The following is a 137,429-nucleotide window of genomic DNA, read 5'->3' as shown; positions in this document are numbered from 1 at the left end:
TGAAGGTCAGAGAGGCTATGGCTGTGTGCATATAGGATTGTGTCATCTGCATACATGTGTATTGAGGCTTCCTTACAAGCTGTGGGAAGATCATTGATGAACACTGAGAAGAGTAGGGGCCCCAGAACAGAGCCTTGTGGGACACCACAGGTGATATCCAGGGGGTTGGAGTTAGAGCCTGAGATAGACACATGTTGGGATCTTCCTGATAGGTAGGACTGAAACCAGTTTAAAGCATGCTTCCCTATTCCAGAGCTCTGGAGTTTGTTAAGCAGGATAGCATGATCAACTGTATCAAAAGCCTTTGCAAAATCTAGGAATACTGCACCAATGAGTTGTCCCCGTTCCATCCCACACTGGATTTCATTGCAAACTTTTAGCAGGGTAGTTACGGTGGAGTGTTTGGGACGAAAGCCAGATTGGAATTGGCTAGGGAAATTTGTCTTGGTATAGTAATCGCTTAATTGGGAGTGGACACATTTTTCCATGACTTTGGATAGAATTGGGAAAAGTGAGATTGGTCTGTAGTTTGAGACAGTGTTTTTGTCCCCACTTTTGAAGATTGGGACAACTCTGGCAGTTTTCCAGGTCTTAAGGATATGGCCTGCAGACAGGATAGAGTTGACTATGGAAGCAATTGGTTTGGCAATGGCTGGGGCACCAAGTCGTAGGAACCTAGATTGTAGCGTCAGGTCCACATTGGCTGCTTAGTTTTAGTTTGAGGAGCGCTTGTGTAATCTCCTCTTCAGATACTGGGCCAAATTGAAAATTGTGGGCAGTGTTGGGAGGGGGTGGGGCTATGTGGGTAGTCCCAGGATGAGATTCAGGTTTGTGTTTTGGGCTGCGTTTCGCTAATAAGTTAGTGGCACACCCCAGAAAGTAATCATTGAATGCATTTGCAATGTCAGTGGGGTTTGTCAGAGTTCCACTTAGTGATATTACTTGGTTGTTGATGGTTAAGAGGCTGGAATATATTGTTGATAACCTTCCAGAAGTTAGCTGGGTTTGATGTTTTCTGGTGGAGATTGTCAGAGTAATATTGTGCTTTTGCGTGCCTTGTTTGCCTTGTGCACATGTTCCGCAGGCATCTGTAGTGATTGAGTTCCTTGGTAGTGCCAGTTACTTTGTAGCTTTTCCACAAGGTATCCCTGAGCTGGTACAGTGCAATAAGGTCAGATGTAACCCATGGAAGATGGGCCCCCCTTACCCTTATTTTGCGTAGTGGAGCATGGGTATCGCAGAGTTTTAAGAACTCAGATTGGAAATAGTCGAGTGCAGAATCAGGGTCGGGAATTAAATCGATTCTGTGCCATGGGCAGTTGGTAAGGTCAGCAGAGTGTAGAACTGGGACGAAGCTTACTGCGAAACGCGTACAGTAGTTCCCTGCCGGAGCTCATTGAAAGAGGGACCCAGACAACCGCCGAACATCCGGTTTAGATCCTCTCTCCCGGTCCCACTGTCGGACGCGTCAGCGGGAGCACAAGCGGAAGAAGAGGTCTTTCCGGATAGCCTCGCGGCTGATGCTGGGCAGTGTTATTTGTGTGAGTGTGTCTATTGTTTTTTATACCTTTTAATACTGTTACAAATAAAACTTTATCAGCGACTAATCCAGACTTTGCCCATCCTTTGGTTTATGGGCGTCTGGGAGAGGAGCCACTCATACACCATACCCATTGGGACTGAACACTAAGACGCATCTACACCATCTGAGTGTGCTGACAACACCCACTGAGGGAACGAACTCACATATGGCCGTGTGAGTTTTTACTATCATTTCTCCGCTTTGGGAGTTTTTATTTACCCACCACATCCATCGCTGAGGGTGAAGTCTCACACAAGCCCGTGTGAGTCGTTGAAACTTACATTTTATGTTTCATTTACTGTTTATCTAGTGTCATTTACCACTATCCCTCCCTTTCCCTCCCCTGCCCCCCCTTCCCCTTTCCCTCCCTATCCACATCGATTAATGCACTAATACTGCAAATTGTCTTATTTTCTACTTTTATCTTGATTTCCACGAGTTTGCGCTGACCACCATCATACTCCAGTTGGTAAGGTCATCCAGAAACTGTTGTGGGTTAAAGTTTTTAAATGTTCAAGTGAGGAGAACTTTAGGGCTTGAATGGGGCGTTTTAATTTTCCTTACACAGTACACTATTGCATGGTCACTGAAAATGTCAGGAAGGATGCCAGAGGATTGGATTCTGCTGGGGTTTGAGGAGAGAATCCAGTCTAGCAAGGAATGGTTATGCGATTTCAGGTTTGTCCGTGTGGTTTGGGAAATGAGTTGTGATAGGTTAAGTGACTTTAGTTGTATCTGGATTTTATGGTTTTTAGGGTCAAGCCAGTTGAAGTTGAAATCCCCAAGAACTAGCAGCTCACTCTTCTCGTTCAGAGAGGAAATGGAGCCAAGAAACTGGGTGATATCAGTCAGGAACTGTAGAGGGGCTTTAGGGGGGAGGTAGATGCCAGTGAGCAAGATGGGCTTAGAAAAGTGGAGGCAGATTTTTCCAACTAGAATTTCAAAAGAAGGTGGGCTTGGGGGGCAATTTAACAGTGTAAATTGTAATGTGTCTGCAATATAAAATAACACCCCTCCTCCTCTCTTGGACCTATCTCTCCTAAAAATGGAGTATCCCTGTGTGGGGTATTGAATGTCACGGGAGACCGGGTCTATCAACACATTTATATCGGGATCCTATGATTGAGCAAAGCAAGGAGGTAAAATAAATTGGAATTTATTTCACGAAACAACATACAAACAATTTTCCACAATTACAGTTAAAATACACTTACTGGGACAGATGCAAATGAAATTATTTGTTTCCAGAATGAAATCTTGTAAAATAAAGCCTGTAGGAGTAATTTCCCAGGAACGTTCTCAAATCTGCCACTGCTGTAATGGCACTTGGAATCTTGATGAGACTTATGAAGCTTGATGAATCTTAAGATGAAACTTAAGATGAATCTGATTCCCGAGGAGCTGCAGGAATTCTTATAGGGTTCAGAACCCTATACCTAACAAGTGCAGCCAATCTCTCTTTTTCCACCTATCCCGGAATTGCCAATACTTCAGAAACCTAGCAGGGGTGGCTTCCTATTCTGCTAATGGCATGCGCCAACCTAGCACCTATGCCTCTTAGCATATGGGACCCAACCCCTTTACCTGGCGACAGTAAGTCTGGCCTGGGCAACCATTTGCAAACGGCCCGGACTTCACATTAGAATGGGGGTACTTGGGCTACCACTCCCAACCTGACACCTCAGAGACTCTGAGCTTTTCAACTCCGGACGTTTGCAGACATTGGGGCATCAAGCCAGCGGGATACCTTAGAAATCCGGAGCTGCACATCCTCAGCTCATTTACAGTGAGTCACTACACACATACTGTACTAAGTGGAGTGCTAAAATAAATGAGTGTTTCCCTGTCTCCAGCGTTCTGAATGAAAGTCCAACTATTCCTATCATGTTTAATACACGAATTTAGGGAGACTTTCATTCATCAATTTTTATGAAACATTATAAAAATTGAGTTATGGTCATTTATATGTTTCTACCTGAACTATGCGCACAGCCAGTTTCAGAGCGCTAGGAGCTTCCTAACAGAAGTTAGCAAAAGCCACTTTTTATTCTCTAAGCGCTGGAGTTAGAAACATTTTCCCATTTTCTTTTACTGTGTAAAACAGGTCTACATTCTACAACATCAACTTAGTAAAAAGTTACACAAAATATTTCTAAGTCCTGTGTGTGTGTGTGTGTGTGTTTGACTCAAGCTGCCTGCACTTTTATTCTCAGAGCTCTACGAGCTTCCTAACAGAACTAGCAGAAAAGTTGTACTTTTGAAAAACGCTTAGACACACTCCCCAGCTCTTGATATTTTCACCAGAGCGGGACTTAAGAAAATATTTCATTCTCGCCACCTTATACATGGTGGGAGAGACTCCCAACCCTTATACTGGGTTCTGGGTGTGTGGGCATATACCGGGGGACCCTTGAATGTGTTTTATCCCCCTGCCCCCGTCTTACTGTTCTGGTCTATGCTGAAGCAGGGAGACCTGGCGGTGAGCCGCCTAACTGCTTCCTAGGGAGGATTTTGTCCGGTGGTCTGTGTCTTCATGTCCCCAGGAATCTGGTACAATCCCTGGGTACATTTTCGGGGTAGCCAGCAACTCTGGTACCCTTCTACCCAAACACACCCTGACAACATTTTTACCGTAAAATCTTCCCTGAAACTCACGCCCCGCGAATCTCCGCTGGTTGGCACTCCTGGAACAGTAAAACACACAGAAATATTTTATGACAATACAGTTCACATGGCTTAACTGGGTTGACGAGCTGACAATTCAAACTCCCCAGTATGGCTCAGGGGCACCCAGCCGGGCATAATACCTTTATTATTGGCCTGGGTACCCCATTACCGTCACATTGAACCTAAAAATGCACTTTTAATAGAGGCATAATAAACTGCTCACAAACTAAATCTAAAGTCAGTAAAACAAGATGCCTGTATCTACTGAGAGGACTGCGGGGCTAAGGGTTTGGGATAAGGTTTATTAGCTCAGACCAGCAGTCTTGTGTGAGACTAGCGGATACTGTGTAAGAGTGGCTGCTTCTACTATGGGTTAACGAGTAACCCCTGGTAGTTATTGTGACAGTAGGGGTAGCAAGCTTCGCATAATAAAGGTGAAGCCCGGCTGGTTGTCCCTATTCTTTGTGTAATGGCCACCTCTATGAGGCTCATTTTGGCCAGTTTATGATATGTTTTGTGTAACTTCTTCCAGAAAAAAGCTAATCGCTGTCTCATGGTTGGAAGGGGGAAAACTGTATGAAATGGGAACCGGGGATTGTACAATAACTAAAAGCACTTTTATTCCCCATGTTAGAATGTAGCATGTTCCCCATGCAGTTAGTTAGGCAGCCACTACTGTAAATTATGTTATAAGAATTTCTCTGCAGGCAGACGCAGTAATTCATTTAGCTGAGCTGCCTGCATAGAAATGCCAGGCGTGACAAAGGGCTGGGTGAGGCTAAGTACTGGAACAAATGGTGAATGGGGAAGGGCTGAGTATCAGGTCCGGGAACGGGTTCCCAGCGGGGTAGAGCCTTTTTCCCCGCAAACAAAGAGGCACCTACCCAGCGGGAGGTATAACACTTGCCACAGTGTCACGGGAAACCAGGCAGCTTACACCTTTTTCCCGGGATCATTCACTGAGCAAAACAAGTTAGTAAAACAAATTGTCATTTATTCACTTAAACTAGGCATACACACAATAGAACAAGACAGACTTACTGAGGGTCTGGGCTACCAGACTAGACTTTCCTAGCTTAAATAGAACGTAAAACAAAGTTTTTGGTTGACTGGGACTCAGCCCGAAATGTCCTGGAACTCAAATCGGCATGACATTCTTGATGTCACCGATGTATCAGCTCTAGAGGACTTGAAATAACTTGACCGCGACTTAGTTCCAAACGTCCTGGAACTAAATTCGGCTTGCAATCCCATCCACGGCTGCTACGTTCAATTCTCAGAACTTGGCCGCAAAATGTGGGACTTAGAAAATATTTAGACTTTAAATTTCTGAAGCTGGCTCGCTGCTATTTCTCCAAGAGCATCTTTTGGTACATTCAAATTTGCGGCTGCTGTTCTGGTGCTTAGAATCTGCTCATCGGATTGGCTGAGGGATTCTTATAGTATTTCAGAGTTCGTCCATGAAATACTACAGCCAATCCGAGCGTGGGAAAATTCCTACCAGACAATCAGAGCGATGCCAGTCTTCTGAAGCTGGGCAAGCAGGGATTCGGATTGTGACAAGGGCATGTGCCAGTTTGGCACCTCTGCCACTTGTCATGCAGAAGCCACCTGCTGACTTAGGCCTTGCCTATAGTGCCGTCGATGGTGACGGTGACACGGCGGGTGACGTCACCCGTAGCCGTCGCCACTGGCAAAAGTTATGTTTCGCCGGGCGGTGGCATTGTGGGGATTCCTGCAATTTGATTTGTTCAAGGGCCGTCACGTGACGCGACAGCCCTCGAAAAATCACATTTTGCCAGCTTCCAGTTTCCGCGACGCCTCCGTCGCTTTGTCGCCGTCGCGCACACTATAAGCGCACACGGTGGTGGCAATGTATTTGTTTTCGGGCGACGTCGCATCGCCGGCACAATAAGCATGGCCTTAGGCTCCACACAGTATGGTGGGGCAAATGGTAGCCCGAGGACTTTCCAGTCTGCCCAGGACATGGATACGCAAGCCTACATTTCCTGCCAAAATGTTCTTCAAACCTCTGACATCCTCTGAGGCTTTCATGTCGGGACCCATGTAGACTTGCTGGCATCAAGTCTGGTAGCCAAATGGTCTCTCGAAACCTCGGACCTGGAAGTGCCAGTTCCTTATACCGTGCACAAGCATACAGTATGTACTTTAAACACACTGTTTAATAAAATATACTTTATACTTTCCTGAGTCTTTTGTTTATGGGAGATAGAATAAGAATCTGCGCTTTTATTCTTACTAGACATATTCCCCACACACTGCAAACCAGATTTAGCGTCTAGAACTCCTCCCAACCTTAGTTGTGGTTGGGGTACCCCCAGAGCCCCTATACCAGGTTCTGGGTGACTTGGGCATTAACTGGGGATCCCCCCTTTACTTAGGGTCCCCGGGACCATTCTAGGGATACCTCACATCCCAATGCCCCATTAACCTTTCTAGTTTGTTCTGAAGCAGGGAGTCTTAGCAGTGAGTCGTGCAAGCCTATATGTATCCGGGATTCTGACCTGATTCCCGGGTACATTTTTGGGGTCTCCAGCAACTCTGGACCCCTACTATCTAGGCACAATCTGACAAGACTTTCTCTGCAAAATCCCCCTTGAAACTCATAGCATAGCAATCTCTGCTTGCAGGCACACCTGGAAAGGTAACAATACATAAATTATTTATTGCCGCATAATTTCACACAATGCATGTACAATAGGTAGGTTCAAGAGCTGACCTTCTAGAACACCCAAACATCAGAGGTAACCTAAAAGGCTTAAACCTTTATTGTGAGCCTTGTTACCCCCTCAATGTCACACAAGGGAACTATTTGCGGGTCTGAGCCCTGTAGGCATGATTCCCATTGGCAAGTTTGAATTCCCCGCTTCCCAGAAGCTCCATCATTCAGGGGCGGTACTGAGCACCTAAGCCGGCCCCCTCTCCCCATTGGTGCAGCCGGGCGAGCCCTCGTCCTCTGATTGGCTGCACCATCACGATCCGCGCTGTGATTGGCCGGCGGCTCCTTCTCCATGAAAAGCATAGCCAGTGGGGCTATGTTAAGAGCGCGGCCGGAGCAGAGAACCAGAACATCTTTGGAGCTAATCGGAGACACGCTGGTGGGAGATTTGAAAGTTGTCTGTGTGAAATAGCACTGATCTCAGCGGAGAAGCGCCAGAGAAGCACGGGATGTGAAGCGGACAGGATAAGCCTTCTGACGCAGGCTCCTGCACCTAGTTGAGGATAGAGTCTTCCCTCCAGACCCGCAGTTGGTGAGTGTTTCACTGTGATCTTGTATTTTGCGTGGTTGCTGGCTTGCCAGAAAAACTTTCCTTTATTCAATTATTGTGTCCTGCCTGGTGATAGTGATCCCGGTGGTAAAAGGTGTTAAAAGTACTGGTCTAACGTGACAGATATGTGAGGCTGAGTGCAGTATAATACAGGAAGAATACCACTGCCTCCACTGTCCAAGGCTATATAAGCCCCTGAAGGTATCAGGGAGAGACAGAACACTATTACAGAAGGCAAATTCTCCTGTGTTTGACCCCTCCATCTCCGATATAAACCTCGTTTGCAGCCTGGAGCCAACGATGTGACAGCCTATGTGTATGGGAAGACCACACCTGTGTAGCGCGCCACTATGCCCTCCCCTAGCAGGCACATAAGCCTCTATTTGCCCGACGCAAGTTTCGCTCCGCAGATGGAGCTTTCTCACGGGCAATACTTGATTACAAATTAGTAATAGCTCAGTGCTAACTTGACTATTGTAAGGAGCCCGAGCAGTGCACCAAAGAGGAGATTCTTGAACATGTAATTCTGGAGACATTTCTACAGGTGATTACCCCTCCCACCTGCTCCTGGGTAAAGCGCCATGGTGCCAATGCCCTAACTCCAGCTGTTCAGCTTGTGGGAAACGTCCTTGGTAGCAAGGACTGAGAGAGTGATATATCTCTCTAATAGTAGAGATTGCCTACCAATAGTAGAAATAGAAATCTCTGCTAATCTCCTAGTGCACTGTGTGTGTCGGGATCTGTAACTGGGTGGATGCCCCGTGTAAGAGATGTGTGCAGAGGTACACTAATGGAGGCCGATTTGGGTGAAATAAAAACATGGATTTATTGAGCCTGTTCCTTTAAACTCTGTACAGTATACAAAAACAAAATAAACCAACACCAACTCGTCTTTGGAGATTAAATAGACAGTATATGCCCTAACTATCTGTGACTGGCTGGATAGACCAGTTCCCAGTCCAAAAACATAGAACAGTTTATCAAGGAGCAATATATACGAATGTCTTATCTGACCGCCCTGGTCAGGCGTTTCCGGTTGCTCCAGATGCGGCGCTGTAGTCCAGCTGCTCCCAGGAATATCAGTCTGGTCTTAGTGTGCCTTGTTGTAATCACAGCCTTTGTGCTCAAGATAACATCTTCTCCTCAGGTCAGCACAGTTGTGTGCTAAGGAGTCTCTCTATGGGCCTGTTTCCAGCAAAGGTGCTTTTATAATCGTCTAATTACACAGGTGGAGATGGCTAATTGACTAGCTGCAATTAACTAGCTCTCTGCTGCATTTCTCAGAGCTCTCCGGCTGCTTTATTTAAAGAGGGATAAGTCCCTGTTACATACCTCCCCTGTTTGTGGGAAGCTCGAGCTTACCAAGGCTAAAGCCCATCCTTCCACTCTCACTCGAGATGTCCCTGCTGCTCGAATGAGAGTGGATGGAGGAACAGAACACTCAGTCCCACTGGGATTGGAGCCCTTTCTTCAGGCTAGTAATGTCTCCTCAAGATGGTACTTGAGATAAGCACTCTTCAGTCATTCTAGGAGGACAAGCACAGTCTTTCTTCTGACCTCTCAAATTTTCCCCTGCTCTGGCGATCTTTTCTTCCCTGAGTTTAGAGAGACCACTTGCATCAGGTTCAGTATCCATGTTCATATGTGGTTCAACCTGAGTTGATTTTTTACAGATTGTGACTGACCCCTGTGGCATCTCAGTTTGGTATTTGGCAGACTTCTTGTCCTGACGTTTTATCACTTTTACAGTGACCAATTCTTCAATGTATGGAGCGTCACAGTAGACCAGGTCTTTTAACACCATTTATATTTAAGGGATCAATCACAAGGCAAAACGGCAGTGAAATAAAATAATGTTTATTCGGCTAAGACCTTGGAAACACACAGAAACATAAAATACAGAGAATATACACACTACCTGGGGTCTGGGGGTTGAGAATTAGACTTTCCTAGTTGTAGGGTACCTGCTTCAGCAAAAGGCATTACCCTGTCCGCTCCACATCACTGGACTGTGCCTGGAACAGTAACCTTACTTCTCGGGACCAGTCCTCAGCTTTGGGACTTGGAAACCCTAGCACCACAATGCCCTTACCGGCGTTTCACTGGACCAGTCCCAAGATTATCTCTAAGTCTGAAAAGTCTGAGAGACACTGAGATACCCCCTGCTCTGAGTGTGGTAGCCCCTTTATAGACTACCGTGTCCTATGGTTTAACATGGACTCAAAGTGTGGAACCTTTCCTACCAGCCGATCAGAGCAGGGCCCATCTGGCTGATGATGTCAGGGAAACGGGCATGGCTATCTACGGGGAAGGCTCAGCAGAGTCTGAAAGAACCAAAATGGCTTTTGGGGCCTTTTTCCTCTGCCCCTCCTCGCTACCAAATGGCTCAACACCTCTGACATCATGGGTCTCCTTTGAGCCCAGATGGCTAGGCAGACATCCTGGCTCCTATGCAGATGCTTAGGCTGACTGCATGGATTTTTATACATACAGTATTACACCCTATAAACCATACTCTAATAAAGTATAAACTTTGGGGAACCATATATACGGTTGGTGAACCCACAAACCCAATACAGGTTCTTGGACAACTTGGCACTAACTGGGGTACCACCATTAACCTAGGCATTCCCTCAGATACAGGGATACCTGTTCATAACTGTGCCTCATTCACCTTTCTGAGCTATGCTGAAGCAAGGTACCCTAGAGATGAGTCACAATTACATTTTTAAGGGAAGATATTGCTGGGGCAATGTGCATACATGTATCCGAAAAGCATGCCTGCTTGTCGGATACATTTATCGGGGAACGGTATCCCTGGTTCCTGACCTGATACTGTATGCACATTCTGACACTACTTTCTCTGCTAAATCCCCCTAACACTCATGCACCAATACCTTTATTGATTCAGAATTGAGCAAGATACATATGTATCTGGTTAAATAGTGTCCCCCAAACAAATACTAATATTAGGATTGGAGTACACTACAAATCCTCTGTCGTTATGTTGTTCACAGAATATTTTATGTAGTAGGAATTTATCTAGATTATTATACTGGCTATAAACATTATACAATATCAATATATATGAAGCAACTATACCCAGCTGATAATTTCCTTCTATTATGAATTGGGTATATTAGTATGGTCAGGGAAAACAATAGTTTCCCCTCCTACCCTGACGAAGCGTAATCTCGTACGCGCAACGATCGAACGGCGGTTTTTGATGACATCATAGCTTGGATGTCGGTGGTGGTGACTGCTGTATTACGAGCGGCTTGACTGGATACACACCTGGAAAAATGGGTCGTATGGCGATTATTATTACCAGAGCGTTATGTGGTAATAGAGAAACTAGAAGGACTTCCAGTATCAAGTAAGGCCTGAAAAAGGGAGTGATAGAGCAGTTGGTGCAATGTCCTGAGAAAGAAAGTTTTCCAGGAATAGCAAATCAACCTGGGAGAAGGGATCGACTGAACAGAGGACAGTGTTCTGGGATTCGCTCACTATGCCACTGTAAATAGGATAATGATGAAGATTCAGATCAGGATTAGGGATACCAAGGTAGGATAATGTTAGGCATCTATCGAATATCATGGATGGGGAAGAGCGACCTTCCCTTCAACAGTTGTCCCCCATGTGACCAGCAGGGCCTCTGGACAGAAAGAGAGATGTTATGATTGAGTTGGACCCTAATGCAGAGGAATTCACCCCAGTGGGTCCCAATGAACAGGACAGCGAAGTTGAAGATGCAGCAGTGATAGAGAGTGGTGAGCCCCCCGCAAGTGTAGGGTCCGCAGAACACGATTCACCAGTACCATGTGGATCCCTAAAAAATAAGGGGAAATTACAGTAGTACCCCCATTTCTCGCCACGTCCCAACAGGGAGACTAGACCTCCCATGAGACTGACCTATAATTCTCAGAGAGAGCCAACAGAAATCCCCATAATTAGTATGACTAAACGGATGGCATCCAATGAGATTAGAAATAGGTGACCCTCAGAGTTGTAGAACCATTTGGTGTAGTATTGATACAATCTGTAACAACTATCGGTGTATTGGTTCCCTCGTACCTATGATGTTGTGTACCTAGAGATGAGGCATTTGTTAGCTTAAATAAATATATGAATATGGTCTTATCCTGGTTGATGGGAACATCAATGTTTTAGCAGGGGGAGGATATAACCCCCTGTGCATGGCCTGCCGGTTCCTCTCCATTGGACATGTGACTATGAGGAGCCAGTGGAGAGGCCGGTGAAGAAGGAGGGACCTAGAGGGAGAGAAGTTATTAAGAGGGGGGCCGCCATGACAATAGATTAGATCTGAGCAGACCTGAGCACAGCAGGTTCGTTCGAGGTCTGCAGAGATAGTGCACATGTGCGTGTGGTGACTGGAGCTGAGAGCTACAGTTCCAGAGAGGAAGGGAGATCGAGCGACATTGGAGGGGACCCTCACAGGCTATAAAGACACAATGGTACCGAAGAACCTTTTTAAGAAACAGGCCTGCAACTGGTTCAGTGCAACACGAGCTCCCACGGTGTGCCGTCACCATCAAATACCAACATTCCCAGGATTGGGTGACTACAACACAACTGACACTGACTCACACCCGCATATCGCTGTTTGGGGATTGTATTGCATACATGTAAAGTGTGTAGTGATCCTCTGCTGAGGATCAGAAGCTTCCTGAGTTTAATAAGTGTACAATACTGTAATTCATGTATCAATTGTATCCTAGGTTTTTTTTTAACCAGGTTGCATAGAGACACGAATACACAGAAATTCAATGATACGCAAATGCATTTAATCCAGGTCCCATATCGACACGCATGCGCAGCACACTACTGTACGGTATGTGCAATAATTAATATTGAATAGTCTCTCTTTAAAGGCCAAGAAATTCAAGTGCCCGCCAGGTTGAAAAAAAAGAAAAAAAGAACATTGCAAAATTGAAAGAAGAGCCTTTCTATTATTGCATTATTCTTTTTATTTTTGTTAGCATTAGGAAAGAAAAAATATATTTCACCAAAATAACTTTTTGGTGTTTGCAAGTTTTTACATTTTACATTTCAATTCAATACCATTACATACAAATCATAACATTTACAGTACATATAGCTTGATACTGTGTGATATCGGATCGTGCAGCCACAAATGGGAATTAGTGAGAAAATTCCATGTTCAGCCCTCAGTCACATGTCGTGGTTCAGGGGAGGACGCCGCAAGGAATACACAAGGAAACTGTGACCGACTATAGCGCTATGGTGCCTATGCAGTAAACGGCGATAAGCACCTTATCGCCAGTTTCTCGCCAAAAAAGCCTACTGTAAGCCCCGAGAAGCTGGCGAGAATAGAAAAACGCGCCGTTTTTTTTTGGCAAAAAAAATCCGCCGACCGCTTGCCGATAGGCTACTTCTCGCCGCTCATCACCAGCTTTCCAACTCGCTATTTTCTAGTTGCCCCGATCAGCATCTCGCAGCTGATCACCGCTCTAGAATGGAGAATTTCTCTCCAAATGGACTCGGCAAAAAAAGTTGTCAAGAAGCTGGGGATGAGCGGCGAGACGGGACTTAGAATAAATCAGGCCCTTTTCCTGCATCGGATTGATGCCTGGGGTCTCCGAAGCTGATATCCATTAATACCAGCACCGTAGAACCCCGGCATGAATCCGATGCAGTAAAGAAGCATTTACAGCCCACTTCATTATCTTTGCGGCTAACCGCTAAGGTAATGAAGGGGTTAACCACCAGTGCGTGTAGCGGGGATGGGTGAAGAGGGTATTTGGCCCTTGGTGGGTGTTTAGGTCTTGTGGGTGGGGGGGGGGGCGGTTGCGGATGGACTTAACCCCTTCATTACATTAGCGATTAACACTGCTATGGTAATGAAGGGGTTAACCCCTCCTGCTACAAACCTGCAAGGCCTAAACAACCATCCTTGGAGCTAATACCCCCTTCACCCACCCCCACTACCCACAATAAGCAATAATACACACAACAGCCCTACTAGACACCTCTTAAGTCCCCAATAAACATTACAATATTTAATAAACATTAAAAAAACAACCCACCCACCCCCTGTGCCCCCCCCCCATACTGTAAAACCATGATTTATTATTTTACATATAGGTTTAATACCCCAGGCCGGCGGGGATCCCTGGTGGTCCCGACTGGTGTCCGCAGGCCCTACAGTGCACCCCGGTGGGTGCCACAGGTGTCTGGGGGTCTCCAGGTGGTCCTTGCTAGGTGCCGTGGACCTCCAGGTGGTACCCACGGGTCACTGCGTGCCCCAATGGGGACCACGGGTGGTCCCCGCAGGTGTCTGGGGGTCCCCAGGTGTCACGATGACATCAACTTTTATCAACACATTTATATTTCTGGGTACTTGATTGAATAGAACAAGTTGCAAAATAAATTGTGATTTATTTCCTTAATAGACAAACACACGACATCTGCAGAATACACTTAAAACAACACTCACTGGGATAAAGAAATGAACGAAATTGTCCTTGGAACGAAATAAATTGTCCATTGCTTGCCAGTGCAAGAAATGCAGCCTTGGTTTTAAAAGTCCTGTGGTTATGTGGTTGTTAACCCCTTCACTCCTGGACTGGTTGCTGCTGTACTTGAACAAAGTCTTGCATCTTTACATTATGGATTAAAATTCAAGGATCACACTGGGAATAATTGGGACTGCCCGAAGCTATCTTTAACATGTGGATCCAATCCCCTCGTGGGAACAAAAAAACCCCACGAATAGCCAATTGACCCACAGTTCATAAGTCCGGTCAAAAGGGCTGTCCGGTGGGCAGGGCGCATGGGTCAGGTTGACGCCCATGCCACTTAGCATACCTGGGCTACACCCATTTCTTGGGGCCACTGGGTCTGGTCTCTGTCTCCAAGGTGTCACTAGCCTGACATCTGCTGTGCATCAGTATGCCAGTATTGTATACATTATGGGCCTCTGGGTCTTGTCATAATTGACACTCTTTTAGACAGGGGGACTCTAAATCTGTGGGAGCCTTTTGAGGCTCCATCATAAAAATAATTACAGCACTTTGAGGCTCGGTCATAAAAATACCGAAGCTCATTCACCCATATCACAGCTGGAGGTCCAAGTAATTCCTGCTTGGACTTACAAAACAATACATCCTGCCTTACATTTAAGATCTGCAATCATGTGTTGGTTAGAGGGTATGGCAAGCAATGCATCTTGTCTTTTACCCTTGCAGACAGGGAATGGCCTGAACATGGGGAATAAAAATGGCGGGGGCAGGGCAACAAAAGTAATGCATAGCAAATCAGGTATTAACCATTTCCTCCCCGTCACACCAGGTCATCCCCACAGGTGTCTGGGGGCCCTTGGGTGGTTCCCGTGGGGGTCTGGGAACCTCTGGTGGTCTCTGCGGGTCTGCGGGGCCCCCACAGCTGTGGGGCCCCCAGTTCTTCCCTGCAGGTGTCCCCTGTAGGTCTGCAGGTGGTACCCGTGGGTGTCCGGGGGTCCTCAGATAGTCTCCATAGGTCCCCGCTAACCCTGTAAGTAAAAAAATAAAACATGGCCTACACTTAAATAAATACACCCCCCCCACCACCACCAAATACATAAATACATACAGTAGAGTAATGGGCAAAATAACTGTTATCCAGATATGGTTAATAGATTATTTGCTTATTAAACACAACATTAGCCAGCATAAATAAAGTTAATAAATACAGTGTAACGGAATTGTGGGTAATCAGCGCATTAATAACGGCAGTGTGGTCGGCTGGTTACCCCTATTTTGCATTGGGGATGAAGGGGTTCATTTTCCATGAACTGTACATGTATTATTTTCCCTCTGTCCCTTGTTGTCCCCAGTTTGCAGGATTATATGTGCCTGCAGTAGTGTATGCAATGGTAAACTGACATTCTTGGCTTTGGACACAAGATGTCGCTGCGAGCGCTAAACCACAAGTTAATTGGTTAAGCGTGGCGCGGCCGCTTTGATCCATTGCAAGGTATAGGTATCCATTACTGAGAGTGGAAGCCGTAACCGCAGAGTCAACTGAATCAAAGGCTTGCGGTCTCCAATCTCAAGTGGTACTCGGATACAATGTATCGCCATCCTGGTTAGTAAGCGTACTGTAACTTGGATGGCGGCTTCTCAATTGGCGTGGGAACTAGGTCAATTGATGTGAGAAATCGGTCAAGTGATGTGGGAACCCCATAATCGCAAGTCAATTGACGGGAGAAACCCATAGACCAGCATTGCCAGTCAAGGAGAAGCTATAACTCGGGAACGGAAAGGGTTAAAAACCTGAAATGTGGTGTACAGTCCCAGAGTAACATCCCAAGCACGCACATATGAAAATGATAAATGTGGGATAAGGGGAACACATATTTTTAATAAAGTGGATTTTTGGTTGCAGAATTTAAAAGGACAGGCAGGATGCATTTTTTCTATTTGTCTTTGAAATGCAGCTAGTGACCAATTGTTTTTACATACGTGAGCTGGGGGCTACTTCCTACTCAAACTTCACAGACCCTCCGTTGAGGCGACGCCTCTGGGTCTGGGGAAGCTTTGCAGTTGAAAGACCCCAGAGCCGCCAAGTGTGAAATAGCCAGGATGGTTGCTCATTGAGAGATCCTGGGTTAGTTCACACCTTGGTGGACAAACCCTAGCCTGGAAGACGCCAGGTAAAGAGGGGAGTGCACCTGTGCTAAGTAGCCAAGGTGTCAATGTTGCATAGGCGCTGTCTGAACAGGAAATCCCAGATTGCCCACTTTGCAAACTATGGGCAATTCAGGGATTGGTGGAATTCCCACGAGAAGGATTGGGTGGGTATGTTGGAGATAGGCTCTCAAACCCTAAATACATCCCCCCCAAGCTATCCCCGTTGTCTTTCGTTTTTCATTCTAAAATGTGAGCGGACTTCCATCACGCTTCTAACAGCGGATAAGAGCAGCAACAACCCTGGGACGCAAAGAGACTTATCACATCGAAACCAAGGACATAACTCTGCGCCAGGACTCCGTTATTGCTGAGGGTATCAACGGACCAGAAAGAACTTGGCACTGTTCACAGAATAATTGGGCTGGCAATTTGCGTCTTTGCTAAAGGACTGCACTTTAACTGACAATATTCTGGTGCTTTGCACTTTTCTGGACATTCTATCCCGTTTTCCCATTCAGTAAGTGTTTTTGTTAAGTATATACTGAGGTTGTCGTGTATCTGTCTAGTAAGGAAATAAATGACAATTTATTTTGCTCAACTTGTATGCTCAATCTACTTCCCCAAAATATAAAATTGTTGATAAGTTTCGTCCATCGTGACATACAGTTCTATTTACCACAGCCAATATGAAGGGCGTCCTCATCAGGATAATGCAGGTCCCTGTCCTCCATTGCCAGAAAGCATACAGTACATAATAAATACATTCTAATGTCCCCTAGCTCCTTAATCATAATAGCAGTTAATAACCGCTACACTAATTAAAGGGTTAACCTACCCTGCCCCGCTACTCACCCGGGAGGCCTAAGCACACACTCCGGACCCACTATACACACCCTGTACCCATTGAGTAGTAGTATAGTGGTACACAATACCCATATAATAATATGGGCCTGATAAGCCACTATAGCACTCAATGGGCACCCTAACTAAAATACATTAATGCACAAAACACACAGTAATAAAAAAGTCAAAAACACCACAAAAAACAATTCACTAAATAAAAACAGTAGCCAACACATGTCATTAATACAAGCATTAACCAGCTCAACAAGGAATTAATTAAACCATTAACCAATCAAAGCAATTAATTAATAAAAAAAACTCAGAATTATCTCAAACAGTAATCAATCAAACCAATTAATCACTAAAACAACTTGGAATTAATTGTAACAGTAACCAATCAAAGTAATTAATTAATACAACAGCAATGAATTAATTGAAACATTAATAAATAATTATTAGCCAACACAAGACATCATTAATTAAAACGAAAATCAATCGCCACATTTTTTTTAAAATAAAGCAGCAAAATGTCAAACAATTACATCCACATAATAAACTGACATTGAAAAAATTACCATCAATATAAAGCAAGAAATGACAAAAAAATATTGGCCTAATTATGTATTGATTTGTACCCTAAAGTGGTACAGATGAATACATTATCAGTCAATGTGCAAAGAAAAATAAAGAAAAATACACATCCAATGAGAAAAACCTGTAAAAAAAAAGACATTTCCAAACATGCAATATTTTACTTACCATTAGAAGCGCTGTCCCTCCGACTCCCAGGGAAGCAGGAAGCTCATGTACCACGAAGGCCGGAAACAGTATCCGATGCCATCCGCCATGAAGATCCGGATCAGGAATCCAAATCTTCTTTCTTCTATCTCTAATCAGCTTCTTCTTTCTCCTTGAGTAATTATTTCTTAACCTTCTTACTCTTCTGTCTTCATCTGTCAATCCAAAAAAACACATTGTAGATCCCAACCGATGTTGTCTCGTCATCTTCTTGGGCTCAAATGAGGCTTCACGGCCTTAAATATGGCTTGGGACACCCCATTTTGGCGGGAACTGGTTCAACAGCCATCTGATTGGCTGTTAAAACCATGTGCCGATTGTAATTTTTTTTAATGACGTAATTTAAAGGGTTAATGTTTTAATTAATTCATTGCTGTTTTATTAATTAATTGCTTTGATTGGTTACTGTTACAATTAATTCCGAGTTGTTTTAGTAATTAATTACTAAGTACAGGCATACCCCGTTTTACGTACACCCGCTTTACGTACACTCACAAGTACGTACATTTATTTTTAGTTGCACCATACCCCTGTGTACGTACGCGTGCTTCGCGAGTACGGAGACCAGGGGGCGGCGTGCACACCTCAACACTCCTGCAACCTCCTTCATGCTTGTCTTTATTATGGTGCGCTTGATCTCCCTGTTCCCTCTGCCCTCCCATCTGTCTCCGTTCCCCCTCCCATCTGTCTCCATTCCCCCTGCACTCACTCTCCGTGTGTGTGTGTGTGTGTGTGTGTGTGTGTGTGTGTGTGTGTGTGTGTGTGTGTGTGTGTGTGTGTGTGTGTGTGTGTGTGTGTGTGTGTGTGTGTGTGTGTGTGTGTGACTGAGTGACTATGTGAATGACTGAGTGTGTGACTGAGTGACAGTGTGTGACTGAGTGACAGTGTGTGACTGAGTGTGTGACTTAGTGACTGAGTGTGTGACTGAGTGACTGAGTGTGTGACTGAGTGACTGAGTGTGTGACTGAGTGACTGAGTGTGTGACTGTGTGTGACTGAGTGACTGTGTGTGACTGAGTGACTGTGTGTGACTGAGTGACTGTGTGTGACTGAGTGACTGTGTGTGACTGAGTGACTGCGTGTGACTGAGTGACTGCGTGTGACTGAGTGACAGTGTGCGACTGAGTGACAGTGTGTGACTGTGTGTGTGACTGAGTGTGTGTGTGTGTGTGACTGAATGCGTGTGTGTGTGTGACTGAGTGCGTGTGTGTGTGTCTGAGTGCGTGACTGACTGAGTGAGAGAGAGAGACTGACTGAGTGAGAGAGAGAGACTGCGAGAAGGAGGGAGACTGCGAGAAGGAGGGAGAGACTGTGAGAAGGAGAGAGCTGCTGTACAGCACTGACCCGCGTGCACGCCTTTCACCTCCTTGCTTGATCCCATTCATTTTATTTGAATAAAGCCTACTGTATTTATTTTGGTTACAAATGCATTATTTACACCAGTTATGCACGTATATGACGATTGCAGTACAGTATATGCATTGTAAAGTGGAAAAAAGGCTGTGCTTCACTTTAAGTACATTTTCATTTTACATACATGCTCCGGTCCCATTGCGTTAAAGCGGGGTATGCCTGTAATTGGTTACTGTTTGAAATAATTCCTAGTTGTTTTATTAATTAATTGCTTTGATTGGTTAATGATTTAATTAATTCCTTGTTGAGCTGGTTAGGGCTTGTATTAATGACATTTGCTGGCTACTATTTTTATTTAGTGAATTGTTTTTTTTGTTGTTGTTTTTTAATGTTTAATTATTGTGTGTTTTGTGCATTAATGTATTTTGATTAGGGTGCCCATTGAGTGCTATAGTGGCTTATCAGGCCCACATTATTTTATTATATGGGTATGATAATAACAATAATAATAATAATAGCATGTTCTTGTGTAGCGCTGCTAGTTTTACGTAGCGCTTTACAGAGACATTTTGCAGGCGCAGGTCCCTGCCCCGTGGAGCTTACAATCTATGTTTTTGGTGCCTGAGGCACAGGGAGATAAAGTGACTTGCCCAAGGTCACAAGGAGCCGACACCGGGAATTGAACCAGGCTCCCCTGCTTCAAACTCCCAGTGCCAGTCAGTGTCTTTACTCACTGAGCCACTCCCACTCCCTGATATACCACTATACTACTCAATGGGTACAGGGTGGGTATAGTGGGTCCGGGGAGGGTGGTTAGGCCTCCCGGGTGGGTAGCGGGTCAGGGTAGCTTAACCCCTTAATTACTATAGCGGTTATTAACCGCTAAGGTGATTAAGGGGTTAGTTGACATTAGATTGTATTTATTATGTATGTATGCTTTCTGGCAAAGGAGGACAGGGACCTTGCAGTATCCTGACAAGAACGCCCTTCATATTGGCTGTGGTAAGTAGAACTGTATTTATTAACTTTATTTACGTTGGCTAATGTTGTGCTTAATAATGGGCAAATAATCTATTATCCATATCTGTATGTATTTGGTGGTGGTGGTGAGGGGATGTATTTATTTAAATGTAAGCCATGTTTTATTTTTTTACATACAGGATTGGTACCGCCAGGTTAGTGGGGACCTATGGAGACAACCTGAGACCCCGGATGCCCACGGGCATCAGGTACCACCTACGGACCCACAGGGGACACCTGCGGGGAAGTACCGGGGGCCCCCCACACCCGTGTGCATAACCCGGGGACCCCCAGACACTCGCAGGGACCACCCGTGGACCCAATTGGGGCCCGAGGTGACCCGTGGGTACCACCTGGAGACCTAGCAGGGACCACTCGGACAACTGTGGGCACACCCCTGGGTGCATTGTGGGGCCTGCGGAAACCCGTTGGGACAACCGGGGACCCCCGCCGGCCTGGGGTATAAATCCGGTATATAAAATTGGTTATATGGTGGGGGACGGGGGGGTTGGTGGTGTATTGGTGTTTACTCAATATGTTTACATTTAAAATGTATTCATTGTATAGATGTGCACGGGGTCTCCGGAGCAGAACCTCGTTGGTTTTAGGTCCGGGGACCCCTTACTTCCCGAGATACAGGCCCCCGATATGGGGTGCCGGTATCCCCCTGCTTTGTTTACATCCCACGGTCACGTGATTGGGACATTTCCATGCATAGAAGATACCGGCATCCCATAACAGGGGCTGTATCTCAGGAAACAGGTGGTCCCCGGACCTCAAACAACACGGGTTCTGCTCCAGAGACCCCCTGCTCATCTACACTATTAATAAAATGGAAATGTAAAAATATTTTTTATACGCCGAGATTTGTGCAGAGAGCGGCGGATCTCTCTGCTGCAGCAGGCAGATCTCGCCGGGTGAGCCCTTTTCAGAGGGCAGGTCACCTTGGCGCCGGCAACTCGCCATGTTTGCTAATGTTGCTCTCACTGCTATTCTGGGCCTTCCTGCATAACGTGAGAGCAACTCGGCAAAAACATGGCGAGTTCAAAACCCTGCCGATAATTTCTGTAGTCCCGGTCTCTTTTCAGCCTTAGAGACCCGCCGGCACGCCGAGAAGGTGGGGGCCGGAGCGGTGAGCGCTCCGAGGCTCTGCGGCGCACCCGGCCAGCGGGGGCCGCCATTGTGTCTGCTCGCGGTTGCGCAGTGTAGTCGCGCACGTGCTGTACAGTGCCAGGAGTGCCGGCAGCAATGTTAAGGTTGGCGTGAGGTCGCACATGCGTAGAACCACCGCGGTAGCCATTACAGGATCGCGCAGGCGCAGTAAGGGTTGCGCTGACGGTCCCAATGCTAAAGAGGTCCTGAGTGGACTACAATTCCCAGCAGCCTCTGGGGATTGCCCTTTCACCAACATCACGTGCAGCCAGCCAGCAAATAGGGTTTTGCAGCTTCTCCTGTGGAGGAAGGCTACAATGTTACGGGGACCACGTTTGGCAGTTGAAGCTGGGAGCAGGAAGGGGAAGGAAGGGTGTAGGGAGCAAGTGGCTCCTACACCAGGTAAGGTTCCCCAGATCCCAGGCAGGCCCCAATCCCCTCCAGGGTAGGGGGTAAGTACTGAGGGACGGCCCCTAGGTTAGGGACCCTGCCCTTAGGTGTGAGTGTGCAGTCTTGTCAGTGTCACGGCTGTCAGTGCTGTGTGCGCTGACAAGTAGGCACAGTGTGTGTGTGCAGTGTATCTGCAGGTACCAGGTTGAGTGCAGTGCGGTTGCTGCCGGTACGGAGTGAGTGCAGTGGGTTGCTGCAGGTTCCGTGTGAGTGCAGTGGGTTGCTGCAGGTACCGAGTGAGTGCAGTGGGTTGCTGCAGGTTCAGTGTGAGTGCAATGGGTTGCTGCAGGTTCAGTGTGAGTGAGTGCAGTGCGTTTGCTGCAGAGGTTAGGGAGAAGTTAGTCAGAGGGGACCCGGGTGGTGAAGGGAGAGGTAGAGTGGGTGCAGGGGGTCAGTGACCCACCTGCATAGGACAGGCTACCCCGTAGGCCCATAAGAGTGTTCCCTGAAGTCACCGAAGGTTGCTGTGCTGCAGGGACGGCCTATAGTAGTAGCGAGCATCACCCTTACTGAGTACCAGCTAGGGACAAAGGGACAAGCGTGCGGAGCAGGTTTGCTGGCGAGTCGTCTGGGACCAGACGGCTGGACATTGAGACCCAGGAGGCAGACTGCTGATTCACCTGACCCTTTGCGAAGAGGTACCGGTGACCGGAAGGTACTATAACATCAAGTGCACCAACAACGGTCAACAGCCGCTGATCCCGCCTTAGGCTAAACTCTTTAGGAACACTGAGCGAGTGGTTAAAGAACTGAGCCTATACCATCACTTTAATATATATGGACACGGTGTGTGGGGCACGCGGTGAGGGGACGGAGGCGTTGCTCCTGATGAGAGTGGCCGGGCCACTAAGGTTACACGTTAAGGTTATATTGCTATAATATAGCGTAATAAGGTTCCGTGCATTATCATATAGTAAAACTGGTTGCATATATATATGTGTGTTGTTGTATTTCTTGCCCAGGGGAATCTCACATCACGGGGATCCTGGGTAAGTGGAGGCGCTGCGCTAAGTACCCCAGGCTCCCAGCTAGCGGAGGCTCAGATCTCCTGGAGACGCAGGTGTTGTACAGTGACCAGTAGTTCCTTTGGGAAGGTTCAGAAAAAGGGCTACATTTCTATTAGAGTTTACTGCATAGGCCCCTATATCGGTAGTTGTAAGTCTGCTAGCCAAAAGTAGAGGGGTTACATCTGTACATATAATTGTTCTCTAAATTGCTCATTGCAAAAGGATGACGAAATATATTGATTCCTCATTGCTAGGGCCATCATACTGAGACTGCTGTCATTTGTCCCTTGTGGGAATGGTTGAGCATGAAAATAAAGAGATGTATATTTGGAATAAGCCCTGATTCCCAGGGGGCTGTCATTTCCGTGATAAGGTAATTATTAGAGAGATGGTGTAATTAATATCTGCATTCCCAGGACATCTACACAACTTATAAAAACTGAGTTAGGGAGTCCATCTCCTGTCTGTGTGACACTGACAGACTGAGGGGGACACTGTGTGTAGGACACTGACAGACTGAGGAGACACTGTGTGTGTGACACTGACAGACTGAGGGGACACTGTGTGTGTGTGTCACTAACAGACTGAGGGAGCCCCTCTCCCTGTGTGTGTGACACTGACAGGTTGAGGGCGCCTCTCTCCTGTGTGTGTGTGACACTGACAGGCTGAGGGAGCCTCTCTCCTGTGTGTGTGACACTGACAGGCTGAGGGAGCCCCTTTCCTTGTGTGTGATAGTGACAGACTGAGGGAGCCCCTCTCCTTGTGTGTGTGACACTTACAATACAGACTGAGGGAGCCCTTCTCCCTGTGTGTGTGACACTGACAGACTGAGGGAGCCCCTCTCCTGTGTGTGTGACACTGACAGACTGAGGGAGCCCCTCTCCTGTGTGTGTGACACTGACAGACTGCGGGAGACCCTCTCCCTGTGTGTTTGAGACTGGCAGACTGAGGGAGCCCCTCTCCCTGTATGTGTGTGTGACATTGACAGATTGAGGGAGCCCCTCTCCCTGTGTGTGTGTGTGTGTGTGTGACACTAACAGACTGAGGGAGCCCCTCTCCCTGTGTGTGTGACACTGACAAGCTGAGGGAGCCACTCTCCCTGTTTGTGTGACACTGACAGACTGAGGGAGCCTCTCTCCTGTGTGTGTGTGACACTGACAGACTGAGGGAGCCCTTCTCCTGTGTGTGTGTGTGTGTGTGTGTGTGTGTGTGTGTGTGTGTGTGTGTGTGTGTGTGTGTGTGTGTGTGACACTGACAGACTGAGGGAGCCCCTCTCCTGTGTGTGTGACACTGACAGACAGAGAGCCCCTCTCCTGTGTGTGTGACACTGACAGACTGAGGGAGCCCCTCTTCCTGTGAGTTAAAGATGAATCACAGACACAGACAGATCTGCTGTTTATACAGAATGGGAAGATTGCTCCTGGTTATAATGTGGGTTTTATACACATTAGCTGTGGAAGTTTGTATGTGCTGGGAGTCAGGACGAGGCTGCCATCTGTCAAATGTAAACATTAATCAATATTTGAGCGGTTCTGGAGACATTATTATAGGGGGAACGTATTCTATTCACCTGGGCATAAACAACAGCAAAAATCTCTTCACAAGCAAACCTGGAAATCTTAATTGTCAGACGTAAGTTTTAATTGAATGTTGCTATCTTTGTTGCTAACAGATGGGACACTGTGTGTGTGTGACAGTGACAGAAAACCCATTCTTTACTTTGTGTGTGTGACACTGACAGACTGAGGGAGGCCCTCCCCTGTGTGTGTGACACTGAGAGACTGAGAGTGCCCCTCTCCCTGTGTGTGACACTGACAGACTGAGGGAGCCTCTCTCCCTGTGTGTGTGACACTGACAGAATGAAGGAGTTCCTTTCCCTGTGTGTGTGACACTGACAGAATGAAGGAGTTCCTTTCCCTGTGTGTGTGACACTGACAGACTGAGGGAGCCTCTCTCCTGTGTGTGTGACACTGACAGACTGAGGGAGCCTCTCTCCCTGTGTGTGTGACACTGACAGACTGAGGGAGCCCCTTTCTCCTGTGTGTGTGACACTGACAGACTGAGGGAGCCCCTTTCTCCTGTGTGTGTGACTGACAGACTGAGTTGACATTGCATGTATGTGTGGGACTCTGAGGCTGAGGAGGCACTGTTTGTGCATGTGTGACACTAAACCACTGTCTGTGATATTTGTCCTCTCACTCTAGGTTTGATCCCCAGAATTATCAGAGCATGCGAGCAATGATATTTGCTATAGATGAAATTAACTCAAACCCTGACCTCCTCCCCAACATCACTCTCGGCTTCCAAATATTTGACACCTGTGTTAGCACGAGACGGGCAGCAGAGGGGATATTCTGGATTCTTTCGGGAGGACAAGGAAGCATTCCCAATTACATGTGTCACAGCGGACCTCCTCTAGCAGGTGTCATTGGAGACTCTGGGTCCACCCGCTCCATCATAATGGCCCAAATGTTGGGGCTGTACAGATACCCACAGGTAAGAGAGTGTATGTGTGTCACTTCTTCATGCTCTCCAAACTTCACCTACTCCAGGAGGCAGGGGTGCAGAAGGACAGAGAGAGGAGGTAGGGGGAGAGAGTAGGCAGAGCGTGCATGAGAGAGTGGGGAGATCAGGTGTCACGGCATGCAACTGCAGGACTGAAGCCCAGTTGCTGGAACAGGCTGAAAGGGTCGAAAAAACAGGCAAGGTCAAAGGCAGGCTGCAGATGGTAGGTGGTAGGCAACAGGTGGTAGGCAGGCAACAGGGAACAGGTAGGCAGCAGGGAGCAGGCAGGGAGCAGGCAGGCAGCAGGGAGAAGGCATGCAACATGCAGGCAGCAAGCAGCAGGCAGACAGCAGGAAGGACCCAGGATAGGCAGCAGGCAGGCAGCAACAGGCAGCAACAGTCATTAGGCAGGCAACAACAGGCATCAGGCAGCAGACAGGCAACAACAGGTGGCAGGCAAGCAACAACAGGCAGCAGGCAGGCAGCAGGCATGCAGGAAGGCAGCAAGAAGCAGGCAGGAAGCAGGCAGCAGACAGGCAGCAGATAGCGTGGTAAGGTCCGTAGTAGGGTCAGGCAATGGAGAGATAGCAGAACACAATGTGGCATCGAGATTGATCACAGAGAAACAACCACAAAAATCGGGCAACCCTGATCAGGATCGTAATGTCTCATAAAGGTTTGGCTAGTCATAGAGTGTGTGTTTGTGTGTGTGTGTCTCATAAAGGCCTGGCTAGTCCTAAAGATTGCATTGTGTGTGTATATGTGTGTGAATATATATATAAATATATATATATATATTTGAAGAAAAGAAGAGAGAGCGCACGCCCCATCGCGTAAAAAAGTTAATTTAATGATGGAAGGAAGGGGAGGGGGGGAAGAAATACACTCACAAGGATAAGTTTAAAATAAGCGATTGTGAATATAATCGTCCGGAATCCATGGCCTGAATCACACTCAGGGGTATAGGCAAACAGCGGAAAGTTGAGGAAACTGAGGGTACATGGTATCATCACAAAAGTCCAATAAAATCAGATATGCTGTTGCTGGCAGCCGCAGAATGTTCCGCACTCGATTCAATCTGGTAGTGCGCATGAGCGGCGACATCCTGACGTAGTGTCACTGCGTGCAGTGTAACAGCGCTCCCTTACGTGTTTCGTCACTCTATGGCGACTTTCTTGGACCACACCCTGTTAGCTAATCACTTATATTAATCATACAAAGAAAACAAATCCAAAAAAAGCACATATATATATATATATATATATATATATATATATATATATATATATATATATATATATATATATACAGTGTTCGACAAATCCATTCAACTACAGGCCCGTGGTGACTGTATTTGACCCCGTGGCGACCTCCTCATGGCCGCCCAAGCATGGCGTGACTGGGGCTGGGACTAGGTGGCGAGTAAATTTTTTGGTTCGGCGAGTAGATTTTTGGGTGATTTGTCAACCACTGTGTATATATATATATGAACAGCAATATTTACCAGATGTTGGTCCGGAAAACAGAGACAGCACACAGCCAGTGAGGTACAAAAAAACTGTATTCATAAGAAGTACATGGCACTGCATCCAACGTTTCGGTCATCAGAGTGTGACCTTCCTCCCCGTCTCTCTCTCTCTCCCCCGTCTCTCTCTCTCTCCCTGTCTCTCTCTCTCCCCTGTCTTTCCCCCGTCTCTCTCTTTCTCACCCCCGTCTCTTTCTCTCTCTTCCCCGTCTCTCTCCCTCGCTCTCTCCCCCCCGTCTCTCTCTCTCCCCCGTCTCTCTCTCCCCCGTCTTTCTCTCTCCCCCGTCTCTCTCTCCCCGTCTCTCTTTCTCCCCCGTCTCTCTCTCCCCGTCTCTCTCTCTCCCCCATCTCTCTCTCTCCCCCGTCTCTCTCTCTCCCCGTCTCTCTCGATCCCCCGTCTCTCTCTCCCCCGTCTCTCTTTCCCCCGTCTCTCTCTCCCCCGTCTCTCTCTCTCCCGTCTCTCTCCCCCCCGTCTCTCTCCCCGTCTCTCTCTCTCTCCCCATCTCTCTCTCTCCCCCGTCTCTCTCTCTCCCCCCGTCTCTCTCTCCCCCGTCTCTCTCTCTCTCCCCTCCTCTTCCCCCCCCCCACTCCATGAGAGAGAACCTGTTGCTAAAAATGTTGAATCCCACCACTGCCTAGAGGCTACATGACATTATATATACAGTCTGCATGTGTGTGTGCTACCTGCACATCTACTAGAGGTTATAGCACATTATATATACAGTCTGTCTGTATATCTACATACTTTACAAATCCTAGAGGTTACAGGACATATATACAGTCTGTGTGTGTGCGCATCCTGTACTCGTGTATTGTATTGTATGTCTTTATTTATATAGCGCCATAAATATATATAGAGCTTCACAGTAGTAATACATGTTGTAATCATATAAATAACAAATAATATAAATAACAGGTCATGGGAATAAGTGCTTCAGACATAAGAGTAACATTAAGGAAGAGGAGTCCCTGCCCCGAGGAGCTTACAATCTAATTGGTAGGTAGGGAGAACGTACAGAGACAGTAGGAGGGAGTTCTGGTAAGTGCGTCTGCAGGGGGCCAAGCTTTATGTATCATGTGTCCAGGATTATCCACAGTGCTATTAATATGCATCTTTAATCAAATGTGTCTTAAGGTGGGTCTTAAAGGTGGATAGAGAGGGTGCTAGTCGGGTACTGAGGGGAAGGGCATTCCAGAGGTGTGGGGCAGTCAGTGAGAAAGGTTTAAGGCGGGAGAGGGCTTTCGATACAAAGGGGGTAGAAAGAAGCCATCCTTGAGAAGACCGCAAGAGTCGGGATGGTGCATAGCGAGAAATTAGGGCTGAGATTTAAGGAGGGGCAGAGTGTTAGAGGTTATATGACTTTTTATGGAAGTACAACATTGTATATATCAGATTATATTATTGAATTGTGTTACATTGACTCTGTATTCCCTTTACCAGCCTTAGAGCTGCCAGATTCTGTATCCCCTGCATCAGTCCCAGAGGTAATAGAATGTATATTCCCTGTGCTAACCCTAGAAGTTCCAGGCTCTAAAGATAATGTGCTAGCCCCAGAAGTACAAGGTTCTGTATCCCCTGTACCCGCCCTAGAAGTGCCAGGCTCTGTATCCCTTGTACCAGACCTAGTCGTGCAAGACAATGTATTGCTGTACCAGCCCTAGATGTGCCAGGCTCTGTAAACCCTGTGCCAGCCTATAGATGCCTGGTTCCATATGCCACCTTCATCTCCTCTCCTTTCAGATCAGCTACTTTGCAACCAGCTCCCTCCTGAGCGACCGTACACAGTTCCCTTCCTTTTTCAGGACTGTCCCCAGCGACGTTTTCCAGTCCCAAGGGCTGGCACAGCTGGTGTCCTACTTCAACTGGACATGGGTTGGGCTGTTGGCTGTGGACAATGACTATGGGCAGCAGGGCATCTTGGCCACCAAGTTAGATATACTGAGAGCTGGGGCCTGCGTGGCCTTTATCGAGTTCATACTGATAAGCCGAACCGATCGCAATGCCCCACACCTCTCGAGGGTCATCGCAGAGTCAAATGCCAACGTTGTGGTTGTCTTCTCTGGTGAATTATTTTTTCTCCCGGTGCTAGAAGAGCTCTTTAGGCTCAACGTCACGGGGAAGAGCTGGGTCGCAAGTGAATCATGGTCAACCTCAGCCCTGTTATCGAAAGAGCGATTCTGGGGTATCCTGCGGGGCACCATTGGCTTTGCAATACATAGCGGGCCGATTCCCGGGTTCAGAGAGTTTCTCAATGCTGGCCAACCGCAAAAAACTCCAGATGATAGCTTCATGATTGAGTTTTGGGAGCAGAACTTTGGTTGTAAATGGGAGAGACCAGGGACAAAATTGTCCAACGGCACCAGACACTGCACGGCTCAGGAGACTCTTGGGAGTACCTACAGCGGTTTTAATGTTCTGGGAGGGACCTACAATGCCTACATTGCGGTTTACGCATTCGCCTGGGCTCTGCAAGATGTCCTAACTCGTAGGCTACAGGGCTGCCCCAAATCAAGCGGGAGATGCAGTGACACTTTGGCTTTCCAACCATGGGAGGTATCTTCATCCACCTCCTCTTTGATGTCTATAGCATTTAATCTTACTTTGAGATATTAATAGGGTCAGCAGCTCTTCTCTCTAGTTTAGCTGGGTGTCCCTCTGGTGGGATAAGAGGGTGTCTCTAGCAGTTAATTCCTAAAAGTTAACAAGGTCAGCAGTTCTCATTCACACTGACTCTACTAACTTATAAGAATCCTGTACAGACAATGCCATATATTACATAAGAGAATCCGACACTTCGGAAATACTATTAACTTACAGGAATCATATTTGTAAGACACTCTTTAATTGCCATCCCAGGGAGGCTCCTCTGATTAACTTCCTCTTAGGTTCTGCACTCTATGAAATCCGTCCGGTTCCGGACTAAAGAAGAGAAAGAAATGTATTTCGACTCTAACGGGGACGTTCCAGCTCTGTATGACATCGTCAACTGGCAAATGAGTTCACAGGGAACCATACAGCACGTAAAGGTCGGGAGTTACGATGCTAGTGCCAGGCCGGGACACACATTCATGGTGAACTCCACCGCCATCCACTGGGCAGCGGGGGGGACACAGGTATGTACTGAACTCTGCACTAAATAGTAATGAGCCTCATTCAATTACCCATCTGATGGGGGGGGGGCACATTTCTACGGTGTCAGAAAAAGGTCAGTGCCTGCACCTGTCCTCTCCTCTCTCTGTATATTTATGTTATCGCTAACTCAGTCTCTCTCTCTGTATATACTGTACAGGTGAGAGATAGCTCAGTCTCTGTATATTCAATCCTATCTATGAATATAGGTGAATATAAGGTCAGTCTCTGTGTCTCTGTGTCTCCGTCCCCCCTCTCTCTTCAGGTCCCTCACTCCGTCTGCACTCAGAGCTGTTCCCCGGGTTTCAGGAAGGCAGCTATAAGAGGGAAGCCTGCCTGCTGCTTCCAGTGTGTCCCCTGTCCTCAAGGAGAGATCTCCAACCACACAGGTGAGGGATGAGTTTGGTTTTCAATGTCACTTCAAACTGTGGTCCATGTTTTCAAAGTAACATCAAGTAGATCAATCTTGTATTGATCATTTAGTTTCAACAGAAACATCTCAATATCTCATTAACCACAAGAATATTTTCTGGGCACATTTATTTCCCCAACCAAACACCCACTCTCACTCCCTAATTCCTTTCTCACTCATTGCTTCAAATGGAAATCCCTTTCATTTATTTATAAAATATTTTCCGAGGAAGTAATACATTGAGAGTTACCTCTCGTTTTCAAGTATGTCCTGGCATACAGTTAAGACAAATAATACATGGTTACAAATACAGTTACATAATTGAACAGGGTATATATTATATACAAGACATAGCATGCACAGTTATAGATAATACATATTATAGGCATATGGAACAGTTACAGACAAGATTAAAATGTGAGACAGCTTTAGTTTTGAAAGAACTTAAACTGTTGGAGGCTGTGAGAGTCTCTGGTAGATTGTTCCAGTTTTGGGGTGCACGGTAAGAGAAGGAGGAGCGGCCGGATACTTTGCTGAACTTAGGGACCATGAACAGTCTTTTGGAGTCAGATCTCAGATGATAAGTGCTGCATGTGGTAGGGGTGAGGAGCTTGTTTAGATAGATGGGTAGCTTGCCCAGGAAGTATTTGAAGGCCAGACAGGAAAGATGAACTTTGAGCCTAGACTCAAGTGATGAGCAATCTAGTTCTTTGAGCATTTTGCAGTGATGTGTGTTGTAGTTGCATTGGAGAACAAAACAGCATATTAAATTGTAGAGGGTGTCAAGTTTGCTAATGTGGGTTTGGGGTGCCTAGCAATATACTATGTCCCCATAGTCGATTATTGGCATTAGCATCTGCTGTGCAATACGCTTTCTGACCAGCAGGCTTAGGGAGGATTTGTTCCTGAAAAGTACACCTAGTTTGGCATAGGTTTTGGATGTCAGGGTATCAATGTGCACCCTGAATGTTAAATTGGAGTCAAACCATATACCCAAGTATTTAAAACTAGTAACAGGGTTAGGGTGGTGTTAACATTTGTGTTTGTTCACATCTGGAGCTCAGTCATTGGAAGCTTTAAAATTTAGCCTTGGTCCAAAATACCATTGTTACAGTCTTGTCAGTGTTTAAAAACAGTTTGTTTTGGGAAATCCAATTTTCAAGTCTCACAAAATCAGAATGAAGTATGTGTTCAAGGTCGGAGAGGCTAGGGCTGTGTGTATATAAGATTGTTTCACCTGCATACATGTGTATTGAAGCTCTCTTACAAGCTGTAGGAAGATCATTGATGAACACCGATAAGAGTAGGGGCCCTAGAACAGAGCCTTGCGGGACACCACAGGTGATATCCAAGGGGTTGGAGTTAGAGCTTGAGACGGACACATGTTGGGATCTACCTTATTGGTAGGAATGAAACCAGTTTAAAGCATGTTTCCCTATTCCAGAGCACTGGTGTTTGTTTAGCAAGATAACATGGTCAACAGTATCAAAGGCCTTTGCAAAATCTAGGAATATTTCACCAGTGAGTTGTCCCCATTCCATTCCACACTGGATTTCATTGCTAACTTTTAGCAGGGTAGTTACGGTGGAGTGTTTGGAGCGAAAGCCAGATTTAATTGGCCAGTGAAATTTGCCTTGGTATACTGTAGTAATCGCTTCATTGGGAGTGGACATATTTTTCCATGACTTTGGATAGGATTGGGAGAAGAGAGATTGGCCTGTAGTTTGAGACAGTGTTTTTGTCCCCACTTTTGAAGATTGAGACAACTCTGGCAGTTTTCCAGGTCTTAGGGATATGGCCTGCAGAAAGAATAGAGTTGACTATGAAAGCAATTGATTTGGCAATGGCTGGGGCACCAAGTCTTAGGAACTTAGATTTCAGTAAGTCAGGTCCACATTGGCTGCTTAGTTTTAATTTGAGGAGCGCACGTGTAATCTCTTCGGATATTGGGACAAATTGAAAATTTTGGGCAGTGTTGGGAGGGGGTGGGGCTATAGGGGTACTCATAGAATGAGATTCAAGTTTGTTGTTTGGGTTGCGTTTCGCTAATAAGTTAGTAGCACGCCTGACGAAGTAATCATTGAATGCATTTGCAATGTCAGTGGGGTTTGTCAGAATAGTATCCTCCTTAGTGATATTACTTGGTTGTTGATGGTTAGAAGGCTGGAATATGTTGTTGATATCCTTCCAGAAGTTAGCTGGGTTTGATGTATTCTGGACAAGATTGTCAGAGTAATATTGTGCTTTTGCATGTCTTATTTGCCTTGTGCACATGTTCCGCAGGCATCTTTAGTGATTGAGATCCTTGGTAGTGCCAGTTACTTTGCAGCTTTTCCACAAGGCATCCCTGTACTGGTAGAGTGCTATAAGGTCAGTGGTAACCCACGGTAGGTGGGCCCTCCATACTCTTATTCTGCATAGTGAAGCATGGGTATCACAGAGTTTTATGAACTCGGATTGGAAATAGTCGAGCGTAGAATCAGGGTCGGGAATTAAATCGATTCTGCAGGAAGGGCAGTTTTTAAAGTCAGCCAGAAACTATTGTTGGTTAAAGATTCTAAATGTTCTAGTGAGGAGAACTTTAGGGCTTGATTGGGGTGGTTTCATTTTCCTTACACAGTACACTATTTCCAGTGGTGGTTGTGGGGAGTGCATATGTCACCATATGTAAAAAATATAAAAATATATAGTGCAGTAGTTCTTTAGATAAAGGACATCTTGAAAACAACAGAAATGGGGACTCCCACTTTCCCAATGGATAGACAGCAGTGTAAACACAATTGGTTTACAGCTCAGGTTGTCAGCATAGCGTTCCTCGGTTAGAAACAGAAGATCACACTTAGTGCAACATTGTATGTTCATAAAACATGATATATTGACAGAAAAATATTGCACTTACATTTGTACAATATGGCATGGACACATAAAAATTATAGGTGGCTCGATCTCTCTGATCTCTCCGGCCGCTCGCATGCCGTCACGTCACTTCCGGTTTATTGGGGGTACTGTGGCATCCCCGCATTCACGGTTCCCGAAAGCAGGTCCACCCGCACCCGGAAGTGACGCGGACAACTGCCGGGAGTGACGTGACGGCGTGCGAGCGGCCGGAGAGATCAGAGAGATCGATCCACCTATAATTTTTATGTGTCCATGCCATATTGTACAAATGTAAGTGCAATATTTTTCTGTCAATATATCATGTTTTATGAACATACAATGTTGCACTAAGTGTGATCTTCTGTTTCTAACCGAGGAACGCTATGCTGACAACTTGATCTGAAAACCAATTGTGTTTACACTGCTGTCTATCCATTGGGAAAGTGTGAGTCTCCATTTCTGTTGTTTTCAAGATGTCCTTTATCTAAAGAACTACTGCACTACAGTATATATTTTTTACATATGGTGACATCTGGGCTCCCCACAACCACCACTGGAAATCTTCCAAAAGAGAATCGGACCGTCTCTTCAAAGGTTTGTAGCTGCAATTATAGCACTATTATATATATATTATATATATATATATATTTTTTTAAACACATTTGCACATGATTATATTATTTAATCACTATTTAGAATGTATCACTATTTAAGTACAATATATTTATATTTTTATTTTTCACTTCATAGAGGAGCGCCTTAATCACATATTTGTTGTACAGTACACTATTGCATGTTCACTGAAAATGTCCGGAAGAATGCCAGAGGAATGGATGTTGCTGGGATTTGAGGAGAGAATCCAGTCTAGCAAAGAATAGTTGTGAGATTTTAGGTTTGTCCGTGTGGGTTGGGAAATGAGTTGCGTTAGGTTAAGTGACTTGAGTTATATCTGGATTTTGTGGTTTTTAGGGTCAAGCCAATTGCAGTTGAAATCCCCAAGAACTAGCAGCTCACTCTTCTCATTCAGAGAGGAAATAGAGCCAAGAAACTGGGTGACTACAGTCAGGGACTGTAGAGGGGCTTTAGGGGGGCGGTAGATGCCAGCAATAAGAACGGGCTTAGAAAAGGGGAGACAGATTTTGCCAACTAGGATTTAAAAGGAAGGTGGGCTTGGGGGGCAATTTAACAGTGCACATTGTAAGGTGTCTGCAATATAAAATTGCACACCTCCTCCTCTCATTAAAACCAGCGCATATTCTACCCTCTTCTTTAGCGGGCACACTACATTTTTTTAGGTCCTGTTTGACCAGCTTTACCTATTAAACAGAGAGTTTGTTGTGTGTGGTATGCTGCATTCTGTACGTTAGAGGACTCTGGAGGAATGACATGCAAGTACCTCCATCCAGCACAATCTAGGAAGGACAAAAATCATAATCAAAAAGGCAACCTGGGGATTTCCTATTTCCCACCTTCTATAATTTAATATGATTTTAATAAAGTGGTACAGCTCAACCCCATTATAGCGCGATCCATTACAACGCGAATCCGCTTATAACGCGATGCAAGCTTGGCTCCCAATTTTCGTATTTATGAATACTTTACAACACGATTATTGGTATCTTAAATACTTTATTGTACAATGCATACAATTGTAAATTATTTCTAACGCGATTCGCTTGTAGCTCGATGTGATTCTTTGGATCCCAAGCACAGCGTTATAAGGGGGTTGAGCTGTACTTAGACATTCTAGTGTCTCCTTTTTGTCCATTTGTTCAATGTTTACTTTTCTTTGTTGTGTGATTTTTTTGGTGCATTATCTTTATATTGCCAATAATACTGTCCATATACTTTAGCTCTTCCCCTAACTGCTGATCTGACTGCTCCCTTTAACCCCTCCCCAACTTCTCCCATAGCCGCTCACTATATCTCCTCCTCTAACGGCTCCTATAACCTCTCTCTATAACAGTTCCATTCCCTTCTCATCTAACTGCTTCCTATAACTTCCTATGACTCCCTTCTTCCCTTATGAGATATTATTGGATGATATTTCTCTGGGGCTTTTTGTTTGACTTACTCTGGATCAATATACATTAATTACAGATATAGGAAAAAGTATCTGTCATCTAAATGTATGCATGGGTAGAGCTTGATGGACGTATGTCTTATTTCAACCTCATCTGGTATGTAACTATGTAACTATGTAACTCCTCTCCTAATTATTCTTACCATATTCATAACAATTCCCTACAACTCCTCTTCTAATTACTCCTATAATCTATAAATATAAGAGGCATAGGTACTGTATGTTTCTATACAAAGGTTCTGCTGTTACAGAGTTGCTAAGAAACAACTGGAATGCCTCTTCCAGTAGAGAAACACGGAGGGGAGGAGACAAAGAGAAAGGCAGCAAGGAGGGGATAGGTTACAGAGAGAGAGAGATGTATGTATGTATGTATGTATGTATGTATGTATGTATGTATGTATGTATGTATGTATATTTTTATTTATATGGCGCCATTAATGTACATTTCACTTCACAGCAGTAATAGATGTAAAAAATTATATAAATAACAAATATTACAAATAACACATAATGTGAAGAAGTGCTTCAGACATAAAAATGAAATTTTTTTGAAAAGGAGTCCCTGCTCCGAAGAGTTTACATTCTAATTGGTAAGTAGGCTGAATGTACAGAGACAGTAGGAAGGAGTTCTGGTTAGTGCGTCTGCAGGGGACCAAGGTTTATCTATGAGGTGTAAAGTATCAGCCATGGTGATAGCAAGGAGAGGAGGAGACAGAGAGAAAGACAGCAAGGAGGGGATAGGTTACAGAGAGAGAGATGTATGTATGTATATATTTATTTATTTATATAGCGCCAATAATGTACATACAGTAGCACATAACAGAAATAATAGATGTGAAAATCATATAAAAAACAAATAATACAAATAACACATAATGGGAAGAAGTGCTTCAGACATAAAAGTGAAATTTTTATGACAAGGAGTCCCTGCCCCGAAGAGTTTACAATCTAATTGGTAAGTAGGCGGAATGTACAGAGACAGTAGGAAGGAGTTCTGGTTAGTGCGTCTGCAAGGGACCAAGGTTTATCTATGAGGTGTAAAGTATCAGCCACGGCGATAGCAAGGAGAGGAGGAGACAGAGAGAGAGACAGCAAGGAGAGGTGCAGACAAAGAGAGAGTAAGGAAAGGTCGAGACAGAAGAGATGAGTAGGGTAGGAGAGGAGAGTGTAGTGTGCACAGAGAGGAGATGATAAAGTAAGACAGTGCAAAAAGAGGAAGGAGAGAGTGCAAAGAGAGGGAGGAGAGAGTGCAAAGAGAGGGAGGAGAGAGTGCAAAGAGAGAGAGGAGAGAGTGCAAAGAGGAACAGGGCATGATGGAGTCACAATATGGTGGGGAAGAAGGGGGCAAGAGACAGCAATGCATTAAAAGGAAGGGTGAAAACAAAGAGTAATGTTTAAAAACCTTTAAGATCTGCTTGATTGAAGTATGTTACGTAGGGTACAGCTAGTTCCATATAACTCTTCCCCTAACTGCTCCATAACCAAGATATATGTTTTGGTCCCTTTCAGACTCCATTGACTGCCTTCGATGCCCGTGGGACCAGTTGCCCAGTGCCCAACAGGATAGATGCCTCCAAAAGACTGTTGAGTTTCTTTCCTATGAAGAGCCCCTGGGTGCAGCTTTGGTAGCCACTAGTGTCACTTCATCCACGATCCCAGTTGCCCTATTGGGGATTTTCAGCCACTACAAGTCCACTCCCATTATCAGAGCCAACAACTACTCTCTAAGTTGTCTTCTTCTGTTGTCCCTGTCCCTCTGCTTCCTCTGCTCTTTGACTTTCATAGGTTACCCTCAACCGAAGAAGTGTCTTCTTCGCCAGGTGGCATTCGGCATTGTCTTTGCCCTCTGTGTCTCCTGTGTCCTTGCCAAAACTGTCACTGTTGTCATTGCTTTCAAGGCCACAAAGCCAGGAAGCAACCTTAGGAAGTGGACAGGGACAAAGGTGTCCTATTGTGTCATTGGACTGAGTGTCCTTATTCAGCTATGTGTGTGCCTCATGTGGCTGTTAAGCTTCCCTCCCTTCCCAGAACACAACGTACAAACCCAACCAGGGATCATTATTGTTGAGTGTAATGAGGGCTCTCCCACTGCCTTCTGGTGCATGCTGGGATATCTCAGCCTCCTGGCCACCATCAGCTTCATCCTTGCCTTCCTGGCCAGGCAGCTCCCTGACAGCTTTAATGAGGCCAAGTTCATCACCTTCAGCATGCTGGCCTTCCTAAGCGTCTGGCTGTCCTATATCCCGGCCTCCCTCAGTGCCCGTGGTAAGTACACCGTGGCCATGGAGATCTTCGCCATTCTGTCTTCCACCTGGGCTCTGCTGGTCTGTATCTTTGTTCCCAAGATCTTCATCATCCTCTGTAGGCCAGAACTGAACACGAGAGACAATTTAATGGGGAGAGAGAGAAATATAAAAAAACTAAGAAGATTCAACCATTGATGGTCAACTCTTAATGATTTTATTGAATACTTGAGCTCTCTCTCTGTCTTTCTGTCTCCACCTTTCTCTTCCACCTTTCTATTCTCTTCATAGCTTCATTTTTTTCTCTCTCTTTTCCTTTATATCTTTGATCTGTCAAACTGTCTCTCACTCGCTCGCCTTCCCTCTCTCTCTTAAGCTCAGATACACAGATTTCTGTTACCTTCGGCCGTTATCAGAGTCAGTAATGGAGGTTAACGCATATGCACAATGCTAATTATCTATATTATAATTCTAAGTTGGATTCCTGTTTTCCGTTTGTTTGTATGTCAGAAGCATCGAAATCTCAGAAACGACACCACATACCACCACGAAACTTTCACTGTACTTTCTGCTGCGGATTTGTAGGTCAACACAACTATTTTGAGCTTCCAATGTCACTCACCCTCCAAATTATGGACATTCTAAGTTTCAAATGAAAACAAAAGAAAAGAAACAGCGCAAAACCTCATAGTGTAGTATTAAAAATATTTGTAATATTAATGAGCAGCAGGTGAGTATCTCACGTACATCAATTCAAAGATATATAAGCATGGCATGTTATGGACATGTTACCAAACTGCTACCGCAACAGCACACGACCATCCGATCGATCGATGGAGTGGTAGCAGTTTGGTAACATGTCCATAACATGCCATGCTTATATATCTTTGAATTGATGTACGTGAGATACTCACCTGCTGCTCATTAATATTACAAATATTTTTAATACTACACTATGAGGTTTTGCGCTGTTTCTTTTCTTTTGTTTTCATTTAGCACGTGTGGTTTGTGGAGCCAGTCCACGGTTCACAGCAGCATACCTCCATCATATACCTAGGATCAGGTTTTAATTTATTTTAATTGGTTCAAACACAGCACTTCAATATTGATTTAATTTATCACATTGTGATTTATTTCACTGGTATTTATATATTTATCACCATTGTCACGGTCCTGAGCGCACTTTTTTGTTTATATTCTAAGTTTCACTCTGCTGGACAGCAGATGTTAGAGCGAGAGCAGGGGGCGGGGGGCGTGCCTACTAAGGGAGGGGGCGTGCCTACTAAGGGAGGGGGCGTGTCCTTGCCTTGGGAGGTTTGTGTGTGTCTCTCACTGCTTCCCCTGGCTCTCCTCCTCGGAGCGCTCTAGCAGCCCTGCACTTGACCCCTTCATGACCTTAGCGGTTAATACCGCTACGGTCATGAAGGGGTTAAGCCCTCCCGCTACCCACCCGCAAGCCCTAAACAAGCACCGTTGGGGCTAATACCCACTTCACCCACCCCCGCTACCCACAATAAAATAAATACACACACAGAGCCCCACACTAAATAAATAAATATATATATTACAGCAACAACCCCTATACCCCCCTAACATACACATATACAGTATGCACATCAATGATACTATAGACCGGCGGGGACCCTCGGGTGTTCCCCGCAGGCCTGCAGTACCAATTCAGTGCACCCCTAAAAAAATTACAACACATAAATACACCACCATTAACACATACAGTATAGTAATGTGCAAAATTAATATTATCCACATATGGATAATAGTGAATTTACCCATTTAAAATACATAAAGAACAATAAATACATATAGCACTCACCCATGTCTGGCTGCCAAGATAAAGGCCATCCTCATCTTCATCACCGTCCATGCCCCCTTCGATGCTGCAAAACATAAACAAGAATAAAAATAGCCAATGTAATGTTCCCTAACCCCTTAATCACCATAGCGGTTATTAACCGCTACATTCATTAAGGGGTTAACCCACCCTCACCCACCACTCGGGAGGCCTACATACTCTCCCCCACTACCCCCCCACCCTGTGAGGCCTAACCACCATCTCTCACCCAATACCCAGCTGGGAGGCCTACCCACAAACCCTTGGGGCCAATACCACCTTACCCCACCCAAAGTACCCACAATAAAAACAATACACAGCCCCACAATAAACATTATATTTATTAAATACATAATTCACCCCCTGTGCCCCCCCCATAAATACATGATTTATTATTTTACATACAGGGTTAATACCCCAGGCCCACAGGAGTCCCCGGTGGGCCTGATGGGTCACCTCACAGACCTACAGTAGCCCAGCACCATGTTTCAAACAGGGTCTGGAGGCCTGTTGGTGGTCCCCATACAGTACAATAATGTGCAAAATAACTATTATCCAGATAGGGATAATAGATTATTTGCCCATTATTAAACACATTAACTAGCATAATAAAATAAAGTTCTACTGACCTCATCAATAAGAAACCCCCTCGCCAGCAAAATCCGTGTCCTTCGTTGCCAAAAAAATACAAAGCCAATACATTGCAATTACATTCTGAGATCAATTAACCCCTTAATCACCTTATTGGATAATAACCGCAAAGTTAATTAAGGGGTTAAGCCACCCTGGCCCGATAACCTCCCTTCACTCATTCATTTGTACAGTGGCTCCATCATGCAACTATACACATATAGTAATAATATTGTGCGGGAGCAGGGGGTCCCCTGAGATGAACCGCATTGATTTGTGGGTCAGGGACCCCTTGCTTCCTGAGTAACAGGCCCCGGTTTGGGGCATTGGTTCCAGTGTCGCCGCCATTTTTATAGCGGGCACGTCGCGTATGGGACGCTATAAAGATGGTGGCGACACTGCCACCCGATGACACATACCGGGGCCTGTAACTCGGGAAGCAGGGGGTCCCTGATCCACAAATCAATGCGATTCAGCTCAGGGGACCCCCTGCTCACAGTACACTATTATTAAAAATATATTCATGCTGCTTCGTTACCATAACACATAGCCGCAAAGGTAAGGAATTATTCTTTATTGATATGGGTGTTTTACTCATAGCGTAGATGTGCAGAGGGTCTCCGGAGCTGAACTGCTTTGGTTTTAGGTCCGGGGACCCCCTGCTTCCCGAGATACAGGCCCCTTTAGGGGGTGCCGGTATCCCTCTGCTTTGTTTACATTCTCGGCAGGCAGACTGTCTCGCCACCGGTTACTCGCCATCTGGTCAAATGGTGGTGGCGCATTGATTCGCCAGGGATTCGGCCCTTCCTGCATACAGCGAGGGCAACACGCCAAAAACATGGCGAATTTGAACCCCTGGCGAATGCAATTTTCCGCTGCTTAGTGCATAGACCCCTATGTGTATGTGTGACACTGTTTGTGTGTGTGTGTGTGTGACACTGTGTGTGCGTGTGACATTGTGTGTGTGTGACATTGTGTGTGTGTGTGTGTGTGTGTGTGTGTGTGTGTGTGTGTGTGTGTGTGTGTGTGTGTGTGTGTGTGTGTGACACTGTGTGTGTGTGTGACACTGTGTGTGTGTGTGTGACACTGTGTGTGTCACTGTGTGTGTCACTGAGGGTGTGTGTGTGACACTGTGAGAGAGAGGAAGAGAGGTGGGAGAAGGAGAGAGAGGAGAGAATGGAGAGGGAGAGGCAGAGGAGAGGGAGGGAGGGAGAGGCAGAGGAGAGAGTTAGGGGGAGAGGAAAGAGGAGGGAGAGGAGAGGGAGAGAGATCGATCGGTCCGTGGGGGGGTTATGTGAGATGCAGGGGGGGAGGTGAAGGGAGATGCAGGGGGGGGTGGTCTGGGAGCTGCAGGGGGGGGTGGTGTTTAAACCAAAATCATTACAAAATAATCAAAAGTATGAGTTAATTATTTATTATCCCTACTGCTTTACACGTCTATTTTGTGATTTACCTCTGTCGAACATGTGTCATCCAGATAGGGGTTCCCCGAAATTTTACGAAATACTTAAAGGGTTCCTCCAAATAAAAAAGGTTGGGAATCACTGGTCATGTCAGATGTGCAAGGGAGCAGTGCCAGCTGGGGAAGGGGGGGGAGGGAGATGTGCCGGTGGAGGGGGGGAGATGTGCCAGCGGGGAGCGGGTGGAGGAGGGAGATGTGCCAGCGGGGGGAGAGGAGAGATGTGCCAGCTAGCAGGGGGAGACTGGTGGGGAAGGGGGGGCGGGGACATGTATTCAATATTACATTCCCCGGGCGAAGCCGGGAGCAAATCTAGTATGTCAATAAGAGCACTTCTCACTAAGTTATGGAGTATTGAAGATGCATGTTACCAGTTAATGAGGTGTTAACTTAGGTTAGTGCCTCATTACTTCAATAATGGACATCTTTGTATTTGGGCCTTTAACTGTTTATGCTGACCACAAGCTAATATTTGATGTTGTTAAATCTTTGTGTGAAATAAAAGCCTACATTTATTATCCAGAAGCAGCCTCCTGTTTCACCTCGGCAAACATCTCATACAGCATCCAAATAAACAATTACTGAATGATTGTTTATAAGCGAATATGCATCTCTGACACCTATAACTCTTCCTATTACCCCATATGCGGATGCAGCGGCCGTTATCCAACCATTTATAGTGTTTAATGACACACTGTAGTGTGTCATGGTCCGAGATCGTCCTCTGCAGACTTAATGGCCCATAACCTGCTGTGTTAATCCTACCAGGGTCTGCCTGTCTGTAAGAGACGCGCAGTAAGAGATAGGCTGAATCTGTCACTCTACCTGCGCGCCTCCTAACAGCCGATCACAGGGTCTATGTCTATGCACATGGTGCTTATGTGAGTGCAATAGGAATTGCTTTCATCAATATATTTATAGTGAACATGCAATGTTGCACTAAATGTGTCATTTTTTCTATTGAGGGTTTGTTCTGCTGATAGCTGGGATCTTATGTCAAGCAAGACCTCTTTTCATACTGCTGAGTCTACATCATTGTATCCACTGCTATCCACTGCTGAACTTTTACTGGGAGAGTGTGAGTTCCCAATCGTGATTCCTATATAGATTGCTGAATCTGTTTAAAGCATACTACACTATTATATATTTTTTTCCCCACATACTGTATGGTGACACCTGCGCTCCCCACAAGCTTCTCCCTACCATCCAAGACAGGAGGAACTGGATCTTCTCCAAATAGGGTTGAGCAGTGAAGTTCACCATTCATATTTTCTCTTATTTATGAGCACTTTGAATAATTGGTTTTATTAATAGTAATCACTTTATAATTATTTATTGCACCTCTATTAGAAGCGCCTCACATTTTTTGTTTTACACTGGTCCCTGCTTGTGGCTGGTGGGCCTTGGGTGGTCCCCACGGTTGTCCTTGGGACTCTAGGTGGTCCCTATGGGTGTCTGGGGGCCCTCAGGGGGTTCCCACAGGTGTCTGAGAACCCTCGGGTAGTACCCATGGGAGTCCGAGTGCCCCATGGGGGGCGGGGGGTGCACGATGGTGTCCAGGGGCTCCACAAGGGGTCCCCCAGTGGTCCCTGCTTGTGTCTGGGGATCCACGAGGGTGTCCGTGGTCCTCCAGGTGGTCCCTGCAGGTGTCCAGGGGCCCCATATGGGTGTCTGGGGGTGTCCAGGGCTCCTCAGGTGGTCCTGGTGGGTGTCCGGGCTCCTTGAATGGTCGCTGTGGGTGTCTGTGGCCCTCGGGTGGTCCCTGCAGTTCTCCGCTGGCCTGCGGTACCAATCCTGTTGTAAAAAAAATAAAGATGGCATACATTTCAATAAATACACCCCCCCCCACCAAACACATGCAGTACAGTAATGGGCAAAATAACTATTATCCAGGTATGATAATAGTTCTTTTGACCATTATTAAAGAAACCATTAGTGAGCCAGCATAAATAAAGTAAATAAAACCTGTTCTACTTACCCCTGCCATCATGAAGTATCCTTGTCAGCATACTGTAGGTCCAAGTCCTCCGGTGCCAGAAAGAATACATGAAATAAAACAATCTAATTTTCCCTAACCCCTTAATCATGACGAAGTTGAGACATTAGGGGGTCTGACATAACAACATTAGAGTCAAAGCAGCCATTTTGTCTGACTATTTTTGTTAGCCATCTTGTTATTGTTCTAGTCCTTGTCTGTCAATTATGTTGTAATGTGCTGTGCTTTTGTCTTCCATTTTGTCTTCTGTCTGTATGAAAGCTGCATGAAAGTTATAGTGGGTTAAAAGATTTTTCGCTCTCAGTGTTTACCATCTCTGACCAGCCCAGCTGCAGAAGAAGGGAGGGGGCATACAGCCTTGAGGAGTGAGATTAGAATTAGAGAAGAGTTCTCACATTTAAGTGCCAGGTAAAGTCTTGAGAAGTGAGATCAGAATTAGAACCAACTTCTCAGCATTTGAATGTCTGGTGGACTCAGAGATAGAAATCATTTCTCACATTCAACCCCTTAAAGAATGTATGTATCATTTCATTTTTGTTATGTATTACAAGATTATGTCATTTTAGGTGACGCACACTTCCATCATTTGTTATGTATTTCAAACTTACATCAGTTTTAGCATTGTTATGTATTACAAAATGATGTCCTATTTAGTGACATGCAAGCCCCCCCATAAAGGGGTGGAGCTTTAGGTTTTAGGGTATAAATATATGGCATAACGTGTTATTTGTTAGTGAGTTTTTTTTTTTCAAATTCTGCCTCCGTTGTGCACTTGACTTGAATAAATTCACGTGTCATTCTGTTTCAAAATAACCTCAAACTGTGTTTTTTATTTACGCTTTTCTCAATCACCATAGCAGTTAATAACTGCTATAGTAATTAAGGGGTTAACCCCCATCCCCCGCTACCCACCCTGGAGGCCTAACCACCCACCCCGGACCCACTATATCCACCCTGTACCAATTTATTGACATAGTGGTACATCATACCCATATAATATGGGCATGATAAAATTTATTTTTTGTGGTCAACTGGTATACATCAGAGAATCCCAATAGCAACTCCCCCATCTAGAAACATTATAGAAATACATTTAAAACTGGAAAATGATAAAACTAACAAATTAATATTTGAGCAACCAATAGAGTTCACATAAGTTACCATGCATCACTGGCTACATGCCAGGCTCTACATGTGAAAACATCTCACTTCCTCAGACTAATCTTATAGGAAGAATAGGGGAAATCTTTGCATATAGATACATTAATACAGTCATAATAAAAATAGCAACATCATAAAAAAAATAAAACCGTGAACATAAGGATGTGACAGATAGAAATCATAAATAAAGTATAAACAGCAAATAGATGTCCACTATGCATCAAGTAATAGAAAATTTCGATGGATGCCAATGCAAAGTGTTTAGACACACTATGGGGGTCATGCACTAAGCTCCATTAAGTCACTTTTAGAGCGCAAAGTGTTCTTAGAACGTGATGTTGCGCTGAACACTCAACGCAACCAGGCATTTTGCGCTCTAAAACTGACTTTTTTCTGGAATTTTTTCTAAGTCCAACTTTGCTCGTTCGTTACCCTGTTTGCGTTAAATTCTGCCCTTAAGCGGGATGCACTGAACAACGCAAACTTTATTCATACCAATGTCTAAATAAAGCTGAAAAATACATTAGCCATACATGAAAAGAACATAAACATTAGCAAAACAATCAATTATTATCCCTGTATGTCTATCCATATAGATAGATATACATAACATACAGGGGCAATAATAGAGCATAAAAACAATGCATTTATATACAAAAATCACATAGAATACACCCTTTCAGTGTCCGTGAATGTATGTATAGCCATAGGTACATAATAGATACATTCATGGGCATTAAATGGGACTGAAAAAATAAAAGACATGAATCAAAAATAAAAAAAACCTGTAAAAGCAAAAATAATAAACTTTTCTTTTGTTTACTTACCATTAGATGCCCACTCACCGAAATCCAGGCGACCCGGAAGCACTGGAACCAACCCACAGGTACCCATAAAATAATAAACCCTTACAATCAATAACGGTGTCTTTTTTCTTCTATTTGTAATCCTTCCCGTCAGTCTTGGGGTCTTCTTTTCTTCTTTGGGGTCTTCTCCGTCTTCTTCCGTCTTCTTCCATCTTCTTCTGCCACTCCCTTCTTTTCTTCTTAGGAGGGGAGGTGTTCCCTCCTCGGCGTCTGGCTTCAAAATGAGGTGACATAGGCTTTTATAGGCCTATGACGTCACATTTTGGTCAAATGTTTCCCACGGTTCTGATTGGGCCGTGAAAAACATGTGATTTGTAAAAAAAAATTAAAAAATGATGACGTCATTTAAAGGCAATGACGCCAGCCAATCAGAATGGCTGAGTTTCAATTGCCTTTAAGATGACGTCATCAAAACAAAGATGGCCGGCGACACATGATACGGTAGCCAATCAGAGCGTGGGAACTCCATCCCAACTCTGATTGGCTCAAGTAGACCATGTGACAGAGGCTTTGCTTCAGCCAATCAGAATTGGGATGGAGTTCCCACGCTCTAATTGGCTACCGTACCATGTGTCGCCGGCCATCTTTGTTTTGATGACATCATCTTAAAGGCAATTGAAACTCAGCCATTCTGATTGGCTGGCGTCATTGCCTTTAAATGACGTCATAATTTTCTAATTTTTTTTTACAAATCACATGTTTTTCACGGCCCAATCAAGACAGTGGGAAACATTTGACTAAAATGTGATGTCATAGGCCTATAAAAGCCTATATCGCCTCATTTTGAAGCCAGACGCCGAGGAGGGAACACCTCCCATCCTAAGAAGAAAAGAAGGGCGTGGCAGAAGAAGATGGAAGAAGACGGAAGAAGACGGAGAAGACCCCAAAGAAGAAAAAAAGACCCCAAGACTGACGGGAAGGATTACAAATAGAAGAAAAAAGACACCGTTATGGATTGTAAGGGTTTATTATTTTATGGTTAGCTGTGGATTGGTTCCAGTGCTTCCGGGTCGCCTGGATTTCGGTGAGTTGCCATCTAATGGTGAGTAAACAAAAGAAAAGTTTATTCTTTTTACTTTTATAGGTTTTTTTGATTTTTGATTCATGTCTTTTATTTTATCAGTCCCATTTAATGCCCGTGAATGTATCTATGTACCTATGGATATACCTACATTCACGGACACTGACAGGGTGTATTATATGTGATTTTTGGATGTAAATGCATTGTTTTTATGCTCTATTATTGCCCCTGTATGTTATGTATATCTATCTATATGGATAGAAATACAGGGATAATAATTGATTGTTTTGCTAAAGTTTATGTTTTTTTTCATGTATGGCTAATGTATTTTTCAGCTATATGTAGACATTGGTGTGAATAATATAATTTGTATTTAGTTACAGGTTATTTTTAATGGCTTCTTTCTGGTAGTTAGATTAGAATGATGGTGTTTACTTTCAATTAAAATTCTTTTGGCAATGGTTTGGCTTTAGGAATTGAATAGGGAATTGAATAATTGATTTGTATTGTATTGTAATTGGTTTATGAAATGGATTAATTGATTGATGGTAAATGTATCGATGTTGCTTAGTTTCTATTTGATATTCATGATGGCATTGCTGGTTAGGGGACATTGTTCATAGTGTATTTTATTGTTACATATATTTTGCATAGTGTTACATGATGCACAGATTAATTGATCATGTACACACTCAATGCAATTGTGTGACATTTCATATACATTTGTGAAGCTGCTGGTTTGTTGTTTTATTTTTACAAGTGCTGCTGGATTTATTGTAACATGCAATGTGGTGATTTTAAGATTAAAAATTAATGTTTTGATTTATGCATGTTTTATGTGTTTCATAATGGGCAGATAATCTATTATCCATATGTGGATAATAGTTATTTTGCACATTATTGTACTGTATGTGTTGGGGGGGGGGGGGGATTGATGTATTTAATGTATAGGTCCGGTTTATTTTTTTTACATACAGGGTTGGTTCCTTTTTGTCTGCGAGATACCTCTGGAGACCACCTGAGGTATCTTCGGGCTTCTCACGGATGCCAGGCTGCCGGGTCCACGGGGGACACCTACGGGGAAGAACCGGTGGGACCACATCTGTGGGGGCACCGTGGACACATAGGGACCACCCGTGGGTCCCCAGACCCTCGTGGGAACCACCCGAGGCCCCTCAGACACCTGTGGGTCTAACCCGGGGCCCACCAGACATCCGCGGGCCTACCGTCGAGACCCCATTGTTGCCCACGGTGACCCGCAGAGACCACCTGGTGTACCATGGCGCCTGGAAGGAACCACCAACAGGCCTCCAGACCCTGTGTGAAACATGGTGCTGGGCTACTGTAGATCTGTGAGGTGACCCATCAGGCCCACCGGGGACTCCCGTGGGCCTGGGATATTAACCTTGTATTTAAAATAATAAATCATGTATTTATGGGGGGGCATAGGGGGTGGGTTATGTATTTAATAAATATAATGATGTTTATTGTGCGGCAGTGTATTGTTTTTATTGTGGTTACTGGGGGTGGGGGAAGGGGGTATTGGCCCCAAGGGTATGTGGATAGGCCTCCCGGCTGGGTAGTGGGTGAGGCTGGTTAGGCCTCACAGGGTGGGGGGTAGTGGGGGAGGGTATGTAGGCCACCCGAGTGGTGGGTGAGGGTGGGTTAACTCCTTAATGACTGTAGCGGTTAATAACCGCTAAGGTTATTAAGGGGTTAGGGGAAAAACATTGGCTGTTTTTATTCTTGTGTATGTATGTATGACCGGAGGGACATGGACAGGATGAAGATGAGGATGAAGATGGCCTTCATCGTGGGTGCCTGTAAAAGGTAAGTGTAATATGTATTGACTGTATTTATTGTAATTTATATGTATTTAAAATGGGCCAATGCATTATTATCCATATGTGGATAATAGTTTTTTTGCCCATTACAGTACTGTATGTGTTAGGGGGCGGGGGGGATGTGTGTTGTATATTGCTATATTTATTGGGGGCAATTGTCCACAATAAACTTGCTATTGGGCCTTAACCCCTTCATTGCCTTAGCGGATAGCCTCTAAGGTAATGAAGCTGCTTTAATGTATTTTTATTAATAGTGTGCGGGAGCAGGGGGTCCCCTGAGCTGAACCGCATTGATTTCTGCCTCAGGGACCCACTGCTTCCCGAGTTACTGGCCCCGGTTTGGGGCATCGGTGCCAGTGTCGCCGCCATCTTTATAGAGCCCACGTCGTGTTTTGGACGCTATAAAGATGGCGCCGACAATGGCACCGATGCCCCATACCAGAGGCCTGTAACTCAGGAAGAAGGGGGTCCCTGAGCCATTAATTAATGCGGTTCTGCTCAGGAGACCCCCTGATCCCGCACACTATTATTAAAATGTTCTTTAATGCAGCTTCATTACCATAGCGGCTATCCGCTACGGTAATTAATTATTATTTGTTGGTATTGGTGTTTTAATACTAGTATAGATGTGCAGGGGGTCTCCTGAGCTGAACCGCATTGGATTCAGCCTCGGGGAGCCCCTACTTCAGGAGATATAGGCCCTGTTACAGGGTGCCGGTATCCCCTGCACTTGTAAAGCTCGCTCGTCATGTGATCGGGACATTTACATTCTGCAGGGGATACCGGCACCCCATAACGGGGACCTTACCTCCTGAAGTAGGGGGTCCCCGAGGCTGAAACCAATGCGGTTCATCTCAGGAGACCCTCTGCTCATGTACACTACTGTAGTATTAAAAATCATATTTGTACAGCACGATTGCCTGTAAGAGCCGTGTATTGAGACGCAGCGTCTCCATGCAGTTCTTACAGGCTGCTTTGTTTATAATAGTTATCGTGCTATCTAACTTTAAGCACGATATTAGGGGGGGAAGAAGTCGCTCGCGCAATATGGCCCTTTTGGGCAAGGCAGGCCGAAAACGCGACAAACAGCCTTAGTGAATAGTGCTTTTGGCTTTACCCTTTTTCGCCCGAGCGATGTAACCCATTTCAGCGCTAATTAACGGAGCTTAGTGAATCGGCCCCATTGTGCGGTACAAAATTGTAACATCGTAACCAAGATTTGTATCCAGCTTCAAGAGTTTATAAGAACTAAAGACTTCCAAACCAATTCTACAAGGGAAAAACTAAGCAAGCAGTCCCGGAGGAGAAAAAGTGGAGCAGCGCCACTAGCCAAAGACTGTTTTTGTGGCTTTGCGTAGGCATTATCCCCGCTCCTGGGAGAGTGTGCTCAGAGACTCTATTTCTAAAGATTTCGTTCTGGAAGTAGAGGATTTCATTTTACCCCATCCCAGTAAGTGCTATTTCATAATATTTTTTAAATCAAGCTGTGTATGTTCGTTGTGTAAATAAATGACAATTTATTTTACCTTTTGCTTTGCTCTGTCAAAGGATCCGGGTAATTTTGGTGTTAAAAGTTCTGGTCTCCCGTGATACCGGTTGACCAGCCGTCTTGAAGTTATGACCCCATTGCAACACCTCACTTCGGAATTGGGGAGGAACAAATAATTTAGACGAGCGTGTGGACGTTGATCTAGGATCCTCTGCCTGAGCTTGCGAAATCTGTTGCAGAAGTGATTAAGATACGGCAGAGATGATCTGTGCAGGTGGAATGATGGGTCCCTGCTCTATCTCCTCTGAGCCGTCAGGAGAGAAATGTCGAGATAGAGCGTCTTCTTTGGTGTTTTTGGATCCTGGACGATAAGAGATCACAAAGTTGAACCGAGTGAAGAAGAGAACCCACCTCGTCTGACGCGAGGTTCTTGTGGTCTGTAATGATTGAAATTGGGGAAGTTGACCCCCCAAGCTAATGTCTCCATTCTTCAAGAGCCATTTTCATAGCCAGAAGTTCCCGATTTCCAATATCATAGTTCCTTTCCACAAGATATATATTTTTTTAGAAAAGAAGGCACAGGGGAGGGGTTTCTCATGAAAATCCATCCTTTGAAAAAGAATGGCTTCCGGCTGCCAGATCGGAGCATCCAATTCAAGCATGAAGGGTTTCGTAGAATCTGGGTGGATAAGCACAGGTGCAGAAGAAAAGGTGGACTTGAGCTTCTCGAAAGCCAGAAGAGCCTCAGCAGGCCATATCTTAGGATTTGTCCTTTTCTTAGTAGGAGCCTTAATGGGTGCAAACACCTTAGAAATATTCCTGATTAATCGTCAGGGTCTTGGCAAACCCAAGGCAAGAGATGAAGTACCCAAGGAAAGAAATCTACTTCTGTTCGAATTGACACTTCTCGAGCTTGGCGTAGAGGGAGGGGTCCCGAAGTGTTTGGAGAACCAATCTAACCTGTGCCCGATGTTTGGTCAAAGAACTGGAAAAGATAAAGAATTCGTCCACATATACCACGAGAAATTGGTCCAAAAGATCCCGGAAAATCTCGCTGATGAAGTTTTGAATTACGGCCGGTGCCTTGCATAAGCCAAATGGCATGACTAGTTATTTTTAGTGGCCATCACGGGTATTAAAGGCTGTTTTACACTCATCTCCCATTCTGACCCGGATCAATTTGTAGGCTCCTCGAAGATCAAGTTTGGTGAAGATGTAGCCTTGCCTAAGTGGTTGATGCAGGAATGAGGGGTAGCGGATATCGGTTCTTTACGGTGATTTTATTTAGGCCTCTCTAGTCGATACATGGGTAAGGAGATAGAACGAGCACTGCTGCTTGAATAGGCTGGAGGCAAGGTGCTGGATAAAAAAAACTTTATTCCGGCATACAAGCCAAGATTAAAAACCACATGAGGAGGATCCTCTAACGTGTTTCGTCCCTTGGGGGACTTTATCAAAGAGTGATCTTTGGCCACCGGATCTCGCTATATATAGCCCCTCTTCCCTGGTGCACAGGTACGTGGCTCCTCCCTTTCATCCCAGCTGTCTTAACAGCTGGTGAAAACAAGATAGTTAATGGGTATAAGTCGCCACGCATCCGTACGCCACGGGCAGGCAATCAAACAAGTTTAGAAACATCACGTATGCTCTCTTGCGTTTGCTAGTTGTTTTTACGTACCCAATCATAAGTAAACACATGTAATTTGCAGCACATGAAAGATTTGGTTTAAACACACAGTAGTAACATATTGATAAACTGTTCCAAGAAAAGCATTACAACTGCCAGCGAGTCCGGTTAGCCTTACAAACTGATACATACACACAAAGACACAAATATATTCCATTGATAACCAAGACATATAATACACATATAATAAGCCCATCAAAACACTGAATGAGCCTTCAAAAATACAATACAAGGGATAGAAGCCCATATAGTTAAATCCCAAAGTGAACTATCCTATACTAATAAATAAAAAAGGAAAAAGAAAAAAATAATTATAAGAGTTCATATAAATGCACAAAAAACAACAAATTTAGAAAACTTATGTTTCTTGAATAAAATAAACTCCCATGTGGAAGTAAAAAAGAAGAAAAGAAGAAAAAATATATCCTTGACAGAAATACTAAATGGAAGAGGGGAGATATCAGGGATAGCTATTAAATAGCTCTTTATATACTGTACTGTATGTAACCATATTATTTTGCATATTATTTTTCTTTATTATAATTAGAGGAATCATACTATTATGCATGTCAATTAGAACATTACAATCTTATCCTTATAGAGATAAAAAAGACAAAGATTTATAAACCTAGTGATCAAAAAGCTTGGAAAGCGAAACATGTAAACAATTATTGGCCCAAGTGTAAATTGTACATTATACATTTATAATATAAAATAGGAAACTTGATCTAGGAAAGATAAAAACAACCTAGCCTAGATTCCTGAGTAGACAAAATTCGGTACACAGATGACACATATTACAGGTAGATACATTTAGGAAATTTATAGTCTTTATAAAAAATGGGCCAATTCCCAGTCCACATTTATACCATGTGGATGGAGACTGTCCATGCAGAAGATCCATGACATTTCGCATTTGTTAAGGAGGTTCAATCTGTCTCCCCCCCTTACTGGTGTTGGTATATGTTCCAATCCCGAAAAAACTGCCGATGTTATTGCTCAAGAGGATGTTTACCCTGCTCTAAAAGACATTATCAATTGCCTATATTTGGTAGCACTGTGGGTATATGGAGCACCCAATTAAGGGAGTTTCCCTTATCCACTAGTCGATACATGGCCTGAGAGAACCGTCTTTTTTGGAAACGAAGAAGAAACCCGCTCCAGCGGAAGAACTTGATTTGCGAATAAACCCATGCTGAAGGTTCTCTGAAATATATGCCCGCATAGCCTTGGTTTCTGGTTCCGAAATGGGAGAGGTGCGGCCTTGAGGATGGATGACCCCTGGGAGTAGATCGATTGTACAATCATAAGGTCGATGTGACGGTAACTCCTCTGCTTGTTTTTTGTCGAATACGTCGGCAAATTCCTGGTAACCCCCTGGAAGGCATGATGCGGAAGTCTCGGTTGGTAGCCAAACCTCGGAGATGGTGCGAGACGCCAGAAGACACGATCAATGGCAATGTTGTCCCCAGAATGTCACTTGATTGGTCGACCAATCGATCTTGGGGTTGTGGTGCCGCAGCCAGGGAAGTCCTAGAACCACTGGAGTCGAGGTAGAGCAAATCACGTAGAATGATAGTGACTCTTTGTGAAGTGCCCCGACTGTGACCAGTAAAGGATTAGTCACGAGAGGGGTGGTCCCAGGTATCAGAGGTCTTCCATCAATAGCTACTACTGGTAACGGAATCTCCTTAGTATGGATAGGAAGGGAGTGGAGTTTTGTAAATGCGTGATCTGTGAAGTTCCCTGTGGCTCCTGAATCCACTAAAGCCTGAGTGAAAATGGATGCTGGTCCCCAGGAGAATGAAACCGGCAGGAGGAGCCGTGAAGGTTGTGGTGAAGGAAGAATAGTAGAAATGTCCAGAGAATATTCCTCTATTTTCACTGGGCATTGGGGTTTTCCTGATTTAGGACAGTCTCGACACGGTGCCCTTTGAGCCCACAGTACAGGCACAGCCCACTGACATGTCTCCTAGTTCTCTCCTGCTCAGGTAATTTAGTGTCACCTATTTGCATCGGTTCCTCCTCAGGGAGAGGTGTAGAAAGAGGGGTCTGAAAGTGGGGGGCAAACCGAATTGTTGGGGTTTTTGGAGACTGAGCTTGCACGGTCTGCCGTTCTCGTATCCGGAGGTCCATTCTGATACAGAGGGCAATAAGTTCCTCCAGATCTTTGGAAAGATCCCGGCAGGTCATTTGGTCCTTTAAACGCTCAGAAAGCCCCTGCCAAAATGCTGCCACCGGAGCTTCATTATTCCAGCCTGTCTCCCCAGCAAGGGTTCGGGAACTCAATGGCATACTGGCCTGCGGTACGGATTCCTTGTCAGATACGAAGGAGTGAAACTAAAGCGGAGGAGACGCGACCAGGGGCATCAAATACTCTTTTAAATGCCTGGAGAAAGGAAACAGAGTAGTTAATCAGTGGGGATTCTCTCTCCCACAGAGGGGAAGCCCAGGCCAAGGCCTCATCTGTTAGTAGGGAAATTGCATATGCTATCCTGGATCGGTGAGGGCTGAACATGGAGGGCTGGAGTTCGAACTGAATCGAGCATTGGATCAGAAACCTTCTACAAGCAATAGGGTCCCCTTCATAACACAGATATGTAGGGCGTAGGGGTTAATGGGACAGGCGCCGGAGAAGTTTCCGGTAAGGGCAGTGCAGGGGTAGAACCCACCTGGAGTGTCTCTAGCCGGGTAATAATGTCCTGAAGTCGGCTTGAAATAAGTGCCAGCTGTTGGTTTTGCAGGCCGAGGCATGTCTCATGCTTATTGAGTCGTTCCCCTTGGAGAGATACGGCTAGCTATACCTCAGCAGGGTCCATGTTTGGCAGAGCAAAATGTGACGGTGCTCGTCTCAAATCTGGAGGCTTTCCCGCAGGGCTGAGGTAGGGATACAAATAAACTGACCACAACCCAGGGACAAAGTCCTGTAAGAGTATCCGTAGTCAGCATGGAAGCAGGGATCACGGCTGGCGGCAGAGTTGCAAAGTCCAGGGGACAAGCTTGTCAGGGCTGGTGGCAGAGGAGCAAAGTCGAGGAGGCAAGCGGAGGTCAGGGGTGGCGGAAGGAGACAAGCGGGTCGTCGGGGTCACGGCCCGGGGTCAGCAACTTGAATTCAAAACAAGCAAGAGGATAAGGTGTAGCAGTAAAGACCGACAGGAGCTGCAAACACACAGAACTTTCCTCGGCGACTACCTATGATAACTGCAGCCTTATAAAGCAGGCTACCAGTACCCAAAATGGCCACAGAGATCAGAAAGGGCAGGAGAGGGAGAAAACCTGGACCGAAGTGAAAACCCGTCACGGATCAAGCAGAATCTTTACAGAGGAGTTTTAAAAGTGTAAAAAAAAAAATACCAGAAAGTCTTAGGCTATATTAAGTGTACATTTTATTTACAAAGTGTGTTCTGGGGATACCAGGTGAGCCCAAATAGTGAATCTTTGGAATCAAAAGCCTTATGTGGTAGTAGGGAAGCTATAAGGACTTCCAGTATATCGAGTAAGGCCAAGAAAAGGAAGTGGGGCAGGGAAGAACCTACATTGGAATCATCTTTTGCCCATAGGTCAGTTAGTACGATGCATGAGAAAGAAAATATTTGAGGAGTAGCAAATCAACCCAGGAGAAGGGATCGACTGAGCAGAGGACAGGGTCCCACGACTAGCCCACAAAGCCACTGTAGGCGGGATAGTGATGAACAGGACAGCAAAGTTGAAGATACAGCAGTGATAGAGAGTGGTAAGACCCCTGCAAGTGTAGGGTCCGCAGAACATGATTCACCAGTACCATGTGAATCCTCTTAAAAGCAAGGGGATATGACAGTTGTACCGCCTGTTTCTCGCCACATCCTATGAGGGAGACAAGACCTCCAATGAGACAGACCTATGATTCTCCAGGAGTGTCGACAGAAAGCCCCATGATTTATTAGTATGGCTAAATGGATGGTGACATTAGAAATAGGTGCATATTCTGGGAGTTGGGGAACCATTTGGTGTAGAAATTATGCAATCTCTAAGACGTGTCTGTGTGTTGGTCCCACCATACGTATGATGTTGTGTACCTAGAGATGAGGCATTTGTTAGCTTAAATAAATGTATGAATATGGTCTTATCCTGGTTGATGGGGACATCAACGTTTTAGCAGGGGGAGGATATAACCCCTGGCCCACAGGTTCCTAAGGTTCCTCTCCATTGGACATAAGAGTATGAGGAGCCAGTGGAGAGGCTAGTGAAGAAGGAGGGACTTAGAGGGAGAGAAGTTATTAAGAGGGGGGCCGCCATGACAGTAGATTAGATCTGAGCAGACCTGAGCATAGCAGTTTCGTTTGAAATCTGCAGAGATAGTGCACGTGTGCATGTGGCGACCAGAGCTGAGATCTACAGTTCCAGAGAGGAAAGGTGATCAGGCGCCATTGGAGGGAACTCTCACAGAATATAAAGACATGCAAGTACCGAAGCACCTTTTTGCGAAACAGGCCTGCAACAGGTTCAGTGCAACACGAGCTCCCACGGTGTGCCGGCACCATCATAATCCAACATACCTGGGATTGGATGACTACAACACAACCGCCACAGACACACACCCGCACTTCACTGTTTGGGGATTGTGTTTCATACATGTACAGTGTGCAATGATCCTCTGCTGAGGATCAGAAAGTGCCTGAGTTTAATAAGTGAACAGTACTGTAATTCATGAATCAACTGTATCCTAGTTTTTTTCAATCCAGGTTCCATAGAGACACGCATGCGCAGAAATTAAATGATACGCATATGCATTTCAACCAGGTCCCATAGCGACACGCATGCGCAGTACAGTACTGTACGGTATGTGCAATAATTAATATTGAATATTCACTCTTTAAAGGCCAAGATGTTCAAATGCCAGCCAGGTAAACAAAAAAAAAAGAACATTGTAAAATTGAAAGAAGAGCCTTTCTATTATTGCATTATTCTTGTTATTGTTAGCATTAGGAAATAAAACATGTATTTCTCTAAAACTACTTATTAGTGTTTGCAAGTTTTTACATTTTACATTTCAATTCAATACCATTACAGTACATACAATTCAATACAATTACAGTACATATTGCGTGATACTCATTGCAAAAGGATGACAAAATATATGGATTCCTCTCATTGCTAGGGCCATCATACTGAGACTGTTGTCATTTGTCCCTTGTGGGAATGGTTGAGCATGAAAATAAAGAGATGTATATTTGGAATTAGCACTGATTCCCAGGGGGCTGTCATTTCCTTGATAACATAATTAGGAGAGATGGCATAATTAATATCTGCATTCCCAGGACATCTACACAACTTATAAAAACTGACTAAGTCCATCTCCTGTCCTTGTGACACTGACAGACTGAAGGAGCTCCTCTCCTATGTGTGTGACACCTACAGAGTGAACGAGCCTGTGTGTTTGACACTGACAGACTGAGGGAGCGTCACTCCTTTATGTGTGTGTGATACTGACAGACTGAGGGAGCCCCTCTCCTATGTTTATTACACTGACAGACTGAGGGAGCCCCTCTCCTGTGTGTTTGACACTGACAGACTGAGGGAGCCTCTCTCCTGTGTGTGTGACACTGACAGACTGAGGAAGCCCCTCTCCTGTGTGTGTAACACTGACAGACTGAGGAAGCCCCTCTCCTGTGTGTGTAACACTGACAGACTGAGGGAGCCCCTCTCCTGTGTGTGTAACACTGACAGACTGAGGAAGCCCCTCTCCTGTGTGTGACACTGACAGACTGAGGGAGCCCTTCTCCTGTGTGTGACACTGACAGACTGAGGGAGCCTCTCTCCTGTGTGTGTGACACTGACAGACTGAGGGAGCCCCTCTCCTGTGTGTGTAACACTGACAGACTGAGGAAGCCCCTCTCCTGTGTGTGACACTGACAGACTGAGGGAGCCCTTCTCCTGTGTGTGACACTGACAGACTGAGGGAGCCTCTCTCCTGTGTGTGTGACACTGACAGACTGAGGGAGCCCCTCTCCTGTGTGTGTAACACTGACAGACTGAGGAAGCCCCTCTCCTGTGTGTGACACTGACAGACTGAGGAAGCCCCTCTCCTGTGTGTGACACTGACAGACTGAGGGAGCCCCTCTCCCTGTGTGTGTGACACTGACAGACTGAGGGAGCCCCTCTCCTGTGTGTGTAACACTGACAGACTGAGGGAGCCGTTCTCCAGTGTGTGACACTGACAGGCTGAGGGAGCCCCTCTCCCTGTGTGTGTGACACTGACAGACTGAGAGAGCCCCTCTCTGTGTGTGTGTGTGTGTGTGTGTGTGTGTGTGTGTGTGTGTGTGTGTGTGTGTGTGTGTGTGTGTGTGTGTGTGTGTGTGTGTGTGTGACACTGACAGACTGAGGGAGCCCCTCTCCTGTGTGTGTGACACTGACAGACTGAGAGAGCCCCTCTCTGTGTGTGTGTGTGTGTGTGTGTGTGTGTGTGTGTGTGTGTGTGTGTGTGTGTGTGTGTGTGTGTGTGTGTGTGTGTGTGTGTGTGTGTGTGTGTGTGTGTGACACTGACAGACTGAGGGAGCCCCTCTCCTGTGTGTGTGACACTGACAGACTGAGAGAGCCCCTCTCTGTGTGTGTGTGTGTGTGTGTGTGTGTGTGTGTGTGTGTGTGTGTGTGTGTGTGTGTGTGTGTGTGTGTGTGTGTGTGTGTGTGTGTGTGTGTGTGTGTGACACTGACAGACTGAGGGAGCCCCTCTCCTGTGTGTGTGACACTGACAGACTGAGGGAGCCCCTCTCCTGTGTGTGTGTGTGTGTGTGTGTGTGACACTGACAGACTGAGGGAGACCCTCTCCTGTGTGTGTGACACTGACAGACTGAGGGAGCCCCTCTCCCTGGGAGTTACAGATGAATCACAGACACAGACAGATCTGCTGTTTATACAGAATGGGAAGATTGCTCCTGGTTATAATGTGGGTTTTATACACATTAGCTGTGGAAGTTTGTATGTGCTGGGAGTCAGGACGAAGCTGTGATCTGTTGAGTGTAAACATTAATCAATATCTGAGCGTTTCTGGAGATATTATTATAGGGGGAACCTTTTATACTCACCTGGGCATAAGCTACAGCAAAAACCTCTTCACAAGCAAACCTGGAAATCTTAAATGTCAGACGTAAGTTTTAATTGAATATGACTATTTTTGGTCCTATTAGACGAGATATTGTGTGTGTGACACTGACAGGAAAGCCCCTCTCTACTTTGTGTGTGCAACACTGACAGACTAAGTGTGCCCCTCTCCCTATGTGTGTGACACTGACAGACTGAGGGGAATTTCTCCCTGTCTGTGTGACACTGACAGACTGAGGGAGCCTCTCTCCCTGTGTGTGTATAACACTAACAGACTGAGGGAGCTCTTCTCCTATGTGTGTGACACTGACAGACTGAGTTGACATGGCATGTACGTGTGGGACTCTGAGGCTGAGGAGACACTCTTTGTGCATGTGTGACACTAAAATACTGTTTGCTCTAGGTTTGATCCCCAGAATTATCAGAGCCTGCGAGCAATGATATTTGCTATAGACGAGATTAACTCAAACCCTGACCTCCTCCCCAACATCACTCTCGGCTTCCAGATATTTGACACCTGTGTTGGCACGAGACGGGCAGCAGAGGGGATATTCTGGATTCTGTCAGGAGGACAAGGAAGCATTCCCAATTACAGGTGTCACAACGGGCCACCTCTAGCAGGTGTCATTGGAGATTCCGGATCCACCCGCTCCATCATAATGGCCCAAATGTTGGGACTGTACAGATACCCGCAGGTAAGAGAGTGTATGTGTGTCACTTCTTCATGCTCTCCAAACCTCACAGGTCTCTTGTTTGAATGTAGAGTTTTCCAAATCTCTTTCTCTCCCCCCCCCTTTTTTTTACCCTCCCTGTATTTTTCTCTCTCCGTCCCTAACTATTTCTCCCATTCTCTCCCTCATTTTCTCTCCCTCTTCCGTCCCCCAAGATAACACTCCCTCCATATTTCTTTTTCTTGCTCTCCCTCTCTCTCAACAACACCCCCCGCCCCACCCCACCCCTGTGTAGCTGTGCTGTTACCTGCACCCTGCTAGCCAGTGACATAGCTGTGCAATCCCGCTCTAAACCAGGTTTGCCCTCTACCTACTCTTAGCCTGTCTCCTTGTACCCTGCATGGGAGGGGAGGGGAGCTGTTGGGGCGATGCAGCTACCACAGGAGGGAAGCGTGGTATCATTACAGGACAGTTGCATCATCATAGGGGGTATAATCCCCATTCAAGTACACAGGGCATATAGTTCTTTGACCTACAGAGATCCCACCTCCTATCACCTGTAACATGTAAGAGAAAGACCGAAACCTATACATAACCTATAACCAACACTATACCGACCCTATTTTTATACACCCCCCTCTCACCCTAAAACTATAGTATACCAACACTAAGCCTATATATCAACCTCTCAGCCTATACACACACTTCGCCCTATAAAATTTATTGTATACAAACCCAACCCTATGAACCAATTTCTCCTCTTAAAATCATCAATATATAAACACTAACCCTATATACAGTACCAACGTCTAAACCTATACAGCCACCTCTAACCCTATAATCTTCATGATATCAACCACAACTCTATATCCTGACCTCTTATAATTTAACCAACTCCAACCCCAATACTATACTGTATGGTCACCTGCCATTTATCACCCTACAACCATCATTATTCCAATCGTATATATATACGCTGCCATCACTCTATATCTCTATATTCTCATATCTCCCCTTTTAACCCGCATTATATCAACCCACAACTGTATATAATCACCATCATTATACAACCTGTAATCCTAAACATCCACCTCTCATCCTACTGTTTAAACATATATATACTAATGCTATCCCTATGCCCCCACATCTCACCTCATAACATTTTTATACACTGCTAGAAGTGACAGAGCTGTGTGTGTGTGTGTGTGGGGGTGGGGGGAGGGGAGGTCTGGGAGTTAGTACATGAATAGCAGAGAGTGCTGAACGGGGTGCAGCAGAACAGATAGAGGAGGCAGAGGGTGCAGGAGAAGAGAGATGGAGAAGGCAAGTGTGCAGGAAGACATAGAGAAGAGGCAGAGGGTACAGTGGGTGAGAGAGGGAGGAGGCAGTGTTGCAGGTTAGAGAGGGGATGGAGGCATGGGGTGCAGGAGGCGAAAGGAGAAAGAGGGGAGGCAGGGGTGCAGAAGGACAGAGAGAAGAGGAAGAGGAAGAAAGAGGGAGGAGGCAGGGGGTGCAGGAAGACAGAGAGAAGAGGCAGAGGGTGCAGGAGGCGAGAGAGGGAGGAGGCAGGGGCGCAGGAGGAGAGAGGGGGAGGAGGCAGGAGGTGCAGGAAAGAGAGGGTGCAGAAGGACAAAGAGAGGAGGCAGAGGGAGGAGGCAGGGGTGCATAAAAACAGGGAGGAGGCAGGGGTGCAGGAAGACAGAGTGAAGAGGCAGAGGGTGCAGGGGGAGTGAGGTGGAGGAGGCAGGAGGTGCAGGAGAAAGAGGGGGATGCAGGGGTGCAGAAGCACAAAGAGAGGAGGCAGAGGGAGGAGGCAGGGGTGCAGGAAGACAGAGAGAAGTGGAAGAGGGTGCCAGAGGCGAGAGAGGGAGGAGGCAGGATGTGCAGTAGGAGAGAGAGGAAGCAAGGGATGCAGGAGGAGAAAGAGGAGGCAGGAGGTGCAGGAGAGAGAAGTGGCAGGCTGGATGCAGAAGGAGAGGGAGAGGAGACATGGGGAGAGAGTAGGCAGGGCGTGCATGAGAGAGTGAGGAGATTGGGTGTCACGGACAACAACTGCAGGACTGAAGCCCAGTTGCTGGAACGGGCTGAAAGGAGTCGAAAAAAAAGGCAAGGTCAGAGTCAGATGGCAGGCGGCAGGCAGCAGGTGGTAGGCAGCAGGCGGCAGGCAGCAGGTGGTAGGCAGCAGGCGGCAGGCATCAGGGAGAAGGCAGGCAGCAGACAGCAGGCGGCAGGCAGGCAGGAGGCAGCAGGGAACAGGGAGCAGGCATGCAACAGGCAGACAGCAGGCGGACAGCAGGAAGGCAGCAGGCATGTAGAAACAGGTAGAAGACAGGCAGCAGGTAGCAGGGAGCAGGGAGCAGGCAGCAGCAGGCATGCAACAGACAGCAGGTAGCATGGTAAGGTCCGTAGTAGGGTCAGGCAATGGAGACACAGCAGAAAACAATGTGGCAGTGAGATTGATCACAGAAAAACAACCTTAATATTCAGGCAACCCTGATCTGGAAAGTAAGGTCTCATAAAGGCCTGGCTAGTCATAGAGATTGCATTGTGTGTGTATATATGTGTGTGTGAGTGTGTGTGTGTATGTGTGTGTGTGTATAGTACAATCTGTGTACTGTACTAGTCCTAGAGGTTACATGTAAATACATACATGTATATATATATATATATATATATATAATCAAAAAATAAATAGATGATACCGTTCTGTGGCTAACGAAATGCTTTTATTTGTGCGAGCTTTCGAGATACACTGATCTCTTCTTCCGGCGATGTATATATATATACAGTCTGCATGTGTGTGCTACCTGTACTAATACTAGAGGTTACAGCACATTATATATATACAGTCTGTCTGTATATCTACATACTTTACTAATCCTAGAGGTTACATGACATACTGTATATACAGTCTTTGTGCATGTGCATCCTGTACTAGTGTTAGACCTTATATGACTTTGTATATATGAGATTATATTATTATGTTGTGTTACATTGACTCTGTATTCCCTTTTCCAGCCTTAGAGGTGCCAGACTCTATATCCCCTGTATCAGCCCTAGTGGTGCCAGATTCTGTATCCCGTGCAACAGTCCTAGAGGTGCTAGAATGTATATTCCCTGTAATAACCATAGAGGTTCCAGGCTCTGAAGATAATGTGCTAGCCCTAGAGGTACAAGGTTCTGTATCCACTGTACCAGCTCTAGAAGTGCCAGGCTCTGAATCCCGTGTACCAGACCTAATAGGACAAGGCAGTGTATTGCTTTACCATCCCTAGATGTGCCAGGCTCTGTAAACCCTGTGCCAGCCTATAGATGCCTGGTTCCATACGCAACTTTCATCTCCTCTCCATCTCCTTTCAGATCAGCTACTTCGCAACCAGCTCCCTCCTGAGTGACCGTACTCAGTTCCCTTCCTTTTTCAGGACTGTTCCCAGCGACATTTTCCAGTCCCAAGGGCTGGCACAGCTGGTTTCCTACTTCAACTGGACATGGGTTGGGCTGTTGGCTGTGGACAATGACTATGGACAGGAGGGCATCTTGGCCACCAAGTTAGATATACTGAGAGCTGGGGCCTGCATAGCCTTCATCGAGTTCATACTGATAAGCCAAACCGATCGCAATGCCCCCCACCTCTCGAGGGTCATCGCAGAGTCAAATGCCAACGTGGTGGTTGTCTTCTCCAGTGATTTATATTTTCTCCCGGTGGTAGAAGAGCTCTTGAGGCTCAACGTCACAGGGAAGAGCTGGGTGACAAGTGAATCATGGTCAACCTCAGCCCTGTTATCCAAAGAGCGATTCTGGGGTGTCCTGCGTGGCACTATTGGCTTTGCAATACACAGCGGGCCTATTCCCGGGTTCAGAGAGTTTCTCAACGCCGGCCAACCTCAAAAGACTCCAGATGACAGCTTCATGATTGAGTTTTGGGAGCAGAACTTTGGCTGTAAATGGGAGAGACCAGGGACAAAGTTGCTCAATGGCACCAGACACTGCACAGGTCAGGAGTCTCTTGGGAGTACCTTCAGCGGTTTCAATGTTCTGGGAGGGACCTACAATGTCTACATTGCGGTTTACGCATTCGCCTGGGCTCTGCAAGATGTCCTAACTCGTAGGCTACGGGGCTGCCCCAAATCAAGCGGGAGATGCACTGACACTTTGGCTTTCCAACCATGGGAGGTATCTTCATCCTCCTCCTCTTTGATGTCTATAGCATTTTATCTTACTTTGAGATATTAATAGGTTCAGCAGCTCCTCTCCCTAGTTTAGCGGGGTGTCCCTCTGGTGGGATAAGAGGGTGTCTCTAGCAGTTGATTCCTATAAGTTAACCAGGTCAACAGTCGTCTCATTCACACTGACACTACTAACTTATAAGAATCCTTTACAGATGATACCCATATATTACATAAGAGAATCTGACACTATGGAAATACTGTTAACTTATAGGAATCATATTTGTAAGACATCCTTTAATTGGCATCCTAGATAGGCTCATTTGATCCTATTAACTTCCTCTTAGGTTCTGCACTCTATGAAGTCCGTCCATTTCCAGACTAAAGAAGAGAAAGAAATGTATTTCGACTCTAACGGGGATGTTCCAGCTCTGTATGACATCGTCAACTGGCAAATGAGTTCACAGGGAACCATACAGCATGTAAAGGTCGGGACTTACGATGCTAGTGTTAAGCCGGGACACAAATTCATGGTGAACACTACCGCCATCCACTGGGCAGCGGGGGACACACAGGTATGTGCTGAACTGCACTAAATAGTAATGAGACGCATTCAATGCCCCATCTAGGGGGGTGGGGAGCACATGTCTATGGTGCGAGAGAAAGGTCAGTGCCTGCACCTGTCCTCCCCTATGTATATTTATGTTATCGATAACTCAGTCTTGCCTCTCTCTCTGTATATACTGTACATATGAGAGACAACTCAGTTTCTGTATATTCAATCCTATCTATGTATATAGATGAATATAAGGTCTATCTCTGTGTCTCTGTGTCTCCATCCCCCCGCTCTCTCCAGGTCCCTCACTCCGTCTGCAGTCAGACCTGTTCCCCAGGTTTCAGGAAAGCGGCTATAAGAGGGAAGCCTGCCTGCTGCTTCCAGTGTGTCCCCTGTCCTCAAGGAGAGATCTCCAACCACACAGGTGAGGGATGAGCTTGGTTTTTAATGTCACTTCAAACTTTCTTCCCTTCTTTCAAAGCAGCATCTAGTAGATTAATCTTGTGTTGATCATTCCATTTCAACAGAATCATCTCAATATCTCATTAACCACAAAAATGTTTTCTGGACCCATTTATGACCCCAACCAAACCATCACACTCACTCCCTAATTCCTTTCTCACTCATTGCTACTAATGGAACTCCCTTTCATTAAAGCCAGCTCATATTCTACCCTCTTCTTTAGCGGGCACACTACATTTTTTTAGGTCCTGTTTGACCAGCTTTACCTGTTAAACAGAGAGTTTGTTGTGTTTGGTATGCTGCATACTGTAGGTTAGGGGACTCTGTAGGAATGACATGGAAGTACCTCCATCCAGCACAATCTAGGAAGGACAAAAATCATAATCAAAAAGGCAACCTGGGGATTTCCTATTTTCAATCATCCATAATTGAATATGCTTTTAATAAAGTGGTACAGCTCAACCACGCTATAATGCGATCCATTACAACGCGAATCCGCTTATAACGCGATGCAAGCATGGCTCCCAATTTTCGTATTTATGAATACTTTACAACACGATTATTGGTATCTTAAATACTTTATTGTACAATGCATACAATTGTACATTATTTCTAGCGCGATCCGCTTATAGCGCGATGTGATTCTTTGGATCCCAAGCACAGCGTTATAAGGGGGTTGAGCTGTACTTAGACATTCTAGTGTCTTCTTTTGGCCATTTGGCCAATGTTTACTTTTCTATGTTGTGTGATTTTTTTGGTGCATTATCTTTATATTGCCAATAATGCCATCCATATATTTTAACTCTTCCCCTAACTACTTATCTGACTGCTCCCTTTAACTCCTCCCCAACTTCTCCTATAGCCGCTCACTATATCTCCTTCTCAAACTGCTCCTATAACCTCTCTCTATAACCTGCTTCCTATAACTTCCTATGACTCCCTTTTCCCCTTATGAGATATCATTGGATGATATTTCTCTGGGGCTTTTTGTTTGCCTTACTCTGGATCAATATACTGTAAGTACAGATATAGGATCAAGTATCTGTTGTCTAAATGTATGCATGGGTAGAGCTTGATGGACGTATGTCTTATTTCAACCTCATCTGCTACAGTATGTAACTATGTTACTCCTCCCCTAACTATTCCTATAACCATTCCCTACAACTCCTTCTCTAAAAACTCCTATAACCTATAAATATAAAAGGCGTAGGTATGTTTCTGTACAAAGGTTCAGCTGTTACAGAATTGCTAAGCAACAACTGGAATGCCTCTTCCAGTAGAGAAACAAGGAGGGGAGGAGACAAAGAGAAAGACAGCAAGGAGGGGATAGGTGACAGAGAGAGATGTATGTATGTATGTATATCTTTATTTATATAGCGCCATTAATGTACATTTCACTTCACAGCAGTAATAGATGTAAAAAATTATATAAATAACAAATATTACAAATACAGTAACACATAATGGGAAGAAGTGCTGCAGACATAAAAATGAAATTTTTATGAAAAGGAGTCCCTGCTCCGAAGAGTTTACATTCTAATTGGTAAGTAGGCTGAATGTACAGAGACAGTAGGAAGGTGTTCTGGTTAGTGCGTCTGCAAGGGGCCAAGGTTTATCTATGAGGTGTAAAGTATCAGTCACTGCGATAACAAGGTGAGGAGGAGACAGAGAGAGACAGCAAGGAGAGGTGCAGACAAAGAGAGACAGTAAAGAAAGGTGGAGACAGAAGAAATTAGTAGGAGAGGAGAGAGTGTAGTGTGCACAGAGAGGAGATGATAAAGTAAGGCAGAGAGTGCAAAGAGAGGGGAGGAGAGAGTGCAAAGAGGAACAGGGCATGATATGGTGGGGAAGAGGGGGGCAAGAGACAGAAGTGCATTACCATGATGGGTGAAAACAAAGACTAATGTTTAAAAACTTTAAGATTTGCTAGATTGAAGTATGTTACACAGGATACAGCTAGATCCATATAACTCTTCCCTTAACTGCTCCACAATCAAGATATCTGTTTTGGTCTCTTTCAGACTCCATTGACTGCCTTCGGTGCCCGTGGGACCAGTTGTCCAGTGTCCAACAGGACATATGCCTCCCAAAGACCGTTGAGTTTCTTTCTTATGAAGAGCCCCTGGGTGCAGCTTTGGTAGCCACTAGTGTCACTTCTTCCGCAATCCCATTTGCCCTCTTGGGGATTTTCAGCCACTACAAATCAACTCCCATTATCCGAGCCAACAACTACTCTCTAAGTTGTCTTCTTCTGTTGTCCCTGTCCCTCTGCTTCCTCTGCTCTTTGACTTTCATAGGTTACCCCCAACCTAAAAAGTGTCTTCTTCGCCAGGTAGCATTCGGCATTGTCTTTACCCTCTGTGTCTCCTGTGTCCTTGCCAAAACCGTCACTGTTGTTATTGCTTTCAAGGCCACAAAGCCAGGAAGCAACCTTAGGAAGTGGACAGGGACAAATGTGTCCTACTTTGTCGTTGGACTCAGTGTCCTTATTCAACTGTGCTTGTGCCTTACGTGGCTCTCAAGCTCCCCTCCCTTCCCAGAATACAACGTACAAACACAACCAGGGATTATTATTGTTGAGTGTAATGAGGGCTCTCCCACTGCCTTCTGGTGCATGCTGGGATATCTTGGATTCCTGGCCACCATCAGCTTCATCTTTGCCTTCCTGGCCAGGCAGCTCCCTGACAGCTTTAACGAGGCCAAGTTCATCACTTTCAGCATGCTGGCCTTCCTCAGTGTCTGGGTGTCCTATATCCCGGCCTCCCTCAGTGCCCGTGGTAAGTACACCGTGGCCATGGAGGTCTTCGCCATTCTGTCTTCCACCTGGGCCCTGCTGGTCTGTATCTTTGTTCCCAAGATCTTCATCATCCTCTATAGGCCGGAACTGAACACAAGAGACAATTTAATGGGGAGAGGGAGAAAAAAAAAACTAAGAAGATTCAACCATTGATTGTCACCTCTGAATGATTTTATTGAATACTTGAGCTCTCTCTCTCTGTCTTTCTATCTCCTCCTTTCTCTTCCACCTTTCTATTCTCTCCATAGCTTCACTTTTTTCTCTCTCTTTTCCTTTATATCTTTGATCTGTCTGACTTTCTCTTGTTCGCCTTCCCTCTCTCTCTTAAGCTCAGATGCACAGATTTCTATCACCTTCGTGCTACTGTAATACCCGGCCGTTATCAGAATCAGTAATGGAGGTTAACATATATGCACAATGCTAATTATATGTCAATAAGAGCACTTCTCACTAAGTTATGGAGTATTGAAGATGCATGTTACCAGTTAATGAGGTGTTAACTTAGGTTAGTGCCTCGTTACTTCAATAAAGGACATCTTTGTATTTGGGCCTTTAAATGTTTATGCTGACCACAAGCTAATATTTGATGTTGTTAAATCTTTATGTGAAATAAAAGCCTACATTTATTATCCAAAAGCAGCCTCCTGTTTCACCTCTGCAAACATCTCATACAGCATCCAAAGAAACAATTACTGAATGATTGTTCATAAGCGCATATGCATCTGACACCTATAACTTTTCCTATTACCCCATATGCAGATGCAGCGGCCGTTATCCAACCATTTATCGTGTTTAATGGCACACTGTAGTGTGTCATGGTCCGAGATCGTCCTCTGCAGACTTAATGGCCCATCGGATTAACACAAGCAGGTGTTCCTGCTGTGTTAATCCTACAGGGGTCTGCCTGTCTGTGAGGCCTAGGGCATGGTCAGTGCTTAGACGCTGACCCGTGCTGAGGCGTGCTCACGCTTACCAGTAAGCCCCTGCAGCCGCAATGAGAGCGGCATTAGCATGGGCTCGCGCACGCTTCCGCAAGCGTGCGGAAGCATGGGTTTTAAGAAAATTTTAGATTCAAGCGCTCACGGGAGCGCAGGGCCGGTCACGTGAGCGGTTCACCCAATGAGGGCGAACCAGCTCTGGGACGTCACTGGCCCACCCCCCGACACGCCCCGGACGGCGCGCTAACCAAGGCCAGGGAAAGCACCCACTTTCCCTCAGCCTCAGCGCGCCTCTGCAGGGGCTGAGTCACCCTGGACTCAGCCTTAGAGACGCGCAGTAAGAGATAGGCTGAATCTGTCACTCTACCTGCGCACCTCTAACAGCCAATCGCAGGGTTTTATTTAAATTTTAACACTACAGAATTGGAGCAGCAGGTCCCGGAGATTTCAGGTCCGGGCCCAAGTTACAGGCCCCGTTATAGGGTGCCGGTATGTTAAAATTCTGTTGGTTACATGACAGTGGGACCTAAACATAGCAGAGGGATACCGGCACCCCATAACGGGGCCTGCAACTCAGGAAGTAGGGGATCCCCAAGGCTGAAATAAACTTTGTTCATCTCAGAAGACCCCATGCTCCCGCACACTTGTATCAACCTCCCCCACCCCAAGAAAATCATTACCTTAGCGAATAGCTGCTAAGGTAATGAAGCTGCTTACATTTTACTTTTATTCATAGTGTGCGTGACCAGGGGGTCTCCTGAGCTGAACAAAGTTGATTTAAGCCTTGGGGACCCCCTGCTTCCAGAGATACAGGCCTCGGTATGGGGTGCCAGTATTCCCGCAATGTTACGTGACGTGAAGGATTTTAACATGGCGGGGATACCGGCACCCCATAACGGGGCCTGTATCTCAGGAAGCAGGGGGTCCCCGAGATTTAAATCAATGTGGTTCAGCTCAGGAGACCCCTGGCTCACGCACACTATGAATAAAAATAAAAGGTAATGAAGGGGTTAAGGCATAAAAGCAGGTTTATTGGGGGCAGATGGTGTGAGTGACGGGGGTGCTTGTCCCTTCACAAACCCCCTCTGCCCGCCAAAAACATTACAATATGTACTACCCACCAATACACAAACAACCAACCCCCTGTGCCCCCACATACATTTTTTTTTTCTGCACAGAATTTATACCAGAGGCTGGCGGGGGTCCTCGGGTGGTCCTCATGGGTGTCTGGGGGTCCTTGGGTGGTTCCCACGGGTGTCCTGGGGCCTCCAGGTTATCCCTGCGTGTGTCCGGGGGCTCTACAGGTGTCCTCGGGTGCTCCCCGCGGGTGTCTGGGGTTCCCCGCTTGCCTGCGATATCAATCCTGTGCATAAAAAAATGCAATTAACCAATTTATTGGCACAGTACCACACCAATGCCCTATAGGAATGGTCTGTCATTATGCCAGTCATTGGGCAACCTGCAAAAAAAACCATGCATCAAAACAAAAAGACATTAATGTAGTGTACATTATCTTAAAAAAATTAATAAATAAATAAACCAATTGATTGGCACAGTACCACACCCATACCCACAGGGCATGAGCTACCACCATGCCAGGCAATATACAACCTGTCAATCACCAAAACAATCACTGTAGAAATCTGCCATGCGCTCCAGGTATAGATGAAACAGGATATGTGTTATCAGTATGAATCAGATGAGCGGAGAGTAATTGGCGAGCATAATCAAATAGGTGACATCCAAGGGGAGGAGATGGGGTAAAGAAAGGGGACAGTGAAAGTCCTCTATATCTTCAGTTGAAACCCTCTAGTATCCTCCTCCCTCACAAAGAAACAGTGCAATGATACAGACAGCATGAAAGTACTCGCAGATTAAGGCAGTGGGGAAAACACCTCTCACTGCTAGATGTATATCAAACACAGAGCTCCCACGGTGAGTCAGGCAAAGGGAAAAACATACCTCACAATGCTCTGCATATACTCCCTTCAGAGCTCCCACGGTGGGTCTGGCAATGGGGAAACACCTCTCAAAGCTCCCTGTGTGCTCCACTCTGTGCGCCTGCTTCAAACTCCTGCAATCAGTAGCACTGCACGTCCGCAGTGTAAGCTTCTCCCTCTCCCCACAGACGGGTGCCTTCAGAGGCCAAATGCAGACACAGAAAGAGACCGGCTCCAGAGCACACCCAAACTGATCCTGATCGCTTGCTTGATCAAACAAAAATAAAAAATCGTGGTCCCAATGTAGAAAAAAGTGAAAAATCTTTGTTGCAGCATACAAATTGAACAGTATAAAACCTCCCATGCGTTTCAACCAATGACTGGTCTTTCTCGAGGAGTGAAAGAGAAAGACCAGTCATTGGTTGAAACGCGTGGGAGGTTTTATACTGTTCACTTTTGTTTGCTGCAACAAAGATTTTTCACTGTTTTCTACATTGGGACCACGATTTTTAATTTTTGTTTATCAAGTGAGCGATCAGGATCAGTTTGTGTGTGCCCTGGAGCCTGTCTCTTTCTGAATCACCAAAACAAGCCTCAAATTAAAAACACATCCAATTATAATGTATCAAATAAAATCCACATTGCATTGAAATAACACAACAAAATCCCCTGTGGGCATGGTCTGTCACTATGCCAGTCAATGGGCAACTTGCAAAAAAATACATGCATCAAATAAAAAAGACATTACTGTACATTTTAATTAATAAAAATGCCAATACAGTACCATACTAAAACAAAGCCTGCAAATTAAAAAACAAGCACCAAACAAAAGACATTTACATTGGAATACAAAAGTTACAGTATGCCAACGCAAATACCAACCTAAAATAAAAAAATGCAACATTATTTAAAATACAAGCCATCTTTCCTTACTTTTTGATGTCTTCACCCACCGAATCAGACTCCAACACCAACACCAGTGAGAGAATTGAGAAAAATGGATATTAAAAGGGGGTCTGACGCAAACAGCACTAAGATCTAAGCAGCCATGTTGCTTGACTAGTATTGTCAGCCAGGCTGTCTTGTCTGCTATAAGTCTTGTCTGCTATACTGTAAGTCTTGTCTGTCATTCATTTTGTAAGCTGTTTTCTGTGGAATATGTGTGTTTGAACTGAATGTGTGAAGCAGAGACGCTCTCAGCAGATATCCTTGAATTCAGCCAGCTGCAAAGATGAGGAGCGATCAGAGATCAAAGAATGGTATGAGGGAGGTTGAGAAAGCGTAAAGGAGTAGGCCAGAAAATAATGAGGGACCTTGTTATAGTTAGCGGGAATCTGAGATAAGCACAGCCTCTCACAGTGTAAATAATGATGTTAGGTAAGAGAAACAGCTAAGACAGCAATTTCCATGATTAACCCCCTTGAAACAAATGTACCCCAGATATGTAGAGTTTGGTATAATGAGTTTTGCTGATTAACACATATTCATTTTGTTTCTTTATTATACTATTATGTAATTTTTAGTGGCGCACAAGTCACCCCATAAAGGGGCGTGAGCTTTAGTTTTTAGGGTATAAATATATTGTATACCATATTACCTATGAGAGAGCTTTTGTTTTGAAGCTGTCTCCACTGTGTGCACCTGAAAAAACTAATTTGCTAACTGAATGTTTGTTGTAACATTTTTTACAGCTTTCACACCAGCAATAGCAGCAGCAACTCCTGGTCAACGACGCAATGGTCCTCAACAGCCACGGTCCAAAGGTAAAATCTTTCATTATTTTTCTTCTTTCTTTTCTTCTTTCTTTTCTTCTTTCTTTTCTTCATCTGTAATTTGTAATCCATTTTTGGGTCTTCTTTATCTTCATCTGTACTTGTAATCCACTCTTGGTTCTTCTTAATCTTCATCTGTTCTTCATCTGTCAATCCAATTGGGAATCCATGTTGCTTCTTCAGCTCCATTGTGATGGTAGGGGTAGCTGGCGGACCTAATAAAGAGAAATCTCAGTTAGTGACCCCTAAAATAAAGTGTAACTTGGCTGTCCTAGTAATATTTCATCCAGTCAAATCTCTTTAATATCGGGGGAAGAACAGGGAATGTGTAAATGTAACACATGTCTGTAAGAATGTATTTCAAAGCATTATTTATAAAATATTTTACCAGGAAGTAATACATTGAGAGTTACCTCTCGTTTTCAAGTATGTCCTGGGCACAGAGTTAAGACAAATAATACATGGTTACAAATACAGTTACATAAATGAACAGGGTATACATTATATACAAGATATTGCATGCACAGTTAAAGAAAATATATATTATGGGCGTATGAAACTGTTACAGACCAGATTAAAATGTGAGACAGCCTTAGATTTGAAAGAACTTAAACTGGTGGTGGATGTGAGAGTCTCTGGTAGGTTGTTCCAGTTTTGGGGTGCACGGTAAGAGAAGGAGGAACGGCCGGATACTTTGTTGAGCCTTGGGACCATGAACAGTCTTTTGGAGTCTGATCTCAGATGATAAGTGCTGCATGTGGTAGGGGTGAGGAGCTTGTTCAGATAGCTGGGTAGCTTGCCCATAAAGATTTTAAAGGCAAGACAGGAAAGGTGAACTTTGCGCCTAGACTCTAGTGATGACCAATCTAATTCTTTGAGCATTTTGCAGTGATGTGTGTTGTAGTTGCATTGAAGAACAAAACGACAAATTGAATTGTAGAGGGTGTCAAGTTTGCTAAGGTGGGTTTGAGGTGCCGAGCCATATACTATGTCTCCATTGTCAATAATTGGCATTAGCATCTGCTGTGCGATACGCTTTCTGACCAGGAGACTTAGGGAGGATTTGTTCCTGTAAAGTACCCCTAGTTTGGCATAGGTCTTGGTTGTCAGGGTATCAATGTGCATTCCGAATGTTAAGTGGGAGCCAAACCATAAGCCCAGGTATTTAAAACTAGTGATAAGGGTTAGGGTGGTGTTAGCGTTGGTTCTAATCTGGAGCTCAGTCGCTGGCAGCTTTAAATTTTAGTCTTGGTCCCAAATACCATTGTTACAGTCTTGTCAGTGTTTAAAAACAGTTTGTTTTGGGAAATCCAGTTTTCGAGTCTCAAAAAGTCAGACTGAAGTATGTGTTGAAGGTCAGAGAGGCTATGGCTGTGTGCATATAGGATTGTGTCATCTGCATACATGTGTATTGAGGCTTCCTTACAAGCTGTGGGAAGATCATTGATGAACACTGAGAAGAGTAGGGGCCCCAGAACAGAGCCTTGCGGGACACCACAGGTGATATCCAGGGGGTTGGAGTTAGAGCCTGAGATGGACACATGTTGGGATCTACCTGCTAGGTAGGACTGAAACCAGTTTAAAGCATGCTTCCCTATTCCAGTGCTCTGGAGTTTGTTAAGCAGGATAGCATAATCAACAGTATCAAAAGCCTTTGCAAAATCTAGGAATATTGCACCAGTGTGTTGTCCCCGTTCCATTCCACACTGAATTTCATTGCAAACTTTTAGCAGGGTAGTTACGGTGGAGTATTTGGGGCGAAAGCCAGATTGGAATTGGCTAGGGACATTTGTCTTGGTATAGTAATCGCTTATTTGGGAGTGGACACATTTTTCCATGACTTTGGGTAGAATTTGGAGAAGTGAGATTGGCCTGTAGTTTGAGACAGTGTTTTTGTCCCCACTTTTGAAGATTGGGACAACTCTGACAGTTTTCCAGGTCTTAGGGATATGGCCGGCAGACAGGATAGAGTTGACTATGGAAGAAATTGGTTTGGCAATGGCTGGGGCACCAAGTCGTAGGAACCTAGATTGTAGTAAGTCAGGTCCACATTGGCTGCTTAGTTTTAATTTGAGGAACGCTTGTGTAATCTCCTCTTCAGATACTGGGCCAAATTGAAAATTGTGGGCAGTGTTGGGAGGGGGTGGGGCTATGTGGGTACTCCCAGGATGAGATTCAGGTTTGTGGTTTGGGGTGCGTTTCGCTAATAAGTTAATGGCACACCCCACAAAGTAATCACTGAATGCATTTGCAATGTCAGTGGGGTTTGTCAGAGTAATATCCCCCTTAGTGATATTACTTGGTTGTTGATGGTTAGGAGGCTGGAATATATTGTTGATAACCTTCCAGAAGTTAGCTGGGTTTTATGTATTCTGGTGGAGATTGTCAGAGTAATATTGTGTTTTGCGTGCCTTTTTTGCCTTGTGCACATGTTCCGCAGGCATCTGTAGTGATTGAGATCCTTGGTAGTGCCAGTTACTTTGTTGCTTTTCCACAAGGTATCCCGGAACTGGTAGAGTGCTATAAGGTCAGTTGTAACCCATGGAAGGTGGGCCCCCCTGTACCCTTATTTTGCGTAGTGGAGCATTGGTATCGCAGAGTTTTAAGAACTCGGCTTGGAAATAGTCGAGCGCAGAATCAGGGTCAGGAATTAAATCGATTCTGTGCCATGGGCAGTTGGTAAGGTCATCCAGAAACTGTGGGTTAAAGTTTTAAATGTTCTAGTGAGGAGAACTTTAGGGCTTGAATGGGGCGGTTTAATTTTCCTTACACAGTACACTATTGCATGGTCACTGAAAATATCAGGAAGGATGCCAGAGGATTGGATTCTGCTGGGGTTTGATGAAAGAATCCAGTCTAGATAGGAATGATTGTGCGATTTCAGGTTTGTCCGTGTGGGTTTGGAAATGTGTTGTGATAGGTTAAGTGACTTGAGTTGTATCTTGATTTTGTTGTTTTTAGGGTCAAGCCAATTGAAGTTGAAATCCCCAAGAACTAACAGCTCACTCTTCTCATTCAGAGAGGAAATGGAGCCAAGAAACTGGGTGATATCAGTCAGGGATTGTAGATGGGGCTTTAGGGGGGCGGTAGATGCCAGCAACCAAGATGGGCTAAGAAAAGGGGAGGCAGATTTTGCCAAATAGAATTTCAAATGAGGGTGCAATTTAACAGTGTAAATTGTAAGGTATCTGCAATATAAAATAACACCCCCCCTCCTCTCTTTGACCTATTTCTCCTAGAAATGGAGTATCCCTGAATGGCGATATTTGCATCAGGGGTTTTAGGGGTTAGCCATGTTTCTGTAAGAACGATGACTTTGGGTTTATTGATAAGGCACAATGCCCTTAGTTCGTCCAGTTTGGGCAGCAGGCTCCGGATATTTATATGGGTGATAGATAGCCCTTTTTGGAATTTAAAGGTGGAATTCTCAGGGACTTGGGACAGAGCTGAAATGGGAGGACCTGGGTTAGGTTCAATATCACCTGCTAAAGAGAGTAAAATTATGAGTAGAAATTTGGGTAGTTGTTTGCAAGTCGTAAATTTGTGGTTTTTGCAATTTGAGTGAGCAGTGGTTGGTGTGCTGGTTTTTAGAGGTTTCCACCAACATTCAGTAGATAGTGCAAGGCTTTTGAGTAGTCCAGGGTGTATGGTGATGTTGGGTGTGGGCCAGGAGGGAGGAGTTTGTAGTGTATAGAGAGAGTAACATCTCCATGAGGCCAGGAGAAAGAAAAAAGTTAAGATACATAGCAGGTTCATTATGCCAGAGGTAGGCAGTGCTTCATGTAGCTGTTGGGAGCAAAGTGAGTGTGTGCAGACTAAACAGCAGGCGTGTGCCTGTTCCTTGTCAAATGTTTTGCTGCATTGCAATGCTGGAGTCAATTCAGGGTTTCAGTGGACTGAGTGGGTGTGGGAGGTATTTTTGTGCAGTCAGTTTTGGGAGAGGCTGCAGGGAAATAAGTTGTAAAGGGGTGGGGGGTTAAAATATGCAGGTTAACAAGCATGGGATCATAGTGTGGTCATATAATCTCATCGTTTGTTGCCTTGAGTAAAAGAGTTTGCAGAAAGATGAAGTCCCTAGTCACCTCTAGTCAAACTATAGTCTATTTATTGTCACTTCAAATGATCACTTTAAATGCATCACTCTCAAGATGCCAATGCAATCCCTGCCAATGCAGGCGGGATGTACAGCTCAACCCCGTTATAACGTGATCCGTTACAACGCGGATCCGCTTATAATGTGATGCAAGCATGGATCCCAATTTTTGTAATTATTTATACTTTACAACACGATTATTGGTGTCTTAAATACTTAATTCTACAATGCATACAATTGTACATTATTTCTAACGCGATCCGCTTATAGCGCGATGTGATTCTTTGGACCCCAAGCACAGCAATATAAGGGGGTTGAGCTGTATTCCCTGTGACAATACTTCCCCCTGGTTTAGAAAGCTGGCATTGTCTTATGGTGTGATTTGTGGCCTGTGTGCAAATCACTATAATGTGCCTTGCAAGAAAGTAAATTAGATATTCCACTTTTACTGTCATTTATATGCAGAAAGTCTAAGCAATCCACTTAGTTGAAGCTCTCCATAGAAATAATAGGATTAAAACAAGGAATGGGACAGCTAGGTGTCAGGACTCATGGGGAGAGGTGAAAGGCTGATGATCAGATCTGGGAGTAAGAGCATTGTACTGTCCGGATTCTGAGGCTCCTACCCAGTGGGAGGTCTTCAGTGCTCTAGCACCCTCTCCTCTGGCTTTTGTGGCACCAACCTAATCCGTGCTCTTATTGGACAGCAGCCCCCTCTCATGTAAAGGATAGACACAGATGGCTATATAAGGGGTACTGCTGATCAGAGCATTAGATTCCCTCAGAGGACCATCTGAGAGACACTCTGGGAAGGAGTGTGAAGACCATCTGAGAGACACTCTTGGAAGGAGTGTGGAGTTGGACTGTGACCAGCTGGAGATACATGTCCAAGGGGCTGTTGTGTGTTCAGAACTTTGATATCCTTAAGCAGAGAAGCGGACACATTTGAAGCGGGTCCCTGCACATAGAAAAGTAGATCTCTTTCCCCAAACCCCCGTAAGTGTGTGTATTTTTTCATTTTGTATTCTTGTGTGTTTCCTAGGTCTTATCCAAAATCAACCTCATTTTATTTCACTGCCTTGTTTTGCCTTGTGACCGATCCCTTAAATATAAATGGTGTTTAAAGACCTGGTCTACCGTGACATCCGTGTCTTCAAATGAGGCTGCACAGGCTTTTATAAAGCCAGTGACTTCACATTTGATTGACAAATGGTTCCCACACCATCTGATTGACTGGGATAACCATGTGACTTTTTAGGGGGGGTGATGTAACGCCATCAAAAGGGAGTGAAGCCAGCCAATCAGAAAGGCTCAGCTTTCTTTCCCTTTAAGATGACGTCACAAAAACCAGAATGCCTGCTTCACATGGTTTACAAGAACCAATAGGATTGGGGGTCATCCTATTGGTTCTAGTAAACCATGTGATGCCAGCCATTTTTTTTAAAGAGGATGTGACATACTGAAGGGATGATGTCACATCCTTTAAAAAACTGGAAGTTGTTTACATGGTGTACATGGTTTACGTTGCCATAGCCACACCATATTGAGTGAATTCATCCATTAAGTAGAGGACGGAATAGGATTCCCTCACACTACTTGATGCCACAGTCCTCGGGTGGTCCCCACAGGTGTCCTTGGGCCTCCAAGTTGTCCCCACCGGTATCTGGGACCCTGGGGTGGTTCCCATGGGTGTGCTGGTGCCCCATAGGGGGGTCTGTGGGCCTCCAGGTGGTCCGCATAAGTGTCTGGGGGCCAACAAGTGGTCCCCCAGTGGTCCCCACGGGTGTCTGGGGGTCCTCGCGGGTGTCAGTGGGTCTCCAGGTGGTCCCCGCTTGTGTCCTCGGGTACAACTGAACATCTGAGTAATATTAGACGAGGTATAATGACACATAGCATCTCCAAATATTTTGATAACTTTCATAACTTTCATTACCATTTAGATTGTAAGTTCCTCGGGGCAGGGACTCCTCTTCCTTAATGTTATGTTTATGTCTAAAGCACTTATTCCCATGATCTGTTATTTATATTATCTGTTATTTATTCGATTACCACATGTATTACTACTGTGAAGCGCTATGTACATTAATGGCGCTATATAAATAAAGACATACAATACAATACAATAACTCTAATCCTAAAGGCTTGGTATTCACTACCATTGAAAATGTAACCCAACATTGGAGAGGCCGTAGTAGAGATATACATTTAAGTAAACGAGAGATGTATTGGATCCATAGACTCTCATACCTAATGGTCTTAACACGGATTTTGAATTAGCACCATTCCTTAATTAGCCTTGAGGTCCATCCGCTATTTATCTAACAGCACCCTTTATAGATATCTCTACTATACTCTCTCCTCTGTATACATTCAATGGGATCATCTACTATGGTCAATATATGTGTGTCTCTCTTGTTGAGTTTTGCTTCATAATTTATATTATGACTAATTGATATCTTCTCTCTCTCTCTCTCCCCCTTTTCTCCTTGTGCTGAGTTATTTTTCTGATATCTCTCCCTTAAGTATATTGTCTAGTTTAGTAATTCTAGATAATGTCTGTTTTTTAACATTGTTTTTTAATATAGTTTTTAGCGCGCCGTTATTTTGACCACCGTGTTATGTACTCTTTATTGAGCGAACCTGTGAGAAATTTGCTATCTGATTAAACCAATTAAATAATTAATTAAACACACTATTTATATAGTGTACCCACTAGGGGTGTCATTATGCTCCTGAGGAAGCTGACGTCAGTTCAGCGAAACGCGTTGAGCTTTCAACATCCTATGCAGCTGCTCCAGACTTGAAGGTGAAGAGTTTGCCGTGCTGTCTCGCTGTTCACTTCTCCCTCCGCTCAACCGGAAACTGTCAGTCCTTGCCGGATGTGACGTCAGACGCCATCAACCGCGACCCGACTGAGGGAACTCTGAAGTGAACGACAAGCCTACCATCCGTTCTGGCGTTTCTCTACTGCCTCAAGTAAATTCTTACGTGCCTGTTATCCATGTACACATTGTGAGTACATTTCTTATGCCTTTTACTTTATAAATTTGTCTATTGGTCCACACCATGGTCTCTCCTTGTTGTCTTCCATGAACATCATCCTGAGTGAGAGTCCTCCTGAGTTACCATCCACTTTGTTCCCTGTTTATGCTGTGTTTCCACTTACCTGTTGTAAGTAGGCAATTCAATCGAGCCAAGATTTTACTTTATTCATGAGTGTGTGAACTTGCTGCACCATCATTTTCTATTTTCTTTTTTGGGGTGTTCCTGAACCATCGCTCCCTTCAAAACCCTGGATACCAGAACAAATTAATAATGCATAAGTACAGTCAGGTCTTTTATATGTCTGTTGTGTACTCATTGTGTCCAGTCAGCAATTGTGCAGGAGAAAGAATATAAAAAGAAGACACAGAGCATTGAGTTTTACAGTTTTTATTATGAAACGCCTAAAATTGATAACTTCTTCAGGGTCTTCAAGTACCAAGGTCAATTCACAATGGACCACTGTGGTAGACATGGTTTATATCTGTTTTTTTAAACACCTGCAAGTCGACACAGTAGTACAAGCACTCTACACATTACAATTCATTACAATTCATGACTTTCTGCCACCTGGCGGATACGCGAAGAATTGCATCCAATTAAATCCGAAGCCATTAACGTAAACAGACCAACCGCGGATCAACCGTGGGTGCTAGACAGCATGAATGCGGCATGAACGCGGGAATGAAAAATGAATACTGCGTGGATTACAGCAGATCCAACGACAATGGCTCGGTGATTTTTAGAATAATTGCCACTGCAGCTGTATAGAGGTCAAGGAACATTAGCAAGAAGCATACCGGCTGGCCACTACTGCTGCTGATATGAATAATTGGGGCAATAAAAGCCATTATGACAAGAGAGTACATGGGCAAAAGCTACAAGCGCAGGACAGAGTCCTTATCTGTATTCTGGGGATACCAGGTGAGCCCAAATAGTGAATATTTGGAAACCAGAGCCTATGGTAGTAGAGAAGCTATAAGGACTTCCAGTATATTGAGTGAGGCACAGAAAAGGGAGTGGGGCAGCGAAGAACCTACATAGGAATCATCTTTTGCCCATAGGTCAGTTAGTATGATGACATGAGAAAGAAAATATTTGAAGAGTAGCAAATCAACCTAGGAGAAGTGATCGACTGAACAGAGGACAGGGTCCCGCGACTAGCCCACTAAGTCACTGTAGGCGGGATTGTGATGAACAGGACAGCGAAATTGAAAATACAGCAGTGATAGAGAGTAGTGAGCCCCCCGCAAGTGTAAGGTCCGCAGAACATGATTCACCAGTACAAAGTGAATCCTCTGAAAACTAGGGGATATGACAGTTGTACCTCCTGTTTCTCTACACATCCCAAGAGGGAGACTAGACCTCCAATGAGACTCACCTATGATTCTGCAGAAGTGTCGACAGAAATCCCCATGATTAATCAGAATGGCTAAATGGATGGTGCCAATGACATTAGAAATAGGTGACCCTGGGAGTTGGGGAACCATTTGGTGTAGAAATGACGCGATCTGTAAGAAGTGTCTGTGTGTTGGTCCCAACATACGTATGATATTGTGTACCTAGAGATGAGGCATTTATTAGCTTAAATAAATGTTTGAATATAGTTTTATCCTGGTTGATGGGGACATCAGCGTTTTAGCAGGGGGAGGATATAACCCCAGGCCCACAGGTTCCTATCAGGTTCCTCTCCATTGGAAATTAGACTACGAGGAGCCAGTGGAGAGGTTTGTGAAGAAGGAGGGACTAAGAGGGATAGAAGTTATCAAGAGGGGGTCCGCAATGACAGTAGATTAGATCTGAGCAGACTTGAACACAGAAGGTTCATTTGAAGTCTGCAGAGATAGTGCACGTGTGCATGTGAGGACCTGAGCTGAAAGCTACAGTTCCAGAGAGGAAAGGAGATCAGGCGCCTTTGGAGGGGACCCGCAGAGGCCATAAAGACATGCTAGTACCGAAGCACCTATTTGTGAAACAGGCCTGCAACAGGTTCAGTGCAACACGAGCTCCCACGGTGTGCCGGCACCACAATAAGCAAACATACCCGGCATTGGATGACTACAGCACAACTGACACTGACACACACCTGCATATCACTGTTTTGGGATTGTGTTGCGTACATGTACAGTGTGTAATGATACTCTGCTGAGGATCAGAAGGTGACTGAGTTTAATAAGTGTACAGTACTGTAATTCATGAATCAACTGTATTCTAGTTTTTTTCCAACCAGGTTTCATAGAAACACGCATGCTCAGAAATTCAATGATACGCATATGCATTTCAATCAGGTCCGATATCGACACGCATGCACAGCACAGTACTGTATGGTATGTGCAATAATTAATATTGAATATTCTTTCTTTAAAGGCCAAGACGTTCAAGTGCCCGCCAGGTAAAAAAAAAAAAGAACATTGTAAAATTGAAAGAAGAGCCTTTCTATTATTGCATTATTATTTTTATTTTTGTTAGCATTAGGAAATAAAACATGTATTTCTCTAAAACTACTTATTAGTGCTTGAAAGTTTTTACATTTTACTTTTCAATTCAATACCATTACAAACAATTCAATACACTTACAGTACATATAGCATGATACTGTGTGATATCGGATCGTGCGGATATAAACAGGAATTAGTGACTGGTTACATTGCATTTTGTTTTTTAAGACATGACATCTCAAGATCCCCACTTTCATTCCAGCCGGTATGGCAAACAACGTTAAAATTCCATGTTCAGCCCTCAGTCACATTTCGTGGTTCGGGGGAGGACGCTGCAAGGAATACGCAAAGCAACAGTAACCGACTATAGCACTACATCAGTAGTTGTAAGTCTGCTAGCCAAAAGTAGAAGGGTTACATCTGTAAATATTATTGTTCCCCAAATTGCTCACTGCAAAAGGATGACAAATGTATTGATTCATCTCATTGCTAGGGTCATCATACTGAGACTGCTGTCATTTGTCCCTTGTGAGAATGGTTGAGCATGAAAATAAAGAGATGTATATTTGGAATTAGCACTTATTCCCAGGGTGCTGTAATTTCCTTGATAAGATAATTAGGAGAGATGGCATAATTAATATCTGCATTCCCAGGACATCTACACAACTTATAAAACCTGACTTAGGGAGCCCCTCTCCTGTCCTTGTGACACTGACAGACCGAACGAGCCCATCTCCTGTGTGTGTGTTTGACACTGACAGACTGAGGGAGCCCCTCTCCCTGTGTGTGTGACACTGACAGACTGAGGGAGCCCCTCTCCCTGTGTGTGTGACACTGACAGACTGAGGGAGCCCCTCTCCCTGTGTGTGTGACACTGACAGACTGAGGGAGCCCCTCTCCTGTGTGTGTGACACTGACAGACTGAGGGAGCCCCTCTCCCTGTGTGTGTGACACTGACAGACTGAGGGAGACCCTCTCCCTGTGTGTGTGTGACACTGACAGACTGAGGGAGCCCTCCCCCTGTGTGTGTGTGACACTGACAGACTGAGGGAGCCCCTCTACTGTGTGTGACACTGACAGACTGAGGGAGCCCCTCTCCTGTGTGTGTGTGTGTGTGTGTGACACTGACAGACTGAAGGAGCCCCTCTCCTGTGTGTGTGACACTGACAGACTGAGGGAGCCCCTCTCCCTGGGAGATAGAGATGAATCACAGACACAGACAGATCTGCTGTTTATACAGAATGGGAAGATTGCTCCTGGTTATAATGTGGGTTTTATACACATTAGCTGTGGAAGTTTGTATGTGCTGGGAGTCAGGACGAGGCTGCCATCTGTCGAGTGTAAACATTAATCAATATCTGAGCGGTTCTGGAGATGTTATTATAGGAGGAACGTTTTATATTCACCTGGGCATAAACTACAGCAAAAACCTCTTCACAAGTAAACCTAGAAATCTTAATTGTCAGACGTAAGTTTTAATTAAATATAACTATTTTTGGTCCAATAAGAAGAGATAATTTGTGTGAGTGACACTGACAGACTTAGGGAGCCCCTCTCCCTGCGTGTGTGACTATGACAGACTGAGGGAGCTTCTCTCCCTGTGTGTATAACACTGACAGACTTAGGGAGCCCCTCTCCCTGCGTGTGTGACTATGACAGACTGAGGGAGCTTCTCTCCCTGTGTGTATAACACTGACAGACTGAGCTGACATTGCATGTATGTGTGGGACTCCGAGGCTGAGGAGACACTGTTTGTGCATGTGTGACACTAAACCACTGTCTGTGATATTTGTCCTCTCACTCTAGGTTTGATCCCCAGAATTATCAGAGCATGCGAGCGATGATATTTGCTGTGGAAGAGATTAACTCAAACCCTGACCTCCTCCCCAACATCACTCTGGGTTTCCAGATTTTTGACACCTGTGTTGGCACAAGACGGGCAGCAGAGGGGATATTCTGGATAATGTCAGGAGGACATGGAAGCATTCCCAATTACAGGTGTCACAACGGACCACCTCTAGCAGGTGTCATTGGAGACTCTGGGTCCACCCGCTCCATCATAATGGCCCAAATGTTGGGACTGTACAGATACCCACAGGTAAGAGAGTGTATGTGTGTCACTTCTTCATGCTCTCCAAACCTTAGGTCTCTAGTTTAAATGGAGAGTTTCCCAAATCTCTCTCTCTCTCTCCCCTTTTTTTATCCTCCCTATCTTTCTCTCTCTCCCTCCCTCCCTAACTATTTCTCCCATTCTCTCCCTCCCATTCTGTCCCTCTCCCACCCCCCATGATAACTCCCTCTCCCTCCATATTTTTTTCTCTTGCTCTTCCGCCTCTCATCTTAAAATCATCAATATACAAACACTAACCCTATATTCAGTACCAACGTCTAAACCTATACACGCATCTCTCACCCTATAATCCTCATTATACCAACCACAACTCTATATCCCGACCTCTTACAATGTAACCAACTCCAACCCCAATACTATACTGTATGGTCACCTGCCATTTATCACCCTACAACCATCATTATTCCAATCGTATATACGCTGCCAGAGCTGTGTGTGTGGGGGGGTAGGGGAGGTTGGGGAGTTAGTACATGAATAGCAGAGAGTGCTGAACGGGGTGCAGCAGAACAGAGAGAGGAGGCAGAGGGTGAAGGAGAAGAGAGATGGAGAAGGCAGGGTGGCAGGAAGACATAGAGAAGAGGCAGAGGGTACAATGGGCCAGAGAAGAAGGAGGCAGGGGGTGGAGGAGAGATAGGGGGGCAGGGGTGCATTTTCTGGACCCAGACTCATATGTAGCATGTGAGTAAGTCCATATAGCTTAACTCTTCCCCTTTTTAAAGCACACAAATTCCTTCTATTTTCTTCAACTTTATTGAGGGGAGATAAGAGAAATATAAAAGTTCTTGTATGTGGATTGTAATAGCAGATGTCCCTTGTCAGGAGAATAACCTATGAGAGGGAGGTGTCCTGCTGTGGGGAAGTGCTTCTCTGAGGAGAAGGTAAAAGGGATTTCCCTTTCTGAGGGAGCAGTGGAAGAAGTGCCTACTCACTTTGGCTGGTTGTTGGAAAAGAGAGAGCACACTAAGGAGCATAACAATATGCAGATAAAACAGGGGGAGAGGATGAAACCAAACTCAACTGTATTGGTAGGTTGCCAGGGCAACTGAGTAGAAGCTGTGAAAAAGGGGATTACTTGTAACAACTATGTTGCAATATACACAGCTCTGGCTTCTTCAGAGCAGGGGAAAATATGTAACTTTGGCTGGGGAGGTCTGGCAGCCCGAGAGCAGGAAAAATTACAGAAATAAACAATCCTGTTCCAGGACAGTGCAGAAGGACAGAGAGAGGAGGAAGAGGGAGGAGGCAGGGGGTGCAGGACGAGAGAGAGGGAGGAGGCAGGAGGTGCAGGAATACAGAGAGAAGAGGCAGTGGGTGCAGGAGGCGAGAGAGGGAGGAGGCAGGGGGTGCAGGAAGATGGAGAGAAGGGGCAGGGGTGCAGGAGGACAGAGAGAAGAGTAAGAGGGATGGAGGCGGCAGGGAGTGTAGGAATACATAGAAAGAGGCAGGGGGTGCAGGAGGAGAGAGAGGGAGGATGCAGGAGGTGCAGGAAGATGGAGAGAAGAGGCAGGGGATGCAGGAGGTGAGAGAGGGAGGAGGCAGAAGTTACAGGAGGTGAGAGAGGGGAGGCAGGGGTGCAGAAGAACAGAGAGAGGAAGCAGAGGGAGGGAGGAGGCAGAGGTGCAGGAAGACAGAGAGAGAGGGGAAGAGAGGGGAGGAGGCAGGGAGTGCAGGAGAAGAGAGAGGGAGGAGGCAGGGTTTTTTGAAGGCGAGAGAGGGTGGAGGCAGGGGTGCAGGAGAGAGAGGTGGAGGCAGGGGTGCAGGAAGACAGAGAAATGAGGCAGAGGGTGCAGGAGGAGAGAGGGGGATGAGGCAGGAGGTGCAGGAGAGAGAAGGGGAGGCAGGGGACAGCAGGGCAAAGGGAGGAGGCAGGGGCTTCAGGAAGACAGAGAGAGGAGGCAGAGGTGCAGGAGGTGAGAGAGGGAGGAGGCAGAAGGTACAGGAGGAGAGAGAGGAAGCAAGTTATGCATGAGGAGAGAGAGGAGGCAGGAGGTGCAGGAGAGAGGCGTGGGAGGCTGTGGTGCAGAAGGACAGAGAGAAGAGGCAGGGGGAGCAGCAGGCAGCAGGTAGGAGGCAGCAGGGAGATGGCAGGAAGCAGGCAGGCAGTGGTCAGCAGGCAGGCAGCAAGCAGGCAACAGGCAGCAGGTAGCGTGGTATGGTCTATAGTAGGGCCAGGCAATGGAGGGACAGCAGAAAACAATGTGGCAGTGAGATTGATCACAGAGATACAACCTCAAGAATCAGGCAACCCTGATCAGGAAAGAAAGGTCTCATAAAGGCCTGGATAGTCTTAGAGATTGCATTGTGTGTGTGTGTGTGTGTGTGTGTGTGTGTGTGTGTGTGTGTGTGTGTGTGTGTGTGACAGTAGGGGTAGCTGGGGGACCTAATAAAGAGAAATCCCAGCTATTTACCCTTAAAAAAATGTGTAACTCGGCTGTCCTAGTAATATGTCATCCAGCCAAATGTCTTTAATATCTGGGGAAGAACATGGAATGTGTAACTGTAACCCATGTCTGTAAGAAAGTATTTCAAAGCATGCATTCTTTGTGATAAGCCTTCCCCCAGTTTAGAAAGCCGGCATGGTCTTAGGCCTCGTTCAGGGTGCAGGCTTCGGAGGGAGGGCGTGCTGCCGTGCGTGCGGCCGTGGGATACAATGTATTTAAAGTGAACTGTGGTTGTCAGGGTAGTAGCTGCCCTTTCTCCGAAGTAGGGAGTTGACGCTGGCTACAGTTTCAATAGACAAAAAAAATTGTTTTTTTGAAGCTGCAGCAGCGTCACTGGGACCTCGGCAGCCAATGAAATCATTCTTGAGAATGATTTCAAGACTGCAACTTGGATCCCGAACCTCAGGTCTGTAGCCCCGCCCCCTCTCCGTTCCTCAACTCTGAAAAAGTCTGCTGGGGAGGATGAACATACATCGCCCAGCAGACTGCTGCCCTCCCTCCCGAACGCCCGCCCTCCAACTCCTGCCTCTGGCACCCTGAACGAGGCCTTATGATGTGATTTGGGCTAGCTGTGTGTAATTCTAAGTCCTGTCTTCTACATAATTACCGTATGTCTATATTTATGCCTGTGTTAGCAATTCCTCCCAGCTTACATACTTGGTATTGTGTGGTGATGGAATTAACATGTCAGCCTTGCAAGAAAGTAAATGAGATATTCCACTGTTACTGCCATTTCTATGGACAAAGACTAAGCAATACACTTAGTTGAAGCTCTCCGTAGAAATAATAGGATTAAAACCAGAGTTGGAACAGCTAGGTGTCAATACTCCTGGAGCGAGGTGAAAGGCTACTGATCAGATCTGGGAGTAAGAGCATTGTACTGTTCAGACTCTGAGGTTCCTACCCAGTGGGAAGTCTTGAGTGCCTTAGCATGCCCTCCTCTGGCTTTTGTGGCACCCACCTAATGCTCTGATAGCCAAAGAGGGCTATATAAATGGTGCTGCTGATTAGAGCTTTAGATACTCTCAGATGGAGATACACTCAGGGAAGGATTGTGGAGAGACCCTCAGAGGGAGAGACACTCGGGAAAGGAGTGTGGAGATTCCCTCAGAGGGAGAGACACTCGGGAAAGGAGTGTGGAGATTCCCTCAGAGGGAGAGACACTCGGGGAAGGAGTGTGGAGATTCCCTCAGAGGGAGAGACACTCGGGAAAGGAGTGTGGAGATTCCCTTAGAGGGAGAGACACTCGGGGAAGGAGTGTGGAGATTCCCTCAGAGGGAGAGACACTCGGGGAAGGAGTGTGGAGTTGGACTGTGACCAGTTGGAGATACATGTCAGAGGGCTGCTGTGTGTTCAGCACGCTGATATCCTAAAGCATAGAATACCCATTTGAAGTGGGTCCCTGTACCTAGGAAAGGTAGATCTAATTCCCCAGACCCCTGTAAGTGTGTATATTTTTGTATTTTGCATTCTTGTGTGTTTCAGAGAACTTATCCAAAATAAGCCTAATTTTATTTTACTGTCTTGTTTTGCCCTGTGACTGATCCCTTAAATATAAATGGTGTTAAAAGACCAAGTCTACCGTGACAATATAATCTCAGTACAATTAATCTGTGTACTATACTATCCCTCAGTTACATGACATTATATATACAGTCTGCATGTGTGTGTCTGTGCTATCTGTACTACAACTAGAGGTTACAGCACATTATATATACAGTCTGTCTGTATATCTACATACTTTACTAATCCTAGAAGTTACATCACATATATACAGTTTGTGTGTGTGTGTGCATCCTGTACTAGTGTTAGAGGTTATATGACTTTTTATAGAAGTACAACATTGTAGATATGAGATTATATTATGTTGTGTTACATTGACTCTGTATTCCCTTTACCAGCCTTAGAGGTGCCAGGCTCTATATCCCCTGTATCAGCCCTAGAGGTGCCAGATTCTGTATCCCCTGTACCCACCCTAGAAGTGCCAGGCTCTGTATCCCCTGTACCGGGCCTAGTTGTGCAAGGCAATGTACTGCTGTACCAGCCCTAGATGTGCCAGGCTCTGTAAACCCTGTGCCAGCCTATAGATGCCTAGTTCCATATGCCACCTTAATCTCCTCTCCTTTCAGATCAGCTACTTAGCAACCAGCTCCCTCCTGAGCGTCCGTACTCAGTTCCCTTCCTTTTTCAGGACTGTCCCCAGCGACGTTTTCCAGTCCCAAGGGCTGGCACAGCTGGTTTCCTACTTCAACTGGACATGGGTTGGGCTGTTGGCTGTGGACAACGACTATGGGCAGGAGGGCATCTTGGCCACCAAGTTAGATATACTGAGAGCTGGGGCCTGTGTGGCCTTCATCGAGTTCATACTGATAAGCCAAACCGATCGCAATGCCCCGCACATCTCGAGGGTCATCGCAGAGTCAAATGCCAACGTTGTGGTTGTCTTCTCCAGTGATTTATTTTTTCTCCCGGTGGTAGAAGAGCTCTTAAGGCTCAACATCACGGGGAAGAGCTGGGTGGCAAGTGAAGCATGGTCAACCTCAGCCCTGTTATCCAAAGAGCGATACTGGGGTGTCCTGCGGGGCACCATTGGCTTTGCAATGCACAGCGGGCCAATTCCCGGGTTCAGAGAGTTTCTCAATGCAGGCCAACCCCAAAAGACTCCAGATGACAGCTTCATGATTGAGTTTTGGGAGCAGAACTTTGGCTGTAAATGGGAGAGACCAGGGACAAAGTTGCCCAATGGCACCAGACACTGCATGGGTCAGGAGTCTCTTGGGAGTACCTTCAGCACTTTCAATGTTCTGGGAGGGACCTACAGTGTCTACATTGCGGTTTACGCATTCGCCTGGGCTCTGCAGGATGTCCTAACTCGTAGGCTAAAGGGCTGCCCCAAATCAAGCGGGGGATGCACTGACACTTTGGCTTTTCAACCATGGGAGGTATCTTCATCAACCTCCTCTTTGATGTCTATAGCATTTTATCTTACTTTGAGATATGAATAGGTTCAGCAGCTCCTCTCTCTAGTTTAGCGGGGTATCCCTCTAGTGGGATAAGAGGGTGTCTCAAGCAGTGGATTCCTATAAGTTAACAAGGTCAACAGTTGTCTCTTTCACAATGACTCTACTGACTACTGACTGTACAGACGATACCCATATATTACATAAGAGAATTTGACACTACGAAAATACTATTAACTTATAGGAATCATATTTGTAAGACACCCTTTAATTGGCATCCCAGATAGGCTCCTCTGATCCTATTACCTTCCTCTTAGGTTCTGCACTCTATGAAGTCCGTCCATTTCCACACTAAAGAAGAGAAAGAAATGTATTTCGACTCTAACGGGGACATCCCAGCACTGTATGACATAGTCAACTGGCAAATTAGTTCACAGGGAACCATACAGTATGTAAAGGTCGGGAGTTACGATGCTAGTTCCAGGCCTGGGCACACATTAATAGTGAACACTACTGCCATCCAGTGGACAGCGGGGGACACACAGGTATGTGCTGAACTCTGCACTAAATAGTAATGAGACGAATTCAATGCCTCATCTAGGGTGGTGGGGGGCACATTTCTACGGTGTGAGAGAAAGGTCAGTGCCTGAACCTGTCCTCTCCTCTCTCTGTATATTTATGTTATCGATAACTCAGTCTCTCATCTCTCTGTTTATATACTGTACAGGTGAGAGATAGCTCAGTCTCTGTATATTCAATCCTATCTATGAATATAGGTGAATATAAGGTCAGTCTCTGTGTCTCTGTTTCTCAGTCCCCCCTCTCTCTCCAGGTCCCTCACTCCGTCTGCAGTCAGAGCTGTTCCCTGGGTTTGAGGAAGGCGGCTATAAGAGGGGAGCCTGCCTGCTGCTTCCAGTGTGTCCCCTGTCCTCAAGGAGAGATCTCCAACCACACAGGTGAGGGATGAACTTGGTTTTCAAGGTCACTTCAAACTGTGCTGCTTGCTTTCAAAGCAGCATCAAGTAGATCAATCTTGTGTTGATCATTCAGTTTCAACAGAATTATCTCAATATCTCATTAACCACAAGAAGGTTTTCTGGACCCATTTATGACCCCAACCTTAACCTCACTCCCACATTCCTTTCTCACTCATTGCTACTAATGGAACTCCCTTTCATTAAAGCCAGCGCATATTCTACCCTCTTCTTTAGCGGGCACACTACATGTTTTTAGGTCCTGTTTGACCAGCTTTACCTATTAAACAGAGAGCTTGTTGTGTGTGGTATGCTGCATTCTGTACGTTAGGGGACTCTGTAGGAATGACATGGAAGTACCTCCATCCAGCACAATCTAGGAAGGACAAAAATCATAATCAAAAAGGCAACCTGGGGATTTCCTATTTTCCACCATCCATAATTTAATATGCTTTTTTTTTGGTTTCAAATAGTTTTACTAGGCAATTATACAACATAAACACGTCATACACAGTGTACAGCCTAATACAGGAACATTTCTGTCTTTTTTTTGGGGGGGGGGGGAAAGATTGACAACCCTAATTGTCGTACAGGAGAGGCCTTCAAAGAGAGAAGATGAGGAAAGGAAGGACATGGGGGTGGGGGGGAGGGGAAGGGGGAGAGGGTACCCTCCCCGGTCGCCGGGCTTCTGGCTTTATCAGTTTAGGTTTAGAATTGGGATGTCATGATTCTCCTTGTCTGGGTATACAATTTCCCTGCATGGCATGTACGGATTACATTTATCTTATAAAAATTAACCAAGGCTCCCATATTCTGTAGAATGTAGTTACATTTTGCTTAAGGAGAGCCGTTAACTTCTCCATCACTATCACCTCATTGACCCTCTTTTTTATAATTCCTTTGGAGGGTGTGGTTAATCTCTTCCAGGAGGCCGCTATCTCGTATCTTGCCGCTGTGAGAATGAAGGAGATTAATTTCCTAACTGGACGGTCAATTTCGTTCACTGGCCTGGCCACTAGGTAGGTCAGTAGATCAATGGGTATCTCAAGGCCGATGACCTCGTTTATTAAATTTTGGACCTCAGACCAATATTTCACAATTTCTGGGCATGTCCACCAAATGTGGGCCATGTCCCCCCTTTGTCCACAGCCTCTCCAATAGAGATCAAATGCCAGAGGGTATATTTGTTTTAATCTCACTGGAGTAAGATACCAGTGAAATAAAATGTTATATATATTCTCCTTCGTTGTGGAATTGAATATGCTTTTAATAAAGTGGTACAGCTCAACCCCATTATAACGCTATCCATTACAACGCGAATCTGCATAATAACGCGATGCAAGCGTGGCTCCCAATTTACCTATTTATGAATACTTTACAACTCGATTATTGGTATCTTAAATACTTTATTGTACAATGCATATAATTGTACATTATTTCTAGCGCGATCCGCTTATAACACGATGTGATTCTTTGGATCCCAAGCACAGCGTTATAAGGGGGTTGAGCTGTACTTAGACATTCTAGTGTCTTCTTTTTGTCCATTTGGTCAATGTTTACTTTTCTATGTTGTGTGATTTTTTTGATGCATTATCTTTATATTGCCAATAATACCATCCATATATTTTAACTCTTCCCCTAACTGCTGATCTGACTGCTCCCTTTAACCCCTCCCCAACTTCTCCTATAGCCGCTCACTATATCTCCTCCTCTAACTGCTCCTATAACCTCTCTCTATAACAGTTCCATTCCCTTCTCATCTAACTGCTTCCTATAACTTCCTATGACTCCCTTCTTCCCTTATGAGATATTATTGGATGATATTTCTCTGGGGCTTTTTGTTTGCCTTACTCTGGATCAATATACAGTAAGTACAGATATAGGATAAAGTATCTGTCATCTAAATGTATGCATGGGTAGAGCTTGATTGACGTATGTCTTTTTTCAACCTCCTCTGCTATGTAACTATGTAACTATGTTACTCCTCCCCTAACTATTCTTACCTATTCTTACCTTATTCATAACCATTCCCTACAACTCCTCCACTAATGACTCCTATAGTCTATAAATATAAAAGGCATAGGTATGTTTCCGTACAAAGGTTCATCTGTTACAGAATTAATAAGGACCAACTGGAATGCCTCTTCCAGTAGAGAAGCAAGAAGGGGAAGATACAGAGAGAAAGACAGCAAGGAGGGGATAGGTGACAGAGAGAGATGTATGTATGTATGTATTTTTTTATTTATATAGCGCCATTAATGTACATAGCACTTCACAGCAGTAATAGATGTGAAAATCCTTTAAATAACAAATAATACAAATAACACATAATAGGAAGAAGTGCTTCAGACATATAAGTGACATTTTTATGAAAAGGAGTCCATGCTCCGAAGAGTTTACAATCTAATTGGTAAGTAGGCTGAATGTACAGAGACAGAAGGAAGGAGTTCTGGTTAGTGCATCTGCAAGGGACCAAGGTTTATCTATGAGGTGTAAAGTATCAGCCATGGTGATAGCAAGGAGAGGAGGAGACAGAGAGAGACAGCAAGGAGAGGTGCAGACAAAGTGAGACAGTAAGGAAAGGACGAGACAGAAGAAATGAGTAGGAGAGGAGAGTGTAGTGTGCACAGAGAGGAGACGATAAAGTAAGCAGAGAGTGCTAAGAGAGGGGAGGAGAGATTTCAAAGAGGAACAGAGCATGATGGAGTCACAATATGGTGGGGAAGAGGGGGCAAGAGACAGCAATGCATTACCAGGAGGGGTGAAAACAACGAGTGATGTTTAAAAACCTTTACAATCTGCTAGATTGAAGTATGTTACGTAGGGTACAGCTAATTCCATATAACTCTTCCCTTAACTGCTCCTCAATCATAATATGTGTTTGGTTTCTTTCAGACTCCATTGACTGCCTTCGATGCCCGTGGGACCAGTTGCCCAATGTCCAACAGGACAGATGCCTCCAAAAGACAGTTGAGTTTCTTTCCTATGAAGAGCCCCTGGGTGCAGCTTTGGTAGCCACTAGTGTCACTTCATCCATGATCCCAGTTGCCCTCTTGGGGATTTTCAGCCACTACAAATCCACTCCCATTATCCGAGCCAACAACTATTCTCTAAGTTGTCTTCTTCTGTTGTCCCTGTCCCTCTGCTTCCTCTGCTCTTTGAATTTCATAGGTTACCCTCAACCTAAGAAGTGTCTTCTTCGTCAGGTGGCATTCGGCATGGCCTTTACCCTCTGTGTCTCCTGTGTCCTTGCCAAAACCATCACTGTTGTCATTGCTTTCAGGGCCACAAAGCCAGGAAGCAACCTTAGGAACTGGACAGGGACAAAGGTGTCCTACTTTGTCATCGGACTGAGTGTCCTTATTCAGCTGTGCTTGTGCTTTACGTGGCTCTCAAGTTCCCCTCCCTTCCCAGAACACAATGTACAAACACAACCAGGGATCATTATTGTTGAGTGTAATGAGGGCTCTCCCACTGCCTTCTGGTGCATGCTGGGATATCTCAGCCTCCTGGCCACAATCAGCTTCATCTTTGCCTTCCTGGCCAGGCAGCTCCCTGACAACTTTAACGAGGCCAAGTTCATCACCTTCAGCATGCTGGCCTTCCTCAGTGTCTGGGTGTCCTATATCCCGGCCTCCCTCAGTGCCCGTGGTAAGTACACCGTGGCTATGGAGGTCTTTGCCATTCTGTCTTCCACCTGGGCCCTGCTGGTCTGTATCTTTGTTCCCAAGTGCTTCATCATCCTCTTCAGGCCAGAAGTGAACACGAGGGACAATATAATGGGGAGAGGGAGAAATATAAAAAAACTAAGAAGATTCAACCATTGATGGTCAACTCTTAGTAATTCTGTTTTTCTATCTCCCCCTTTCTCTTCCATTTTTCTATTCTCTCCATAGCTTCCCTTTTTCTTTCTCTTTTCCTTTATATCTTTGATCTGTCAGACTTTCTCTCTCTCGCTCTCCTGCCCTCTCTCTCTCTTAAACCTAGATACACAGATTGCGGTTACCTCCGCGCTAATGAAGAAAAAATCACCCGGCGCTCTTGTGAAAATGCTGATAATGATATAATCGTGAAAATACTAATAGATTAATAAAATATAGTGATGGTTAAAAAAATAAATATAAAAAAGTGCATGAAAGTGAAAAAATTGATAGTAATAACCGGTGCCTCTTCAGCTTCAACCCACGTTGAACACTCCTGTTGGATTCTTAGTAGTGCTGGTTTGTTGAAAAAATATGGGGAGCTCAGGAACCATAGAATATATAAAAGAACGAAATGAAATATATAGTGCAACACTGTTTTAAATAAATGATAAAGGACATCTGTCTGAAACGCGTAGGAGTGGTGTACCTTCCATTTTTTATGCTTTTTCCAATTAATAAATACTGTAGTTATTTTGCTAAGACCTGCTCTTCTGTTTGCTTTGCGCTGCACACAAATGTCTTTTGGATATGATTGAATATAACACCTGATAGATGTACACTCACACTCTCCAGTGAAAAACACAGCGTTTGTGCCCCTCTGTGGTAACCCCTTGGTGTTGGTAAGGTGAAATACTTGACAGTAGTGTCAGTCCTCTGGTCACCTCCGAGGTTCAGATGGACGTATAGAATAACAAAGTACACACAGAGGAAACAGACTTTAGTGTAGCGAGTAACAATGTATTGGTAACTTGAAATAGAAGTACAAATGACCACTCGCATGTAGCCCCCATACAAATGTACATGGTGCGAAGTCCGCCCTCGTGGATAGCGGCGACCGGGTGTGGGTTTCCGGATGGAGACTTCCCTCATCAGCTGCTGCTGCACTCACAGCAACCGGCGGGTGTTTTCTCTTCTGCGTTCCACAGCAGCGGTCACGGACGCTTCAGGGGACATCACAGGCAATGAAAATGTGTAAATGAGGATCTGATTGGTTGTTAAGCACTACTTATACCGCTGGACACTGGGAACAAATCAACTCCTGACGAAGCATATCAGTTTGCGAAACGCGTAGAGTTTGTTCTCCAAGTGAAGCCCAGAAGGAACCGGACAGTGACGTCATTGCCTGTGATGTCCCCTGAAGCGTCCGTGACTAAGTTATGGAGTATTGAAGATACATGTTAACAGTTAATGAGGTGTTAACTTAGGTTAGTGCCTCTTCACTTCAATAATGGACATCTGTGTTTTTGGGCCTTTAACTGTTTATGCTGATCACAAGCTAAAATGTTATGTTGTTAAAGCTTTGGGTGAAATAAAAGCCTACATTTATGATCCAAAAGCAGCCTCCTGTTTCATCTCTGCAAACATCTCATACAGCATCCAAAGAAATAATTACTGAATGATTGTTCATAAGCGAAACTTCTAAAAACGAAACCTAGTTGGCGCAGAAAGGCAAGAGCAGATAAGATAATAGTACAAAACTGAAATGCATGCTTGCTAATGCAAGAAGCCTGACAGATAAAATGGGGGAGCTTGAATTAATAGCTACAAGGGAGCAGTATGATATCATAAGCATTACTGAAACATGGTGGGATGACACTCATGACTGGGCAGTTAATTTAGAGGGTTATTCCCTTTTTCGGAAGGATCGAACAAATAGAAGGGGAGGTGGAGTATGTTTATATGTTAAACCGGATCTAAAACCTATTATAAGGGAATGATGAAAATGTAGAGACCTTGTGGATAGAAATTAGCAGTGGAGGTAAAAGTATAAAGAAAATGTTTGCAGGGATATGCTATAAACCACAAAATATCTGTGAGATTGAGGAAGCTAAAATACTTTTGCAAATGGAGAAGGCATCAAAATTAGGTCATGTTTACATAATGGGTGATTTTAATGATCCAGACTGTGACGGAGAAGGAAGGGGTTAAACTATGCATTATTGTGTTTGCCCTTTCCCAGCCATTTTTATCCCCCATTTGCAGGCCATTCCCTACCTGGAAGGGTAAAAGACAAGATGCATTACTTGCCATACCCTCTAACCGACACATGATGGCAGATCTTAAATGTAAGGCAGGAGGTATTTTTTGTAAGTCCAAGCAGGAATTATTTGGACATCCAGCTGTGATATGGGTGAATGAGCTGGGGCTATTTTTATGACCAAGCCTCAAAGGGCTCTCAATGGGCTGCAGTTATTTTTATGATGGCGCCTCAAAAGGCTCTCACAGATTTAGAGTCCCCCTGTCTAAAAGAGTGTCAGTTATGAAAAGACCCAGAGAACCATAATGTATACCAGGCCTGCACAACTCGTAAAGTGAGAAAGGCCGAACTGCTCCAAGGAAAAAGAATTGAGCCGCACGGGTAAAATCATCATCATCACCATCTCTCCTCCAGCACCTCATCATCATCATCATCATCATCATCATCATCATCATCATCATCATCATCATCATCATCATCCTCATATCTCCCCCAGCACCCCTCATCATCATCTTCATATCTCCCCCAGCACCCTTCATCATCATCCTCATATCTACACCCAGAACCCCACACTATCAACCTTTGCGATACTCCCCATCTATCTCTCATACCCCCATCTCTCCCACTATGTGGACACATAATACTCCCCCTCCACATCAAACACACAATACCCCCCTGCACAGCACACACATCACCCCCCCTGCACCTCACATCCCTCTCCCCCTTGCACCTCACATCGCTCTCCCCCCTTGCACCTCACATCAATCTCCCCCCTGCACCTCACATCACTCTCCCCCCTTGCACCTCACATCACTCTCCGCCTTGCAACTCACATCCCTCTCCCCCCTTGCACCTCACATCACTCTCCCCCTTTGCACCTCACATCACTCTCCCCCTTGCACCTCAAATCACCCCCCTTGCACCTCAAATCACCCCCATGCACCTCAAATCATCCCCATACACCTCAAATCACCCCCATACACCTCAAAGCACCCCCCTTGCACCTCCAATGACCCCCCTTGCACCTCAAATCACACTCCTTGCACCTCAAATCACCCCCTTTGCACCTCAAATCACCCCCCATGCCCCTCAAATCACCCCCATGCACCTCAAATCACCCCTTGCACCTCCAATGACCCCCCCTGCACCTCCAATCACCCCTCTGCACCTCCCATCACCCTCCCCCCTGCACCTCACATCACCCATCACCCTCTCGCCCCTGCACCTCACATCACCCATTACCCTCTCCCCCCGCACCTCACATCACCCACAGGGTCGCTAACAGAAATCATGGGGCCCGGGACAAATGAAAGGAGCCCCCCAAACCCATAGCGCACTTACCATGAAAAATATCTTTTAGCGCACAACGTTTACTTAACTGTTTTCTTATTGTGATACAGAAAAAAACATTACATCTCCCCCTCCTGATACCTCACCCTTCCCCTCCTCATACCTCCCCCACTCCGCCAACCTCTCCCTTCTCCCACCCTCTCCCTCCACCCACCCTCTCTCCCTTCTGCCCCCCCTCTATCTCCCTTCTCCCCCCTCTCTCTTCCTTCTGCCCCCTCTCTCTCCCCCTTCTCCCCCCCCTCTCTCTCCCTTCTGCCCCCTCTCTCTCCCTTCTGCCCCCTCTCTCTCCCTTCTGCCCCCCCTCTCTCTCCCCCTTCTCCCCCCTCTCTCTCCCTTCTGCCCCCCTCTCTCCCTTCTCCCCCCTCTCTCTCCCTTCTGCCCCTCTCTCTCCCTTCTGCCCCCTCTCCCTCCCTTCTCCCCCCTCTCCCTCCCTTCTCCCCCTTCTGCCTCCATTCTCCCTTCTGCCTCCTCTCTCCCCCTCTCCCTCCACCCATTCTGCCCCCCCCTCTCTCCCTTCTGCCCCCCCTCTCTACCTTCTCCCCCCTTCTCTCCCTTCTGCTCCCCCTCTCTCCCTTCTGCCCCCCTCTCTCCCTTCTGCCCCCTCTCTCTCCCTTCTGCCTCTTCTCTCCCTTCTGCCTCCTCTCTCTCCCGCCTATCCCCCCACCCCTTCTCCCCCCACCACACCACTCCATTTGCCCCCCCCCACCAGCAGCCCGTTTTACACACCCACCACCCCCACCCCTGCACCAGCCCGTTTTTCACACCCACCTCCCACCAGCCCGTTTTTCACAAGCACCAGCCCGTTTTTCACAAGCACCAGCCCGTTTTTCACAAGCACCAGCCTGTTTTTCACAAAAAAAACCCCACCCCTGCACCAGCCCGTTTTTCACAATGCACCAGCCATTTTTTTAAACTTCTTTTTTAAAACTTTAAAAAAAAATGTATTTAATTAACTGGCGCCCGGCCGGAGTCATCGCGGGCCGCACAGAGAGGCCAGGTGAGCCGCATGTTGTGCAGGCCTGATGTATACAATACTGGCATACTGATGTGCAGCAGATGTCAGGCTAGTGACAGTTATTGGTCAAAAATCAGACGAAGCGGCACCAAGTTATGGGTGTAGCCCAGGTTTGCTAAGTGGCATGGGCGTCAACCTGACCCATGCGCCCTGCCCACCGGACAGCCCTTTTGACCGGTCTTATGAACTTTCGGTAACTTGGCTATTCGTGTTTTTTTTTGTTCCCACGAGGGGATTGGATCCACATGTTAAAGATAGCTTTGGGCATTGGCTTCCCAATTATTCCCAGTGTGATTCTTGAATTTTAATCCATGATGTAAAGATGCAAGACTTTGTTCCAGTACAGCAGCAACCAGTCCAGGAGTGAAGGGGTTAACAACCACATAACCACAGGACTTTTAAAACAGAGGCTGCATTTCTTGCACTGCCAAGCAAAGGACAATTTCTTTCGTTCCAAGGACAATTTCTATCATTTCATTATCCCAGTGAGTGTTGTTTTAAGTGTATTCTGCAGATGTCGTGTGTTTGTTTATTAAGGAAATAAATCACAATTTATTTTGCAACTTGTTCTGTTCAATCAAGTACTGGAGACGTTGAGACCGCTGGGCTTCTGGTTAACGGAGCCCGACCCTCTGTGGATATGCGGATAATAGGATCATTCTGATCAACCTCTTTTAATGTGAGTGTTATATGTTCCATTTTTGACATATAAATTATATTGTGATATACTAATTGAGTTTTTGTTATCTCTCTTTTTGCACCTTTTTTGTTTTTATGCGACTTGTACTGCCCATGCGCGATCATAATCAATATGGCGGCGCCCTGCAATGGGTGCCGCTGCAGACCTCCGGCGACCCGGTCACCTCTCTGACTGGCGCAATGCCCCCGCACCAACCATACTTACCGGTTCACCTCCCAGGGCTCTCTCCCCAGCCTCCGCTGTCAGTTGCAGCTACAGCCGGAGGTAAGGGGACAAGGGGATCCAGGGGGGACCCTGCTCTATATATATAGTAGGGTATATTCCCTATGGGTATAAGTGACGGTGACACCCTGCGGTCACTGTGTATATACAGTAGGGTTAGAGAGCAGCTAGAGGGAGGAGTTATAGGGAGTGGTTATATGGCACAACAGGAGGAGTTATAGGGAGCGGCTGTATGGAGCAATTGGAGGAGTTGTAGGGATGAATAGGAGAAGTTAGATCATTTTGACTTCCCAATGTAATTAATACGAGTTTCTCTCATAGTAAGAGGAATCACATGACTCGGGATCTCCCTCACACGGAAAGAAAAAGTATGGAGCGCCATCTTTTCCACGGTACGCATGCCTCCGTGGTTGAGGCCATTTGTAGTCAGAACTTTGACCCTCGTGTGTGCAATGAACACCGGACAGTGTAATGCCAGAGATGCTAATGTGACGGGGAGGAAGGGGTTAATACCTGATTTGCTATGCATTACTGTGGTTGCCCCGTCCCAGCCATTTTTATTCCCCATTTGCAGGCCATTCCCTGCCTGCGAGGGTAAAAGACAAGATGCATTGCTTGCCATACCCTCTAACTGACACATGATGGCAGTCTAGAAGCCGGCATTTCAATGAAAAATACTAATTCTAGAACGAAAGCACCCAGAAACCTGATTTTTGAGATGCAAATACAGTGTAAAAATTATATTTATGTGCAGGTAGTGGTTCAGTTATAACACAAACGTAACATGTTGTTTAATAAAGTGGGTAAAAACTCCAGATCTTAAATGTAAGGCAGGAGCTATTTCTTCTAAGTCCAAGCAGGAATTCCGTGGACATCCAGCTGTGATATGGGTGAATGAGCTGGGGCTATTTTTATGATCAAGCCTCAAAGGGCTCTCAATGGGCTGTAGTTATTTTTATGATGGAGCCTCAAAAGGCTCTCACAGATTTAGAGTCCCCCTGTCTAAAAGAGTGTCAGTTATGAAAAGACCAAGAGACCCATAATGTATACAGTACTGGCATACTGATGCGCAGCAGATGTCAGGCTAGTGACATTTATTGGTCAAAAATCAGATGGAGCGGCACCAAGTTATGGGTGTAGCCCAGGTATGCTAAGTGGCTTGGGCGTCAATCTGACTCATGCGCCCTGCCCACCGGACAGCCCTTTTTACCGGTCTTTTGAACTGTGGGTAACTTGGCTATTCGTGGGTTTCTTGTTCCCACGAGGTGGATTCGATCCACATGTTAAAGATAGCTTTGGGCAGTCTATAACTGTGGCTCCCCAGGTATCCCCAGTGTGATTCCTGAATTTTGATCCATGATGTAAAGATGCAAGACTTTGTTCCAGCCCAGCAGCAACCAGTCCAGGAGTGAAAGGGTTAATAACAACATAACCACAGGACTTTTAAAACCATGGTTGCATTTCTGGCGCTTGCAAGCAAAGCACAATTTCTTCCGTTCCAAGGACAATTTATTTTGTACCCTTATCCCAGTGAGTGTTGTTTTAAGTGTATTCTGCAGATGTCTGTGTTTGTCTATTAAGGAAATAAATCACAATTTATTTTGCAACTTGTTCTGTTCAATCAAGTACCCAGAAATATAAATGTGTTGATAAAAGTTGGTGTCATCGTGACACAGACATAGACTGGGGCAATGACATTAGCATTACAACAAAAAGAAACAGGTTTTTGGGGGTGCTTAAAGACAATTATATGACCCAAAATATTGAGGAACCAACCAGGAGAGGGGCAATACTGGATTTGTTAATATCAAACAATGTAGAAGTAATAACAAATATTCAAGTCCTGGAACATTTGGGTGACAGTGATCACAACATGGTCTCATTTGAAATAAATTATCAAAAAAACAGATTACTTGGGCTCAACAAAGACCTTAAACTTTAGAAAGGCAGATTTTAATAAACGGAGGTCTAATCTACAATTAATACATTGGGATGATGTTTTTGCAGGGAAAAATGTAGAAGATAAATGGTCAGTCTTTAAAACATTGTTAGAAAACACATTTATCAGTGTATACCCTTGGGTAATAAGTATAAAAGAAATAAGTCAAAACCAATGTGGCTAAATAAACAGGTAGGAGAAGAAATGGACAAGAAGAGGAAGGCCCACTGTCTGTTTAAGGCAAAAACAAAACATAGCAAAATAAAACCTGCTTCACATTGGGAGAACTTACAAACACTGCAAGCCTATCTATCAGGCTGGCTGATACTTTATTCGAGCTCGGCTAGTCCCACGAATTCGGGTATACCCGGGTGTATTGAGGTTTGTGACTGTTTTCTGCCCGAGTGCATTGGGTTATTTTCCAGGCAGGGATTGAAGCATTTTATTCCCGCTGGCTGCAATACTGCACAGTATATATATATATACTGCATTACAATTCATGAATTTATGCCATCTGGTAGACACGCGAAGCATTGCAGCCTATTAAATCCTAATCATTATCATTTAACAGATCAGCCGCCCGTCAGCCAGGCATGAACCCAGGCTGGGAAGGCAAATGCAACGGGGCTTGTCAGAGGTGAGGAGTGGCGCATTCCAGGTATCTGCCAGGTACATACTGGGTATTTGCTCGAATAAAGTGTGTCGGTGCAGTACAGTATGTCTCATTTGAAAATTGTTGAAACGCATAGGCGTGTACAGTACTGTAACAGTGTCACATTTTGGCATATACAGCGCTCTCCCCTCGCTCAGGATAATTAACTGCACTGCAGGGTATTTCAACTACTTATCTTCTCTACAATGCAGTACATCTCTCCCACACCATTCCTTTGAACGTGTGTCTAGTTTTAATAACATTCCTGCTTCACAGCAGGTGATTACTACGCATGCGCCTGTTACTTCGCCCACCACTGCTTGCTTGCTTGAGTGAGTGACCAAAAAAAAATTTAAATGTTTTTTTTTGTAATTTTTTTTCTCCACAAGCCTGCAAAAACCATCTTACTGTATTACGATATTCAATCTGTGCTGCAGCTTTTGACTGCGACCCTGTGCATTTGACTGCACATGGTTGATTTGTGTGCTTTTTACGTACTGTATTTGGGGGTTTATTATTATTATTATGATGAACTGTCTTTTGAAATTAAAGTATGTCTTTATCTTTGAACTTCATGAAGCTGTACCCTGTAGCCCCCTCCCCCACGAACACACACAAGGCTAGCTCAAGGATTTGAAATTCCACGGAGTCGTTAATTTTCTGAATCTTGACATTGTGTTCTTAATCCGTCCATAGCCGAGCTACAAAGCCTCACTGCGCCTGCGTGTAATCCTTTTTGAGATGGGAGCTAACTGCTTACTGTGCATGACTCACCCACACCCCCTCTCCACAGAGTCGTTCATTTCTGAATCTTGACATTGTGTTGTTAATCCGTCCATAGCCGAGCTACAAAGCCTCACTGCGCCTGCGTGTAATTCTCTTTGAGATGGGAACTTTGGGGCTTTGTTTATGGCAACACTTTGGAAAATCCCTTCTCGAATTTGATTTGCACAGAGCATCACCTCTCTATGCGCCTGTGTGTAATCCTCTTCCGGATGGGAGCTTGTTGATTCCTGCTCATGCGCCTGTAACTTCACCCACCACTGCTTGCTTGAGTGCCCCCCAATTTTTTTTTTTTAATTATGATTTTGTAACTGTTATTTTATCCACAAGCCTGCAAAAACAATCTTGATATTATGATATTCAATCTGTGCGTTTGCCTGCCCATGGTTGATTTGTGTGCTTTTTATGTACTGTATTTGGGGGTGTAGGGATCAAATTACAGTATTATGATGAACTGCCTTTTGAAATTACTGTACTGTACTCTACAGTATGTAATTTCTTTGAACTGCTGCACAACTAATCCTTCATCCCTCCCCCCCACACACACAAACTCTTATCGACAGACACCTCCACAGAGTCATTAATTTTCTGAAGTTAGTCATTGTGTTTTTAATCCGTCCCTAGCCGAGTGTCAATCGCCTCACTGCGCCTGCGTGTACTCTAATCCTCTTTGAGATGGGAGATTGCTGCTTACTGTGCATGAGTCACCCAACCTCCCTCCACAGAGTCGTTAATTTTCTGAATATTGCCATTGTGTTCTTAATCCGTCCATAGCCGAGCTACAAAGCCTCACTGCGCCTGCTTGTAATCCTCTTTGAGATGGGAGCTAGCTGATTACTGCACATGACTCACCCCCCCTCCAACCCTTTGAGGCTTTGTTTACGGTAAAGCTTTGGAAAATCCCTTCTCGAATTTGAAATATAAATCTGATTTGCACAGCATTGTGAGAATTGAGAGTTAAAAAAACCATTAACTGATTCATGTTGTTTTGTCATTCATTCGTATTCATTGGTGTACTGTGGATGTGGGGGGGGGGGTGGTGGGGGTGGTTGTCAATGATTATGATTAGCAGGAATGTAAATAAATATTTATTTTATTTTATCAGGAACCAAAAAATACAAATAATACATAATGCAGTCTTTATTAAGTTCTTCTGGCAGATTGAAATAGGGTAAACATTTAGAAAACATTTGTAAAACATGGATAAACATGAATAATGCACATTTATAAGAATATTATTTAATAATATATACTTTACTGTATAATATATCTACTATATATTTGTGAAATCACTGTATGTCTGCGTCCCAAGGGTCAATCGCATTGGACCTTGGGCCTGTCACTCCTGCTCATGCCATGCCCGCCCCCCGCACACCTCTCATTGGCCTACGTCCAACACCAATGCCACACTGTCCCACCCCTCACTGACTCTCATTGGCCTGCGTCCAATGCCCGCCCCCGCACACCTCTCATTGGCCTGCGTCCCACCCCTCACTGACTCTCATTGGCCTGCGTCCAATGCCCGGCCCCCGCACACCTCTCATTGGCCTGCGTCCCACCCCTCACTGACTCTCATTGGCCTGCGTCCAATGCCCACCCCCGCACACCTCTCATTGGCCTGCGTCCCACCCCTCACTGACTCTCATTGGCCTGCGTCCAATGCCCGCCCCCGCACACCTCTCATTGGCCTGCGTCCCACCCCTCACTGACTCTCATTGGCCTGCGTCCAATGCCCACCCCCGCACACCTCTCATTGACCTGCGTCCCACCCCTCACTGATTCTCATTGGCCTGCGTCCAATGCCCGCCCCTGCACACCTCTCATAGGCCTGCGTCCCACCCCTCACTGACTCTCATTGGCCTGCGTCCAATGCCCGCCCCCGCACACCTCTCATTGGCCTGCGTCCCACCCCTCACTGACTCTCATTGGCCTGCGTCCAATGCCCGCCCCCCGCACACCTCTCATTGGCCTGCGTCCAACACCAATGCCCTAATACTTCCACACTGTCCCACCCCTCACTGAGTTTTGGGAACGCTCTGGGGCCACGTTTCACAGCTATCAAAACCTTCACGTCTGCTACCACAGACTGCCGAATCAGGTACAGCAGTGTTTCCCAAACTGTGCGCCGCGGCGCCCTGGTGCGCCGCGGCTTGGCTAGAGGGGCGCCGCGATCAGGGCCGCCAGCAGCGGGAAACAAGGGCTGCTCGCTCATTTAAAAAAAAAAAAAACCTCTGAGGGGAAGCAGAGGAGCGGTCACGTGACCGCTCCCATCCAATGGGGCTGCAGCCTGCCCGGCATTGCAACTGCAGAGCCACCAGACAGCACCAAGGTGTGTGTGTGTGTGTGTGTGTGTGTGTGTTTTGTGTGTGTGTGAGAAAAACGGGCTGCAGGGTGTGTGTGAAAAACGGCCTGCAGGGTGTGTGTGTGTGTGTGTGTGTGTAAAACGGGCTGCAGGGTGTGTGTGTGTTGTGTGTGTGTGTGTGTGTGTGTGTGTGAAAAACGGGCTGCAGGGTGTGTGTGAAAAACGGGCTGCAGGGTGTGTGTGTGTGTGTGTGTGTGTGTGTGTGTGTGTGTGTGTGTGTGTGTGTGTGTGTGTGTGTGTGTGTGTGTGTGTGTGTGTGAGAAAAACGGGCTGCAGGGTGTGTGTGAAAAACGGGCTGCAGGGTGTGTGTGTGTGTGTGTGTGTGTGTGTGAGAAAAACGGGCTGCAGGGTGTGTGTGTGTGTGTATATATTGTGGTGTGTGTGTATATATGTGTGGTGTGTGTGTGTGTGTGTGTATATATGTATATATGTGTGTGTGTATGTGTGGTGTGTATATCTACTATATATTTCTGAGTTCACTGTATGTCTGCGTCCCTAGCGGCAATCTCATTGGTCCCTTGGCCTCTCCCGGTGCCCCTCACTCTCTCCCCCCTCCCCATGCTCCGCAACATCCCCAGCCGCACCATCACCCTCACCGTGCGCCGCGGAGAGCAGCAAACTCCAGCCTCCTCCTCCCTCGTGGCGCGGCCCGGGCCTCCTGCTCTCCCCCTCACGTGCGCCGCTCCCGGAGGGGGGAAGCGCGGCCCGGGCCTCCTGCTCTACCCCTCACGTGCGCCGCTACCGGAGAGGGGAAGCGCGGGCCTCCTGCCTCAGGGAGCGGCCTTCACCCCCCCCTCACCCCCCCTTCACCTCCCCTCACCTCCCCTCCACCCCCCCCCCCGGCGCCGCTACAGTCAGTGGGGGAGCGAGCGCCCGGGACACAGCGGGGGAGCGGCCACAACACGCTGCCTCAGATCCACGTGGGAGCTGCCGGACGGGTGAGGGAGCTGCCGGACGGGTGAGTGAGCGGCCCGGACGGGTGACTGAGCGGCCTTCACCTACCCTCACCCCCCTTCACCTCCCCTCACCCACCCCTCCCTTCCACCTCCACCTCCCTTCACCCTCCCCTCCACCTCCCCTTCACCCCCCCCTCCACCTCCCCTTCACCCCCCCTCCACCTCCCCTACACCCGCCCTCCACCTCCCCCCCCATCCACCTCCCCTCCCCCCCCCATCCACCTCCCCTCCCCCTCCACCTCCCCTCCACCTCCACCTCCCCCTTCACCCCCCCTCCACCTCCCCTTCACCCCCCGTCCACCTCCCCTTCACCTCCCCCTCCACCCCCCCTTCACCTCCCCTCCACCCCCACCCCCTTCACCTCCCCTCAACCCCCCCCCCCTTCACCTCCCCTCAACCCCCCCTTCACCTCCCCTCAACCCCCCCCTTCACCTCTCCTCCACCCCCCCTTCACCTCTCCTTCACCTTCCCTTCACTCCCCCCTTACAACCTCCCACCACCTCCCCCCTCCTTACCACCTCCCCCCACCTTCAAACCACCTCCCCCCACCTTCACACCACCTCCACCCACCTTCCCACCACCTACCCCCCTTCCCACCACCTCCCCCCCTTCCCACCACCTCCCCCCTTCCCACTTCCTCCCCCCCCCCCTTCCCACCTCCTCTCCCCCCCCTTCCCACCTCCTCCCCCCCCCTTCCCACCTCCTCCCCCCCCTTCCCACCTCCCCCCCCCTTCCCACCTCCTCCCCCCACCTTTCCCACCTCCTCCCCCCCCCTCTCCACCTCCTCCCCCCCCCCTTCCCACCTCCTCCTTCCCACCTCCTCCCCCCCCTTTCCCACCTCCCCTCCCCCCCCACTTCCCACCTACTCCCCCGCCCCCTTCCCACCTCATTGGTCCCTTGGCCCGCCCCCCGCACACCTCTCATTGGCCTGAGCGAGTGACGGGACCAAAGGACACGTAGACACACACACATACACACACGTAGACAAACACACACACACACACACACACGTAGACACACACACACACACACACACACACACACACACACACGAACACACACACACACACACGTATACACAAACACACACGTATACACAAACACACACACGTATACACACACGTAGACACACACACACACGTACACGCACGTAGACACACACATGTACACGTAGACACACACATGTACACGTAGACACACACACATGTACACGTAGACACACACACATGTACAACGTAGACACACACACATGTACACGTAGACACACACACACGGACACATGGACACGTACACGTACACGTACACACACACACACGGAGACATACACACACACATATGGAGACATACACACACACGTATACACTCACACACGTATACACACAGGTATACACACACATAATGTACACACACGTATATACACACACACACTTATACGCACACACACACACACACACACACACACACACACACACACACACACACAATGTATACACACAAACATGTATACACACACACAAACATGTATACACGTGTATACACATGTGTATACACACACACAATGTATACACACAAACAATGTATACACACACACATGTGTATACACACACATGTATACACACACACATGTATACACACACACATGTATACACACACACACGTACACATACCCACACATGTATACACACACACACACACATACAATGTATACACACAAACATGTATACACACACACATGTATACACACACACGTACACATACACACACATGTATACACACACACACACACATACAATGTATACACACACACACGTATACACACACACACACACACACACACACACACACACACACACACACACACACACACACACACACACACACACACACACACACACACACACACACACTATCCCCAGCACCAACACATCAGCACACCGGTATCCCATGCCCCCCCAGCACACTGGCATTCTCGGCTCCCCACCATTCCCAGCCCCCATCAACACCATCAGCACTCACACATCGCCATCTTTGCACCTCCCCCATCGGCACACCCACATCAGCACCAAACCCTCCCAAATCAGCACACCGATACAATCACCATAAGTACAGCCACAGCAGCACTACCACCGCACATGGGCCGCGTGGACCACTCCCCACCCAAATGCCACACCCACACCACAAACATCCCGGGCAACGCCGGGGCTCTCAGCTAGTATATATATATATATAGTACTATTATTTTTTCCGTCTTTATCTTGTTCCTCATTCTGTGTACAGTACAATAATAGTACAGTAGTTCATTGAGAGAGGAGAGGTCTTATGTACATCATTACTGCTGTTTTATATACTGTACATTTGACTGTACAAACAGATTAGATTGGACACAACACCCCACCTCCCCCCAGGCCACCCTTTTTTCCTAAAATGGCAAGAAAACAAAAAATTAGTGCAGTTATGTGCATACTGTATTATGGCATTGTGTGGTGTGTACAGTAGTACTACTGTACTGTAGATGGCTGGTGCTGCTTTCTCTGGAAAGAAAAAAATGAGCAGTTAGTAGGCAGTTACTGTACTACTGTCAAACTAGTCTATACTGGAACTACTGTATACTCTGACTACTGTTAAATACTATGTAACCAGATGGCTGGTACTGCTATCTCTATAAAGAAAAACTGTAACTACTGTATACTCTGACTATTAGGAATGAAAAAATCGGTGCCATACTTACCTGTATCATACTGTACTTACAATACTACAGTACAGTACTACTTTCCTGATGCTTGCCCATTATGCGCAATCACAATGAGCAACATAGTCGCAATATGGTCTATATATTTATTGCAGCGTTCCACGGTGAGTACATCGTTCCAAAAACTCATTATGCCTTTCACCAACTCGTCCTTTTTGGAGGGTTTCACCACTTTCCGGATATGGTCCTTCAGCTGATGCCAGACCATTTCGATCGGATTGAAGTCTGTCATTGGAAAAAAAGGACAATTAGTTTAAGAGATACAGTACACAGTAAAAACAGTGGGAAAAAAATAAGACATGGTTACCGTACTTACTCTGCTGGCGTCTTCACCCAGTTGATACCGCGCTCAAGGATATGCGCTGTTGACGCGGTGTGCTCCAAATCGTTGTCCTGGTAGAAACGGTGACCATCCGGGAACTCGCGTGTGATGTATTGCACTCTCTCAGGGACAATGTTGTCTTGGTAGAAAGCTTTATTCATGATTCCTATATCAAGAAAAGAAAAGTGCTCAAAAAACTGCACAATAGTACAGTACAGTGCATACAGTGATGCAACACTAGGAAAGTACAGTGCATAACGCTGCATTATATTTTATATATTTAACCTTCAAAGATGACAATGCATCCTGGTCCACGTCTAGAGATGGCACCCCACACATGCAGCTTTACGGGGTGTTTTGGCCGCGGCTTCAAAGATATGCGGCCTTTTTTGTGGAATGCAAAGGTTGCAAATCTCTCCAGCGACACAGTAGACTCGTCAGTGAAGATGCAATCCTGGAAATTTTCTCCACTGTCGATCCATGCCTGGGCCTGGACCACTCTTTTTATTTTGTTTACGTCCCGTATCATGGGGTACGCTCTGTAACGACAAGGAATAAATCATTTTAGCGGTACAGTACAGTTTCCTAAACAACACTTTTATCTCCTGTACTGTCCAGTACTAACCTCACACGTCCATATTTCCATCCAATGCTGCGTCTCATCTTCTTTATGCTGGTCTCGGATACAGTGAAATTGTGATTTTCCTGCAGAGTGTATTTGACCCTTAATGCACAATTCTCATCATTCTCCTCACATATTTTGTCCACCAGAAGAGTTGTCTCCCTACAATGTAAAGAAAAACAATCCGGTAAGTAAAAATATTAGAGACAGTAGATCAACAGGATATAATATATTGTTCTATTAATATGCAGCAATATAAAAAATATATATACTGTTGTAATATAAATAGAAAAAATATTTATACAGTACTGTTGTAATATAAATATACAAAATATACAAAATATATATACTTTTGTAATATAAATATAAATAGAAAAAATATTTATACTGTTGTAATATAAATCTACAGAAATAACAAAAATATTAGATACAGTACTGTAGATCTACAGTACATTATTTGATATAAAAATTATTTTTAAGTTGTATAAATATACTTACGCGTTTGTTACCTTTGGTGCCCTTTTGCGTTCTCTGTTTTTTCCGTGTGCATGATGGCTCACGGTCGTTGCTGGCACAACGAGGCCAGAATAGGCTAACCAGCGTTGGATAGCAGCAATTCGGTGTCTGCTCGTGTACATCTCCTTAATTCGCATGCTGAGATCCTTGGAAATCTTTTTAACAAGCATTGCTGCGAGTAGAAAGAAATACAAACACAAGAATGTATATTCGATGTTTAGTCGATGTGTATTCAATGTGCAGTGAATCCACAAAATTGATGGTGTATTTATACGGTAATGACTCACATTAGAGTACGCCCACTTTCAACACCTGTACCTCGCCGCCATGCATAAAAGGTTACACACTTTGCATAGCCCACCACTCAATGATCTTTATCTGAACTTGCCCTTGTCCAGATACTGCATTATGCCATCTGCTTCCATGGATCAACCCCGATTCTACGGACGCAGGAACCCACTCGCCTCTGCCGTGCCTGTCATTCTGAAAAAGCGAAAGGCGGTTGCCGTTTCCACGCCAAGGCAAAAGCGACAGGCTAAGGCCAATAAAGAAAACCTTCTGCTGACCCCAAAGTCTAAAGGGGCAGGGACACGTGCCTGCAAAATGCCTCTGTAAAGCGCTACGTAAAGCTAGTAGCGCTATGCAAGAACATGCTATTATTATTATTATTATTAGTTGCAGTGCCTGAAACCAAACACCGGCAGGATGTGAAATTCCTTTGAGGTCTGCTTACCACACAGGTGTATTACACTTATCTTTAGTATACCGCTGAGAAAGGAATACAATCCCAGCCAAACATACTGTACAGTAAACCGGTATATCGTAATACAGCAGTGCCACTTTAAAGCCTCCAGTCACTCAAGTTGAGAAAATTAAATAACTTTACTTGTTACATGCAGCGGTATATGAAGTTGATCAACTGTATTCAAATGGCGCAAGTCATAAACCTTGCTGCCGAGAAAAGATGATGGTCTCAAGCAAACACACAGTGGTGGTAAGTGCGTCTTGATCCAGTAAAATCTTATTTGAACCCCCACTCACACATATCACATTGATGTATCATCATAAATAGCACTAGTATACCATACACTGCAGCGCATATTACAAATCACCGCTATACTGCCCGATTATGATCCGTAGATCAAACTGCCTCCGTGTCAGCTCTCTACCACTGACGTCAACGTCATGACGTCAATAAAACCCGATGTGCGTTTCACGTAGTGCCCTACGCTTCTTCAGGGGGAGAGTAGAGGACTAACGTCATGTCTCATCTTAAATAGCCCTGAAAGGGTGTGAACATAATCACAATATTAACCCCATCATTGGCAATACCAGGTGCCATTGTTGGACTTACTACCTAGCAACAAAGGCTTCAGAATGCCTAGTAATATGTGTTTCAAACGGATATTTTATTTGATATATACCTTAACTACAGAGTAAACCACTGGACACAAAATCATTCTATCTTTCTATCATTAAGGCCGACATAGAGATGTGTAAGATCATATAATAACCAACAAATAATTAGTTACATTTTGTACTTAGAACTGAAGGTTATTGGAGATAGACTAGTGTAATATTAATCTAAGGATAGAAATCCAAGAATTCAAAACAAAGAATAAATAAAATGGAGAATAAAAACCAAAACTAAAAGTCAGAGCACGTATGCACATACACACAATTTTATTGAGATTGTTAACACCTACATACTGTATACACATTTCCTATAATCAAGGACCGACAATAAGATATAGCTGAATGCATGTAGGAGATGTAGGAATGAGTTGACCAAATTGGATCACCTCTAAAGTCAATACGATCCTAGATGGTATTAAGATCTATATACCTGGATCCCCAGAATCCCACATCTAATAGTGTTTGCAACTCAAAAATCCATCTGCATTCACGTTGCAGAACATGACGGTCCCTTCCGTGTCCGAGAGGGACATGCTCGATACCTATAAAATGTAGACATCCAACTGAAGGGTTTGATCATCTTGACAATCTAAATATTCGTTTATTGAGTGGCCTATTACAGGAGAGTGAAAACTCTCCAGGACAGGTTCTCTTCACTAATGTTAGGAATACATCCAAGTTCATGCCAGCGATGCAAAGCAGTTCAAATGTGGATATGTTCACAAATCGAGTCACATCAGATATATTAAATCTACCTACAAAGAAAAACAGAATGAGCAATTTGAGTCCTCCGGAGATAGTGGCCCTTAGAGATTTAGAAAAGGATGAAACAATAGTCGTCAAAAGTTCTGACAAAGGAGGAGGATGGAGGTAGAGTTACAGGGCTGTGAGTACGCAGGAATAGCAGGGGAGACTGCAGAGAAGGATGGAGGTGTAGTGACAGAGCTGGGTGTACACAGGAATAGCAAGGCTGCAGAGAAGGATATAGGTGGAGTGACAGGGCTGTGTGTCCACAGGAATTGCAAAGTAGGCTGCAGAGACGGATGGAGGTGCAGTGACATTGCTGTGTGTGCACAGGAATAATAAAGGAGACTGCCGATAAGGATGGAGGTGCAGTGACAGAGCTGTGTGTACACAGGAATAGGAGAGGAGGCTGCAGAGAAGAATGGAGGTGTAGTGAAAGAGCTGTGTGTACACCGGAATAGCAGATGGGCTGTAGTTCAGAACCGAGTGAAGAGACTACCTTCAAGCTTTATTTTCTCTCCATCTGCTACCTCCATTTAATGTCAGACCCCCTGAATTACCATACCTAAAAAGGCTTGTCCTTGCCACCCCTGGCATGTCTGCTTAGCAGATGTTTCTTTGTGTTCACATGGGGTCTGAATAGGATGATGTAGCACTTGGGCACAAAGATACAGACCACTATGCCCCAACTGGAGGACAGGATGGCAAAGACCTCCATTGCCACTGTGTATTTACCATGTGCACTGAGGGAGGCTGGGATATAGGACACCCAGACACTGAGGAAGGCCAGCATGCTGAAGGTTATAAACTTCGCCTCGTTGAAGTTGTCAGGGAGCTGCCTGGCCAGGAAGGCAACAATGAAGCTGGCGCTGGCCAGGAGGCCAAGATATCCCAGCATGCACCAGAATGCAATGGGGGAGCCCTCGTTACACCCAATGATGATTACCCCAGGTTGGGTTTGGATGTCGTGCTCTTGGAAGGGAGGGGAAAGGGACAACCACATCACGCAAATGCACAGTTGAATAAGAACGCACAGCCCAATGACAAAGTAGGGCACCTTTGTCCCTGTCCATTTTTTTAATCTGCTGCCCGGCTTGGTGGCCTTGAAGGCAAAGACAACTGTAATCGTTTTTGCCAAGACGCAGGAGATACAGAGGGAAAAGACTATGCCGAATGCCACCTGTCGCAGAAGACACATCTCAGGCTGTGGGTAGTCGATGAAAGCCAAAGAACAAAGGAAGCAAAGGGACAGAGACATGAGGAGTAAACAACTGAGGAGCCAGTTGTTGGCCCGAACAATGGGCGTTGTCCTGTGGCAGATGAAAACTCCCAGAATGCCAATTGGGATAATTGAAGAGGAGAGAGAAATGGCTGCTAAGCTGATCCCCAATAAATCTTTATAGGAGAGGAATGTTATGGTCTTTGGGAGGCACCTGTCGTGTTGAAGACTGGGCCACGTGTCCCAGGAACATCTGTGACACTCCACAGCATCTGGAAAGGGACACTGATGTCAACTTTTATCATGAATTACATGTCTTTTCCCAAAACATATGTGACCTTCTTACCTGTTTGGTTGGAAATCTCTTCTTGGGGGCATGGGGAACACTCAAAACAACAGGCAGGTTTTCCTGGTATGGCCATCTTCCTAAACCCAGAGGGACAGCTTGGGCTGCAGATCGAGAGAGGAGCCTAAGGGTGATTCAATGGAGTTGTGGGGAATTGCACCATATATAAAATAAGTTCAAAGTTTTACATGATATATATATATATATATATATATATATATATATATATATATATATATATATATATATATATATATAAATAAATATATATATATATACACACACACATGTAGAGGAATGAGGTTTGAAACCGCATACACTCTGACTCTCAATAATGGTAACCAATAAAGACGACTAATGAAGGTAATGTATCCCTTGCCGGCGGTGCTTCTGGGCAAAGATTAATATGTAAAGAGCAGAGAAAGAGGCCCACAGTGAAACACTCAAGTTTACCAAAGTATAAATCGCAATTTTATTACATAAGTGGTCCAAGTTTAAGACAAGGGTCGAAAACGTGTAGGAGTGGGAGCGCTGGGCAGGACCCCCTGACTCTATCATCTATGAGCGCCCGTAATTATGCCACAAGACTCTACTGCTTTATATTTTAGTGATTAAGTGTTTACATGGATTTTTTCTGCAGGACCATTTGCCACTCTTTATGTATTGTACTGACTGTGCTTACACTATTACTGTGACTGCTATTACTCATTATAGCTAGTGGGGATGGATCCACTTTATTAACAGCTTGTATACTGCGGTCAGTTTATCTACATCACACTTTGCACGCAAGTAAGGTTAAGGATACACTTCCTATTGTGCTTTCCAATTTGTTGAGCATTATAACACTTATTTGCTCATTTAGATCTAGAGCACACCTTACCTTTTATTGATTAGAGTGGTTTTTGTGCATGCCATATTCTTTTGGTTTGCTGCTGTCATGTTAATTGTCTAAATGCAGACGTATAGACTATGTACATTTACAGTTACTTCTTGTCTCATTGTGATTCAAATTGACTCTAGCATCCTTGTCTCTTTTGTGGTAACGTGCAGGTATATATAGTTAGGTCCGGAAATAATTGTACACTGATATAAGTTTTGTTATTTCGGCTGTGTACCAAAATACATGTAAGTTAAAGTTAAATAATGAATATGGGCTTAAAGTGCAGTCTAACACAGATTCCCAGCAAGCTCAAAGGGTTAACTAAATAACCAATTATTATTATTGAAGTATTTTACTTTATATGTTTTGTCAATTTGATGCAGCATTGGGCACCCCCTGTCTCTTGTTAAAGTGCAGTCTAGCAGCTATAATTTGAGGGTATTCACATCCAAATTGGAGGACAGGTTTAGGAATTACATCTCTTTAATATGTAGCCCCCTCTTTTTCAAGGGACCAAAAGTAATTGGACAATTGACTCAAAAGCTGTTTCATGGACAGCTGTGGGCTATTCCATCATTATTTCATCATCAATTAAGCAGGTAAAAGGTCTGGAGTTGATTCCAGGTGTGGCATTCGTATTTGGAAGCTGTTGCTGTGAACACACAACATGCGGTCAAAGGAGCTCACAATGCAAGTGAAACAGGGCATCCTTAGGCTGCAAAAAAAATCCATCAGAGAGATAGCAGGAACATTAGGAGTGGCCAAATCAACAGTTTGGTACATTCTGAGAAAAAAAGAACGCACCGGTGAGCTCAGCAACACAAAAAGGCCTGGACGTCCATGGAAGACAACAGTGGTTGATGATCATAGGATCCTTTCCATGGTAAAGAAAAACCCATTCTCAACATCCAGCCAAGTGAAGAACACTCTCAAGGAGGTATGCATATCATTATCCAAGTCTACCATAAAGAGAAGACTTCAAGAGAGCAAATACAGAGGGTTCACCACAAGGTGCAAACCATTCATAAGCCTCAAGAATAGTAAGGCCAGATTAGACTTTGCCAAACAATATCTAAATAAGCCAGTCCCATTCTGGAAAAGCATTCTTTGGACAGATGAAACTAATATCAACCTGTACCAGAATGATGGGGAAAAAAAAGTATGGAGAAGGCTTGGAACGGCTCATGATCCGAAGCATACCACATCATCTGTAAAACATGGTGGAGGCAGTATGATGGCATGGGCATGCATGGCTTCCAATGGCACTGGGTCACTAGTGTTTATTGATGATGTGACAGAAGACAGAAGCAGCCGGATAAATTCTGAAATGTACTGTATAGAGATATATTGTCGGCTCAGATTCAGCCAAATTCAGCGTAGTTGATTGGACAATGACCCAAAACAAACTGCTAAAGCAACCCAGGAGTTTTTTTAAGGCAAAGAAGTGGAGTATTCTGCAATGGCTGAGTTAATCACCTGATATCAATCCGATCGAGCATGCATTTCACTTGCTGAAGACAAAACTTAAGGCAGAAAGACCCACGAACAAACAACAACTGAAGACAGCAGCAGTAAAGGCCTGGCAAAGCATCACAAAGGAGGAAACCCCGCGTTTGGTGATGTCCATGTGTTGCAGACTTCAAGCAGTGATTGCCTGCAAAGGATTCTCGACAAAGTATTAAAAATGAACATTTTATTTATGATTGTGTTAATTTGTCCAATTACATTTGAGCCCCTGAAATGTATGAAAATGGTTGCAATTCCTAAACATTTCATATGATATTTTTGAATTAAAGCTGCAAGTCTGCACTTCAATTGCATCTCGGTTGTTTAATTTCAAATCCATTGTGGTGGCGTACAGAGCCCAAATTATGAAAATTGTGTCAGTGTCCAATTATTTCCGTACCTAACTGTGTGTATGTATGTATATATATATATATATATATATATATATATATATATATATATATATATATATATATATATATATATATATATATATATATATATATATATATATATATATATATATATATATAGACATATGGAGACCAGGGGATCCTGATAGCCAAAAAGAGACAGCACACTGCAGGTATGATATCAAAAAAGTGTATTCAGTAACACAAGGCCGCCAACGTTTCGGTCCTCCCAACGGGACCTTCCTCAGGGCACTGCCCTGAGGAAGGTCCCGTTGGGAGGACCGAAACGTTGGCGGCCTTGTGTTACTGAATACACTTTTTTGATACCATACCTGCAGTGTGCTGTCTCTTTTTGGCTATCAGGATCCCCTGGTCTCCATATGTCTACATACTCTCTATGGGACAAGCATCTGCCTCCTGCAACAAAACCGTGAGTGCTAATCTCCATACCTGACTATATATATATATATATATATATATATATATATATATATATATATATTTGTGGGTATAGACCTATTGCCTACTAATTGGAGAGGTGGTGACCATGTTAATGCTATCTCTAGATTAGAGCCCAAGTGGATATATGCTGTAAAAACGCTTATTCCACTTGGTCTCAATGTAGATATAGATCTAGGAGCTTTTCTTCCCTAGTCAGAATTACAGCTCATCGTCTTTTCTGCTCTTTATTATCTCTTTGTTAAATTGTTCATCATTATTTATGCTGTCAAAATATGTGGTCACATTTAGAAATGTTTTTGATACAGTATATTCAACTTCATTGTCTCTTATTGTAATGATGATTCCTTAATTGTGCACTGGCTATGTTTGCCATCTGCAAGTCATTTCTATCTTCATTAGGCATTACAGAGCCTATCAACCAACCAGGAGTAAGCTTCACCTATATTGGATTGACAAACAGTATGCAACATATCCCTTGACAAAGTCCTCTCGGACGAAACGCGCAGGGCTTTGTGCTATCTATGTTTTACTACAGCAGAGTTCTTGCCGTGAACGGACTCTCTTATTACATGCCTTTTTAAAGGCATTTTGAACTTTTGCTAATTCTCACTGGTTGACGAGTGTCGGCGGAATATACACCACACCAGCAGCAGCGGCTTTCAACAAAAGTGCAGGTATCGCGAGTTCGATTCATTCACCAGTGAGAAGAGGAATCTGATTACAAGCAATCCAGGACATCTGAAGACTGTGGACAGACGTCGTCCTCTGTATCCGTGGGTGTGATCTGATTGAATACCTCACTGCATTGTTGCTGCTTAAGATGGTCCCTGTACCGACATGCCTGTTTTATCTACCACTTCGTAAGTAGGATCAGTGATTGCGTTGTGAGATCTCCTTAATATACGTACTTCACCATATTGGCTTCTCTTTCTTTATTTTAGGTATTTCCAGCCCCCTCCTATTACTGGACATTCAAAGTGTTTTATCCCTCTGTTTGCTTAGATTGCAAGCATATATATTGGTTTGCTCCTTCTGTTTCTTTATTCTGTGAGATCCACCCCGTGAATGGTGCCATCCAGCAGCGGAACAGTGATGATGCCACAGTAGCTGTTGGAAATATCGTGTGAGCCTGAAAATAAAGGATGAACTGGGGAATTAAAGATCACCAGCAGCAGAGTTCCTGAGTCCCACTGTGGATTAAAGGCTAACAATTGCCGGATTAAGTGTAAGTGCATATCTTACCACCTAAGCCCTGATTGCTCAGATATACTGCCCTATGATGTTTCTCTCCTTTTCTTCTCTCTCCCAGCATATCTGCGCCTAGGTCATTTCTTCGCTATATATATTGGTTTGCTCCTTCTGTTTCTTTATTCTATACTATATTCTTGGCTCTGTGTGTATCCTACACATTGTGGCAGAATCCATTATATTCTTTTTCAGTTTATATTTTATATTTGCGCACTTATTGTTTCATATATTGTTCCATATATATATATATATATATATATATATATAAAACAAAAAAAACATACAGTGGCGCCAATAGATATATTGGTGATAAAATAAAATAGAACTATATCAGTCCAATTGTATTATAAAGAAATCATAAGCAGTAATGAATAAAAACAATACTAATCTACTCCTAAACAATTCCATCCATCGGGGAAAGCGAGGACTAGAGGAGTCAGGGCAGGCAGGGCTGTCCAAAGAAAGAAGATTAATAGAGGGCGAATAGTGATACCTGAGTGTTCAGGTGTCTTCATTTTGTCTTCGTTTCAATTGTCTATTTACGAGCAAGCACTATTGGAAAAGGGGTTATCTTTTTCACCTAGTACAGGCTCCAATGCATTCAAGTTATTTGTTGACCTTAACTGCTACTTTAGTAAATTGACCCTTCAGAGATATTTTAACATTCTTAATGGCAAAAAACAACTGGTCACTGTTGGTGCTCCTCTGACTGATGATTCTTTCTGTTCAGATGCACTTTCACAACTGTTGACTGATCACAGGACCTCGATGCAGACATTTGCAGACCCATTGGATGAATTTAATCTTACGTTGCATCCAGTAGAATCCACCTCTTCTACTCAGGTAAGTGATTTGGCTGTTATGCATTCGCCATTCAGGCCACAGTCTCTCTTCTTTCCTTACCAATCAAAGAGAGGCTATGTCGATTCTTTTTACAAGTTGGTCCTGCAAGATTTTGAACGTCTTTGTTCAGGACCTTCTAGAATACGACATAATCTCTCCAAGCCAGAAAGGGTTGCTTTAGATGCTCTCAAAAACAATGAGAGTATCATTATCAGACAGGCAGACAAGGGGGCGGTATCGTCATCCAGGATAAGGAGGCTTACCTACGGGAGGCGTTGAAACTCCAGGGTGACGCTGCCACCTATATTATCTTACCTACTGATCCAACACCTAGATACCAGATCGAACTTAAAGAACTTTTAGATCAAGCACATACAGTATTGATGGAATACTCACTAAATCAGAATTTAATTTGTTATATAACATTCATCCTCGTATACCTGTGTTTTACCATCTACCAAAGCTTCACAAGTGTCTCATTGATCCCCCTAAAAGGCCTATTATCTCTGGGGTTGACTCGATGACAGCATGGTTGTCCCAATATGTTGATTACTATCTCCAACCATATGTGACCGCACTTAGGTCACATATTAGGGACACGCTGCATGTCATCGATGCCATCTTCGAGATAGTATGGAAGCCCACTTATTTGTGGGCTACGTGTGACGTTTCATCTTTGTACACATCTTTGTAGCGCATTCCAGGGGGTTTGATGCAGTGAGCTTCTGGCTAAACCAGGATACTACAATCCCTTCATGTCAAAAAACATTTCTACTTGAAAGCATTAAATTTATACTAACACATAACTATTCTTTGTTTGAAGAGATTTATTATTTGCAGATTTGTGGAACGGCCATGGATACGAGATTCGCCCCAAGTTATGCCAAGCTGTACATGGGCTATTGGGAGGAGTTTGCCGTGTGGCAGTGTGCTGTGCTTGGAGCGGGTCTCGTATAGTATGGCCGTTTTATAGATGATTTAATATTAATTTGGGATGGAGAGGAGGAAGCCTTTAGAAACATTTTAAAATCATTTGACAAAATGATTTAGGTCTTAAGTTCACCTTTGAAATTCAATCGAAATCTGTAGTATTTTTGGATCTGGTATTGGGTGTTGATGATGATCTGAATATTATAACAAAAACACATTTTAAACCGGTTAGTGTTAACAACTACGTTCATGCAGACAGTAATCATGCTGCACGTTGGTTTAATTATATCCCATTAGGTCAATTTCATAGAATGAGGAGAAACTGTACCAGGGATGGTGACTTCATATCCCAATGAGACTAAATTTCGGGAAAAAGGATTTGACTCAAAACTTATCAAACAATCATTTGATAAAGTCTCGGCTTTGGAGAGATCTTCACTTCTTGTCAAGTCGCGACAAAAGAGAGAAAATACAACTAAATATAAAAAGAGTCATAATATAGATACATCCATGTCATTGAAATTTATCACAGGTTTTAATCAATCTTCGGGTACTATTGGCAAAATTCTCAATAAACATTGGGAGATTTTGAAATGTGACCCCCATTTGGGGGCAGTAATATTTCGGAAAGCTAGAAATGTCAAGAACATACTAGCACCGACTAAAATTAAGAATAATACCGTCTGGAAACCACAGGTGTGGCAGGTCATGCTGCACCACTTGTGGTTACTTGTCAGCATCTGATCAGTTTGTCTTGTCTGTTAGAGGTTGCACACACAGAGTCTTAGGGTCAATCACATGTTTAAGCATGTATGTCATTTATATGCTGACGTGTGGTTGCGGCAAGCAGTATGTGGGCCGCACCACACGTCCTTTCTGTGCTCGTTTTCTCGAGCATCGAAGAAACATTAAAAATGGTGGTAGCAGTCATGGTATTTACAGACATTTTGATGCAGTTCACAATAGAGATCCAATCTCACTGAAAATTATAGGCTTGGAATATGTTTCACCCCTCTCGTTGGGGGGTGATCGGTTCAGGATATTATGTAGACGTGAGACTTATTGGATCTACCAGTTGGATACGTTAGCACCTGGTGGATTCAATGAGTCTTTAGATACAAGTACAATCGTGTGAGCTGTGGTTTTTGTATGTAATTTGCCCATTCAGCCCTGTTTCCTCGGTTCTCTGTTTTTTCTCCTTTCCAATTGCTAACTGCAGTGACCAATTTAGTATATAGGGGTCTAATCTATATAAGAATTAATCAATATGATTAATCATGTATATATAGTTTAATTTTTAGAATTTTTTATTTACTTTTAATTTTTAATATTATTATTATATTTAAAAAAAAATGTTTTATTTATTATATGGGTTGTACACACTTTCCATTTACATCTGGATATACTACTTGGTCATTGTAAACTTCAGCAAATAATCAATATTCTTGTTATCTTTATGTTTTCATTTATCTCCTTAATTATTTATTTATTAATTAGTACTTTATAATATATGATTGTATTATGATCTAATATTGACTTTCTCTCTGGTTTATTATTTAAATCAGCGAATCTATATGTATGAATTGTATCATGTTATATAAAGGGAAGTTTCCCTTAGCTCATTGGTTGCTAAGTAACTCGCCCCTCTCTCTTTTTTGGTATAAATCTATGCCCGAGTTAAGTTCCCATCATCCTTTGACAAAGTAAGTGTATCTGACGAAACGCAAATATATATAATATTTTACATGATATATATATATAGATATAAAATCAGAAACATTGCACGCACAAAACAAAATATAAAGATACAAAAAAGATCCAAATAGATACAGAAAAAAATAAAAAAGGGGTGGCATTCCTATATGGAAAAAAGTGAAATGTAATAACCAGGCTCATTAATAAATGTTAAGCCCACTTAAATGTTAAGCCCCTTATCTGTGTGTTGAGGTCCTAGAGTGTCAGCTCTTGGACCCAGATGTCAGAAATTCATTACTGTGACTGTGCAAATTATGCGACATTAAAGATTTATTTGCGTTTTGCCTTTCCTGGGGTGCTGGGACTGGGAGATTCCTAGGCTGTAAGTTTCAGGTTGGGTTTGCCGGAGAATGTCTTTACAGAATGTGTCTATGTATCGGGGTTCCAGAGTTATGGGATACCCCAAAAGTTGGATCCGGAAATCGAGTGAGATTCTCGGATACAGCCAGGCACATTACTCCAGTCAAACTTTGACTCAGAAAACGTTCTTACGACTCACCGCCAGGATTCCTGCTGCAGCATCATCCAGACAAGGTAAACGGGCATGAAGGGGTAAATGTGTACCTGCAACCATACATAGGATCCCTAGTATAACAGGGGTTCCCTAGTATAAGGATGGGTGCCCAGATACATGCCCAGGTACCTTGAACCTGGTATAAGGGTTCAGGTTGTGCTCCAGCTATGTGATAAAGCTGAGCATGATTTCTTATGTGTAAAAAGTTTTAAAAGTTATTTTCTAAAGTGTGCCAAGAATGAAGCTAGTGAGTGTAGGCAAATTATACTCTCACTCCATCCCTGACACCAGAATAGAAACTTATATATTTTATAACACTAAAGACAGGACACAGTATATTTTAATAAAGAGTTATATTTAATAGGTATATGTACTGATAACCAGTAAATGAACTGTGGGATTTCCAAGTCATGGATTCCGAGGGACCAGATGGCTACCAAGCTTGGTGCCTATGGGTCTGTGCGGAGTCCGGACTTGAAAGCCTCAGGGATGCCAAGGTATTAGAACAGGAGGGGTACTGCAGTTCTGCTTGAGTGCCCGCATCCTGGGCTAATACAGGGCTATTCCACCAGTATTTTCCAGAACCCAGATTCTGTGGACCCTGGCCAGCAGGTGGGCTCAGTGTGCAAAGAGGCAGAGGTGCCAGGTTGGCGCATGCCCCTTTACAGACTGAATAAAGATGCCCCCCTGGTTTTACAATACCGGCAAATCGGTGATTGGCTAGCAGGAGAATTCCCACGCTCTGATAAGCTGTAGATGTTGGTGAATGAGACCCTAAAACCCATAAGGGGACTTGAAGCCAATCAGGAGCGCAGATTCCAAGCGCCAAACCAACAGCGGCAAATTCAAAGATTGATTTTCAAATTTCAATTTCAAAGAAGTTGATAGTATAAGGTTTGGTCAGACATACCTGTGTATCCCCACTGGCCCAAATAATAGCCGAACTGTTTACGCTCAAGATCTTTCCATCGGGGCCACTTAAGTCATAACTTCCCACTTTCACCTGCTCCACGGTGCCTGCGGTGCTCAGATGCCAGTTCACGATATCGTAGAGGGCTGGGGGGTTCCCTTTTGCATCGAAAAACATCGGGGTCCTGTCTTTGGTTTTAAAGTGTACACTCTTAATGTAATGGAGAAGCTGGAAGAAGATGTCAGACATTTAACTAGTGACTAAAATAGTCAGTCCCGCAAAGTAGCAAAGTGACCTAATGATAGCAACGTGTTTAATGGGTTAAACGGTCATTCTTATGTAGCAGCAAAGTAATCACAAAAAGGGGAAAAATATAATGAACTCTTTGTTCAGAGCAGATCTGGGAGGCAAATCGTCACAACAAAACTTCATCAACATACACATTTGGGACATACCATTGTAGTAACGGTTACATAGTAAATGAGGTAGAAAAGACATAGATGTCTATCAAGTTCAACCTGTGTTACATTTAGATGACAGATACTGATCCTATATTTATATTTACAGTACTGTATATTGATAGAAAGGAGGTAAAAAAAAAAAAACAGTGAGACATTTGATATATTCTTGTATATCTTTCCTTTCTAAAAAGATGCACAGCCTTTTTGTTTTTTTAAAAGATATCTATTGTATCTATCATCACAGTCTCCATGTGTAATGAATCTCACACTGTAACTGCCCGTACTGTAAATAACCCTTTCCTTTGTTGCTGGTGAAATCTCCTTTCATCCAACCTGATTGAGATGACCCCGTGTCCTTTGTACAGGCCTTGGGATGAATATTTATTTTGAAAACTCCTTGTATTGTTCCCAAATATATTTGAATATAGTTATCATATCCCCTCTTAGATGCCTTTTTGTAATCTAAAAGCTTATCATTTAACAGAACACATTTAATTTAATTGTATCTAAAGCCCTCTCCCACCTTAAACCTTTCTCACTCTCTGCCCCACACCTCTGGAATGCCCTTCCCCTCAGTACCCGACTAGCACCCTCTCTATCCACCTTTAAGACCCACCTTAAGACACTTCTGCTTAAAGAAGCATATGAATAGCACTGTGGATATTCTGAACACATGATACATAAAGCTTGGCCCCCTGCAGACGCACTTACCAGAACTCCCTCCTACTGTCTCTGTACGTTCTCCCTACCTACCAATTAAACTGTAAGCTCCTCGGGGCTTCTGAAATGTTACTTTTATGTCTAAAGCACTTATTCCCATGATCTGTTATTTATATTATCTGTTATTTATTTAATTACCACGTGTATTACTACTGTGAAGCGCTATGTACATTAATGGCGCTATATAAATAAAGACATACAATACAATACAATACAATACAACAAACTGTTTCCCCGTCCTTATTTTGGTGATTTCTATAACAGAATAGACCTTTGTTTAGTCATTTTGTATACAGATGTAGCAAAGCTTAGTGTCTACAATGCCACACGCGGCCACGGCTCCGAAAGTTTACCGGTGATTGAAAGACTATTGGGGAGTGGGGTCCCATTCAGAAACATGAAGCCCCCACAGCTCCATCACCGCAGACTTGTGCTAGATCGTCAGTGAGTCTTGTTACATCTGTACCTTGATCATTTCGATACAGTTGGAAATGTCTAACACTGGAGTATTTTGATTAGTTACCTCTGATATATTCTAATATAAGGGGTGGAATAACCCTATATTTCTTGCCATCAACTCTTTCCATATGATTTCTTAGCAATTCCTCCATGCGTGATTTACTATATACTTTGTTCACCTTTTTGGATAGAATTGGGTTAATATTACACTATAGATGTTGTGAGATTTGTACATAAATATCGATCCTGTGTAGTTATTTTAATGAGCAATTGCAACTTGTTTGATCTATTGAGCTATTTCTAATAAGATCTAACATAAGCAACAACAATTTTCTGTTTTCCGTGTGTTCTTTTTGATTTCGGGGGAACACACTACTTTTCATAGAGGATCTGGTGCAGGACGCCAGCGCCGGAGGGACAAACGAGTGGACTCACTTGGAACGCCGGTGAAACTCGATGAATGCTCGCACTCTACTACACCTGTCGGTGTTTACTCACATGTAAGTGAGTGATATTATTTTTACTTGGTGCTAATATACAATACTTATACAGGCTGTGCTTGTCTGTTATTTTCTTTTTCATATTTTTCATAATGACGATGACCTGTTTAATGGTCAAAAGTGTGTGCCCCAGGTAGGAAAGAAGTGACATAATGACACTGACCTCTATAATGGGTTACACTTTAAATAAAGGGTCAGTCCCATGTAGGAACAAAGTGAAATACTTAGTCTTACTTGCCATGGTCGAAATGATGAGATGTTGGCACAGGCACCATAATGGAATGGTCCACTTCCTGGATTACAGTGGAGCAGGCTATGTAAGGCCCATGCAAAGGTGTAAACTGACATGTACACATTGAGACTACTTCTCTGATCTGCTTCAGACTTGGAGCTGTCCAGCTTCTCCCTCCCTGTACATTGTGGAATTGTGGTGTTACTTGTCCAGTCATCTACATTCTTCTGGTCCCGCCACTTACAAGAGAAAGTCTGCTTCCAAAAATCCCTTATAAATGTATCATTTGGTGATTTGGATGGATGGAGGGTGTGGAAGTAATCAAAGAACCCTGGCATCGGCCCAGAATGGATGGCAAAACCGATGGTGCCAACCAAGATCCTATGAAACTTCTTAATGGAAAGGGAAGCAAAGGTTGACCAAGATTCACTGGCCACCCAAATATTCCCTGTCACGTTCTGCCTCCACAGCTCTTCCACCACCGGCAGAAATGCAGAGTAATAAGACAACACCATGATTGCCTTGGCTGTTGACTCCTTGATGATGCGAACGAGGTTGGGAGCATTACTGTTGGGTTGTCCGGTCAAGATATACTCAACAAAGGCCACGCAAGCCCCAACCTTGACTATCTCCTGCTGAACCACCTGAATCCCAAATTGACCGTAATCATTGTCAATGGCCAGGAGACCAATCCAGGTCCATCCAAAGTGAGACACCAGCTGGGCCAGACCTTGGGACTGAAACTCATCACTGGGGATGGTCCGGAAGAAGGACGGGAACAGATTCCGGTAACTGAGGAGAGGGCTGGTTGAAAAATAACTGATCTGTCGAAAAAATGACAAATGGGAACGAAAATAACGTCTACAAAGGAACATTTGGCGCCATCCATTCCATTATTAACCAGGGTTACAACTGAAAAAGAGACCTGAGTGGTCTTTAAAGCTTTGTACACATGAAAAACAAATACATACCGTACTCCCCTTATGGAAAATGAAGCTATTAAAAAGATTGGCCTCACGTTTATAGAAAACACATACACAATCCCTGCGCTCCTCCAAAATCGCCTTGTATTTATTTGTAACATTTCTACATTTTGTTCCTCAGTCTATTAACAAAGGTGACATTTAGTTAAATATTTTGGAAGAAATGGGTGTATGTTTTGCTAAGGACCTTGTGCGCACTCACAGTTTCCAATCATAATATTAATTGCACAAAATTACAGATAGCATTATGCTTCATTCATTTAACCCTTTAGACACTGTCACATATTTGACTACATTTAGTCCATATGACAATAAGGAATGTTATTTATTGAGAATAGGTATCTGCTGAACTGGAGTTTACCTTGACGGGGTCAACAGGTTTGAATAATTTTTGATCAAAAGATGCAACTATATTGCTTCTGTATACGTGAAGAAGTGACCTCCTGGGGGTCTGAAACCAATGCTCATGTGCCCTCATATTTCAAGTCCATCTATATATAAATATATATAACACTCATAGCTCTCTTACCTGTGGGTATCTGTACAGTCCCAATATGTGGGCCATTAGGATGGAGCGTGTGGACGCAGAGTCTCCAATTACACCTGCTAGAGGTGGTCCTTTTTGACATCGGTAATTGGGGATACTTCCTTGTCCTTGTCCTCCTGACAGCATCCAGAGTGTTCCATCTACTACCCGTCTCATGGAAACGCAGGAGTCAAATATCTTGAAGCCCAGAGTGATGTTGGGGAGGATATCAGGGTTTGAGTTAATCTCCTCCACAGCAAATATCATTGCTTGCATGTCCCGATAATTCATAGATTCAAACCTAGAGGGAGAGGAAAAAATGCTACAGACAGTTTGTTAGTGACACACACACACACACACACACACACCCACACACACACACACACACACACACACACACACACACACACACACACACACACACACACACACACACACACACACACACACACACACACACACACACACACACACACACACGTGGACTTTGGACTGTAAGACCCCCAAAACAGACCACCATAACTGAGAGACTGAGTAATAAAGACTTTGCAACACGATTATCTTGACTAAACCCAAGTCTGCTAACATACTGTAGGAACAAGGCCACCCAGTCCCCTACACTAATTCACAGAAAGAAGATAGCAGAGAAGTGCTAATGGAATTAAAAGCTAGTGTGTGGTAAAATTAAATATGCATGAGTAACACACACACACGCACACGCACACGCACACACACACACACACACACACACACACGGGTAGGGGCTCCCTCAGTCTGTCAGTGTCACACAAACACACACACACAGGGATAGGGGCTCCCTCAGTCATTAAGTGTCACACACACAGGGAGAGGGGCTCCCTCAGTCTGTCAGTGTCACACACACGGAGAGGGGCTCCCTCAGTCTGTCAGTGTCACACACACAGGGAGCAGGGATATTAAGTCAGTGTCACAAGCGCACGCAGTGCCCCTTTTGAGAGCAACAAAGATAGTAACATTCAATTAAAGCTTACGTCTGACATTTAAGATCTGCAGGTTTGCTTGTGAAAAGGTTTTTGCTGAAGCTTCTGTCTACGTGAATCTCAAAAGTTCCCCCTATAATAATGTCTCCAGACCCGCTCAGATATTCAGTCATGTTATCAGCAGACAGATGGCAGCCTCGTCCTGACTCCCAGCACATACAAACTTCCACAGCTAATGTGTATAAAACCCACATTATAACCAGGAACAATCTTCCCATTCTGTATAAACAGCAGATCTGTCTGTGTCTGTGATTCATCTCTAACTCCCAGGGAGAGGAGCTCCCTCAGTCTGTCAGTGTCACACACACAGGGAGAGGGGCTCCCTCAGTTAGTCAGTGTCACACACACAGGAGAGGGGCTCCCTCAGTATGTCAGTGTCACACACACACAGGAGAGGGGCTCCCTCAGTTAGTCAGTGTCACACACACAGAGAGGGGCTCCCTCAGTCTGTCTGTGTCACACACACACACACACATAAAGGGAGAGGGGCTCCATCAGTCTGTCTGTGTCACACACACAGGAGAGGGACTCCCTCAGTCTGTCAGTGTTACACACACAGCGAGAGGGGCTCCCTCGTCTGTTAGTTTCACACAAAGGGAGATAGGCTTGTTCAGTCTGTCAGTGTCACTCAAACTGTCACAGACATGAGATGGGATCTCTAAGTCTGTCAGTGTCAGTGTCCGCTCAGTGAAACATGGCCAGTGTCCCCTCAGTCTGTCAGTGTCACACACACAGTGTCCCCTCAGTCTGTCAGTGTCACACAGACAGGAGAGTAACTCCTTAACTCAGTTTTTATAAGTTGTGTAGATGTCCTGGGAATGCAGATATTAATTACACCATCTCTCTAATAATTATCTTATGAAGGAAATGACAGCCCCCTGGGAATCAGGGCTAATTCCAAATATACATCTCTTTATTTTCATTCTCAACCATTCCCACGAGGGACAAATGACAGCAGTCTCAGTATGATGGTGATAACAATGAGAGGAATCAATATATTTTGTCATGCTTTTGCAGTGAGCTATTTGAAGAACCAGTAAGTAAGAAGTAACCATATATGCAGTTAACAATAATTATAGGGAGCATATATATTTATAGACCTGTTTCCTCTATTTTCACTCAAGGGACTTCACGGTATTAAAATATAACTTTTAAATTATATACAAATAAAATATGAAATGGAAGTTAGAAAGTGTCATTAAAAAACCCCTAATATATGCATGAGCTTTACCCCTTCCCCTTCACAAATATCTATGTAACCCTATTTCCCCCTCCATACCTCTCAATTTCATGTAGAGTACCATAGGGGAAATGGTGTACTGGTTATGGTGTCTAAGGTTGTGCAAATCTGCTGGCAACAGGGGGGCCCTGAGTCTCCCGCAATGGCATAGGGGATATCAGGACAGGCTTTTGGGGTGAGTACTGATCTTTACTAACAACTGGTGCAGCGCCTCCATCTCATGCAGCCCCCAGGATGTGGGGAGAAACCATCTGCATGAGTGTCTCCTTTCCAGCGTCTCCCTGATTGATTCCACTCTCAGGAAAGAAGTATGATAATCAGCAAAATACTTTATTTCTCCAATACATGGCAGACTGCCCATCTTGCAGCAAGGTGCTTAGCAGCACATCAGCTGGCCGTCACCAAAGGATGTCCCTGGACAACACTCCTAGTAAGGGCCCTAGAAGCTGTCCTTGCTCTTCTCTTACTCCCTGGTGGAGTAAGAGGAATAGTCTTTCACCTCTCCCAGAGGGAGGGCAACAAACCTGCCAGAGCCCTGGCAGCTTGCGTGAGTAGACTATCCTTTCCCAAAGGGGAGAAGAACTCTCTAAATCAGGAAGTGCTATGCAGTAAGTAGTTCCAATTATCACCACCCCTGTGTTGCTGTGATTGGACACAGAGCCTGATGACACCATCTTCACTGACTCACTGCACAGCATGTGTATGGGGAAAACCCATGATTACAACTGGCAAACCTTCCCTTACCAGGGGTGATTACTATAAATATGGGGAAGGGGAAAGGATAGGGGAAAGGAGGGACAGGGAAGGCTCCCGCATCAGCTAAAGTACATAAAGAATTAAATAGTCAGATAATTACAGATCGTATCTGGTGCAAAAGGGGACAAAGGGATACACAGTGTGATAGGGTCAATGACTCCGTGTATGTGAATAGGAGATGGCAGTATGCATGCTATCCAGTAAATGAGGGGTTAACTCAGCTTGTCAAGCAGACCACAGGTGATTTGAATAAAGCTCCTTTACCTGCTTTAAAAACAGGAAGAGGAAATGCCTCTGGGGCGGCAGTCTCTCTCTCTGAGGCATAGAGGGAAGACAGGGAAGTGTTAAGACAGACACAAGCTGCCCAAAGCGATCCTGTCCCAAGAGGGAAGAATAAAGCTCCCAGGTAAGGAGCCAACTGCGTTTGCTGTACTTTATTGGGCTGGAATAGGTTAGCTAGCCAGCCAGATAGTTAGCCTGCACTTTTGTTTAGCTAGTACCCCGACCGGGGTTAGGTTTTGGTTTCATTTCAATTTTAAAGGGACAGTGTACCCATTGTTTAGTTACCGTTTTTGGACAAATAAACCCAACAGCATTATTTCACCGGAAAAGACGTGTTGTCTCCTCACTTACCACGGCCATCCTGCCACAACAGGAAAAACAAACAAAGGTTCCCCCCTGAATGCACTCAGATCGACCTAATTGATATGATGTAAGGAATTAAAATAAGTTAATATATCAACAATCAATAAAATAGTAGTTGTACAGAGGGGTGTGGTAAACAGGTCCAAGACCACCCCCAAATTACATACCAAATGTGTTAACGTTTTAACCGTATGACGTACATACACGGAAAAAAGATAAGGAAGAAAAAACACTGCACCTAAATAAACTGGCATATGGCCTCGGTCTATGAATGTCTCTTAACGCCTGCAGAACTAAGTACAAACCTACAGTGAGGAAGCACTTTTATCTAATAAACCGGCAGTCTCAGATACTATAAAACTGTCGATACTAAATCTGGAGGAGAAAATTCCTTAAAAGGTAATCATTGAAATACCTATAAGTACTGAAAGCAAGGAATAATCAGACCGATATAATATAATGATATATGTGCAGAGTTCAGCGTGAAGTCACAGTAACAGCACTCACAGTTGAATCTGTATGGTCAGCATGGTAGGGTAAAAAAGACAGCTAGCGAGAATATAGAATCCTGGGATAAGGGCTAGCACAAAATGTGCAATTGTATAGCCCCGAGGCACGGTTCACAGACCGTATCAAGTTATAGCCTCATAACTAGGAGTACTTTATTAGGCATACACTTATATAATAAGGAAAATGTCTCAATAGTAATATAATAAAGTCTCAACACATAATATATTCAGCTGATGTCTGTTACCACATAATGATTCTAACCTAGAAACATATAGAATGCTAGAAGCTGCCCGTTGGTTACATGATTGCTATAGCTGCATACCAGCCTCTTAAAGGGGTAGAGCTATGAGATGACAGCATGGCCAACATATATAACGTGTTAAATCCAATATCAGACATAAGTGTCCACACTTCCCATACTAAGGGGATTTAACAGCAACTAGACAATAGACTCACAGTGACTATACTCTTATGCCAAGTCTGGTATAATGGCCTGGATATTACAATGCAGTCTCAAACCTATAGAGACACTCAACATGTCTCCTATATTATGAAATCACCTATCAATGAGTGACCATACAGGTAAAACTACATATACATAAGTCATATAGTCCTAACCTGAGAACAGTAAGTAACCACAAAAAGCAGATATAAGCGGAGCAGCTTAAAAACATAATAACAGGTAAGGCAACCTGGTAAGTAATCGTGTGAACTTAGGACATTATACATTCGTACCCAGAATAGGTACGCAGTAGATATAGATCAGCATAGTACGTATATGGCTCAGAACCAGAGCCGTGGTCATATGCACTAGTGAACACTTCATCACAGAGGATGCTCAGATAAAGGGAGAGAAGACAAATTCTTCATTGAGCCCCTTGGGCTTATATCTGCTTTTTGTGGTTACTTACTGTTCTCAGGTTGGGACTATATGACTGGGACGAAACGCGTCAGAGTTCTCTCTGTAGCAGACTTTTTTCAGTGTATATGCACTAATTAAAACAACCTTTTATTCATCTGCGTGTGGATCTCCTATTTCATACCAGTGGCAGCAGTGAACCGCCTGATTACCCTATTTTTGTCCGATTAGAGCACCAGACAATTCCTAGGCTTGATCCGGTGAAGCAGAGGCAGGATTTTCAAAAGTGCTTTGTTCCCAATAGCAAAACACTTAGCATTGCGGTGCCGGAGAAGCCTGGCCAAGCTGAGGACAAGTTCTAGAGACGCAACCAAGTTCTAATATCGAATGAAGACCCGGCCAATGGGGTAAGTCAGGAAAATATCCCATAGATAGTACCGTGGTATTCCTGGACGTGGAGCGGACAGGGTATGCCTTCCAGAACCAGGTGCCCTGCACATAGTTGAGGCTAGTGTCTCCCCTCCAGAGCCCCAGTTGTGGTGTATTTCCCTTGCTTTTGTGTTACTTTATATGCCTCCTGGTTTTACCAGGATAAATCTAATTTTATTCCTACCTTGTCCTGCCTAGTGAAATTGATCCCAGAAGGTAAAGCTGTTAAAGGTACTGGTCTCCCGTGCTGAAGGTGATGAACTTGGCCTCGTTGAAGTTGGCAGGGAGCTTCCTGGCCAGGAAGGCAACAATGAAGCTGGCACTGGCCAGGAGGCCAAAATATCCCAGCATGCACCAGAATGCAATGGGGGAGCACTCGTTACACCCAATAATGATTACCCCAGGTTCGGATGTCGTGTTCTTGGAAGGGAGGGCAAAGAGTCTATATTAATGAACAATTGGTTAACTGAGGAAGAAGTTCATGGGCGGCTTGATAAAATTAAAGTAAATATGGCACCTGGCCCTGATGGCATACATCCAAGATTTCTTAAGGAGTTAAGTTAAGTAATAGCAAACCATTACATTTAATAATCTAAGGCTCCATTTCCACAGGCTCAGTACCACAAGATTGCGTTAAGCAGATGTCGTGCCTATATTTAAAAAGGGAGCTGATCACAACCGGGGAATTACAGACCTGTAAGCCTGACTTCAATTGTGGGGAAGCAACTTGAAAGTTTAATACGAGATAATATTTAGGAATACCTAATGAAAAAGAAAATTAATAGTAATAGTAAGCATGGATATATGAAGGATAGATCATGCCAAACGAACCGTATTTGTTTATTTGACGAGGTAAGTAGGAATTTAGACTAGGGTAATGCAGTTTATGTGGTCTACTTCGATTTTGCACAGGCCTTTGGTATGGTTCAACACATGAGTTTGGTGTACAAAATAAAACAAATTGGACTCAGTAAAAATAAATGTAAAGATGCAGCGGCCGTTATTCGAACATATCACTCGTTGTATACTTCGGAATCCATGTCATCGGGAGTCATTACCGCGTGTTGACTTGTTTTTATCGAGTGCAGAAAATTGCATTTTAGTGTTTTGGTTTTTAAAAACCTGCAAAATTGACATACTACTGTACTGTACACATTACAAATCATTCATTTCTGGCACAGAAACGCGAAGAATTGCATCCGAAGAAATCGGGATCCATGAAATTCAAATAAAGCAACCTCGTGATTGGCCTTGTGAAGTACAGCAGCAAACACAAAAACGGCTTTGTGATATGTTTGAATAATGGCCGCTGCATCTGTACCTGGATTGAAAACTGGTTGAAGGATAGACAACAGAGTGTTGTCATAAATGGAACTTTTTCAGGTTGGAGTGAAGTACCTGGGGGATCGATACTGGGACCTCTGCTTTTTAACTTATTTATTAATGACCTTGAGGTTGGCATAGAAAGCAAAGTTTCCATCTTTGCTGATGGCATTAAATTGTGTAAGATAGTAGAATCAGAGCAGGATATTATTTCTCTCCAGAAGGACTTTGAGAGACTGGAAACTTGGGCAGGTAAATGGCAGATGGGGTTTAATACAGATAAATGTAAGGTTATGCATTTGGGAAGCAAGAATAAACACGTAACTTACAAATTAAATGGGGATACATTAGGGGAATCCTTGATGGAGAAAGATTTAGGAGTGCTTGTAGACAGCAGGCTTAGCAATAGTTGCCAAAGTCATGCAGTAGCTTCAAAGTTACTTTCCTTGCAGTTTCACTCCCAGTGCAGATGGAATGGATACATTATGTTGCCTTTTTCCCTCCAGTCTGTCACACCCCTGGTTGCCCTGGCAACATCTCCAGTCCTCCAAGTTAATGGGCTTTCCCATCCCCCCTGTCCCTGCTGACAGTTTGGCCTGACCCCTATCCCTGTGTCACGAGCAGTACCCACTATCTTTACTTCCTGACATTGGCAGAGTGAGCACATTCATGTTTCACCCCTATGGCAAGGCCAATTCTTTTCACCTGCCCTTAACTACAAAGCATCCACAGAGATACATCTTTCCAACACAAACATCTTATCCACAAGTGCCTGTTTTTATTGCTGCTATCCTAAATAAAGTGAAGAAAATATATAGGACTTGTTCTGCTTTGGAAAGAGGGCTGAGTTGAAGCTAGCTGGGTTCATTCATACCCTAGACATGACCCTGGATCCAGAATATCTACAGTGAAAAGATTTCTTTATGGATGGACGTGACCAACGTATATACCATAATTCCCCATGAGGAGGGTCTTAATGTCATTAGACGTAATTTGACGGACCAACACAGAACAAATACCTCTTCTGATTACATTTTACTCCTTCTTCATTTCATACTTTACAAAAATTATTTAAAATTTGAGCAACAATTTTATTTACAGATTGCAGGTAATGCCATGGGCAGCAATGTGGCACCTTCTTACACTAACTTATTCATGACAGATTTTGAAGAAAGGCACATCTTTCCAAGTGAATACTATAACAACATGCGTTTTTACTGCAGATATATTGATGACCTGTTCTTTTCATGGGAGGGGACATCAGATAAGCTTGTCAATTTCTTTGATTTTTTGGAAGTACTGGATACACCGGTGCGGTTTACCAAAAATTGGAGTAAGGCACAAATTTCATATTTAGATGTCTTATTGACAAATGAAGAGGGCACGGTACACACTGATTTGTATAGGAAGCCCACAGACCGTAATGCCACCTTACATGCATCCAGTTTCCATCCTGAGAGCCTTAAAAACATGTTACTTTTCTCACAAAACATTGGAGCATGACACATTGTGGACAGACCAGCACAATTAGAGGAAACTAGCAAAGAGATTGAGACACGGTTCATTGACAGGGGACACAAAAAATCTGTTGTCCACACAGCCTTGAATATGACAGCTAAAAATCCATTGGTCTCACAATCAGATGGTAGAATCACCTTTGTAAGTAAATTCACTACAGCTAGTGCTTTTGTTAAGTCGGTCATAAAAAAACATTGGAAGGTTCTAGAAACTGATGTTATCCTACATGATTATTGTAAGGATTGCCCGAGATTCGCCCATAGGGGGGGTGAAAATCTTAAGGATATTTTGATCAAGGCTGATAATAAAAATCACTACTCTACCCCACATTTTCTAAGTACCGCCAAGGCCGGTTGTTATAAATGCTATAACTGCAGTGTTTGTAACAGTCTCAACACAGGGGATGTGTTTTATCATCCTAGAAGCGGAAATGCTTTTAAAATTAAGGAGCGTATCATCTGCAACACTACTCATTCTGTATAATTAATATGATAAAATGCCCCTGTGGACTTTGCTACATAGGTAAGTCAAATAGGATGCTCAAGACGAGATTTATAGAGCACAAAAGCAAGATCAGCCATAGCGCTGAGGAGACAGTTCTAATAAAACACTGTTCCGAGTTTAATCATGCAGTGTCGTCTCTTAAATTAATGGGTATTGAGCACTTGCGTACTTCCAAACCAGGAGTAGATAAGGATGTTTTATTACTCCAAAGAAAGTGCTATTGGATCTACACCTTGGATACCGTGAACCTTAATGGGTTAAATGATTTTATTTCACTAAACTGTTTTCTAGAAGAACGTTAACATTCATATTGTATTTTTTTTTTTAGCTTTTTAGGTTGCTGCCACTACCTGCATTCATTCGCTCTTCAAGGCTGGTTTCTAGCTTTAAAAGTATCAATCTATTTGCTTAAAGTAAAACTTTATTACATTTCCATGATTTACTCATTGCTCTATAAAGAATTCCTGCTCTCTTTTTTAAACTTTGTACACAGTTGAGTTTTAATGTTTCTGATTAGGACAACTCATTATCTTACGTGCTGATTTGGGCCCCCTCCTTTTTGCCCCCATGCTCCTGGATGAAAAGCCGACGAGCTGCTGACATCAGATGTAAACAGGATCACAGTGAGTGATGGGGGGAGCAGCTACAGATGTGACAGGAGGATTTTCTTGCTGGCTGACGGAGTATTTAGATGGAGGAGTGCCTGGATGTGGGACCCGACACCACGTGTGATGACACGGCTGGATCTGCAAACACAGAATTGAGTTGTTACTCACTAACAAAATGGATTAACAGATACCTGGATGACAAGGACACACCTCCAAAATCTCCTTCCCCCTACTCCTGGCCCCACCTCCCTCATCGATATGAAGGTGATATCAACAACAGCATGATACAGGACTATGGAAGGAGTGTCTTCACACAGCTGCATTGCATAATGGATAATGAAAACAGGGTGTTGTGGGTATGTGGGGTGTATTTAAGGAATCATTTTTGACTTTTTTCTACATGCCACATCAGTTCACTTGATAAAGACCACTACAGTAGGTCGAAACGTTGTGATGTTTCAGTCTTAAAATAAATTAGATTATTGACAAATCCGTTGTGTTTTGCGTTGCCCATCTTCATGAACTGCTGCAATTTCTGCAGGCTTCCACTCACTCGCTGGAGAACAGGGAACCCTAAGAGAAAGGAAAACACCAGTAGTTCCCAGTCAGTAATACCAACTGATACTGTCACTGACTCACTACAGATTTTTAATCTGTCTAAACATATTTTCAGTCCCGAGCAACTCAGTTTACTTAAGAAGGGTCTATCCTTCTCACCCACGTCCGACTTTAATTTGTTCGAGTGGGTGAAGGATCTAAATCTTTTTGGGAGGAGATTATTACTACACAAATTTCATTCTAAACGGTCTAGTGAT

At 44.7% G+C, this 137,429-nt stretch overlaps 4 protein-coding genes across 4 annotated transcripts; 3 read left to right on the top strand and 1 right to left on the bottom strand.

Annotated features, from left to right (window-relative positions):
* Nucleotides 1-11,215: 11,215 nt before the first annotated feature.
* On the top strand, nucleotides 11,216-37,785 carry LOC142470955 (extracellular calcium-sensing receptor-like). Its single transcript, XM_075577761.1, has 9 exons — nucleotides 11,216-11,309; nucleotides 20,413-20,538; nucleotides 21,292-21,335; nucleotides 24,264-24,316; nucleotides 25,017-25,308; nucleotides 28,584-29,396; nucleotides 29,729-29,956; nucleotides 30,238-30,361; nucleotides 36,854-37,785. Exons 1-9 carry the CDS (start codon nucleotides 11,216-11,218, stop codon nucleotides 37,783-37,785), a joined length of 2,706 nt encoding a protein of 901 aa, XP_075433876.1.
* Nucleotides 37,786-61,711: 23,926 nt separating this feature from the next.
* Nucleotides 61,712-67,485, top strand: LOC142471366 (vomeronasal type-2 receptor 26-like). The gene is made up of 5 exons (XM_075578178.1): nucleotides 61,712-61,738; nucleotides 62,698-63,510; nucleotides 63,851-64,078; nucleotides 64,360-64,483; nucleotides 66,543-67,485. Exons 2-5 carry the CDS (start codon nucleotides 63,247-63,249, stop codon nucleotides 67,469-67,471), a joined length of 1,545 nt encoding a protein of 514 aa, XP_075434293.1. The 5' UTR covers nucleotides 61,712-61,738; nucleotides 62,698-63,246; the 3' UTR covers nucleotides 67,472-67,485.
* Nucleotides 67,486-71,932: 4,447 nt separating this feature from the next.
* On the top strand, nucleotides 71,933-93,874 carry LOC142470954 (extracellular calcium-sensing receptor-like). Its single transcript, XM_075577760.1, has 7 exons — nucleotides 71,933-71,959; nucleotides 79,432-79,538; nucleotides 83,348-83,639; nucleotides 88,243-89,055; nucleotides 89,391-89,618; nucleotides 89,906-90,029; nucleotides 92,943-93,874. The coding sequence occupies exons 1-7, from the start codon at nucleotides 71,933-71,935 to the stop codon at nucleotides 93,872-93,874; spliced, it is 2,523 nt and encodes an 840-aa protein (XP_075433875.1).
* An 18,987-nt stretch (nucleotides 93,875-112,861) lies between these two features.
* On the bottom strand, nucleotides 112,862-128,335 carry LOC142470953 (extracellular calcium-sensing receptor-like). The gene is made up of 6 exons (XM_075577759.1): nucleotides 128,214-128,335; nucleotides 127,207-127,504; nucleotides 125,697-126,518; nucleotides 123,323-123,550; nucleotides 113,862-113,985; nucleotides 112,862-113,787 (listed from the first exon to the last, which is right to left on the bottom strand). Exons 1-6 carry the CDS (start codon nucleotides 128,333-128,335, stop codon nucleotides 112,862-112,864), a joined length of 2,520 nt encoding a protein of 839 aa, XP_075433874.1.
* Between the last annotated feature and the right edge of the window lie 9,094 nt (nucleotides 128,336-137,429).

This window comes from Ascaphus truei, chromosome 20, assembly GCF_040206685.1.
Source record: "Ascaphus truei isolate aAscTru1 chromosome 20, aAscTru1.hap1, whole genome shotgun sequence".
NCBI classification, from domain to species: Eukaryota; Metazoa; Chordata; class Amphibia; order Anura; family Ascaphidae; genus Ascaphus; species Ascaphus truei.
Note: the sequence above shows the minus strand (reverse complement) of the source record. Positions and strands in the feature narration are given on the sequence as shown.

Excerpts from the sequence above, each read along its gene's own strand:
- LOC142471366 (XM_075578178.1), top strand. The coding sequence starts at position 63,247 with ATGATTGAGTTTTGGGAGCAGAACTTTGGCTGTAAATGGGAGAGACCA. Across the intron at positions 63,511-63,850 it reads TGGCTTTCCAACCATGGGAG|GTTCTGCACTCTATGAAGTC; the intron begins GTATCTTCATCC and ends ACTTCCTCTTAG. Across the intron at positions 64,079-64,359 it reads GGGCAGCGGGGGACACACAG|GTCCCTCACTCCGTCTGCAG; the intron begins GTATGTGCTGAA and ends CGCTCTCTCCAG.
- LOC142470953 (XM_075577759.1), bottom strand. The coding sequence starts at position 128,335 with ATGACTGAATATCTGAGCGGGTCTGGAGACATTATTATAGGGGGAACT. Across the intron at positions 126,519-127,206 it reads GACTGTACAGATACCCACAG|ATCAGTTATTTTTCAACCAG; the intron begins GTAAGAGAGCTA and ends TTTTTTCGACAG. Across the intron at positions 123,551-125,696 it reads CATCATTTCGACCATGGCAA|CTTCTCCATTACATTAAGAG; the intron begins GTAAGACTAAGT and ends ATCTTCTTCCAG.
- LOC142470954 (XM_075577760.1), top strand. The coding sequence starts at position 71,933 with ATGGTCCTCAACAGCCACGGTCCAAAG. Across the intron at positions 71,960-79,431 it reads TCAACAGCCACGGTCCAAAG|TCAGCAATTGTGCAGGAGAA; the intron begins GTAAAATCTTTC and ends CATTGTGTCCAG. Across the intron at positions 89,056-89,390 it reads TGGCTTTTCAACCATGGGAG|GTTCTGCACTCTATGAAGTC; the intron begins GTATCTTCATCA and ends CCTTCCTCTTAG.
- LOC142470955 (XM_075577761.1), top strand. The coding sequence starts at position 11,216 with ATGATTGAGTTGGACCCTAATGCAGAGGAATTCACCCCAGTGGGTCCC. Across the intron at positions 21,336-24,263 it reads AGAAGGTGGGGGCCGGAGCG|CTGTGGAAGTTTGTATGTGC; the intron begins GTGAGCGCTCCG and ends TATACACATTAG. Across the intron at positions 29,397-29,728 it reads TGGCTTTCCAACCATGGGAG|GTTCTGCACTCTATGAAATC; the intron begins GTATCTTCATCC and ends ACTTCCTCTTAG.